The sequence below is a fragment of the Temnothorax americanus genome, unplaced genomic scaffold (genome assembly GCF_048541705.1).
Source record: "Temnothorax americanus isolate GAGA-0224 unplaced genomic scaffold, ASM4854170v1 Scaffold18, whole genome shotgun sequence".
Lineage (NCBI taxonomy): Eukaryota > Metazoa > Arthropoda > Insecta > Hymenoptera > Formicidae > Temnothorax > Temnothorax americanus.
Window position 1 is genome coordinate 376,891 of NW_027509318.1, and position 121,896 is coordinate 498,786.

Consider the following 121,896-nt stretch of genomic DNA (forward strand, 5'->3'; position numbering starts at 1 on the left):
GGAGAGTCATCGGCGCATTTTCTCTATATTAACGTGCACGGTAGACATATACATCCAACCGGACCGAGACATGAGCGATCCGTAACATGATCCCGCGAGTCGGTGCCGATCCCGAGGTATCGATGTACACGTGTTGTATATACGCCGGAATTTAAAAACGGAGCAGGTTATTCGTGTACGCGAATGGCGAACCGAACGGTATCCTGATCTGAAATCTTAGCGTCACTTAGTGTAGGTAGACAACCCATTTCCACAACATTCAGCGAATCGGATGATTCTCGCTTGATCGCCATAGCTATGAAAGAGCGATTGCTTGAGAGACCGCGCGGAAGGGGTTGGCCAACTTTTATCGTTGACACGGTAGCACGAGAAATCCGATTACCGTTCACCGATCATTGCTCGTGTCCTTGTGAGATTTATTACGGAACAACGCGATAGCTAGCAATGTAGACTGTAGACCGTAGAGGCGTTGAAAGGCTCTTTCGTGTTTTAATTATTATAAAAAATTAAAGAAATCCGTAGAAAAAAATTTAAATCTTTCTACTTGATATTATCGTTGCTATTATTTATCATTCTATTTAGAAATCATAAGTGATATTAAGCGGTTTAACAAATTATAAAAAGAATTAAATCTATTTTTGTCAGGCACATTTTGGTGAGCAGCGGACCACTCCTTACTCCGGAACAATGGGAAGTCTGCGGTGTCGCGTGTTACCGCGCCTGTTCGAATTCGTTGCAGGAGTTGCACCAGCTGACCATGGCTTTCTCACCCAGATCGGAATCCTTTTACGGGGACGTCGCCCAAGTGAAGGTCGCAGCGCGCCGAGACGCGACACCGGAAGAAACGGAAAGGCTGCGACAACTTGCTGCTCAAGTAAGTAATCCGAGATTTATTTTCGAGAGGTGACATACGCGAGGGAGAGTACCGATATTCTCCGTCGTTTCTAATTGTTGTACGTTCAATGTGCTTTATCGATGTGCTCCTCGCAGCCACGAGACGAAACATTCGGAATATATAGATTCTGCTCTAACTCGAGGAGAGAAGTTCATTTTTACATTTATCATTCACATATCACGATGTTAAAATTGTTCTTGGCTTATATCTCGTGCTAAATACGATTAATTCTCAGTCAAAATAATAACATTAAATAAAACAGATAAAAATCAAAATTGATTGTGACAATTAGTGCCAAATACAAGATGCGAAAATATCATATGTTTAAAATTTACAGTTATCACGAAAACTTTTACGATCGGCCGCTACCATCTATTTGATAATAGATGAGTTTTCTTCTGTATAGACATCTTGTCACCCAATAAACTTCTAGTATCGCGTTATTCATGTGTGTTGTGTTGCGACGAAGTAACGAGTGCGAGAATGTCAGATGTGTGTGTGCGTGTGTGTGAGGGAGAGAAAGGTAGAGAAAGAAAGATAAAGATACAGGGACACAGGTGGTTCCCTCCTGACCTGACTTGCTCCCAGGTGAGCCAGCTGCGTGAGGTATTGACTGCCGTCAAGAGGCAGAGCGCGGCGTCACTGCCGACGATGCCTTTCCAGGATTTGACGACCATTGAGACGACACTGATCGATCAGCACACTACTTCCTACCCCATCGGTTGTAGGCAGCACACGACACCCCCCGATTACACTAACACTACGACGAACACAGGCCCCCAATGGCTCTAGCCGACCACGGTAACTCACGTCATGGATTTTAAGAACAATCAAACCCAGAGAAAAAAAATTATGTTATTGTATCGTATCGAGATTCACCATACTGACCGGCAGAATAACGTGGATAAATGTTTGACGTCCACGCCGAGTGATTCACAGAGTCGTGGAGGCGTTCCATCACGTCGCGTCGTCGTCGACAGGCCGAGTTTTAGCATTCACGTCTTATTATTGAATCAAGAGCAATTCCAGAAGCTACTTTCAGCTAACAAATAATTTCGTATATCGAGTAATATACTTCACCTATGTATACATTGAACACGAGTATTTTATACGTACGTTGAGTATAATGGCGCAAGCATAATCGACTGATCGCTTTCGATGTATTCCAAGCTTGTTAGATATGGCTGATATTGACGACGTGACAGAGTCAAAATGTTTCCTATGTATTTTTGTACCGCTGAATGACTGTGCTCAACAAATATAAAGCTTCCTATTATAAGCTGATTGACTGTTCACTTACCCTTTACCTTGAACAAAAGATCATTTATTTGGAATACGCCTGTCGACGAGAAAACGTCATTCGATCTGGTTCACCATGTTTTTTTTTTAACATTTGCACATGCTGGTAGAAGGCACGGGTTGGGCTGCAGAGGCGCTTCAACGAGATCCTTTTCAAGTAATGAAGATAGGGATATCGTCAAATAAATTGCACATAAGTCCTTGATAGAAAAGAAAAAAAGTTTAATGATGTGATGGTAATTGTTTTTTTTATAAATCAAATTTTTAATTTAAACATAAATTTTTTGTTTTGTTGATATCTATTAACTTTGAGAATAATTGTCAACCGTTTCTTTTTTTTAACAAATTGCTGAAAAATGCTTATATTCTGATTCAAAGAGTAAGTATCAATACGGTTTTTGTAATTTCTTTTCTTTTCATCTCGTAAAATTTATGAAAAAGGATCTCGTCGTGTTGATTGAAACATTATTTGCGAATCACTATTAAAATCCATGGCTTGGGTCCATGGCTAGAATTTCACTGTCACAGCAACATGTAGGTAACGGTACACGACACCGTATTATAGAAGCTGCAGCTTTCGTAGTTTGCACACATTATTTTGATCGGAAAAAATTGTGGAGTTGTGTTAGGCTGAGGCATATACCGTTACTATTACTGTAATTAAGATTATTTTCTCACAATCAATTAAAAATTATTAGAAACGATTTATTGCACATATTGTATGATAACGTATTCTTAATTGAAAAACTTTTTTTGCATAAAATTTTTAAATGCATTATGAGAACTGATGATAATGATAAACATAATCTTACATCTTACTTGCAACCAAAATATTACCAAGACTTAACGGTTGCTTTATTGTAGCAAAGTGTAGCAAATTTTCACAAAATTTCACCAGATCTTCAAGAACTGCGTCATAGTCATATCATACATTCAGAATTCTGCTTGAAACTAGTTTAGACTTAATAATTCACGTACTTGTGTGTTTAGGTGTTCCTCCTGGAGGAACAAACACGGGTCGAAGATGCTCCGCGATCATCCGATGAAAGGTCGTACGTGTTCCTTTTGTATCCTCCTGCCGTAGGCGCTACTCTCAATCCCGACCTTTACATCGTTAGAGTCCAGTTGCGTGCGTTGGTAGTCGGACTTTTGGTACATCAGATGCTGCTTCATTGCATCGCGAGTGTTCTTCTTCAAGGTGCCAGCCCTTCGATTTCAAGGTTAGTCTATGATTATTTTTTGCATTTATTAATCCATAATAATGTAGCAAATATATTATTAACACATATTTGATATATCATTATAATATATCGATTACTTATTACGCGGAATTTGGTTATCGGCAGTTTAATTTACGTTAATAACTTTGATTAAAACTTAAAACTTGGTAAAAATCAATTGTAGAATTATAATTGCGTAATACTTGATGTTCGACTTTTCCATAGTTTATCTCGCGTCATCCCGCATTCAACGCCATGCAGTTCACCTAATCCTAACGTCAAACGGAGTTACTTGTCTCATCTGAGTCCGCATCACGTGGAGATTTTCCTTTCTGCTCTGGACTTCTCATACGTCGCCGCACTAAAGTTTGATTGCCGACCTGGCCTGAAATTCTTGGTGCAAAAGGTGGCAAATCTCGAGCAACCGGCTAATCTATATCGTCAAGCGGCCGCTGCTTGGACCATTAAAATCATCACGCTGTTCGAGCTATGTTTACGCGAGATAGAGGAGCTTCACGCGACTTTGGAACTGGTAAAGACCATTCTGGGCACAGGGCTGGGCGACAGAGAATGTGTTTACGACATTAAGCACCGAAAACTTAATAAATATCTGCGGCAACTCCGTACAATTTTTGATGAGCTTTGCGAGACTTACGTCGAGGTAGTACTTGACGAGGATGGCAAGTATACCAAGGTCGACAGTTTTGCAGAGAGGAAGATATTCTTGTTGGTGGCGCAACCCGATGATTATCCCGAGATTACTAGAAAGGAGCCTATTGACGATCGGCTCGTTTCTAGTACGCCAGCCCTCGTTGAGTCGTCGGAGAAAGAAGATCCTGGTATTCGTCAAAACCAACCGGATGGTGACGAAGAGGATGATCAAGATTATCCAGATGACGTATACAATCCGAACTTGGATGACGAGAGTGGCCTGGAAGAGCTTGGAGCCGAGAGCGAAAACGACCCGAGACCTTTCAGGTTGTCGGATCTGGCCGCAGAATATTCAACTGATTCCGGCCCACAGTCCGAACCGGAAACCGACGACTCTAGACCGATGTCCAGATTGGGATCGGTCACAGAGAAGATTGTTTACCTCGATCGTTCCGGCGGAACTTCCAGTGAAGGTTACATCGATGCCAAGTATAATGCTGTGACTCCAGCACCTCCCAAGATGATGTACAGTCGTGACGATATCTCTTATAATTTGGATTCGCATTGGAAAATGGAGTCAATCTCTATGAGAACGTCCATGGCTGATATGAAGACGCTAAATCGAAATTCGTTTTCCGATGAAGGCTTTTTACATAAAAAATCATATTTGGAAAGACGTGGTAGCGACGTGGGTCCATTATCCAGGCGGAAATCTTTGACATTCGTCATGGCTGCAGAACTTGAAGGTAAAGATAAGTCATTGCTGGTCGATTCTGTTGATCCTCGACCAAAGTCGGTGATGGAACTGCGTAGAACACCTGCTTGGACAATGTCCGATGGTCCTTCCAGCGAGTCTCGCGAACCTGAAGAAAGTATCAAAGAGGAGGACAAAAAGAATTCTAAATCTTCACAGATCCTTGACAATATAGATGAATTACTGCGCGATTATGAACGTAGCAAGCGTGGCTTTAGAACAAATCCCTTTTTGCGGGACGAAGAAGAATCATCTACGGTTGAGAGCCAGTCGATCGTTAACCAGGAAGTGCAAATTCAAAGGCGAAACGTTAATAAAGACAGCGATGCTCATAGGAAAGCTTGGGCAGACACTTTGGGCATTGCTTTGGAATGGGCTTTAGCTTTACCAGTGAGTTTTTTCAATTTTTCTCTTTATCTAATACATATATTATGTCATTTTCATTGTAATATATCGTAATAAGTTCTAATATTAACGTCAAAATTGAAGGCAAGAACTTGTTTCGGGAAATAATTTTAATTTTTTAAATGTTATTTATTCGGTTTAATTTTGTAAATAAGAATTGTTGAATTTATGATTTATAATTGTTATCAATTTGAATTATTTTTACATGAATTTTGGCGGATCTTTTTACAGGATGAACGATTGGAACCGTTGCTTCCAGTTTTCGTACGGGGCGTACGAATATTGACCAGGCATGCCATAGATCAGAGCCTGAAGCAACGTCTTTCAGCTCTCTTTCACCGTATCGCTGTGCTTTATGGATTGACAAATAATTAATAGCGATCGAGTTTAGGTATGTACGCGATCGCGGCCTTAGTTATAAGACTTTTCGAGAAACGAAGAAAGAATTATTTAACACACACACACATGCTTGACTTATTTTTCAAGTTCTTTATTATTATTACTGTGATAGATACGCAAAATTGAAAGGAGAAATGGGAAGATGTAAAATCTGTCGATATATTTTATTTGGAATTGTCGATCAAATTGATATATCAATCGATACAAGTAAATTGAATTCGAAAAAATACGATGTTTCCATTATCACGCGGGTCTCTATTTTTTCCGTATATGCCGACACGTCGACACGTCGGAGACAAGAATTTTATTTACGATCCATTCCGCATGCACATCTCTCGATTCTCATTTTATGCTCTTTGCGCTTAACTGTAGTTTGCGGTCCGGTCATAGTGCCGGGTGTATCGGATTTTTGCTTCCAACGTAAAGCTTTGAAAACACGAGTGACGAATGAAAAGTGTCTCGTGGCAAATGCGACACAAGTGATATTGGCACTCCTCTATTCTTTTATCAAGATGATCTCTTGATAAACAACGGAATATATTATCATTTTTGTTGCGTAGGTTTTTCTTTGATAGTATAAATAGCGATTATCTTTTTTGTAGAAGAGAAGAGCGAAAGATTTTAACGTTTGAAAAGGATTATTATATATATATATATATATATATATATATATATATATATATTCCTTGCAAGTATTCTATTTTATTGTATATAACGTAACATTGTTGGCGTAAATTTAATTAAGATAATAGTAATGTAATAATATTTTATATTACACATTGCGTAAGCGTAGTTGGTTATATTTGTTGATTAATTTATTTTCCTCGTTTTGCGATTGATGTAGAGAATATATAATTGAACGTTGATGTATACATCAGATATTATCCCCGATGTTTCTCTACGTATGGTATATTCCATAAATGTTGTAAATGTTGTTGAATATCAGATGGTTTAAACGGAAGGGTTGATAATTGATAATAAAATGTGCCTATGTATCCTCTGTTTTTCTCCAAAATGCATCTAGATGTACGAAAACTAGAGTGACTGGGAATTACGAGAAATCGTTATGGATCTCAATGCAGCTAAAGCGCGTCCATGAAATATATATACGATATATGGTATGAAACGTGTATCTCTAACAAGATGTATGAACGTTAAAATAAATGAATTCTAATACCTGAATACTATTTTAGATTGTTGCGCGTTTCGTTTAGGAATATAATATTTATTTTTAATATATTGTAAATATTTTCAATCTTTTCTCTCTCTTTATCGTCAGCTTTGTTTTACTAAAGCTGCTGAATGTGTAAGATCCTCGAGCAATATTTTATCAAGTATTTAAAGACTGTTTTGATCGGAGGTCGCGAGTACTTCGCGATTTATTCTCATCAACCATGCTCGGCTGGTACCAAAGATGTCGACCATTTCCTGCGAGACGAAATGTATTTCAGTTCGTTTTAACGGACGTAGAAAAGGGCGGGAGACTCTCGTCTGCGGTTGACTACGAGTCGAGTCATCCTCGTAAAGAGAGAAGCTTACGAGCGACGGCCGCCTTAGCTTATTCCGTGGTTTTATTCGTGGCGTCCCATTCGCAGGACGCGTCGAGGCTGTAAACATCGCGGCAAGAGAAGTGGGAGAAGAGTGAAGAGATCTCTCCGAAGTGTGAAGTCATTGAAGTAGGAAGAATTTTTCGTCGCAGCACTTCTGATCGTACCAACGTATTCTTCCTCTCGCTTCATCTATCGTCAAGAAAAAGAGGAATAAAAATGCGCGGAATACCATGATTAACTTACATATTCTCTTTAACGATATTTAACTTTTTGATGAATGCGAAGAAGCAATGGAGTGTAGATTTGCTTCATAAATGTAATTACTCATGACAATTACTTTTAATTAATTTTAATGGGACAGTAAGGTTTCTTTTTGTTTTAGGCGCTTTCCGAATACTTCTAGCAGTCTTATAGTTATTTATAGAAACAAATAATGTGGTTATATATTAAAGAAGGAGACAAGGGGAAATTACTTATAACTGGGAAGTAGACATTTAGTATTTCCAGTCTCTTATTATACTTTGATTCCAGTTACTTATGAAGATTACTTCGTCGTCGTATATATATTGTCAAACGGCAAAATTGCCAAGACGCTTATTAAGTTCTTAGCCACGTAGTAATTTCACTCCAACGTATGTTTAGACAATCTTCTATTATTTTCTATTATTTCCTATGCGATGGTATATCTTTGTGCTGTCTTCAACGGTTCTTTCTAATTTAAGATTTATGTATTGCGTGCAAATCTGATAAATTACAAAGAACTGTGGAAAATTTGAGTGAAAATTAATTAATTTTTTCACGTTTAATTAGCACATAACCGTGTATAATTTTAAAAGAGTTATTCTGAATTACGATTTAACGATGTGATCTGATGTGATCTGACTATAAATTTAGCCGTGCTTTTTATCGGTAAATAAATTAGCTATTGCGCAAAATATGCCATGGGTTAATTTAGGTGAGGCAAGTTTAAAGATTTAACTGACGCGAAACGGCAGGGGTGACTCGCTAATAAAGGGACGCAAGAACGACGAACCGACGATGTCGCGACCAGCCAGACCGCAACTATCCATCCGTTCGTCATTTCCAACGTGCTTTAAATATTAAATAGAGCTTGCTGCGCTCGTAAAAAGGGTTATCCGTCCCCCCATGACGAAAGAGGCAACAGCGTTGCTATAGTCTGTTAATTCCCATACGAGAATGAAGATTTTTCTATCGTATATATGCGTAAAGACCACGTCGAAACGAATTATCCATTCATTATCTCTGAAATTAATCTTAAATTTGCGAAAGAGTTTAAAAAAGTTTATTCAGGTATATTTTAGACCTAGATATAAGAGAAATAATTTCAAATGTATTTATCTTTGATACTCGTATAGGAAATTTTCCCACGACACGTCAAGCGGTCAAGAGAAAGGATGTAGAAACCTATCGGACAAATTTATTTCATTTCTGAAAATATGTGTATATTTACAACGTTACAGGGTTTGACTAACTTCTCAAGAATCAACCGATATTTTCGTGATCTGATTCTTAACTCGTTTTAAGAAACAATCGAATGAAGATGAATCTCTTTTTGTGCGCACAAAACGATTTTCCAGTCATTGATTAGTTTCGTCAATTTTGTTTAACGAGATCTCATAGATGCTCGTTGATCTTTTAAGTAAATTTTTTTTAGTAAAGTTTGCGTTTCACTTGATCTCATGTTCAACATGAATGAATCGCGAATTTCATAGACGCGATCACTACGAAACACCAAGAGGCTTTCCACTTTTGTGGGCACAATGATGATTCTTCACTCATTGATTAGTTTCGTTATTATTATAGTTTCGTTTAATGAAATTTTCCATTAATGGTTGATTTTTCATAAATTGAGGAATTTTTTAAGTAAAGTTTGTTTCACTTCGCGTTAACGTTCGTGAAACGTTCATTCACTCAACGTAAATGAGTTAATAATTTTCACTTTCATATACGCGATCATTACGAAACACCGGATATCATTCACCAACTGGGTTCTTACAGACGCGATAATTCGCGTAACTGTGGATAACCCGAAGAAATATTGCTATTCATACAGCAATTGTCTTATGCACGCCCTTCTTCTGTAACTTGGTACTTGGTACAGATCCTGCTGTCTTTGTTATATGTTACACTAATTAGAGCACTAATTAGAAATTACATTGCCACACTTGGAAATTCGCGCATTGTATTTGTTCGTGTATGATGTGCCGCTCTGGCAATTTCAATTATATTAACAGAGATCTCTTCTTTTTAATACGGTCTCCACACATCGTTTCTCTGCTCGCTCTCCTCGCCGAGTACGCCGATCTCTCGGATGCTACTGATGGTAAGATTGCCACCTGCTATGGTGACTTGTTCCTCGCTCAAATCGCCATGCAGATGCAGATGAATCTGGTTTTGATTGACGGTGCTGTAGAGCTGAGGATAGAGGACCATTGGTGCCGGACCCGTAATGTAATTCTGACCCGGATTGTTGTAGTAGCCTTGATAATTGGGGTTGTAATTGTGGGAAGCCACTGGGACCGGGGTCGCCGGGCCAGGTGTCCAGGAACTGTAATGGTAACCCGGGCTACCCGCACTGCCCGTGCCACCACCGGCAAAGATGTCAGGGTCGCTGGGTCTGGTCGGCACCAAGGGCAAGGACGTGGTCGGCGAAGTGCCGTGTCCTGAGTACATGGAAACGCAATTCGGCGTGTAGGTGTCCTGTTGAGTTTCCGAAGGAAGTACTGCAAGCAGAAAATAATATCGTTTTGACTTGCAAATTGCAAACTGTTCAAAAATCGTGAAAACAGCTACAGAGTTCTTACAATAAAATTTCATGCGCTAGACAGAAAATTTGTAACGAGCAAACTGTGCGAATAACGACAGTCATAGAAAAAGTTGTAATATTCGTGGTAGATCTTTGAAAAATTTTAATTAGTCCGACGTGCAGACTCTCTATAAGACGCAATTTAACAATTCTAGGTTTTTTATTACAAAAGATATTTCTACGTTTATAAATAATTGTTGGCAAAGCAATTTATATTCTGTGAGTTTCTATATTTAAAAAATCAACTGTAATATAATTTCTAAAATAGATATAAATGAAACACCTTCAAGATAGCGTGTTACGAAACTTTTTCCTGGTACGAGTTATGCGTCAGAATGTTATTAAACCGTCGTAGGTGTTTCTTAATTAGCAGTGCGTCGGCGAATCACATTGCTGGATCAGCAACGTAAATTAATTCAAGTTTTTTGATTGCCTGCTGTATTAATTAATCGTACCAGTTGGTAATGGCACCGGTTCCGTCGTTGGATGATGCGACAGTGATTCTCCCGGATATGAAAATGCACCGCCGGGTAAAGGAGAATAGGAACCACCGCTGCTGACCGGAGGAGCTGGATAAGACGGTGCTGTGGATGGATAGGTCCATTCTGTGGAACCTATACCCGTATCTATAACAGAAAATGTTATTTTTCTTTAGAATTATTTGATTAACTTTCTATGCGGATAAGACTTATGACATAAATATTTTGCAAGACAAGCAATTTATATTTTATTCATCAGGCTTTAATTGAATATCATTTTAATAGAATACAAATTTTTAGCGTGTAATCCATCAGAAACCAAAGAAGTGAATCTTACAGCCGTGTACCATAAAACGTGCTTCTTAAAATGCGCAGGAAATCGTATGAGTCGGTAACGGAGTTTCGAGTGAGTAACATAGGCAGATTAATTGACATGAGTCACGAGTCACGACTCACGAGTCGAAGTAGGCGCGACGGAAACTTAAACGCTGGAAGTGAACGTATTGGAACGTATGTGCCTCGTGCATCTCGTACGATACAGACGAGTCGCATCGCATCGTGAGATCGAGACCATTAAGTAAAACGGCGATTGCGCAACAATCGTGCTGATAAAAGTGTAAATATACGATCGAACGATTCGCAACTTTCAAATCGTACTATCCTCCCATTATTCCCGCATCGTGTTCTGCATAAGTAATTTCCTCGTTGCGTGAGTATCAAGTATATTAATATTATTCATCGGACAATATATCACTTTATCAAGTTTTATAATTGCAATCTCATATTGTACTTTCACTTTGCGAAGAGCTCGTTTCCACGAAAGAAATCAAATCACTGTTCTTCGCAGCTCGCAGCTCTATACGTGTCGGAAGTATTAGTAATATTATTTCTCTTATACCTATTATTGGGATATATCATCATAAGTACTGGGATTTCTAAAGCATTATACGTCCCTATCTGGGATTACGTATAGAATCCTTCTTAATATGGAAAAAGACAAAGAGAGAAAAATGATAATGCGATGACTCATATACGATTCGGAGAAATTTTTCGGTGTCATTGTCCCATATGTATATATAGGTATATATATAGATATATGGGATATATGCATATATATATATATAAAGTGGTGAAACATTCGTTTAATTAAAATATACACGTATTGGACGCGAGCCTATTTTTTTCTTATACTTAGAGGAAGACGTAAGATTATAAAATATTAAAATAAAATTTTTATAAAAATATTTTTTCCAGATTTTTTGATATTCAACATTATATAAAATCTAGTTTCATGTATAGTTGTCTAGCGTGTATTTTATATTTTTTCTTGGTATTATATTATTTTGTGATAATAAACTCTTAATATTTTTACGTTTCTTTTTATTCTTAAAAAATCATTAACTAATTCACGTGAACGGTGATCTTTTTTATCCGACGTTAACGTGCAATAGTGTATGTAAATGACAAAAGCGTTTCTCAAATAGAAAAAAATCGGTGGAAAATCCGTGAAAACATTGATGATTATCGCCGGACGACTAGAGATCGGTTAGTGATAAAACTCGGTTTTCAAGAGCTTATTGATCATTCGCTTTGTTCTGGGAATTCCTTTATCGTAATCATTGTCGAGTTTCGAAATGCACTAGTCTTTCTTAAAGTAAGCTTGAAAGTAAGCTCTTTAAATTTTTAGAGAAATTAAAAAAAAGCAACAATATATATTAAAAATTTTTCGGAAACTTTTTTAACCTCGAGACTTCTTCAATAGAAAAATGTAAATTTACTTTAATCTTTTATTTTGTAGAAATCATTATCTCAATAAGATTTTGAGATAATATAAATTCCGTATCGTGGAATTTTTAATAAAATCTCTGTTAATAGCATCATATATAATTATCGTTCTCCAACGATAATTATATCTCAGCGCTGCTAAACGTTTTCTTCACAGCTTCGAGGAAAATTAACACGAAACTTGTCGGAATTACCTCTTTCGCGTGCAAGCCTCCACGCGTGGGGAATACCTCTGTCTTTTTATGTGGAAAATTTTATATGTAAAATACTATTCTCGCGAATTCGTTGCAATCTTTTCCAAGTTTTCCCTATTTAGCAATACTAACTGGAATCTGTCGTTATTAGTTACATTATACTTGTGACGCTTAGTCGTCGATGGTAGATTGGGATTTCCATTTAATACTTCTTAGTCCAATGTTCTATTTCTCAGATATAGAAATGTATAGAATTCATCAAGTTCAAGCCATTGATAAATGCGACAGGTACAAATAATTTCGAATATCGTTTAAATCGGCCAAGTTCTATCACGAGATGAGGTCGAGGTCGGTACCGATCGGTTTTGACCGGTCGGGCAAAACTGTCGTTACGCCTACTAAGCGGAAGGTCGAGGTCGTTTCGAAATTCTCAAAGAGGACCGCCGTGCAGGGCGATCGGGCAGGGTGCAGAAGGGGATGATTACCGAAAATGGCCGTGTATATGCCGCAATTACCGGAACAACGGTAACAAAACAAAGGCACTAACACAACACTCTACTCGGATTGGTGTCGGCAGGACCATCTGTTAGATAATAGTCCGTTTCTCCCGAATGATTCTCTATGAGCGGACGAGTGAGAAAAGAAAAATTACGTCCTGTTCCATTCAGAACGAAGGATCGTTTTTTATCCTCCTCTTCTTCTTCCCTTCTTCCCTTTTTGCTTAACAATGCTTTATTAGTACGGTGACCATGTCCCCGGTTTTTTAGTGACATTTCCGAATTTGTCGTTCCAGTTAACGCTATAATATTCTATGTATAATGCATTTAATCATTTTCTTTTACAGACTTTATTATCCTTATTGCATTGCAATCGTCTTTATAATATAATGGATAGCAGATCAGACCAATAAACATTATCGCGAATTTGAACTTGAGAAATACAATAACAGCATTTTCCAACCACTAGATTTCGCAACCTAGATAGATACAGATCATTAATTACGATGATAAAAAAATATTGCGTATTATGGTAAAGTTAAATGTGGATTGGTTTACTTATTGTATAGTATTAAGCGATAAATAATTAAATGTAAATTAGCTACGTCATTTACATCTTTAGCACTCTCCTACGCGTAGGAAAACCCACTCTGCTTTCATCTATACGTAATGAAGAGCGCAAAATCCGAAACTAATTGTAAGCTTTAAGTGGGTTTTCCATCGTTATTAATTAATAATTTAACGATCAACGTCACGGTCCATGCTCTATTTCGCTCGTACGCTCGTAGTCATCGTCGTTGATTCCATCGACATTTATCGCACAGCTGACCATTGTCGTTACGCTAATGCTCGCGTTGTGATGATGATCGATTCTCAGAAGGCGACTTTTGCGTCAAAGATCGCAGTGTTGTCGTCGTCTCTCCCGGCCGAAAGAACGCACGAGTCCTGACCAAAGGAACTCCGAGTTGTTTACTGCTGCCCTATATCTTTTTCTTTCTTTCTCTTGCCCTTCCATCTCTCTCCTTCTTTCTCTTTCACTCCGCGGGTGTGAAACCACAGTGAGGTGGTTTTGGTGCTTAGTCCTCCGACCAGCCATCTACTTAACGAACCATCCATCGACCGCCGTCATTTCGCCGTTTCTCGGTTTCCCTCCCATCTAGCCGCCGCCCCCGTTCTTCTTCCATTTCGATTCCCCATCTCTTCTCCCGTGCTACCGCTATCCGGTACACGGTGGTTCGATCGACCTCATCTTCTCGCTACTGACTTAAGACTGTTCAGAGATTTCTTCTCCGCACCGAGAAAAGAGATCCAACCTAGGCGATCGTGATTGTCGTCAACCTTGATATTCGCGAGCAACATAGAAGTTGCATAGTAGTCACTTTGTTATCAGAATGACGTTGCAATTTAAAAATCGAATCTTTTCTCGTCTCGAATTATTATTAAATTCTCACAAGTTGGTTTGAGCTAATTACAAGTATTGTATTATACATTTGATCGCACGTGCGATGCGCCGATAATTGCATAATTCAGAATTGCTGAGAAATACGTAAATTTACCGTGAAAACGTATTCCGTATTTTTTTCCTTATTAGCTCGATATAGACGTTTTCCTGTAAATGAAACTTTTCCTTGAAGTGGTTCAAGACGAGAGAGAGAGAGAAAGAGAGAGAAAAAAAGGCGAGAGAAAGAGAAAGACACGCGTTGTCGCGCGAGTTCGACGTGCCATACTTTCTGCGAGCGCTGGTTCCACCTCGTCGATCTCATCCTTCGGCGGCATAGCGATCGACGTGGCATGCACAGGATTCAGAATCTCGGACGAACCGAGAGATCATAGCCGTTAGCCGTTAAGAAGAACTCAAGAAGCTCGTGGGGCTTCGGTTCCCACCGAGATAGATGCTCGTTCGGTCGTGTAATGTAAGTCGATATTGTCGCGTCGTCTTGATATAACGTCGGGCCGAGAGCTCCGTCTATATGCGATCGATATATCGGTCGATATGTCGGCTGCACATAAACCAGGCATAACGTAGCGAAGAGAGAAGTCTTATGGATACGCGCGCTCAGGAAACTCGCGCGTATCGCTTACCATCAACGATTTCTTCTTATACCGAGTATCCTGTCTCGAGGATAATGTTTCTTCTCGGAGACGACAAGATCTCACGCGGCGAGTTGCTGTTTTGATCTCTGGCAATACGTCTGATTGAAAGAAAATATTTAACGATCAAAACTAATAAATCGAAAATTTTCTGAATAAATTCTCACTGTGAAAAATCGCGTTAGATGTGTAAAATTTGACCGTTTTATCTCTGTAATATCTATTTCATTGTCCTATAAAGAAGATACGTAAAATTTGTGCTATGTCAAGTTTATAAAAAAGATAGCAAATGCATTTACATTTTGTCCAACGGTACAATTGAAGCAAAATGTTTGCTTCAAGGGAAAGAGTACGAAAAGTATCATAGACATTTTTCTTACCTCGGAATAATTTGTTTGAGCGCCGTTCCTTCAGATCGACAGATCGACTCCTATGGGAGTCAGTAACCTGAAGATTCAATCTGCGAGAAACCGAGATCGACAATGCCGTTGCTTCACGCGCCGCTCGACTTCAATGACCGTCGCCAGTAATTTCGTTCGCTCTCGGTTTGTGTTCTCCCGTGCCTCTTCCCCCTTCTTCGCAATCCGTTCTCATTCACATCGCCATTCATCCCCCGTGCATTCCTTTATCTCGCCGTTCCTGGACGCTCCATTCAATTCGCCGGTTCCGAAATTGTAAGAGAAGGAAATCTGTTTAGAGCGTAACGTTGCGCTGGCCGCAGAAGACTTGGAACCCTGTGTTTCGCACGCATGCATCGTGCTGTAATTTGTCCTGGCCCAGACAATGGGACCACAAGCTTAGGTGCCGAGAAAAAGAACTAATTGACAAATTTCCCGCTTCCTCTCTCGCTCTTTCTCAGTTCCTTGCTTTATCTCTATCTTCTTCTAACGCTCGAATCTTTGGATTAACTCTCTTGTGCATCCTTCTCTTCCTCGCTCGTTACCGCGCAATTTTCAAGATGAATGAAGAACGAAGCATGAATGGCGAGCTCCATCGATGCGCCCGGAAATACCGAGATCTTAGCTTCAACCGCATAGTATCGTAATAATTGCTGGTCAAGATTACATAAAGATTCGATCGCGATCAACGAAAAAGTTGTTTACCAGAGAGTTAAAATAAACATAGAAATAGAATGTTTAAAATAAAAATAAAATTATATTGAATTATTTGATAAAAATAAATACGATTGATATATTTTCGTATGCTCCAAGCAATTTGTACATTTCACAGTTTTGTTACACACGCACACGCACACACACACGCACACACACACATACATATATTTACTATTTATTATACTTTTAAAAAACTTTTATAAAATTTTGTAATAACAATTAAATAACTGTTTTATTTTCATGTAAAAATATCGCCCTGCGCTGGTAATTGTTGGTGTGAGATTTTGCAAACGAGTTTCCGTAGTTTACTTGTAATTTTGTACACTAAACGTTTTCACAGGACCGCCTCAAAAGTGGGCGCTGAAAGGAAGCGACTTTCAATTACGCCTTTTTGGCTTCTGAAAGGCCGGTTATTTATTGTGTCTTCGAAAAGCGACGGAAAGGATAATTGAGGTAACAGTACGCTTCGTGTATACATACGTACGTGTATTCAGCGATCCTTTCTTCACGTAATTTCAGGATCATTTTTTCCCCTGAGACGTTTCGATGACGATCGTCTGTCATACGCGTGTTTTTTTAACTCAAACGAATATATTGTGCTTTCTAAATAAAGCAAGAAAACATTTCACGATTTTTTCAAACTATTCTATAATCGCGTTCAGCTCGATTGCGATTGTTAAATGAATCTAGAGCGCATCGGAACGCGCGGCAAGAAAGTAGTGCAGTAAAGATAGAAGAATCAGATAAATCGGATCGGGAAGACCTTTCATTATTGAATGACATTGCTACTTCCAAGAATAACTTCTTGTCTGCTGGAGACTCTACAATTTTTCAGCTCGAGCTCGACTTCATCCGGATTCGTTTAAATCAGTATACTCAAATTCCTTGTATTGAAGCATGGCAGGGTCGCGGAAGGCCTTTCATTAGGATCCGGGCCGACGGACTCGCGTAGGTGGCCTTGCCCTTCTTCAGATATAGCGACGACGAGTTTTCTTTCTCATTTCCAGACTTTTCTGGTAAACATAATAATTCCACGAATACGATGTTATTGTTATATCTTTATTATCTGGTAGTCTTGTAAACATTTTATGTAAGATTTAAATTTTAAATGTTACAAAAGTAAAACTTTTAACATTATTTATTTATAATTGCAATTGAAATTTATTATGTAGCTTATGCAATTCCAATACAGCTATTCTATATATTGCTTTGCATTTGGAAAGTACACAAAAGTATTGTTTCTTCGACGATGATAATTCTGCGTTTTTACGGCGAATTATATATTCCAGTATAGTTGCCGGTATAGCGGAATAGCAGCGAAAGCGGTAGTAGATCGTTAATCAATTGACCACGCTCAAGTCGTATCGTTGATTGGCTATCAATTAATCCAGAGTAAGAAAAAAGTATAGCTGAAGAGGGTCTCGAAGTATTCTTGCCACTCGACTGCGCTGGGTCGGCGTTTCGGATGGGTCGTTGGCGATTGGTCTTTGATTCCGTTATTGTTTATCGGCTGAATTCTGTCACGACAATGCTCGCTTACTTTTTTGCCGGTGGATCACCGTCGTCCGCAACCGCTTTTTTCGCGAGCCATCACGCACGTACGAATCCGTTTTCACGTTTCAAGCCATCCAGTAGCCCGTACGAGTCTATTAGACAGCTTACTGAATCTCTAGACGTTTTAAAAATTGCATTTCCCCCTTTTCTTTCTTTCAAATCAAAGTTATTGCGTTTGCCATTCCGATAGGAGAAAGTCAATTATTAATAGTTGAAGCAAAAAAGTATTGGCAGTTATCTGCAAAATTCTTCACTGACATGTATATATTGCCGATATTAAAAAATAAATAAGAACAGGTGAGACCTGTAACATTGTGAGGCAAAATGGTACGATCAAAAGGAAGCAGCCGTGCCTTCTCGAGCGTGGATCACGTAACTACCTCCTCCACCTTCTCTTGTCTTGTCTCTCGCGCCGTTCCTTTTCTTATCTCGTTTCTCCGCGAGAGGTACTCTCTTCTTCCCTCCACGTATCCATTCTATTCTTCAGTCTCTCTCTCTCTCTCCCCCCTCTCTTTCTCTCTTGTTCTCTCGTCTTTCTTCTCCTTTCTTCCGTCGACACGATCGAGTCAGTGTACCGACGATGCTACGAGTACAAGAATTTCGTACAGAAAAAAAAGACTGGGAGCATGGGCTTCCTCCCGATCCTAATTCGTCTACCTCACCTCGGTACTTCCGTTCACCCGTTTTAGTACTCTTTCTTCCCACAAAGAGCCTCTTGTTTTTTTCAATTATAGGTAGGTGCCCCCCGATCATCTTTAGACGCATGAAATTTGCCGACGGTACACGGCGTCCACGGCGGGGCTACACGAATGTATATTTTTCGGAAATACCGAATTTCATAATCAGCTATTTCACCTGATTATTCGTCGATCTTGCAGTTACAAGATCTTTTACCGAGATTATGATCTACGTATCGGGGTCGAGGTAACTCGACGGGGTCACGTGACGACATTGGGATTTGTGGAATTTCCGGCATAGATGCGAGATCGTGTAAAAAAAGGATCGACACGCATGGAATCTGCTTGCTGAGCATTAAGATTAAGTAAATGCCGAATTTACATTGTGGAATTTATGATAAAATTAAGTATACTTCAAAAGAGCGAACACACATTCGAGATACATGACTCAATAGTAACCGTGAACTATCCGGTCAATTTAATATCTTCAATATGATTCATAAAATCAAACTCGTTAAGATGGGAAGAAAGTTTCCTGTAGCGGCCTGAATAAGAGTATGCTAATTCATGTGAATATTTTCTGCGAATGGCAACGATTACGAGGAACGTGGTGGAACTTTAAATCCGCCGGCAAAGGTCGGGATTATTTATGATTTAGAGAAGTAACGAAAAGGAACGCGACATGAATCGCGAATGACGTTAAGAAGTTCTTTTATCATTATAAATTAAAAAAGTGAACAATGAGACATTTTCAAAATGCTCGTGTTAATTAAAGAAATTGTTCATTATTATAAAATGAAAAGCTTAGTTTTTATTCAGATACTTTTAAGGCGTTCTGGTCTGTGTTACGAATGTTTCGGTAAAATGACGATCCCGATCTCCGTGAATCACTTTCTCGCTTCACTCGTCCGACATGATTCTTTCTACGATTTCAGTCGGCGAATCAACCTTGGATCGATTTGCCCGAGATCGTTCCTCGATCAACTCAAATCGATTCGAATCAGTATTCTTGATTGAGGGACGTCTCGATTTTTGGCATTGAACATTCACCCTTATACATAATCCGCATCATCTTCCAATGGTTTCGCGTACATTTTTCCATTTTGCCTACAGAGATTTCAATGATTGTCTAAAAGAAAATTTTGATGCTTGAATCATATATTATTATTGAACTTTGATGTATTTTTAACGCTTTTAGCGGAAGTATTTGGAAAAGTAGAAGACAATAATGAGAAAAATTGTTGAAAATTATTATTTAATAAAAAATTCTTACGTTAGAGTTTCTGAGAATGCCATTTAAGGCTCGCTTGCTTAACGTGAAATTCATGACGGATTTTTTGATCTAAATACCGGAAGTTAAATTGGCAATAGAGACGACGATCAGAAAGGCGTGGGCAGAAGAAACGCGGGATGTAGCAATAGTCTGTCTCCAGTGGTCTGGAACTCGCGTCGATCGCGTGGGAAAACGGTGGATGCATCGGAGCAAAAGGGTTTGATTCATTCGAATTTGCCCTTTCTACAAAGCAACGTTTTATTGCGTCGCATATTTTGGGTGATGCATTTTTTAAATCGTCGTATTCGAAGATGTATTTTTATCCACATATCTAATATTATATTTAAATTTATAACTAGAAGTTATTTTAATTTTTAACAATAAACAATGATTATCAATAGGAGTATAAAACCAACGCAAATTTTGTAAGAATTAATTTCTCATAGTGTTATTCGTGTGACAAAAAAATGAAGATATTCTAGGATTAAAGAGAAAGGACCACCTCCTCGCGCCGATTGTTCGACCTTTCGCTGCAGGTGGGCGAGAATAATCGTCGAATCCAGGATGAATATACAATATACTTCATCGGTAGAACTAATTAAGGAGGCTTCTCTAGTCGGACACGCTCGTTGACTTTATCGCCGTCGAGAGATACGGCGATCCTTCGGGGATTCGATGTAAGGAAGAGAGGAAAGGACTCGCCCGTGCTTCCGCGCCTATCTGCGGCTAAGTCTTTCGCTCGGTCCCCTGTCGCGTGACGAAGAATACGTGGAAACGGAACGGCACGACTGCTCCGTTTATTATCGCGGTTGGGCTAAGCGGTCGCCACACCGGGTTTCCTTAAGCCGTCCGCCAAGTGCGCGCCTGATTGGACGGACACGAAGGATGTTGTACCACCGGGATACGCGATAAACCGGCAGGCGATAAAGTTCCACCGAGTACTGCCGCAGAGGAGGAGGATTTCTGAAATTCCACTTTGCGGAAGGCGTCTTGTAAGATTTCTCAGCAGATTCGAGGGCGTCCGGAATCCTCAGCGATTAGCGAATATTTTAGAATCCGTTAGAAAGAAACTCTTTCTTAGATTTCCTGAAGAAATATGTTTTTAAGCGCAAATATAGATAGCAAGACTTTCCATTTTACAATTTCCAATTAATTATCTTTCAATAAAATTTTGATATAAAATTCTTTAACTGTGTAGAGGTGTACAACAATGTTAGCGATTTTGTTTAAAAAAATCGTTTGCATTTGACTGAAGGTTTCTTGAAAAAAAAAAAATTGCGAGAAATCTATAATAGAAACGCTTTTTACAACTGTGTGGTTGCAGAGAGTTTATAAAAATGTCATTATCAAATCATTATGCAGTCCTATTAGCATTAACTTGTTTAATGCAAAGTAGCAGTCTATAATAAGAGTCAGTCATGAACATGGTTCGCGCAGGTACACGATGCAGCCGACGTTTCTAATTGGTCAGGACGCCATTTATACGAGTAGAATGTATTGCGAGGTAAATAAGTACTAGAAGACTGTGAACAACTGTCGTGGAAGTCTACGATGGTGCCAACGGATTTACGAGTTTAATTAAGTTCTGCGGTCGCGTTTGTCATTTTAGTAGGCATCGAAGGCTCGTTGGCCAAGGTTCGAACTTCGCTTTCTTACGAGAAGTACAAATTGCACAGAAGAAAAGTTTACGTCGTCGTTTCTCAAATTGTGCAGCAGCGATAATCTCATTTTCTTCACGTAGTCTTTTTCACGAAAATTTTCGATGGATCGTTATTCAATGTCATTAAGGTGTAACTCGATATAATTTAACGTGTAAGATGTCTAAAATTATTTTGAAAAAATTTTAAAAAAAGGTAAATAAATGCACTGACGTGCTAACGCTGCTTCTTAATGTGTTATAGATCCTTTCACATCCCACAAACGATTTAGTGCGTGTTAATAACCTCGTGATAGAGCATGATAGGGGTCGCCATGTTGCGAGGGTGAGTCGTGATAGGAGTGTGTGTGACACTTTCCTAATTGCCTCGCAACTTCCTGCCTTTTCCCCTGTTTAAGAAAAGCAACCCTTATCCGCCTGTTTCTCGCGGGGCTGGTAGACTTCGGATCGGGAAACTTACGAACAACTGGACGTAATCCTTTGCTTTCTACTGTGCTATAAAGATAATCATTTTATACAAGAAGCTCTAGCTTTGAAAAACATAAATAACTTTATAAGCGCGTTACAGTAAATATAAACTTTTGCATTTTTTACAGAAATATATTATTATATGATAATATGACGATCACATGAAAAAAGAAGCTAAATTATTTTTCTATATATTTGAGTTTTTAATAATTTCGATGGTGAGACAAAATTGTGATTGTGCCTATTGGATTTACGGCAGTCGGATGTCGGTTAAAATGAGATATTGGAATTGGACTCGCCATATAATGCGTACATGGATAAGATCGTGCCGTTCTCAAGAACATCGAAATAACGTTTAAGTAAGAGTGCCAGCTGCAGCAAGTAGCAGCAAGGAGGCGTAATAATCTCGTACAAGCACGCACTAGGCTTCCATTAAGCCGCGTCGGCAGCATTCTAAGTACTAACGAGTAAAGTGCATCAAGGCCGAAGAAGTTGGGTACTGAGATTCACGGTAGGACAATCAGTAGGTGGAAAAAATGCGTGAAACAGCCAGAAAGGTAGCCGCATTCTTGGTAGCTGCAGAGGCACGTGGGAACCGCGAGATCGGGCCTCCTCTCTCAATGCTCTCTTCACAAGGTCCTTTTCTGTGGATCTCGGTCCCGGCGCGGCGGTGCAACGCTGTTCTCTCGCGTGACTCGTCGTCTTTTTGGATATCTTCTAGGTAAAGTACGAGCATCCCAGTAAATAGGTAAAGAGCCGAGAGATGCGCCGGTCGTCGGGTGCAGCCGCGCTGCCTCTTTGTCTCTTTCTCGCCGGCGAGTAATATGCCGGCAAAGAGGATATGAGAGAGATGATTTCCTTCTTGCTAACTCGCGACAAGCTGCTCCTGGATTCTTCGCGCGCACTCGGCACCTCCCGGGGACGAATCTCGCAACGCGAATTACACGCTTCTTAACCTTAACCACCCGGTAACTGGCCGCACGTAAAAATCGTCAATCGTTTGCTCGGCCGAAAAATACGCCGGCGAATTGTGATCATGAAAGAGAGAAAGAGAAAGAGATTGTTTCTCTTATCGAGAATCATTGATATTTTTCTTTCGTTCCTTCCTCTGACAATATTTTTTTCGCCATATTGAAAAAAAATTTACGACATTCTAGTTGGAAAACTTTTTATCTATTATCTCCTACCTGGCGGATTTTTCTAATTTTACTCGACTGCTCATTTATCTTAGCCGGATAAATAACTTCCTCCTCGTAAACCACTACTATGACGCGTCTTTAGAAACGTAGTTTTCGTCCCTTTCTCCAACAGCGAACCTGTTAGAAGGCATGTCCGACAATCTTTCTCTCTTTCTGCATAGTCTGTTCTCGCCAAAGAGAAGAGAGGAAGAGAATGACTACGCGACAACGACGAGAACGAAGAAGGAAGACGCGAAGACGGGAAACAAGAGTTCGCTTGCAACCTATACGAGTAGACGTGGAGGCAGACAGAAGGAGCAGAAGGAGTCAGCACAGAATATACAATCAGCATGATTGTTTGACACCCCATAATCAGCGTCCTTACCCCTACTATGCTGGCAGCATCGTGGCTTCACCGTTCGTTTTACCCCTTCCCGCCCGCGCGTTTCTCCTTTTCCTGGTGCCCAAGCAGGCACTCCTCTCCGTTCCTTTCACGTTGATATCACTTGAGATCCGCTCCTCTCCTCTCTTCTCTCGCCTCTCATTCCTCTCGCATCATCTCTTCGGGTACCTACTCGGTCCGTTGCCACTGCGCGCGGGGCCTCATTACCCCGATCATGACTCGAAATGAGACTCGGCGGGGCAAGGAAGAAACGGACACGGTTATATTATAAGAGACAGAAATAATGCTCGCTTCTCTTTTTTCTTTACTTAGAGACCTCCCGACCGACGCGACGCGACGTGGCGGTTACTCTTTCAGTCAAGACAATATATGCGGCAGTATTTGTATTTTGAAATTTACACATGGAATTGCGACACGCACAAAAAACAATCGTAGAATTTATTTTGTAATATTCAAGAAAAATTGAATTAAAATGTTTAACTTTTTTCTTATTTCTATTTTATTTTCTAAGTTACCGAAGCGTAAATCTTATTAATTTCATGTAGTTACCTGTTATTACATTTTTACTCTTATGATAGAATTTTCAATGATTTCAATTTTTCTTAGAACTTTCCGACACGTACGTGAGATTTAGAAAGCAATCGCGAGATGACGAAAGAAGATCACGGAGAGACGAGACAAAGAAGAGGAGGAGGCGAATAGGTTCGATTCAGTAACGTCGCAAGCGAAGCGAACAGAAGATAAAAGGAAGAATCGCGCGAGCGAAGAGCAAAAACAACACGGATCCAGCTCCGGATCGATCGAGAAGCGACCGATCGATCCCTGGTATTACGCAGACGTGCACGTGAGTTGTACGTGAGTGCACGAGCATGTCGGGTGTGCCGATGCCGTCGTCAGAAAGGTCCGAATCGAGTGAAAAGAATTATCCGAGGATGGAAGGGCTGCTAAAGACAAAACGGATAGCTCTCTGCCTTTTTCTTCTCCCTTGAATCTGACGGGAGGAAGAAGATTACATCCACCGACGCGCTTAGTCATTTTGCACCAAGCGCAAGCATGAGAGTCTGGCGCGTATCGAAATTGGGAACTGCTCATTAGAGACGCGAAGAAGGGAAGAAGTGTCGAATGAATGAGCGGTAAATGGAATATCTGCTGCGATTGCATTCATTCAAGCTAAGATAGTGAAAGTGAAATACATCGTTGATCTAATCTGACTGATTTGGCGTTTGACGATCTTTCAGATTCTGTCAGCGGCTAACGAGTCAGTTTGCGTTCTTTCGGGCACGCAATGATAAGCTTTGCGCGGATAAACAAGCTAATTACGATGGTCGATCCATAGAAGTGTCTCGGGTGACAAGAAGTCTCAGTCCGGAAGGTGACGGAGGACCTGATCGCAGGGCGAGAAGAGGCGAGGGAGCCGGGGTTGCGGAGGAGGAGATTAGGGCAAAGAGAAACCGCAACGTAGCTTCAAAGAGGTCTCACCAGCCAGAGGCGCGTCTACTTAACTTTGATCAGGTCGAGACCGCTGATGCGAGACGAGCCGCGCAGAAATAAAGTGCCTTGCCTCGACCTTCCCGCCTTTTTGCATCCTAAATTATCTCGATAGTTCGAAATATCGAAGCTATCCGACAGGCGCGGAGCTCGCAAGTCGGATAGTTTCTGTCGTCATCGCGCAAAAGAGAAATAATCGCTTTTTTGCTAGCTACGACGAATTTCAACCATAATTGAACGATTTAAAGCCACTGGCACTGCGGTAATTTTCCGACGATTCTTTGTCTTTTTGTTAAAGGAAAATTTTTGTCGAGTGGAAAAATTTTTACGGAGGAAAATATCTTCGCGTAGATCTCAGTAGCTTATTCGTGACCGATGACGTTCTTCCATGAGGAGGAGGACACTTTTTCCTCGTGCTACGGCGACGCAACGGTGCATCGAGAGAGATCGGCAAGGAGGGAGATGGAAATGGCAGGTTGAATGTCGTTATTACGTTGAATTAGAGGGTGCAGAGCCGGAACGAGGTATGAAACTATTACCTCGCGAAACGGCAGAGATCTCCTCTTTTTCCCTCCCAATCCGGGATCTCCCTCCTCGATTCCTACCTCTTCACCCTCTTGCGACAAAGGGTTGGGTGGGGTAGAGTGCGTATCGAGTCACTCTTCACGAGGCATGTTGCGCGAACAGAGCGCGAGATGATGATAGCGGCATCACGGATATTCATCGCGAGCCAAAGGAGCAAATAAACTGGAAGATGTTGTTTCTGCTTAACACTTAGACAAGTGGCGTGTAAATTTCCACTGAGATATAAACAAGCCAAACTTTATATATGATAACATACGTAAAGACTATCCCTCGAAAAATTTATCCACAATAAATAAAATAAAATATCTCTTAAAACTATTCTTGTTATAATAAATTTAAAATTTTTCTTCTTCTTTTCAAGAAGAAATGGGCATATTAAAATTGCGCGATGTCGAAACAAGTGTGATAATTGTTTTTGATTTTTAAAAGATCTCTCAGAGATTCGCACTCATTTGTATCGTCATGAGGATCTACTTGCTGCTTGCTTAAGCATTAAATAGAAAGAACATCTCTATTTCATTTATTTAATTTTTAACTTGTAAATATGCTAATGAGATTATATAGGTACATATGCATTAGAGCTTCGCGTAAAACAAATTAGGTTGACTTAGAACCATCGGATCGCACTAAAAATATGCAACAATAAGATCAGAACTCACCGCCGTGTTGAGGACTGCGCTTGTAGCAATCCTGATGAACAGAAGAGCCACCGGTAGCCCCGAGGTGTGTACTGGAAGCCGGTGATGCGGTCGGGTCGGTGTTGTTGGGGTTGGTACAGGCACCGCTAACCGAATTCGTGGTGACGTTGTTGCCAGTCTGCTGGTCGTGTAAGTGACTGCTGCTGTGATGATGGTGATGCTTATTCCTCCCGAAGGATTCGAGTTCCCGCAGGTGAGACCTGAACGAGGTCGGCGCGTCGAGGAAAGGTCTTTGTCCTAGACCAAGCGCACGGAATTGCTGATGTTGCTGCCCTGAAAAAAAAAAATGATTTACCACACACACACACACACACACACACACACACACACACACACACACACACACACACATATATATATATATATATATATATATATATATACATACTACTTATTCGTAATCTTGAGAATCGTTTAAATTTATTATCTACAATCAAAATCGATATTAACATTTGAATTGACAAAAAGGTCCTAATATTTTTTCGATTACAAATTGCTTCGTAAAGAATTCCGAAATATATTTTAGACATTTCCTTTAGAGGCCATCTGGATTTTTATGTCGCTTTGACACGATTCGGACACGATTGGAATCTCTAAATCGGGGAGATCGACCAGCGCGCGTCTACGTCATTAGCCCAATAGAACGGGATAATGAAGAAACTCGACCTCTCTTCCCTTGATAGACTTCAATAGCATTCCTCGCATATCCGGGACCTCACGGATAGGCAGAATCTCTTGCGAGCCAAGTATCGCAACGTACACATAACGCGGGTATTCCGATTCCCTATTACGTTGGATCCTAATACACGCTTGATACATATTGTTACACGACAATGCACATGACTCGGCACGTGCATAAGCCCGGACGTTTACATAATAATCGGAGATGCATAGATGAAATGTATTAAATGTGAAATAATAACGTTAACTTTTAAAAAGTTACAAGCCCGAATAGAAAATGGCAGACAAGAATTAAGTGTAATACATATATTTTTCGACGTGTCGAGAATTAATTTTTGTAATTTCAGATTTTCAATATTTGCATATTAATGTCTGTAGAGAGACAACGGAAACTTTGAGGCCTACTCATTAATTATCGATAGGCAACAGAAGTAGCACGTTTGCCTTGCCCGTTTTTCTCATGCTTCTCTCAACCTCTTCTCCTCTCTTTCTCTCTTTCAATGGTTTCAGCACGAAGGAGAAGCGAAGAATGGGAGCCTAGGCGCAAATTGTTATTCTTCGAGAGTAGAAGGGAAAGAAAGAAAAAAAGAAAGAAAAGAAGAGAGAAAAGGAAGGAAAGACAGTGAGGAGAGAAAGACGAAGATGGGAAAACGAAGATAAAGAAGGAGAGAAAACACCTCCGGCCACGAGGGCGAACGACAAATAAAGTTCGACCACAAACTGCACGAAATTGTCGGCGAGCCCAGATGGTCAGCTTCAGTGCTCTGACCGATGCCTACAAGATTATTCCTTGCTACCGACTACCACGATCGGCCCGCGCCAGGAGATACTACAAGCAAGAGGCTCGTGTATAGGGCTCCGCGCGGATCCCACGACTTCTCACGTACCGGACACCGATAATGCTTCAAACGTATAATACGGAACGTTACGCAGCGATGGGCCCGCCGATGTACTCCTTGCTCAATTCGGGCTCGCTCTCGCGAAAGATTAAACGGTAGGCATCAACTTTATCTGCAAAAACCTTATGCCCGGGAAATTTGAGAAATATAGATGATTTCGTGGTAAATAAAATGTTGCAGGATTTTTAAACACATTAAATACGGATTCTCTTTGCACAAAGAACCATATAATCGCGAATGCAATTTGGCGATAGTCAAGATATAAGAATGCGAAGAAGAGATGGTCGTTAAATAGGCACATGAAAAAATTTAATTACAATAAATAAGAATGATGGTGATATAACACCTTCATCAATCGCCCCTCTGACTCGTGAAGCATGGATAAGCAGAGAGAACAAGGAAGAGAGAAAAAGAGAGAGAGAGAGAGAGAGAGAGAGAGAGAGAGAGAGAGAGAGAGAGAGAGAGAGAGAGAGAGAGAGAGAGAGAGAGAGAGAGAGCAATAATTCCAATCTCCACAGCACGAGTGGTGGACTTATCTAATCAAAGTGTGGCGGCTCCGGGAGGACGGAAATAGCGCGGCTTTTTCCTCCTCTCTAATAACGGAGCCTCTCTCTCTCTCTCCGCCCGTCTTACGTTCTCCTTGACGCCAGTGCCCAGGCCAACGCAGCGTTTCCTAGATTTCATTCTCCTTTGCTCTTTTTTCATTTTCTAACGTTAACGCACTTGGCATATCCATGTACATCCGCTCTCGATTTCAGATCGTTGTAACGATAACTGCGAATAATTTTTCCAGAGACTACAATTTACGATTAGACGCTCGAGCGGAAGCTTCGCTAGATCCGCCACTTTTCGACGTCGCTTTATCAGGAGGTGGTCTTTAATCAGACTTTTCGGTCGCCGATAGAGCCTTCCTCTGACCGGTATCAGGATCAAGAGTTGGCCACGAGGGAATCCAATCGCGAAGTAGCCCGGTCCAATTTTAACATTTTGATTGACGGCCACCGACTGCCGAAATTGCTTCGTACGATTCCTTTCGTCGCTATCGGTTTTCTCGAAAACAATATTTAAGAGAATGTCGATTGACGAACGTACGATTTTGTAGAGATAAAACGGAATATTGATTGACCTGGTAGTAAGAAATCGACGAATCGGTATACCTCTCGCGTATTTTACGATACAAAATCCGGGTCTCGTGAGGTATTTCTCAAAAAGAAATACCACGTCACGTTCTGTCGCTCGTTATTAAGCAAAAATATCGAGAGCGGAAAATTCACCGTCGGCGACGCGACGTACCAAAGGCGATGCGTCGTTGTTCGTATTAAAACGGAAAATCATTTCGCGAATCTATGGCATCCTATACTAATAGACGACATTTCAAATATGGATCAATTACGGAGCGAAGCAAATTCAATTTCGACCTTTGACTGACAGCACCCATCCATGGCATCGATATCGTTTCACTCACTTGCATTTCGATGATTTTGGGCCACGGTGACGGGCAGCGGCCACTTTGTTTCGCGGACGCCTCTCTCGTTCTCGATTTATCCGTACCGCGCTCGATTCGTCCTGCGTAACGCTGCTGCTACTGCTGCTGCCGTTTCAGTTATTGGCAACTGACAAATTACTCGGACACTACTTCGCCGTCATTGATCCGTCTATCACGAAAGGTCAAACCTATCACCTTTTGCTTTAATTTTTAGAGAACACAATCTCTTCTCTCTTTCTATCGTTGTTATCAGAAACATATATCTTTTCTTCTCAACGGAATGTATTATATTATAATGTATTATAATCTATCTTGTGTATGGATTGAATGTGAGAGAAAGAAAGGACATTTTTCCTGTCAAATTCGCCTCTCTTCCTGGAGGACAGGAAGGACTATTCTAAACTCTTTCGCTGCCAGTGTTGCGAAGCGGTGAATTACGAAAATTGCCCGATTATTGGCCACATTGGTCTATGGCCTATGGCACATCACGGAGCGCGGCGCGGAGGGATGATTTCCGATAACAAAAAGCTTGCGATTATGCACGCAATAATGAGAGTCGGCAGGTGTCTGCGGGGCATCGAGCGTCGCGCATTGTTGGCAGCACAATGAAAGCGCTGCCGGTTGTTTTGCTCGACGGCGTTCGTACGCCGCGCCGGTTGCTGCATAGATTGTCTCCCTGGTGCGTGCCAGCCGACGAAGCACGCCATCGGGGATGCCAAACCCGTGTATGCAATATGTCGTCATGCGTGTTCTATTCCGCGACGCCGACGGTCCGTGCCACGCGACACGCGTTTGTTCGCGTTGTCTCTTTCGGTTCGGAAAGGGCCAGTAGGTCGGCGATGCGACGTCCGGTCTGCCATGCTTGAACCGACGCGACAGCTTAAACGACGTAAACAAGCTTCTCGTTTAAAGCGGGTTCCACCTACCACACACTCTTGTGGATTATCGGAATTGATATATATAAAGTCTACAAATTATTTCTAAACTTATAATTATTTTAGTTTTTCACAGATCTACTAAGACTCATTATTAGATTAATTATTAAATATCAAATTTTTCTCAGATGGTAAATAAATGGATCTTGGTGGATTTCAATTGTCTCGGTAAACATTTTGTCAAATTTCTTTCTTTAGGACTATATAAGCTTTTTCGAGAATTAGTAAATCTGTTGATGATGAAATCAAATGATGGACTGTATCGAAGTACTCGAATCGGAATAAAACATCTTTGGGACGTTGAAGCGTTGGATGCGCACAAAGGTATAAAAGTCCACAGGCGCGACTTGAAACTTTAACTCCGTCGTTAAGTGCACTTTATGCTGGCTGGAAAATTGACGAGATTCACGCATTTTTGCACCTGGTCCCGCCCGACACGCGGCCTGAGTCAAGCAGTAAAAACAACAGTAAAATCAATCACGCTCGACCATTTCGAAAAAAATAGTAGAGCCAGCGGGTGTGTGTACGCGCGGCGCCCTGCTTCTATCAATACTTTATACAACAAATGCGAAACGCCCGCAAAAAACTGCCGTTTTCGTGGTTAACTCCGCAACGGCTATTAATCTGATATCGAAATAACGACCATTTTTTTGCTCGCCGCGGATGCATCCGAAAATAGGTGTCGGCTGACAAGCGCGCGATATCTCCTTCTGATCCGACGCGACGCGACGCGACGCGGAGGGCAGAGAACGGTCCCGCAGTTATAAAACTGGAGGGTCGGGGCAGCCACTCCCGATCGACTTTTACTGCGTTTCGCGTGATTCTATCAATTTTGGCCGACCAATAATGAATCCGCCAACAGAATGTTTTAGTAATTTTTCGGGTGTTTCCGCGGCAAATTAGCGTAAGTGAGTTGGCGTATCCGGCGCGCACAAACGCGCGCGCGCGCGCGCGCGCTTGTAAAAGCATTGTCTCCCGCGTGTACGTACCCATGCATGTGTATAGGTACGCGAATAGCCCGACCCGAAACACGCACCAAACGCGATACGCACGTCGACCACTGCATCATCGCGCACCATCTGCTCGGTAATGACTCCCCATTACCGCGTACAGGAACTTTCGTTGAATTATCGGTACATTTTCAGGGAATCCCCGGGACGGTGCAGAACCGCGTCGAATAGAAATTCGAACTCGCGATCGAACCGTTGCATAAAGTGTCGCGTGTTCCACTTACTCGTTTTCGATCGTGGCTCCCGTGGTCCATCGACGGTCACCTTAATCGCCCTCGTGTAGGTTGCTACTTGGGGTGGCGACGTCGACACAGTAATGGTGATGCTGAAGCTCTTTCCTGTCACACAGAGAATACGATATATTTGTGTATAAATTGCCCGTATATTGAAGGATTTGAGCTTTCATCGTTTAATTTACTTTATTCTTTTGTATCGTTCAATTCATTTATAAATGGATATAAGTAAATTAGATAAGATATCTCGGTTCGCAATTTCTTCGTAAAATCACCACACGTAGCCTAATAAAAATGTGTGTTATTTTTATATACAAAATTATTTTTCTCGAAAAATACGCAATTGATTTAAAAGGAACGTTTGATTTATTGCACATTCTGCATCATATTTATATATATTACAAGTAGTTTTTGTTTATTTATTTTATCAATTAAAAATTAATAAACATATTTCTATCTTTGAATGTGACGAAGGTGAGGCCCAATTTATAATTTGCAACTTTGCAATTACATCCGTGTCTATTAGATCTTAACTCGGAGTCTCGGTATTCTTAAGCACGTTAAAAGATAATAGAAGAGGAGTGGATACTCAGGGGTGGAGCGTCGTGTACATATATCATCAGTGAAGGTCTGGAAGTTGAAGGCTCGGTATATTAATTCCTTCTCCATAAACGTCCGTCGGAGAGATTGACTACGCGCTCTTAAACGACCCATCGCGCGCTAATATGCATTCGGTAATTCGCCGCTCTTTCGCAACTCTTCCGTAGAAGCGGCCAGTTGTTCCTTTTGACCGATTGTCCCTCTTGGACTGCTCGGACAGAGGGTCCGTTCGCGCGGCGAGAAATTTACACCGAACTTAGCCTCTCGTTATTTACGTTCTCCGGAATTAGAAACATTGACAAGTTCAGTATGTTTTAGCTAAACGAGTTGCCTACGTAACAGCCGACCCGACGTAGCAGGCGATAACTTAACGAAAACAATTCGTACGATGGCATTTATTTCGCGAGGACCGTTCGCCAAAACACTCGGTGTCAACTTGTCCAATATGACGAAACGAAACACGACCAAGACTGCTGTTTACGCCCAAAAGAGACGATACCTAACGCGTCGCGGACATGCAATCGTTTGTGTTGGCGTAAATGTCAACGATTCGTAATTGTCTCCCCTTGGTACACCCAGTTCCACCTCGCTGTGTCTGTCAACATGATAACCGGCATCAAACACCGCCAACCCCCGCACTACCCCCGGGAACTGCAACTGACTGCAGAGCTACATGGCGTTATATCCCAGTTATATCGCGCTCTCTCCGCTCTTCCGCGATAGAATCACCCCCGTTGCACCCTCCGCCCGGTCCCAGGATACCTCCCGCGGCCGTCATTGCCATCGTCATCGTTCACCTGTCGCGCGCAAAGAGCATCGTTCCGGGATGTCGATTCAAATTTTTGCGTCAAAAGGCGATTTCTCTCTAACGTGATGTTTTTTTTGCAATGCAAAAATAGACGGTCGTTGGACAACGAGGATAATATGTAGATAATTTTTATAAGTTCTCTTGATAGGGCTTAACTTTTTGGAAATACTGGGTCAGCGAAATTAGAGTCAATCGTAAGATTGATAAGATCATTGAAAAATGTTTAAAATCAAAGATTAAGATGGAAAGATTTTAATTGGAAAATCGCGGGAAATCGGAGGATTACCAAAGTCGGAAGAGTGGAAGGGGGGAAAGTGGCGGCCGATCGGAGGAAGGGTTGCGCGTTGAACTAGACCCCTCTTCCCCGGCCGAGTCCATCGCACATTTGGGGCTAATAATGCCGCACAGCCGACTCCCCTCTCCGGCGCCCGAACCTGCGGTTAATACTCGATGATGGGAACGGTCATCTGCAGAGACAGGACCCAGCCTGTGCATTCGCGAACGACGGACGGTCGGTCGGACGAACGGACGGACGGATGGACGGACGGACGGGCGATCGGACGGACGGACGGACGGACAAAACCGGGCCACGCGTATGTAGCACCTATATAACGCGCGGCATCGCAGCTTGACTACTCACGATCTCCCGTGTGTCTCTCTCCCTGCGCACGTGTACATGTGTACGTGTATGCGTGTGTGTCGGTGCGTTGGCAATACACCGACGATGAGATGAGCGCGCCAACCCAAACCGCCCACACACAACCGCCCGAAACCACTCGAAACCGTCCGTTAATACTCGTGGCGACGAGGCGAGCGGAGGGGAGGAGATCGCGTAGGGCTAAGCGAGCAGCAGCGTACGGGGTAGAAAGGCTAAGGGGGTGTGGGTGGGCGAAGGGGACGAGCGGACGCACGTTGGTGGTAGGGACGGAGCGGAGGTCCCAGAGTCTCCCAACAGGATGTCTCTGCAATTGTCAAATAATTACTATCGGTGGTAATTTCAGCCGTGTCGATATAGACTGCGGTATATTACTAATTATAGGCACGGGCCGCTTTCGACCCCAGCGATGACGATGGAACGGCCGTCGTCGTTTCAGCCTCCGGTCTTCTTTGATTCGGCGCTGCCATATCCCGTTTCTTTCCGACGCGACGCGACGCGACGCGACGGTGCGTTTTTGCAATTTTTTGCTCGTAAGTACAAGAGTATATATGTATATATATAAGTGTACGAGAAGCGATAATAACCGGAATCATAGAATCTTCTAAACGCGAGCGTGGGGCGCTCATGCACACTCTTTTGAAACAGCGGTCAATGTTTCGTCAGTTTATGATAGTTTTAAATAAAAAGAAAAATGATCGTCGACCGGCTCGCGGTTATTTCACGTTATCTCCTTTTTAACGTAGACTGACTTTAACAGTCGGCTGATTAGAGGTAATAAACCGTGAGGTGTGATCGGCGAGTTGTAATCTCTGAAGACACGTGTAAAAGCAATTTCAATCGGATATATATACTGCCGGAGAAAATTGTGCGGTGAGAAAAATCGTCAGAGGAATATCAATTCGCCTCGATTCGCGAAGTCGCCGAAAAATAATCTCGTCGCGTTGGTACGAGCCGCGCGCGATCGCTCTTTTTAATCGAGGAAGCAGCGGCCGATTTTTCGTGGCCTCGTCGTTTTAAAATCCTCGCTGCAATTTCTTGAATCAGTTTGCCGGCCGATGCGATGCAATTCAATCAAATTAATAAGTCGCGGAAACAAAACCTCGATGATAGGAGGGCCGGGTCGCCCGATGGTGGTGGCCAGTATCAACACACCGAGAGCGGTTTGGTCAATCGCCGAAATTGAGTATTATGGATTACCGGGGAGAGATTGAAACGATAAAAAAAAAAAAAAAAACATATAACAACGAGCCGAAAAATGGACAAAGGGATCGAAGGATTTTGGGCGAGGGAAGTGTCTCTTTCGCTAATTGACTCCGGGGACCGATGCACCTGTGCGTCAGGAGAACGAAATCGCTGACCCTGCGCTTCACGATCAAATCAAATGAAACATAGATGACGCGCTACGGGACGAATATCCCGCTGTATACGAGCAGTCCGACCCGTTAATTCATAAACGCGCCCTCCGGATCATGGGGTGCAAAATGCATTTGTAGGCTTTGACAAAGCTGCCTGCTGATCCGTGAATAATTATTATAGGCTGGCAAATCGATATTTCGAGAACGCAAATGAGGTCGAATGTGCAACTACGAAGATTTCGTAAGAAAAACAAGGACTTAATATTTTTACCTTGTATCGCGTACAGGAGATGCATCTTCTTATTATATTTATTATATTATATTTTATTATGTGTTATAATTATCAGAGAGAAAGTAGTTGCGTCAACATTGTTTTTCATTACGATTTAGTTGATGTTGCTTTGATATTTTTATCAATTAATATTTGTGCGAAAGGACCGCGAGAGATAAGAAAAGGGATACAAAATTATAAGGTCGAAAATATTAAACAAATCAAGAGCATTGATCGATAGCGTTGGTTGATTTTGGCAAGTCGTCATCTCCGTCTATATCTGTTTATATCCGTTGGATGATTTCTGATTAACGGCCAGTTGTTTCGAACGCTCGGTTGGGGCTTGTGGCAGACATCGAGTAATGACTCTGGGGGGTGGCAGGAGAGCGGGAACTCGCGAATGGGGACACGGGGATGGACGAGGGTGGCACGATGATGATGATTACAATAACCGTGATTTTAGAGGGCTGGAAATCGCGGCACGCGCTTTTGCTCGTCCTATAATACACACGCAGTGCTGCAGAGATTTCTCTTGCGAACTTCAATATGATCAAAGGTATAGTAAATGGTTTTCGGGGAAAGATAATTGGAATATGAATATAGACTTGTTTTACAAACGCGCGATGTCATTTGTAAACGTGACAACACCGCTAAACGCGAAATACTTTTTTGCTGAACAGAAGAATGAGTTTAAAGAGAGAAAGGACAAAAAAAATGTAACAATCAGGACTTACCCCTGCCGCTCCTGCCGACGAATCTAAGGTCGTTAAATTTAGCGACCTGATTCTTCATCAACGCGGTAGAGTTTCGCAATTCGGCGCAACAGTTCTCGTCGTTACCAGCGCGAACTGTCACCAGAGTCCCATCGCCAACCTCGCCGAGGGCAACTACTTTAAATGCCACTGGAAGCGTTTTGTTGGATCGCCAGTGCGTCGGTAGTTGACTGCACAGAAAGTACGGCGATCCTGAAACGAAGATTTTTTATCGTATGAAGAATCGTTCGATTTAATATCTAATTTAAAATATTTAAATGTAGTTTCAATCAGGGTTGTGCGGTAAATTTCAAGATTACGTCTACACGAATTGTTTACGTATTTTTTATTTTATGTGTATTATATATACACGAACCTTTTTCACGTAGATAATATAAGCAAGTGTAAATTATTATAAATTAACTGATCAATTAATTATTTGATTTTTTTTAACTATATACTTTCACAAACAGTCCTAAAAGAATAAAAAATAGTTTTAGAGACTAGGTTGAATTATAGATATATATTTCAGTTATAATTTATTAATTAATTAACCGTACAGTGATATTAAACGATACACGCGGTACTATATAGAAATATTATTATTTATATCTCGCTGATTTGTTAATTTTTCGTGGCACGCTAAAAATTGTGCCCAAACTAATTAGTAGTATCGAAAATGAAATTGTGCGAACATAAATTCCCGATATTTCTAACGAAATACGAATGTTCGATGATCCATAGATTACTCATTGTTTACATGACACGTCAAACATAATTTACATTGTGCACATGTAGCTGTAGATTATTATATTTTACGCGTAAACAACCAACCCTGGCTGTCAATAGAAGCGTATAATGCCTAGATGAGAATAATTTAATATTAATATTTTAATATTTGCTTGATCCAATTAAAATAACGAGAAGAGTACGCGAAAAAAATCGGTCTTTCTTTCACTTCTCAATATTATTTTCAATATTTCTTCGCAATAATTTAATCGATATCGTTAGCAACAACTGACACCAGACACCAACCTGTCCTGACCAGTTCTCCAGGATGTTCGGCTTGGGCTTCGCCGACGAGCCTTTCGGTCCACCATAGTTCGCCGACGGCGGCACTTTCGCTCATTTCGCCGCCTCCACCTCCGGTGTCGGCGTCGTCTACTTGGTGGTACCTGCCGTTCACACCTTGCAGCGGCGCCAGGGAGGGACCACACGGGCCGGCGCCTTCGTGAGATCCAACGGTGCCGTAATTCTCCCCGCAGCCCACGGAACCCACCGGTAGATGCATCCCATCGGCCAGTAGCCGCCCCTCGTCGCCCAAGCGCGCACCCCCCGGCTGGGACGTCGTGATTTCACTTACTTCGCAGACGGAGGCGACTTGGTCGTGCCTCGCTACCACCCTCCGCAGCAGGTCTTTCGCCGTCGATAAGTCGTTTCGTAATCGATAAGTCGTTCCTTCTGCTCGATTGCATCAATTTTCATGATCGGTCGCGAGATCATCGCTATACAGGCTTAACACGGCGAAATTGCGTTCCGGTCTTGATCCACGATCGATGCGGCAGCTGTTTTCAACTGAGTCTTGCGATGTACCGTTGCACTTCTCGCGCGATGCGCGATCAGAAGAGAGACCGCCGCGGTAATTTGAAATACATTGTCACTGTGTCTATCGTCAATTTAATAACATTTAATATCTTAAATCGTCACCAACATTATTGTTACCACATTGAAATCTCTCTCTCTCTCTCTCTTTAGAAACACTATCGCCGATGACACTAGTTAAATCATCTGTCGAGATTTCTATTCCTACAGATCGTCGCAACGAGATGACGTATTGGGTGCGACGATTTCTCGAATCCGATATAACGTCCCGGCGTTACACTTGGATAAACAGCGCACTTTTCCTACATAACCCCTCTTGACATTTCCTTCTGGCAACGAACCGAGTCATGATCGCGATTGTCGGTGTAGCGGCCGGTCGACGATCCTCTCGCGCGAACGTCAGTCGCGGTCGACGGTGCGCGACGTAATGCCGCGCGGAGCGGCTCGGTGGACCGCGTGTTCCGCGCGTATAAGCGGCCCGGGACGGCCTAAGCCCCGCGATTCTGGACCCCCGCCTCCACTTCTGCCCCCGAACTGACGCCCCTCGGTGGCAGGAACAAGCTACGCTCCGGCGCTCCCACCACGCAAACCGCCCGCCCCACGTCGCGCCACTTTTCGCACCGTGAGCCGTGATCTCCGCGGCGGAATCGCTCCAACGTGATAGTGCTCCTCGTCGACGATGACGTTCTTTCTTCGGAGTTTCCGTCGTCCGGCCGACGACCGTTACCGTTACTTTAGGCGAGAGAGAGAGACTTCGCATTGACGTTTGAAAATTTCCCAGATCACAAGCTGACACACGCGATATACGTCGGGATATACTCGTGGGATTCCCTGAGTGTGTCAGCATAAACATTTATATTTTCCTATACACTGATTAGCGATTACGCGCAATCGCGTTTATATGTTCAAGCAATTGAGTCTCGAGACTAAAGGTCGACGACAGAAATTTACTTATTAAAGTGTATTATAGATTTTCATACATTTCTATATTCAAAGTGCATCGGTCGTAGAACGTAGCCTGGTCAACGACGATCAGTCGCCGTTCAGACCACCTCTCTTGGCGAAGGGGGAAGTACCGATAAAATTATCGATGTTATCGCATAATTTCTCAGGACGGCCCAGCCTCCCAGTGGCCACGATATGATGAGTCCAGCCTTCGAGTGATTCTTCCCCTCCTTTCTTTGCAAAGTGGAAATGCGCGATGTGGGGATAGAACGCGTTTTGCTGCAGCAATACGAGCTAGCGAATCTCCCATTAAGCTTTGTTCACTGTAAATATAAATTAAATTAAGAACATGGTCAAATAATTCATTTATACGTATATGTAATATGACTTTAGAGAAGTAGTATTATTATTTTATTCTTTATTTCATAAAAGTATATAAATGTGGTCTTTTTATATTTTATTTTCCGTGATTTTTTATATAATATACGTTAGGAAAATTAATTATGCATAAATAAATTATATATATATATACTTGATTAGAAGAATTTAATTCTATATAAAAAATGATCCAATTATGATCGAAGGATGAACAAATTTTGAGGAAGAAATACTTCTTCGGTGCATAGATATATCGGTGTAGAGTGACTGGTTAGGTTTCTTTCTGATTTATGCAAAATCTCAACGATGCAGCGTCCCATCGAGCAACGGCAAGGCGTAACAAGTGTCTGTGTGACGTCATTCGGCTTTCTGGAGGCGGAGCCTCTCGTTGGGGAAGCAGGTAGAGGGGTCGAACTCTCCCGCATCACGCATCGCTTGCCCCACCCCCGCGATTTTGTTCCTTTGCGCTTCTACCGCTTTCCACCTCCTGCCTCTCTTGACCCCTTTTCCTTTCTCGAGGAAGCTTGGATCTCGATGCTTCTTGTTGGAATATTAAAATAATGATGACAAAGAACGATATTCTTTATAGTAATCGACCACTGCGTTTATTAAATATTAAATAATTCTCGACTATTTTTGAAGAACTTATTGGCTTGACTCTTTCGAGATCGTTCGATCCAATTTTAACAGATTATATAGTTTTACAATTTGTTCAAATAAAAAATAATGGATATCAATTATCTTGTTATTTGTAATTACATTACGTGTAGTCTCAAATAATGATAATTTTATAAATTGTCAATTTTATACAAGTTTTCCAAAGAAATTATAAATAAATTTATCTATATTATCTATAACTAATCATTGGACAACAAGAAACGTCAAAGGTGCTATCATTTTTATGTGATTTGTTAGAAAGTTCTTTGGGCCGTCATATTTTCAGGCTCACCAAAAATTCTGAATCGCGGTCGCAAGATGCTACCGTTCATTGCACCGTGGTCTGTGCTGAAGCGTAATCGAGAAGGTAGATGCGGTTTGCCGTGTTCGCAAGAATATAGGTGATTAACCCCTTGGATGTGCTCCTTGTGTATGGGGATAAATTTATCAATCGCTCGCCTATCCGCGTCGCGAAATGTTCGGAATCGCCGCAAAAATCGGCACTACGATCAATCGCGAAACCGCAACCGCCGCGACCGCATTATTTGTATGTTACACGAGTAACAACGTATATACGAGCACGAATTAAGACATTAACTTTTTTGAATTTTTTCTCATTAGTAGCAATTCGGTAGATAAGAAGCGTCTATGTTTATATGTTTATGAAGCGCATGTACAAAGAATTAGTACGTTCAGTATGAACCAAATATATTGTATTAGATGTAGATTATCATCAGAATATTGTTATATTTGATAAAGTTAAATAATGATCTTGATTATTTTGAATTAAATACATTTAGCAAATAATATTGCGATAAGAAGACTATCAAGAATAATTAATCTTTAGATAAATTCAGTCAATTTGGTTTACGGCCGACATCCGATTGAAAAGAGATTTAGTAAAACATTTTTCAACAGCGACAAGATTATGTCCGACGGCTGCATTAGGCAGTACGAGATAATAGATTAACAGCGGGTAGCCAAAATAAATAGAAAGATCTTTTGACGCATTTTTATCAGTGCGACGGTATCGCTCTGAGCCACTTCCAGCGCCACCGGAAAAGCTTACAAGACCGCCTTATCGTTGATTGTTTTCTCAGAAAAGTGTTGGCTTACACAAAGTATATTATTCTCTGCGATGTGTGCTTTACGACTCGTTTAACAATTACAAAATTAGATTTCTTCTTGTTAGGAAATTTACTTTAGTAGAGAGATTCAAATTTTTAAAGCCATTTGATTGTTAAAATAAAATAATTATTTTCGTTTCTCACTGATTTTATATCTCATCTCGCTAAAAATTTCCATTAAATATATATATATATATAATTGAATTGTAATCTTAAATAAATGCTATATTTTTATAGGAAATATAAGTTTTACAATGTTATGGTTTAATATAATAAAAATTATATTACAAAATCTCAAAGGATATATGTATGTTTTATAATATATTTACTTCTTTTTCATTGCAAGCTTCAACGGTGAAAGGGAGAAATTCTTGTTCTTTCGGTGGATATAGAGGCGGTGTATCGTTAGGCATAAGTTAATTTGCCTTCTACGCGAAAGCCGAGCTAATGAACTATAAATAAGGGAGGAATACTTGTGCCAAGTGGACAGCCGCACTTACTGACCCTTCGTAATTAAAATCCCGTCCTAAATCAGGACTAGGGATGCGATTAGACGAGGATCGTTCCTGTTCCGTCAGCTTACCAGCAAATCCGCCGCGGCCCTTACGCATTTGAGCGTTCATTTCCCTCGGTTCTTACACGCGTGCGTGCATATCCTGTAGCAGATAATTTTTTATTATTACAAATATAAAGCTTCTCCAAAAATTTACTTAAAGAAACATGACTAATATACGAAAAAAATTTAAGTTGATACAAGTTTTAACGTATATGATAATTGATATCATACATTGAAACCATTTTGTAGTTAAATAATTTGGAGTTATAATGGCCTAACGGCAAATATGTCGTGATACCAGAAAGTACCTATTATTGTCAGAAACGAAAAATAAGAACGTGGTTTGTTCGTGACCATACGGAGTGATTCTTTTCGTTTCCGTTTTCGATATAATTTGTCTTTCGTTAATTCAGCTACGAAGCGTGCAGTTAATAATCCTTTTGTGCGGAACACGCGATAAAACGAGGGCGGGCGAATCGAGAAAAAAATTTGTCGAAAAGATGGCAGGCGAGGGTTGCTACATAAAAAAAATATATATATTATTCTTACATCTTTTTAAAATACAAATAAACAAACATGTTCAAATGAATGTGGATAGTGCTACGAGAAAGAACAAACACTTTATACAAACAGATTGCCTTAAAATGCATAGAAGATTAAGATCAATATTTAATCCTAGATATAGAATTATTCGTTAATTTACTGTCTGTATACGAATGTTACTTATATACAGAGCTCATAAAATAGAGCTTATTTTATCGATGTATCAATTATTGGCACATTTTTATTTTATACAACGGAATAATAATTACGAGGTATACCAGTTGTTTGAAATAACGCTATTTTACCGTGAAATATTAATGGCTAATTAAGATTGTTCTCGAAACGCTTCTCTTTCATTTTATTCTACCGCGTCGTTTGAAGGATAAGTGGCAGAGGCGATAAAAATGGAAACAGAAAAAGAAAAAAAGACAGAGAGAGAGAGAGAGAGAGAGAGAGAGAGAGAGAGAGAGAGAGACGCTACGATATTATAATAGATACGATAAATAGAGGTCTCGAATGCGCCACGATTAAATGAGTTGAAATACAGCTTTCCCGTCACCATTACCTTCCATCCGCACGTCCCTCTCGGCGGTTATATTTTCCCCGACCACCGCGACGTAGATACGTCCACCCTTGTATGTTCCGTTAATAAGCTTAATAAAGCCCCGCTGCGACTGTCTCCCTGTATTGTCCAGTACACTCCAGATTCCAAAGGTACAGGGATGGCACTCGAGTCTCACGTAACTTGGGAAAGCAGCACCCGACAATGCCATCGATCACTGAAAAATTACATTTTCATGAAACTTTTAGACGTCATTGAGAGATGTAACTTATTAGTTATATGAGATTAATACACAGATTGTGGACGTTATAAGATACATTTAAAATTTGGTACATTCGTTATGAACTTGGACATTTTTAATCATTTAAATCATTATTCGAAAAAGTGACACGATATCGTCAATTATTTTGCTCGTTATTTTTTTTCGGATATTTTGCTTCGCATCATGATTTTTTTGAATGTATAAATAATATATTTCGCTATTTTGTAACATAGATGCCAAGAATACACGTATAACGATGCATTTTAGAAAATGATATAACAATCGCGCATCTGCTCGGTTGCCAAAATTTATAGCTTCTACCTCCCTGTACTTACAACAGCGAGGAATGTAAGCTCGACAAGGTCCGGCTTTGAGAAGGACATCAAAGGATGATAATACACAGACGTGAGATTTGCTCCACCTTTCTCTCTCGCGTTATTCGGATCCTATTTGGTCGCGCACGAGCTTTAAAGTACGAGCTTGCTCGTTCGTTTGGCTCGCATCGCAAAGCGTAAATTGACTGAAGTATTAAATGGAAGCGTTCAAGTAAAAACTATCCCATAAAAATGTTATAATTTGTAAATCGGGATTAAAACAGCAAAATCTCTTTTGTCGAAGAGCTTCTCGTATATAATTTGATCATCTTGAAAAACTTCTTTCAATGTTACGAATTTTAAATCTTACAATAACATTATCACCAAAATAATTAAACTGCTCTAGTTTTTCAGAACTTTTTTATTTTCTTGCATATTATAAAAAGTAAATAGCGAAATAAACTAAATAATGCATTTTATTCGTTCATTTAAAATACATCGAGATGTACTGAATTTTTATTATTCTTATTAAGTTTACGTTAATTACCGTAAGCACCATAATGTATTGTTCGCAATCGTAATTGTAGCTAATTTATTTAGCCTTATTCGTTTTATTTGGAATAATTAATTAAAATTTTCATCAAAAATGCTCACGAAAAATCGAGTCCATTGTGTTACAGATTTCTATAAACGTTAAGAAATAATAATAATTCGACTAATTCCTTCTTCTCTTTTAAACGGAAAACGTAAATGTTAAGGCAGTTGTGCCAACATTGATCAATTTATATTTATATAATTTAATTTTTGATGATTTTTGCTCCTTTTTTATTATTTTATTATAGTATCGTTGAGTAATTACAATAATTACACGTTCGTTATTACGTGCAACAACGTTTATTACATATAAAACGACGGGCTGTGTGATTTTTTCCAGGTAAAAACCAGCAAAGTAGATTCAACAAACGTTAACGCTACCGCGGCGCGGGCGCGCGGGCCCGTAGACGAAATAATATTGCGCGGGCATGCGCGGCCATCTTAGTTTTCGCGCCGTCCTTCTCGCACCTTCTCCATTTACCCGTGCGTAAGTCGACGGTGCGCGTTACTCCGGTGCGGTGCGGCCGCGGTTTCTCTCTCGCTGAAAGCGAGTCTCGCGTGCGCGAATAGAGTGCCGAAAGCATTCGGGGATGATCGCGAGTGCCGAGACTGCCGAGGGAAAACGAGAGCAACCCTCGGGGTCGCGATATTTATCTGGTCAGCGCGAGCAAACGCGCCAATTCGTGACGAAAGGTTATACTTTTGGCTACTTCGCGAATGTGCCGAAAACGCGTTCGAATTCCTGTGCTCGTGCTCTGCTCCGTCGTACTTACCGAAGTGATCGTCGCGCATATCGCGTGATTTGTGCGTTTCCAAGCGTCATCGCGGTCATCGGGAGTGCGGGATCGATCGTGTCGAGCCGTGGCTGCGTGGATCGTCTAGCGCGATGCGCGGGAATTGGCGGGAATCGCGGGATGCGTCCGACACAAATTGTCCGTTTGCGAAAGTTTGATTTCAATAAGAATGCGTCGTGATTCGCGAATCGCGTCGCGAGTCGCGCATGTGCGGTCGTTGCCACTATCGTTGCACTTGCGCCGCGTGCCGCGTCGCGTCGCGTCGCGTCGCGTTGTCGCGTTGTTCAAAATCGGAGCGGATTTTGGAAGCGGTCGGGACTGTCGGGAGTGCTCGGGCTCGGGAGTGAATAAACGCGCACTAGAACTCTGTGTGACATTTTGAACTTATCTCGGATGGACCACGTAACCAGAATTTCGGAGCAGGAGTGAAGGAAGTGGAAGAATTTCTCATCGAAGCTGCGGTCGGCATTCCTGATGACGATGGCAATGCGGTGACACCGGTGCGACACAACGACCGGTGAGTTTACGTATATTTATTGCATCCTCGTGTCTGTAATTATCTGTCTTTTACTCTTTTTCAAAACGAATTGACATCGCGCAATGTTATTGCGCTTTAATGGAAAATTCGTTATATATTCTTCACAAATTGTGCAAGACCGACGATAGATAAGCGGAAAATATAAATCGTAATCGTGCTTCTCTCTCGCGTTCGATCATTTATTATATTATAGGTATATACTGCAATGATTGATCGTCGTATATCGACAACTTGGCAAACTTCCTTATTTGTAGTAGATAAAAAAGAAGTCGGTAAAGTAGATCTTTGAAATCGCACGCGACATTGCTCAGTTGTTATCCGTTGCGATGGTTGCGACGCGCTGGTAATTTCATGTTTCACTGCCGATGGCGCCACTTCGCTGTGCCACGGCCACGTGTATTTTCTGCGATTTCGCAGGGGTTAGGGATGATTGCTCCGCAGTCATTTGAGCCATTTATGGTACACTGACCGGCAGGTAGATACGGATTTCAGCTGAAAAAGAAATAAAAACAATAAGAATATAACGAGACTCATATATGTATGGAGCATGATAAAAAAATTGAAGCTAAATTTTTATTTACATCTTTTAATAAAAAAATATTTGATGAGTACCCGATAGTATATATTGTGAGATAAAATTATTTCTGATTTTTATATAGTGTGCCTTTTATTATCTCTTGATTGTATTCTATTATACAGTTTAATTTTCTTTCGAAAAATCAAATAATTTTAAACTACATTAATTAAAAGTAATATACTAGACTACTAGAGAAAATAAAAATGTTAAACTTGCTATTATTGCATATACATATGTAGGATAATTATTATTGCATTTTTAATGATTATGAATTATTGATTTTTAAAAAGGCAAAACTCGCAAAATTTGTATCTTTCGAAGCTAAAGCTTGACCCATTTTTACTTGTTCTTTAAAATTACGCGTTATCAAGTTTCTTATAGAATTATATTTTTAACAAAAAATCCTATTAATTTTTTTTAAATTAAACTATTCGTGGGAAATCGGTCCTCTTACAATTCTACAGGAAGATACGTTTACGGATTACACTTGGCAAAAAAAGTCTATACAGAATATTTATCCGCCTGGCCGCTACAACTACCTCCCCCTTCTCTCTCTCTCTCTCTCTCTCGGTATCCTAAATCGCTGAATCTCGCTGCATTATCCATTATCCCCCTTCCTATCATCCCCCCGCTAGGCGTAAGCCACATTATACGACACCCGAGAAAATCGGGAGCACATCCTGTGCACCAAATGCACCCCGGTCGACAACAATGGGCCGGGTTTTGCACCATTATGTTACCGGGGGATCGCATTACTGGCCGATACGATCTGGCGCGCTTTCAGCGCAGCTCTCAGATTGTATCGCGTACGCGCATGAATGGCCGGTCTTTTTCTCCTTTTCGGCGATCGCCGCGCACAACGCTCGCGGAACGGCGGAACTACCGAATTTCGCGTCAGTCCGGCGGCCGGCCCCAGAATTACGCAGGGTAATTACACAGTTGCGTAGGTCTTTTTTTCCATGCTTGTCTCGCGTGCAAACCATCGGTTAGGGAAGCTCGCGGACATAGGCGATTCGCTCTCGCACCATGTTCGCCACTGAGGTAGGTTGAAATTATTCGTGCGTTTCGTTCTCTCTTTGCGGAAAAATAATTGTAACAAGAATAGCACGTTTAACTAAAACCCTTCGAATCTGTTTTGTTTCTCGCGTATTCGCAATGCGAGCATCCGGATGGACTCATGGTAAAAGCGATACGGCGAACATCCGCCGCGCCTCGCCGCGCCGCGGCCGCCCGTATACCTATCGCTGTAAAAGCTACGTTATGATACGATCTCGCGTTTTCGACAGCGACTAGATTTTATCGATTGCCTCGAATGAATGGTCGATTTTTTTTTATGCCTGGAATAAGGGAGCCGCCGATTTGTAAAACTGCAGCGAGGAAAAAGTTGCGCGCGAGCCTTATCTCTCGCTTCTTTCTCCCACGATCTGCCGCGTTTACTTTTCTCCGATATCGTTCGTTACCATCAGAAAATTCGTATATTGATATTGATTGGAATTGCGAGAATCTCAGCAGAGACTCATTTATACCAGTTGCAATTGCGCCATATATATCCTCGCCAAGTCCGTCTTCGAAGCGTTGCGAAGCGCCGCATATATCGAGGCAGTTTCATTAGGACGCGCGGTGAAATATCTCTACTCCGTTAGACAGTAAATATGCGCGAATTAGAATTTCAAGTGTCGCACCACGGGGTCCACGGGGCGGATCGTGTCCCCCCGAAAGAAAAAGGATATCGACGAGATGGCGCGAAACACCGGCGGCGGCAGCGGAGGCGACGATGGGACGCAAAAGCGCAGATATATACCGCGGAGAATATTATTTTTTAACCGAGTGATATATGACCGAACGACACAATTTACAGAGTTACAATGCCGACTGACGATTGCTTCGTTTTTACGGTTGCTGAAAAAAAAAAAAAAAAACATTCCGAAAGAAAACTTCTCACCATGCACGTTCTTTTGTTCGTACCGCTTGCTACATCTTTCTATACGCAGTGACCACGACGTAAGAATTTTTTTTATAACGTTCATCAAGTCCGCATTTTTACCATTTAAGGTTCGATTTTTTTTGGTGCAAAAAAAAAAAAAAGAGGAAATAGAGGAAGGCACGAAAGGAAACGGTGGAGCCGCATGGGACAATGATACGCCGACAACGGTAAACCTTGCTTTTAATTTTTATGGGGTTTTTGGGTTAAAAAGGCAAGCGTGCGCGCACTATATATGTATACTCAACGAGCAGAATTTTCTTTTCGTGGGATTTTTATTAGGATTGTAAAATCCCTGTGGCTCACCGCCGGAAAGAGACAAAAAAAAAAAAAAAACAACGGAAAAACTTTCGAGTGAGACGTGTCGAGCAAGCATCGGCCCAGGTTGCAATCTAGCTCTTAATAATGGACACGTGCTTTTCGATTGAAAAACTTGCGAAAAAACTCGCTGACAAGTGCGCGTTAGAGAAGACTCCTGCAAAAAAGAGCATAACGAGCAACGATGTTGCGAACCACATCGAGTATCTCTCCCGTGGACTACGTTTAAGACCAATTATCAGCGGTTAACGCGAATTCCAGTTTACAAATTCGGGAACAAGCAGCAAGAAAGGCTTTTTACGTATAGAATGAGAATCGAATTGCGTAATTTATTAAGTCTGATAGTGCTTTATTAGATTTGCGACATACATACATACGTTGCGGAAAAACACACACAGAGAATTCTCCAGAATGTTATTCTAAAGTGAAATCCATTGGAGTTTTTTTCCCGCGAATTATTTCTTCGAAATTTAACTTATTAAATAATTTAAAACACGCAACGAGACAAGCCCGTTCGCGATCGATGTATTCTTCAGCGTCGACGTTGTCTCGGCTCGTTTGCTTCTTTCCTGTCTGACAAGCATAAATCGATCGGGCGCGGTGTTTCAAGGTAGCGTACAGATATCCGTGCGTGGCGCGCGGCCGCGCGTGTTCAGAAACGTACGAGGAGGAACCGGGTGATCTACTGCTTTTAGGTTGTGTTTACGCGACGATCACCGCCGCCAATATCCTCCTCTTTCTCCTTCTCTCTCTCTCTCCCGTCTATATCTATCTTTCTCTTTCTCTTTTCCCCGTGGAGCTTCCACGGAGAAAGCTCCGAAATGGACGTGCAACAGCTGTTACCGTCACTCCCGATGGAAACTGGCACGCGTTGCCCGCCTGTATAACGTTCGCGAGCACGTACGACTTATGCCAGTTACGAACGACAGATATTGATTGTTCTTCGGGCTTTTCGACCAGCTTCGAGTAATTCGTCACGGTCTTTCGAACGTTTCGGTTATCGGATGACGCTAGTATTCCCAATTGAAAGAATCGCGTCAGATTTTATTCGATAAGTATGTACACATGATGTATCTCGTATCTAGATGTCGGCTAGATAAGTATATAGAACATCCTAAAATTGTCGTACACAACTTTCTTTCGAGCATAGTTTCTTTGACAAACTTTTAAAATCGATATTTGTTTAATCGAAACATTTTACGAAACGATCAGTTATGAAAATTGTTAGAATATTGTTAGAACATTTGATAATTCGAAAGTATAGTGTTTAATCAAATTATATATTATAAATAGAATAGTAAGAACTTTGTTTTTGATGATAATAATAATTTAATTAAAACTGTAGCTGCGCGTTAAATTTGTCCAGGAATCTGTGTTGCGCATACGTACAAGAGAATTATTCTTTGTCTCCGCAAATGAGTTTCTCTATTATTGGAAGAAAGAAATCATGGATAGATCGTAAGATGCCATATAAGTAGCCGGCGACATATCGCTTAAAAGGCCGGATGTGTCGGCGCGAGATCTTACGTTGACAATTCGCAGACATTCTTGAGAGTGGAGCCAACTGTTTCGGAGCACGACAGTTGCAACAACAGGGGCACGCGCGTGTAACGCGAGCCGGAAGGGCCCCCTGCGATTTCTTCGTTTTATCGCTTGAGATTTTAGCTTAAAGAACCTGCCATTTATTTTCTAATTACGTCTACTCTAAAATAATTGTTGCATTAACTTGCTATTCTTTCATTTGATCCCAAGATTTATAAGTACGTAGAAAATATTCTATCATTTGTTTTAATTTTTCATATTTATGTTCAAAATTCTTCCAAAAATTACACATGTAGCGAAATTTTTTTCATGATGACACACGCGATATTTTTACACTGCCCAATTTATTAATATTTAACAATAAACCTGATTTTTTCCTATCGCTAAATTTAGAGAATTTAGAAAAGACCTAAAAAGAAGTGCTTTATCGCTTTCTTCGCGATTCGATTCGATGGTTTTACGACAGCTAGCTCTTCGGTGTATAGATATCGAAAGAATAATGCATTGTTGTCCTCGCGGCATGAGTAGCGATCGGGATGCGTCAACGGCAATGTTTGCAGACAAGACCCAAACGGGCCCCTCGACGGACGGTGTCGCGATTCTTTATCTCGCTCTTCCTTTTCTTTTTCGCTCTCACGAGTGTGTCGGTAGCAACGTCGTTCTTTTTGACATACGGGGTGACAACATAAATATAATGTCACGCTTCCGCGCCCGCCAATGAAGGCCGCCGACATCTCCTCTTCTTCGGGACTCGCTGAAAGGTTCGGGGGCCCCATTCAGGCCGACCATACATGGACGACGATTTTTATGGGCCACATGAAAAATGAGGTTAGCCTACTATTTATCGCTTTCCTTCTCGATGTTCCTCCTCTGCAAGTATCATGGACAAACTGCCCCTCAATATTTTGGCACTCCATGGGGTTGCCATTGCTTTCGTGCCATGCAGAATTACGCGCGTCGTTATACAAGTTTGCTCGAAGCCAGCTCTTTGCTTTGCATGTCTGACTTTTGTGCGCATGAGGGGGACAGCGATTATCAATCCTAAACCGACGCTCTGTATTTGCAAAGTCCAATGGAGCAACGAGTAGAAGATTTTTTTTATGAATATGATCGTTATCACTTCTCAGCGTGTTTTTTTTTGCGTTACATTTTATGATAAAATTTTTACAATATCAGCGGTAGCCATATCTAATGCCGGATAAAACGGGGATTCTTGTGCGCATATTGCAACATATGTCTTTGTTCGTTCCCATTGATCACGCGAGTACTCGACGCGCACGGTACGGGGGACGAACCTCGCGAGAATCTCTTTCAATAGGTCTGGGGCCCAATTATACGTCAGAGCTATTTAAAGTCGGGTGAGCGAAAGGCTCGGGTCCTTTTTCGAAGAGCTTCGCCGATTTCATGTGGGGTTTCAATTTTGCTGACGGTACAATGGCGGTCATTTACGTCCGACCCCCGCGGTACGCCACAGGCGAACGGGACCTTATGTGGCACGGAGAAAAACCCGTGTACCTCGTCGAGATATCTTCATTATATTGCGGCCACAAGGCCCCCCTTTCGCGTTTCAACATATTATAATTCATTTCGTTCGGCAAATCAATTTAACCGTAATTAATGTTACAGTAAATTACAATAGTAAAACCATTTAATTAATGAAATGACAGTTTTAAAAGGTTCGAAAGTATTTAAAATATTTCAAGATTACCATTTTTATTTATATTAAATGTATGTGTCATACACTTCGAGAGACTTAATATCTTAAACCTTATAAAATTTTAATTAATATTATTTAATTAATAATATTAAATTCGTGATTGATTGGATTGAGTTTAATAAACAGAAAAATTTACGACAAGTTTTTCACTCATTATCTTAAAAACATGCAATCTGTCTGCAAATTGATTTTCTCTTATAGAAAGTACATTCTATTTCCTTTATAGAAAGATATTTTCCGCGTCACGATATCTAGAATACTGCGGATGAATCAAGGGTTAAGTGGGAAACGAGAGAGGGTCGTAGGGTGATCGGCGTGGAAGATAGAGCTCACCGGAACGAAGGAGAAAGATACGGAGAGCGTGGAGAGAGAGAGAGAGAGAGAGAGAGAGAGAAAGAGAGTTAAAGGCGACACGGAAGGTTCGTGGTGCGGCGCCTTAGTGGCCACGGGTGCGGTACGAGTCCCTCCGTAACGAGGGCTAGCCTTTATGGCCCGTAAAGATACGTACCGTCCAGTTTACGTTCCCAATCCCCTCTCGCCGCGACCGTACGCCGCTCCCCACGTGGGGAGCCATTGTCTCGGACAACGTGCTTCGCCATCACCATACGTAGTTACGTCGCGTTCATGTACGACGCAGGCACATTCTGGACCCCTTCGAGATGGTGAAATGTGAAATCTCCAACGGAGGAGTTGCCGCGATCTAACCTTCCGCCAATCGTACCCCGCATTTCCGCTTTCCAACTTCTCTTTTCCTCTCCTACCTCAATCACCGCATAGTGTTGAACATGAAAACTCTCCCTCGGGGACAGTTTTATAATGCGAGCCGTGATTACGCGTGATTGCTCAGCTAGGTAGTTCCTGCGGAAAAGTTCCGCCGATCGCGGCTGGTGGTTCTTTTTGATCTCCCATTTTTAGATAGCCGCTAAAGAGAGAGAGAGAGAGAGAGAGAGAGAGAGAGAGAGAGAGAGAGAGAGAGAGAGAGAGAGAGAGAGATTGCGGCCTTTTTAAATAAGGCGTTTAAAAAGGAATTTTTTCAATGGTAAATGACTTTCAGGATATATCATGTTATGTATGTTTTAGAACAATTAAGTTAAGTTGTGTAATGGTATATTATTATGTATTTTGTCTCACATTGCGTAAAAGTCAATCATTTCCGTGTGATCTCGTTTCCAGATCGTCGCGCTTGAAATTAGTCGTTGAAGAAGGATACACGTGTCAGAAGAAAATATACTTCTTCTTTTTCTTTTTTTATAAACATTGTATACGATTAGGTTGTGCCAATCTTATTCTCTCACTTTTATCTTGCAGCATGACGTAAAAAGTAAATAATGTTGCCGAAGTAAAATTTATCGTTAATTTCGAGAATTGACAAAAATATTTTTCACGAGTCAATTTAGACATTCCAAACTTTATAATACGTGTTCCTCGGTTAAGAACGAGCGAATGCTAAAAAATTCTAAAATGTCGAAAAATGGTTGCGTATAATTAAATTATGCTTTATGCCGTTCAATTGGCGACACGAAAGCGAAAGAAAATCTTTTCGACACGCAGTCGCGACATGCAGAAACGAAGCCGAGCGTTAAGGTGAGAGGATATTAATTGGAGTATATCACGCGCGCGCGCCGTGTCTTCTGAAATCCCATGGCATTCTCACTCGTGTATATGCTACATCGTGCTTCCTGTTGTGTAGAAACGCATCCCTTTTTTCCGCCCGGCGCCCTTCTCGCCTGCCGGCCTCTCTATATCCCTCCGGCGTCAAATACATCCGTGTCGTTGTACGCGCACACGCACGTCACGAGCGAAACAATCCACCCCGACCCGCATCACGCAAGCCTCGTCTCTGTCGCGCTCGTAACACACACTCTCGCACCCATATGTATATACACAAGGCGAGGCGGCTTGGAGGCTGGGGCTCGGACTGCTCGGAGACCACGTACATGCACGAACGTATATTCGGTGTGGACGTGAGGGTGGCAGGGAGGTATTGAAATTAGCCGACCGGTCGGCCGGTGCTCTATACGTGTATGCTTCGAGCGCGACCGATGGAGTAGGGGTAGAGATTGGTTCGGCGGGGCTTGCATATATTCACACCGAATTAAGTCACCAACACACCGTGGACTGGCCTGGCCGCACTCTTTGTAGAGCCACGAGCCCTTTCACGCATACCGCTCGCAACCGTGCGCCCGCTCGACTCGCACGTGTATAAGAGCGCGAGCGGGAAGAAGGGATGTTTGAATTTGGATGGCGGTAGACCCGTGATGAGAACGAGTGAGCGGAAGAGAGAGAGAGAGAGAGAGAGAGAGAGAGAGAGAGAGGGAGAGAGAAAGAGAGAAAAAGAGAGGAGATTGGGAAAGAAGTTAACGCGCGTTGCGTGGTGTATTCTAAAGCGTGCATTAGGTGCGAGATTTTTTGCAAAACGGTAGTCGAAAATGCCGATGCGAGAAACTGGCATCCACAGTGTGTGCCACTCGATATGCCCTTTTAATTGCATTTAACATTCACAATATTGAAATGAAATTCATGTATTTTAAAGTCTTTACTCTGTTACTGTACAAGGCAACTGAACAAATTTATATTTATACATCTTTCCTTGTATATAAAATGTACATATATTTTTTAATGAAGATGCATATGAAATTTTATTAATGAAATTTTTTTCTTAATGGTATTAGTAGATAAAAATTCGACTTACTCGCATGTTACGGTATAGACGCAACATGCATTTATGCGTTCCGTATATATATGTACGCTTGTATCTCCGGTTCGGTTGAAACGCGTCGTTGGCTCGCACGTACGATATCTCCGCTTTAAATGGGAGCATATTAGGGCCGATACGGCATGTTTGACTTTGGTCGGCAGTGCGCTGGCCTCGAAGAGGTTAACGTCGACTACGGACAGCTGTCGGCGCGATGCAACATGCATCACGCCGTGAATCTTAAAATGCGCATTAGGGGAGATTATTTCTCTCGATTTAAAATCGGGGTTGTCGTTACTCTTTGGGTTATACTGGGTTATACCCTTTAGACTAAGCGATATGATTTATTCGAAGATCTACATGATAAATCATGTGAAAATTGTAATATATATTTTCATATCAAACGTATCTTTATTTCTTTTACGTAATTTTTTTTTTAAATATTTGTTTGAAATCTTGAGTAGGGACAATTAGATTCTAAGAAAACTTTTTAAGCACGTCTAATAAGAGAGACAGAAATTATCCGTTTAATCGTAAATTACCTGATTGTAAATTATTGTGGAGTGTATCGAGTTGATCATTTTACTGCTTATTGATTGCGAGAGAAAACTGTTACATATTTGAGATGACCCCGGTCCTTAAAAATGCCCCGCATTGCTTTGACAGTTTCTTTACTATGCGCCGTTAAAAAAATGTCCTCAATTTTGCAAAGCCAGACCTAAAAAAAAAAAAAAAAAACACTATAGTGTTCCGGCTAAAAATTAATGCGGCATGCTACCCGAAGGCATAAACACGTAAAAAACCTGGGTGTTGCGTAGTTGAAATAGAGAGGCAGAAAAAATGGTGCGTCCTATAAAAATATACGACACTGTTGTAAAAATAGTCGAAGACGAAAGTCCCAGTCGAGAATTGCACGAAACGGGATCTCCCAATTCTGGTATGCCGTTTTTTGACCTCATGGATACTGTTGTCTTTTAAAAGCATAAAAAAGTCAGCATATTTTTTGGCGTTAATTTTATCTAGGGAATTGCTTTTTCTGTGCGATTTTTTTAACGCAAAAAATGATTTGAAGAGGAAAGTGGTGTCCCCCTAAAAATTAGACCAAGCTTTTTTGCTACCTGATGCTGTGGAAAAAATTGATATATTACATCTTGTTTGAGAGTATTTGCAAGTATAAATTATCTCCTAAATATATTTTTTCTTATTTTTTCTCGTTTAGGTTACTATAATAAATAACACATATAGATAGTTTTTTTTTAAATTAATAATATAACACTTATCAAATTTACATCTCTTATTCATATTTTAAATTTATTTTTATGTTTAATTGATTAAAGTGCGTATATATATAAGTGAATGATGAAATGAATAAGAATAAGATTTATTTTTTCGTATTTTATCCTTGCTTATACTTGTCAGCAATATTCTTGTATAAAGCTAAATAAAGGGCAAGAAACGGTGAAAATATTTTTTCTGTTATACATATATGGACTGACCCATATAATATAAAAAGTGATGGCTTTCTCAGTTTTCTTTGAAGAATCATAAAATGAGAAAGGGTTCAAGATTCCTGCGCATATTCTTTTCATTTTTGAAATAACAGACCGTCCACACGTAAAAGAGTTGATTTTATGCCGTTAACCCTTTCTTTGTAATAAAGTTATTCTTTATTCTTTCGTTTCATCGAAGAAAGTGAAAAAAAGAACGGAAAAAGGCAATAAAAATCGTACGAGTTCACCGATATCGACTGGACCACTGTAATATAAGTTAACCCTTAAAGTTAAAACCGAGGAAACGGGTTGCCGTATGGTAAACGGTCCTGGGAAAGCAACTTCGCTAAATTCATAAAGAATCTCACTACGCGGCAGAGTAAGCCGGCGCTCGTAAAATGTACTTTGCTATTTTTACTCGCTGACGTCCAGGTAAAAAAATAATATTTCGGTACGGTACATGCAAACGGTAAAAATTTACGCAAAAACAACGCTTGGAAAAAGAGGCTAAAAAAAATTAACGGTACCGCGGCCGAAAGTCTTTCTTCGCATCGAGAAACTGTTTTTCCAAGAGAGTCGTAAATTTTATTCGACTTTGGGAAAAAAAATTTGGTATAATTTTTGCTTACTGCAAACAAGCATATCATTTGCTATACTTTGCCAAATAATTTTTCGACCAAATCTATGTTTTCCGTTATGCTTTCAAAGCTAAATTCCGCTCCCGCTACAAGAGTACACAAGAGCGAAAAACCTTTTTCTGAGTATATATTATTGAGATATTTTGGGCTAATTAAATATGTCTTTTTGATGCAGATTTATAAAATATATGTTTTTTAGACATTTTCGATTTTATGCTCTGTTAAATATACAATACTGTGCTATTATATTTAATACGTATACATATGTGTGTATAGAATACTATTTTTTTTATATACATTTGAATTGTCGTTAAGACTAAAAGCATCAATAGATATTCTTCTACATATACATATACCAATGTTCTTAGCGATAAATCATGTTAAATTCTCAATATATATATATTGGTTTTATATTATATATATATATATATATATATATATATATATATATAAAACAGCTATATAAACAGGTGCTTACTGACATTGTGCAAATTTTTCATCATCAGATCAGTGTAGTAAGTAGTTTAAATATTTCGTCAGAGTCCCGCGATCATCGTTCTCCGACTTCTAAATTGGATCGGGGGCTGCGAATATCCGTCGGATGGTTTTATTTGAAGTCAGGTTAAATTACGAGACCGATGGACGACGCAGCCGGCGGGCGTGAGCGGCAAGGTGAAAAGCACGGCTCGAAGGAGATTTAATACGATCACCGCGCGAATATCACACCCCGACCGAACCCCACCCCTAGAGAGCATCCCCGACTTCATCGGCCAGGTGCTCGTTGTCATGCACTCCCGTGTACGATATTGCCGTGGAGTGGGTGGTGGCTGTGAGAGGGGGAGGGATGGGGGTGGTGGTTGTCGCAGCTCGCGGGCGTTCATTAGCGGCTGCACAGGGTGGATCTCGGAATTCGCGTAGCAAGGCTTTCCTCGCGGGAAGCGGTGATAGAAGCGTGGACGAGGAAGGAACGAGAGGAAGCCAGAGGACGAGGAGGAAGGAGGTAAAGCGCACTCCACTCGCCGGAGAGTTAATCCACGTGTGAAATTCGAGTGACCCCTGACCCCTGACAAAGTGCCTGCCTTTCTCCCCTCTGTCCTCTCCTCCACCGTGCCGTTTCTCGCATCTCACTCGTGCTGCGTGTATCGGGCTTCAGCTATACCGTGATTCTATCGGGACGAAGGAATGTCACCGGACGAATGTCGTTTGTCGTATTGTTGTCATTTGTCGATCGAAAATTTCACATAACACCGTTTTCTCGAAATATCATGAAATATGATAAATTCGTATAATAATTGATTAAATTTGATATATTTGTGTGTGTGTGTGTGTGTGTAACCATATAGCTTATATCAGTAAGATTTTATACCAAATTTAATTGCTACGATATAAGTCGACATTATATCATATTATTATAGAAATAATGTAGTATGAACATATATCTTTATTCTTGGACGGTAGTAAAATATATACAGTTTAAAATTTGTAAGCATTCTCTCTTGAGAAGCTATATCGTGTCCCATTAGGTAGCAAAGCATTCTCGCTTACGTGAGGTTCTTTTTACGTCACTGACCATTGATTACATTCTTTCGAGGTTTGAACCATTTGAAATGCGTTGACAACAATCTTGGGTTAGGTTTTTCTTGGAGAAGGTTAGTGGTTATTCGTTCTGTCCATGATGCGTTTATAGCTATTCCGGAAAGTCCTGGCGCGCGCGGGAGGGGTCCGGATCTTGCCACGAAATAGTGTGCATTGTTAGCCCCATTGTGACCAATAAGCAGTTTTAAAACCATTGGAAAATTTACAGTTTTCAAGGAGAAAAGGCCTGTTTTTTGCCTCGAGAAAAATGAAAAGAAGACAAACGACCCACAAATTGTCTAAGGGCTATTCTTATTATAAATGACAATTGTTTTATTTTTATGGACATATTAATTGTTTCTGATTTTAAGTTCTTTTGAATCAATCAACAAATTTATTATTTATTATGTCATTTAGTTAGTTTTGTTTCTTCTCTTTATTTTTTGTTGTTGTTGTTGTTGTTTTATTCACCCGCTTAGGCACGTTCGAATATAAGTAATTCTTGGCAAATCCCCTCTTTCTTCCTTCTTCTTTTCACATAAGGATCGCAGGATATTCGGAGAGGTTTTGGAAGGAAACCAGGACACGGATACCGCTGGTAGCCGGCGCGGAGCAGTCGGTTAGGTTATTGGGAAGCCGATATCTGGCCGCAGGGAGGATAGAGGAGGTCGGACGGAGAGCAGACTCGTTCGGTAGATTCGGAGGGGGGAAGGGGGTTGGAGTATTGGCTCCCGAAACTGGGGAATACCGAGGAAACGAGTTGCGTCGTATACCGTGGAGCTCTCTTTCCGTCTTGCTCTTGCCCTCCACTCCAGCCACTCTTTCTCTTTTCCTCTCTTTGTCGTACGTTCGCGTCGGGCGGGGTGGTCCTTGCGTAGGATATGGGGTATTGTATCCGCTCCCTTTCTCTTTTTCTCGTGGCATCCCTTCCAGCCATCGCGTCCTGGGCCCATACCCCCCGATCCATATATTTAAAACAAATGCTATCTGATGCGGCGCCGCTTTGTGGAGGCAAGATGAGACCAAGCTCATCCCTCCGCTCTTTGCTCTCATCCTCCCGCGACCTCTCTCCACCCTTTTGCCTCCCTTTCTGTGTCGTTCTTTTTCCCTTTCACTCGCGCACGCTCTCTTCGGCGCTTTGCTCGCCGCTCTCTTTTGCCGCTGGCTGCCACGGAAGCAGGGGTGCTTCCACGTCGCTTCGAGAAGCTTCCTGTCCACGTTTTTTCCGATAGATACGAGAAACTAGTCTCGGATATGGTGTCCGGTGACGTTTTCCGAGCGTTTATCGAGATCATAGTTGATCTTTTATCTATAATACTTTGACGAACAGTCTGTTTTCTTATTTAAATTAATAGCTCGAGTGATCAAATCAATCAATCAGTCTGCTGATTTACGTTAAATTTATTCGTTCTCCTACTTAATTTTTTTTTGGTATTTTAAAATATCACCAAAAAGTAAAAAAATAACATGATATATTTTATCCGATAGCGTGCAAGACTAATGTTATCGTTCTTTTAATTACCACGATTAAGTTTAAAATTGACAAATATTTTGTACCGTAATCAATCACGATCGGCAAACAGCAAGATACTTGCGGAAAAGTTTGAGGATCGCTGAGAATTCGTGAGAGCGTAGGTGTCGCGAGTCTATCAGCCAATGCGCGGGAGTTCTCCTATCTCCGCCAGTAAATCCGGCCGTAAGTTAAACTATTGGGGAATCGAGGCGATTCTCCCAGCGCCTCCGGTGTACGTACTCTGTTCTTCCAGTAGGGTCGCGGAAGATCCTCCAGAATCAAGTTTACGTATATCTCGTTGCCTATCATCTCCATCACCATAGATTGCCCATAAAGAACCCCAGCAATCCGTGGTTATATGTGACGGAGCTACGGGTCGACTTCATCCTCTGTTGGATCCTTCGATCGAACCTCATCTTATATTTTTACTTTCTACTCGGGCTCGCGTATCCGCAACTTTGAACGAGAAATTAACAGTGATATACTCGAGAAACAAAAAATAAAATGTATGACAAATTTAACAACAAATTTTTGATTTTTTTTTCACGTTTTTTTATTTTTATAGCATTAGACTGCTTATTATCATAATCAATGTAAAAATTTAAGCCTTGAAAGTTGAATCATCATCGCTGGAATGTGGATGAGCGAGCGCATGGTAAAATTTAGTCGTTCTCTGGGGAGGTCTGCATGAACAAAACCGACTCTTTAGGTCTCCTTAACACATCGAGCGAGCCTGTACCGTACGCGCAGTGGTGTGTGCCGGACGTGTTGCCATAAACGCGTTATAGCCGGAACGAATCCGTTCTGTTACCTCTGAAATTTAGGGAAACTGTCTTGTGCACGGTTGTGCGATTTCCGTCCGGTTCCCTTTCGTTCTTATTATCGTGAAAATGGAGAGAGTATATGGACGAAATTTGTGCGGACTATCATGCAGAAGGAAAAGATGTAAAACAAGAATGACATATCAAAAGTGTGTGTGAAAGAGAAAGAGGGGGGGGAGGGAAAAGAGAAAAAAGATACAGTTGTTTAATTTACAGTAAATATATAAAAGGAAAGACAGAGGAGAGATGTAGACTAGCAGATTAGCCAGATATTAGGATTTCTATGCAGATTCTTAGACAAATAATTTATATAAATTCATAAATAAGAACATAATTTTATTATTATTAATATTTTTATATCAATTATATTTAGCACTAATTTGTGATATAAATTGTATGATGTTTCGTATGACGCAAAATTTACGATAATACTTACATTACAATGCATTTCTATTACACTGTCAGTAAGAGTCAAAGTCCTAAGAGAATACAATTGAGGTTTCGGACGATAGGTAAGAGGGATCAGAATGGGCGTGCTGTTGGCTCCATAAACACCCGCAAAACCCAACCTCTGTGCCGCATCGTGCAACCTCTCTATTGCGGATGACCGATAGTCCAGAATACGCTCACGCGGAGGTTACTTCAAAGAATTACAACCAAATTGCATTAAAAGTTTAATAACGTGTGCTCTCTTTAAAATATCTATACTTATTGTACTTGATATTTATATAATAATTATTAATTTTATTTTATTAGAACATTTCGTTAATATAATCAGAGGAGGTAAACCAAGTGCAAGATTGTGAGATGAATATATGTCTTTTTATATGTTAATAGAAAATTATTTCGTTAATTTTTTTATACGAAAAGAAAGCTCAAGTCTGATGTAATCTTAGCGAATCATAGACTCATGTTGACTCATGGTTTTATTACAAGACCCTGTTATAGGATTATTTAAAAATTATCAGAAAAGACTGTCGCAGAAATAGGCTAGCTAATTGAAGTTATTTCAAGTAAAAAGCAACGTTTATAGATTTAGAAAACGGAAACAAGAATATCCGATGAGAAGATTTTAAAACGATCTCCAGTGCGATTTTTAAGGTCAGTAACAGCGGGGGATTAGTATCCATAATGAGGGTAGTATTTTTTCTTTGTAATAAATAGTTCTTTTTTACCTTGCATTGTTACGCATACATGTGTGAGGGCGGAACAATTGGCAGAATCGATGAAACCGGAACCCCGTTGAGTCGATAACGCGTTCTTCTTTGTTTGCTGAGTTTGTATTTTTGAGAATTGATTCGTCGTTTGACAAGCAAGAGGTTTTCTATTACAATTCTTGAGGTTGCGTCTTGACTGAGATAGCTTTTGATGTGGGAATTCTTTTGGCCTCTCTTTTACGGCTTTGAAGACATAGCATAGTATAAGAGATAGCAATGCGGCGCGCTACTACTCTTTATCAAAACTTTCCGTTTGATTAGATATGATTTCCACTTTCTGGCTGTTATGCTAAAGTTAATAAACTATATATATATATATGATTAGATATGATTTGAGAGCATAAACAATGATTAGAATAAAGATTAGAATGTTAATTATTATAGACGTTAAATAATAAAAATATATATTTTTACTTTAATAATTTTTTTTCTTATTATATTTATGAAAACATTATGTTATCCTTATGTAAAGAAACATGAAAAGCTAATTTGTTATTTGCACTGTAATCAATTAAGAGTTCTACATAGTATATATATGTGCTATAAAGAGTTAATGTTGCTAATATTTTGGAATATTAGCAACATTGAATTTTTGTTACTGATTTTTGATTGTTATCTTTGTTACTGATAGAAGGAGACATCAATGACGAATATAGATCACGATTTCGTCTAAAAATATGAAGACTAGAATAGCTTTAACGGTATATGGTATTCCGGTGACGAACAAAGTTAACACAAAATTAATTTTTGTTGTATTGGTGAGACATAGAAAGATTTATTTTTATGTGAAGAAATGGGTAAAATATATTAGTATAAATGTTTTTTCAAATTTATATGTTCTTTATAAAATTGCAATTTATTTTATTATTATTTCTTTTTTCAATATTAAATTTCTTAAGATATTATAAACTTCTTAAGATACTTTAAGATACTTTATTTAATTTTTTCGCGTGAAAAATTCAGAAAATACTACATATTTTCTACGTTGATTCTCGCTAATACTATAATTTATCTAACAATAGCTCTCACAGGTCAGTCTTCGGCCAGGTGCACTCATTCAACCGATCTGAGAATAATTTGTTCGGGGTTTTTGACAGGAAAGTTTCGATTTTTCTCCTACTCTTGGAATATAATATTTTGGAAGTTGCATAGGTAGCCTACTAAAGTAGTTTCTCTTGTATTCTGCACCATGAATAAAAGTACAATCACCTTCTTTCCGTTTCGTTGACGTTTGATTTCTTATAGGGTCGTTCTCCGGAACAAATAATTGCGTCTGTAGATGTCTCATCAATCTTACCAAATCTAAAAGTGTATCAAAAAGCATATATTTCAATTATTTTTTAAATTATCATACGTCGTAAGATGCAATATGTATTACTATGTAATATATACTTAATCACAAAATCCAAACTCTAACAGTTTATTCTTTGATTCATTTAAATTGGATGTTCTTCAGCAGAGAGAAAGAGAGAGAGAATTTCGAAAAAATTAATCGCGATAAATGTTATATTCATGATATTTAGTGTTTATTGTTTTACACTTTTTGTATAAAAGCGCGGAATCGCTTAACTTGCATCGTGAGAGCAAAGTGCAGTCCCTCTGGGGGCGAACGATCGAGCAAACGGTGAGAGTGGAGGATGGCGGTGGTGGCGATCGTGCCGGGCAGTGTCCATTTATCTCGCGTTTTGTCGAGTGCTAGAATACGTTCTTTATTTACAGGCGACTCGCGTTTTCCAGGACGCTGCATCGAGTGCTGACGAGAAACGTGTTTATTATGCGATCCGCCTCGAAGTTACGCGCTCAGAGGGCGGATCGCCATTGTCGATGAACCCGATGCGGGGAGGCGGGCCCGCCGCTGTTTGCGCCCGCGAGCAGAAAGCAGATTTCCAGTGATTTACGTCGAGTCACCAAACATACCGCGCGCATCGCCGTGAAAACGCCTTCGGCCGCCGTGTTCCATTCATCCGCGCGGTTTTCATGCCCGAACCGATTTCATTCATGCCTAGCCAAAGTTGGGGAGACACATCTCTCGATATGAAACCGAGAACGTTCGGCCTCCAATATAGCTTCGCAATAGTTGAATATATTTCTGTTGAATTCAATAAAATATTTCAAAACGGTGATTTTTTTTCTTATATATGAATCTATCAAATTTAAACGTTGCATCTATATGTGGTATAGTATAGATATTGATTAATCAATTTATTTTATGCATATATGTATTCATGTACATTATTGACATTTCTTACCATTGAAAAAATTTACATAAGTAATTATATATATATATATATATATATATATATATATATATATGTGGCTAAATATTTTAAAAATATAATTGACAACGCAACATTTGACTTATCTTTTCCTGATGCTCCTATATGGAAAGATGAGCCATGAATCTTTAGATCAATGACACCCACGCGACCCGTGAGATCCTATGCTTACGCATCGCCCCTCGATGAATGTCCCGGAAGAGACGTTCTTTCTGGCCGCGCGGCGCGCACCAGGATGCTCGGTATTATACCGTCGAATTGTATTGTCCGCGGGAGGATCGTATAAAGTTTCGGATGATTGTACTTTCGCATCTTTGATGACATCTCCCGTTCGGGAATAGAGATGTCTCAATTACTTGATCTTACCTACTTTTACCTGATGATTTATGCGGGAAAAGGTATGCGAATGAAAGTTGGATGCATTTAGAAAAATGAACGATGACAGATTCAATGATATATCTACGAGATTGCAAAATTGATTCGCAATTTTTGTTAAATTTATTGTTAAAAATAATTTACCACTTTAAATCAACGAATTTGAGAACAAACATACTTTTTGCTTCGAATATACCATATTTTCTAGAGAACTATTGTCGAAAAAAATGTTTCTCTGGGACATAATACTGTCGAAAGAAATGCATCCGAAAAATAAGAATATAATTCCAACATTTGATATTAATGACCTTCACTTTTAGAAACATAATGGAGTCACCCTAGGATAGATACTATATTGTGGTCAAGGCCATGTAGGCAACATTGAAATTGTGGAACTTTCACTTAAGGCACCCGCTGGTTTTGGTTTAACGATATTTTTTAGATATATTATATTTCGCTCGTGCTGGCGTGCCCTACCCAGTGTGACAAAAACCTCTATGTCTCACCCAGACTATCTTATTACCCGAGCCACGCGCCATATACAATGAATAAAATTGAAACAATTTGTTGTGCCTTTAGGAGCTTTCTAACAATGTGGGATGACTCTGGGCGCATGGCTCGCCATAAATTTCATTGGCGTCGCATTAAGCCAAAATATATGGAGAAAAAAGAAAGACGCATTCGTTGCAGTGCGCGCGTGCGAGAGGAAGTGAGATATAGTCGTTAAATTTCCCAAAAATTTCATGAAGCGTAACCATTGCTTTCTCAATGTACTTTTTTTTTACGCATTTTGTCCTTTTCTCTAGTATGGAGAAAACTTTCATTTTTCAATCTTTAACAATGAGCAGATTTGTAGAAGGCACGAGCTGCCAATAAAAGTTTATAGATGATCAATTAGGTCGTGTTTCTTTATTCCGTGCAATATTGTCGCACAAGTACTGCCTTAAAGATTTTGTTTTTAGGAAGAACCTGTGTCTTCCTTTCCCCTCCTTTCTTCTTTTGTTCTTCTTTTCACTTCTTAGTATAGAAATGGGAGCATACCGAATGAACCGGATCGCGATTCTTTCCGACTACCCTCTTACTCGCCTCACCCTTTGCTCTACGTTTCGATATAGTTGTGCGAGGGTTGCTTCAATCTTACAGAAAGAGAGGAATGCGATTTGGGATTTCCGTGTTGGCGTGGTTAGATTAAAGGGATCTTGTAAGACATTCGCTTGAGTCGTTAATAAAGTATCTCGTTTACAATCTGTTCTCGGTTGTTCTCTCCGTAACATTTTATGTATGTTTATACGAATTTAAACGAAAGTGACTAGACAAAAAACGCTAAATAATTTAAACGAATCAAGTACGAATCAAGTGAGATTATTGACAAGCGTTACTGCAAGAGGATTTTATAAAGTTAATTAAAATATATTTTATAATATAGGATTATTAGAGTCTATAACATTTCAATATTTCAGTTTTGTAATTTCAAATTTACGTAAATGGTAACTGGTTATTTAGATATTTATGGTCAAGAATTCAGTTCAATTTATATAATTCGATGCGGGTGGTTGACATTTTTCTTTTGCACGGTAGCAAATTTTCACGGTATAAAAGATAATTATTCACGTCAAATTAGTCAAAAGGAAAACATGACAAATGATCTAGAATTCAATTAAAATGGCTTTTTAGTTCAAGTTTCTGTAGTCCATGTTCAAAGCCCATCATGTTTGTTCCACAATGGGCCAGCGATATGAAAAAGTTTGTTTATGTCAAGTGAAAGTGAAAAGACGATACACATACATTAATATGTCTGACTATTTTTTATTATTAATACGTTTGACTCGCTATATACCATGCTTTTGTTTTATATTTATCAGAGCTTTGAAAAAGGATAATAGTTAAGAAATTATTACCCATTTAGCTGCAAACAGATATATTTTTTCAGTTAGAATTTGGAAACTAAAAGAATTTATGCTTATAATATTTTCAAGTATAAATCTCTTTTCTTGAGACTAATTAAATTAGTTTTTGAAGATAAGTAGCTATTTTATTTTGATATAACAATTTATAATATGTTATTTTTGTTACATTTATAATGCTCGCGGTTTACTCGGCTTTTATTTCGTATTGGAAAGCGAACGAAACCAATTAACAGATGACTCACAGTTTTATGGCGATAGGGTGTCGATTTTTCACGAAACACAACGATATTGCATTGCAGTTTTGAGACGAACGTGACAGGAGTTTTTAAGAATGGCACGATGCCGGGGAGAGGGGGAGAGGAGAAGAAGAGGAGGAGAGAGGAGAGAGGAGAGAGGAGGCACCACATATGGCCGTCGGGGAGTATTAGATAATGGTGTTAGCTGTCCCCAATATATTCAGTCACCCTATTTTTAGTGGTAGCCTCGATACAAAGAACTCCGGGTATGCAACACGCACGTAAGCAGAATGAATGCGCGCGTATTGTCGTTGGTCTCGTTGTCGCATGCATGTTTCGTCAATAGTGTTATTCTGTTTGTTATGTCAAGAATTGTTAACGTTCCAATGATTTATAAAGAAAATCTGTTTTGAATATATTTATTTTAACTCATTTTAAGATAGAATCTGTTATTTGCAACATTCATATTATTATTATTATTATTATATAAGAAGAAGAGGAAGAAGAAGAAAAGTTCTTAATAATTGATATAATAAAATAATTTTGTAAAATAATATAATTCTATATACATTTTTCTCATTGCATAATATTATTTCATTTTATAAAAAATTTTTACATATGACAGAGTTAAGAAGCTTTCTTATTTTTATCAACGGTTCCCAGATATCGCGTGCAATATCAATACCAGAGGCTTGATTAGCGTTCCAAATGAAAATCCGACATGGACGGATACCCACGAGATATTAACGTCTACAGGAGAATGGATCAGGAGGTTTAGAAAGGAAGGAAGGCGGAGGTGCAGTTGAAAGGCGAAGGGGGGGCGTTTGGTTGATTTTGAGGGGTTGCTACGGGGGTTGTCGTGGCGTACCCCTGCGGGCTCCCGCTCTCGGCTCCTAGATGCCAGGGTGGTTTACCCCCGACGATCGTAATACGCTGTACGAGGGGTGAGAGTGCAGCGAGTGTATACGAGTTTGTGTACGTGCACACATGTTAGAATGCGCGCGGTATTACGTATACGTGGGTAGCCGCGTCTTTCGTGTATAGTTGACGACATTGATCATAAGTGCAAGAAAGGAAGTTTGCGATGTCTAAATATTTATATATGTTATTTGCAAAATTTTTAAAAAGTATTCTAGCCTATAATATAATAATTTTTACTTCTTTTCTTAACTGCTCCAATTTTAAATGAGCAGACACTTTTATGAATTATAAATACTAGCGATCATTATTTATCAATGAAGAAAAATATGTACGATTAATCGTACTCTTCTTTATTTGGCTTAAGCTACATTCTTAACTGATAAAATATTGTCAGTTTTGCTTGTATTAATAGATTGCTTGTATTAATTTCGAAATAATGTCGTAAATGTTTAGAATTTTTGCTTCCGTAAACTTCATGCGCTATACCACGTATGACATTGAATAAAAGCATGCTGTGTTCGACGAAAGGGGACCACTGGACCAAGAATAATCGATAAATCTGCTCTAGAAGGGGGCGAGCCCATCCCCTATAGTCTGCATCCAAGCGATCTTTAGGATCAGTAACGACACGCTTGCTCCTTGAAAAAGTGTGCCGCGGTGTCGCCTTTGAAATATGAACAATGTTCGTATAAGCAGGATTTCCCACCATAATATTTTCACGATTTTTTTTACAAAAGTGTATGTAAACAACAGAACGATTTATTTAATACTTATTTTATGTTAATATCGAATGCGATCTTGATATCGCACAAATAAAATGTAGAAATGTTTAAATGGTTTCAATTTTATACTCAAATAATTATTAAGATGATTAGATCATCACGCTTTTTTAGAATCACTAAAGAAATATGTTTGTTTATGGAATGTGATAAGATCTATCATTCGAGCGAGCGCGAGTTTAAAATTGAAAACCCAATGATACTTCTCGTTGTTCGTCAAGCTAGTGTCGGGAAAAAGGGCGAGAAGCTCGTAATCTATGTGAGAACCTCTGCGGGGTAAGTCTCACCCTATCCAGTCATGTGTGATGGACCTAAATGGATGAGACGCACCCCTGCAGCGGCTGCTGGCCTATCGGCTGTCCATAATTTTTGCAGCTATTCCAAAGGGTAATATCTGGAGGGTGGGTACACGGAGCTTTCTGCCTGCGAGAGGATAGGTACTAAGTACCTACTTGCTCGGGCATTAAAAATGCCGGGATGCTTTTGCCACGTACGTCTAGACCCCAATCTAGTTCAACCTTCTGCATCCTCTATTCTCTTTCCGTCGATATATATATATAGCCAATATAAGATATAAAATATATAGCTGTAAATATATTTTTGTCGAATATTTTATCAATCTAAACAAACTTTCTGCAAAATATGTACATGTTGCACTTTCATAACGAAATTTGATGTCTCAAATTCTTAATATGTCTACATTAAAAAATATTTTGACGACAATAATTTTTAGATGAACTTAAAAGTCAATTTTTCTTTCACGAGAACGTAGAGGAAAATTTTTGTTTTAATTTTTCAATATATGTTTATATTTTTATAATTCTTTTTGCTGGGTATAATTCCCATTTAAAAGAAATGTTATAGCTATTTTTGTAAATCTTAGCAATGTTATTGTAACACGATGCGTTTGACTTTTGAGAATATGCACATTTCGCGTGTTGCAAGAAGAGGCCTACAAGCTTCTATACATTATTTAAAAGAGTACGAGAGAGAGAGAGAGAGAGAGAGAGAGAGAGAGAGAGAGAGAGAGAGAGAAGTTAACTGGAGATATTACGTAGGTTCATTTCGATGTGAATCGATTTGGCAAATTGGTCAATCGTTGAGGGGTCAGAATTTCAGTAGCGGCTGCGATGACGGGGTAGAAATGAGGCTGCTGGTCCGAGAGGGTGGTGTTGAGTTGTACCAGGACGGTGGAAGGAGAGACGGTGTAAGGAAATTGTTCCGACGTGTCCACTTCCTCCCGGACTGATGAGTTCCGTTCTGCCGTTGGATGGAAGCTGGGTGGACCCTCGCAAAAAGAAACCGAGGGTCCGGTTCGGTCCGAACGCTTCGAACTTACCTACGAATTTGATCGGGAAACCGATTTCGTGGATTTTGAAACAGGTCAGCGTAACGTGGTAAAATCGTGAAATTCGTATTCGAGCCGAGTAACTTAATTCTGAACGCATGTGAAAGTCATCGAGTGAAAGTTGCAACGAATTGTAAATCAAAAGATATGGACTTGAATATATATATGTATATTATATATATATACTAGCTGGTTACCCGGGCTTCGCCCCGGTAACGAAAAACTATACACTCTATAGTTTCTTCCGGAAAATTCTACCCCTATTTTATATGATCTTAATACAAAATCTGTCCAGCCGTTCTTGAGTTATAAATGGTGTAAATAACCCCACTTTGTTTTATATATATATATATATATATATATATATATATATGTATGCTTTTATTCTAGAATCTAGATAAAAGCCACAAATTCATTTTTCTTAATTTAGACCTGCAATCACTTTCTAATTTTTCTTTTAGCTGTTACCTTTACCTTTATTGCTTTTTTTGGTTTTTCTTTTATGAACATCAATTTATCGAAAGACAGGTAGTGGTTGCAATTGATCTTTAACATATGTCATTTTCTGACATAGGTCCCAAGGACACATTCCATCATGACAGTTGAGAATAAATTATTTTCGTACAAGAAGAAAGGTTTGATCTTTTCTTTTCAATTGCATTTTAGTTGGTTAAATAATCTTTTACTTTAAGATTACTTGAAGCTATTTTTACAGATAGTCAAATTATTTTTAAATACAATGTGTTCTGGCAAATATTTGGATGTGACTTTAAAAGTGGTTGGTAAATGTATAGTGTGGCAGAATTTTTCGATTTATTGCTTTTCCTAAGATCGATCTAATCTAAGGTCTCTTCGGTATTCGCAGTTTTGCGATATCGCTAATGAAAAAACATCGAAGAAAAAGAATTTTTGATTACATGGATGGTCGGAATGAGTGAAAAATTTCAACACGCAAAAGAACAAAAGGGCGGCGGGCCCGTTCTACGAGCGAAAAACAAGTTTCCTCTCGGAAACAAATGTGGAAAGATCGATCCGCGTTCCGCGAAACGACGGCGTGGCGCGCCGCGCTGCGGCGCCGCGCCGATTTAGCGGCGAACACGGACTGAAAATCGGTGGTTTCCGCGAAACAATTCGCCTTTTCAGCGGCTCTCGCTGTGCCAATCGACGATCAAACAGCGCCAGCGCCTCGACGAAACAAACGTGTGTGTGTGAACGCACTACGTGACGTACACGTGCCTGTGGGGCAGGTACTCTTTAATCCGCGACAGCAGCCGCGAGCGGGTCGATAACCGATAACGAGGTCGGGGCATTGCGATGCAAAACAGCTCGTTAAACGTTTTTCCTAAGATCGCGCGATGCCGCGCTTTCGCTTTTACCTTCGTCCTCGAGCGGCCACGAGCAAAAGACGTTAAGTTCGAAGACGGGGCGCGTCTGTCGAAGACGATAGCGATTCTGTGTTTCGTCGAGAGAGGAAGGAGGAGAATCGTCTTCACTGTCGTTGCGAATTCCTCTCGAAAGAAGCTTATTATTTCCTCGATTTCCCGCCGTACATCCCCCTCCGGACTTTTACGAAACGCCGTGAAATCCTCGACACGTTTCACAAGAACAATTAGTCGCAACAATGAATCGCAAAATCAATAATAATCCTTTGAATAACTTTTGGCAGAGAAAGTCTTTTGTTTATTTTTATTTTATTATACTGCTACTATGTTCCACTGCTCTCAGCATCTTTCGGAAAAATCTCTCACAATCAGTATTGCTTGATCTGAAAATTCGATTATTATTAAAAAGCTACAAGCAAATTGAGAAACTAAAACTATCTATATTAATATTAAAATTGTTAATAAATTTACTCTTTTAAATTATTGCAATCTCTGCAATTTCTAAATATATATCATTTTTTGTAATATAAATATATTTCACGTTTTCGTGGCAACGACTTAGTAAGTTTTTTTGCCAACGTTAACCATATATTATTGGCGTAAAGCGTGGACCGGTCTCGGTTCGCCGATTTGGCTCGACCGATCGCGTTGACACTGCCTCCGCAAGCGTGAAGAGACCTTTACGAGCGCGTAATCCAGTGCGTACAACGCGATCTACGTACGTAAACGAAGCGTCCCAACCCTGCGTCCAGCAGCCTCTTTCGCATGTGTAGCGCCTGCGGTCGGTGCGTTGTTGGGCAGGTGAACCGGGGCGAAAGCGACACACACAGGAGAGAGTGGGCGGGGTACTTACTAATTGTCCGAGCCCTTCGCCCCTCGACCTGACCCCCTCATCAACGCTGATTGCCTAACTCTAGGACCCTCAAACCAGGGTCCTCACGATTCTAGACTAGCGAAGAGGATCGACGTCCTCCGGCGTGTCGACGAAGCGAATCAACCGCTCCTTCCGCGTCGCATTATACTTGAATTGTTCCAAAGTCCTCGTTGATCCTTTATCGATCTCCGTTTGACTAATTGGAATAGTTAAAATAATTCTATTTATTTCGCCTTTCGACTTTCACTTATTACATAGACCGATTGAAATAAATTTGATTTTGTACTTGAAATAAAATTTTTATTTCGTTGTGATTCTTTTACATATATTCGATAAGGTACACACACGAGATGTGAACTATTATATAACTAAACTTTTGCGAATATATGTAAATTTTGTTGCTGCAATTAACGTAAGTTATCTCGAAAAATATTCATTTTTCCTCGGTTTATACTTTATACTAATTGTGAGATCGCGAGGTTAAACGCGATAGCTCGCACGTTGCAACGCGTAAAATACCAAACGGTTCGCCTAATAAGAGCGGCTTGTTTCGAAATCGCAAGTGGAAGTCTGTATACACCGAAAGTCGATTATTCAGCTCGGGGATCCGCACGTCCGCGTTCGCCCGTTGATTTTTTCCATCCCATGCCGCGGCTGACTCAATTATACATGACGATTCTTTGAGCAAACATTAGTTAGCGCCGGCTGGCTCGCGCGTCGGATTGGCTTGGATCGGCTCGCCTCGGTTGATGTGGTGACCCTTCATGGTTGCTTGGTTCCGTTGTCTACTCGTCAACGAACAGCCCCACCGTTACGGGGTGTCAACGCGGTTCTCATTTTCTCGCCGGGGATTAATCCCATTAAGCGTGGCGCAAAGCTGCGAGATCGCCAAGCTACGCGATCGATCGATCAGTCAATTTCGAAATATCAGCGCAGTCCGCAGATTCGATCGCGATTTTTAATCAAGGCGATCTGATCAAGATTTTACATCGCGCCTGTATGTTACATGCCACGATGCCACGTATCGAATTTTCGCTGCAGCGTTTTCGATCCAAAGGTATATATCGGAGGCGCGTACACGTCGCACCTGCAACCGGAATGCGAGAATTGAGTTATTCGACGTCACCGAGATTAACTGCGCTCGTACTCTGTGCACCAGTTGACAAACACGACCGGAACAATTCAGAAAAAAAACTATCCCTTACCCCAGGTCGTGTTTCAGCGTGATGCAGCACAGTCCCGACGGACATTCCGCGTCATCCGACATCTCGTCGAATTAACTGAACGTTATCGAACCGCGGTTGCGTTATGTTCGTGTTTTTACGTGGCGTGAAATTAAGTGCGCGTAATTTTTGGCGAAAAATCACATCTCTACAAAATAATCCATCTCTTTCGTGGTTCTGCCGATCTCAGATTGACAAAGAACCACTGACCCGCCAGATTTATTCGAGAGACCTGAGAACCGCTGATGTCCCCGAACCTATAGGTACTAATACAGATCTCACGCACTCCCCTCGATATAAACCATTCTCCACCCTTGTGTTCGCCGTATGGGATCCCTTACGCATACACGAAAGAGACGGAACGATTGCGCGACGGTACGACCATTCAGATTTAAATCGCGACAAAAAAATATGGATTCCCCTTGCAGCAGCACGGAGTGCGACGTTCCGCTCTCTTTCATATTCTTCTTTTCTATTCGCGACGCCTCGACTGTTCGACGACACTTCCTTGACACTTTTGAGAATAGATCTCGCGCGCGACGATATCGATCATTCTTAGGATATAATGGTGATCGATCGTTAAATTTAACTTTAAAGGTACTGAGAAGGATGTGATTAAATACGACAGATTGTTTAAATGTTCTTATGCGGATTCCGATTTTATTCATTCTCGTTGCATTTCTCTACCATCTATTTACATTAAAACTCTGGCTTATAAATAATATCAATATCTCTGTGTTTTGGTCTCTCTCTCTCTCTCTCTCTCTCTCTCTCTCTCTCTCTCTCTCTCTCTCTCCCCCTCCCTCCCTTCTTCACTCATTCACTTATATGTGTACTTCCATGAACACACAAAATGTAAATAAATCTTTATCTCTCTGTAACTATTTTATTGTCCACGAACTATATACACAGTACATATACAATTCGTTTCCATATATACATATGTTCAAATTTATAAAATTCATTGGGAAATTTATAATTTTGATTTAATAAAATTTATAAAATTCATCAAATGAATTTGTAAAACTTGAAACATGTGTCCGCACAATGGTAGACGAAACGTCTTCGATGCGTCTCGGAATATCTGAAAGCTGAGTTATTCAAAAAATTGATGATTAATTTTATAAACGTATAAAATTTTTGAAATTTTTGAAATTTATCGCGTGTTTTATATAATTTTATATTTATTCATAAAACTTATCAAGTTTGTAAACTCTATTCATTCGTAAAATTAATCATTAATTTTTTCGTCTACCATCACGGCGATACGTTTTCACTAGCCTTCGTCCAAGATATTCGGGATCTTGTTCTTGTTACTTGGATCTACGATTTTGAATACGGCCTCCATACTTTCGCAGACGGCGGCGAGAGTTTCGTCGACGGAGACGGACTCCTCTGTGAGGGCGATAATCTCTGGGAAATAAGCGCGGTGGGCGCTTTCAATTCGTTTCTCGTGCCCTCGGTTGATTTTTTGGCATTTCTATCTGGCGACGACGACGAGGATGTGCTCGGTGGTAAGGTGTTGTGTCGAAGAGGCACGAAGGCACTTCGGACCTCTTCGGTTGCGGACTCACTACCCGATTCGCTAGAGCTGGGCGGCGTTCTGGACGGACTCGGCGCGAGCGTCAGAACCGATGTCATCGCGTTCGTCGTCGACACATTGGTTGTCGTCAACGCCGCGTAATCGGGATAATTATTGACGTATTCAAACGGATACGTCAAAATTGGTGAGAAGGCCGAATTGAATAAATCGGGGGGTGATGGTACCGCTCCTGAGGAAGAAAGAATCGGTTAATCTCGACCGTTCGTTCGCGGGGGCGAACGTAGTAGTAAGTCACATTGTTGTTTCAACGACGAAAGGGATGTACGTGGCTACGGGACGGGAAAGCGGGGCGAGGGAACCGTAGAGGGGTCCGCTGTGGGAAACGAGAGCTCAGACTCACCCCTCGGTCCAGCTCACGGAGTGTATGAATCATCGGCAGGCGTCGCGAACTCGACGAAATCGATAACGCGGATTCTCTTTTAAGACTTTTTTCACGTTCACGATACATAAAAAAGTGTGAAATATTTTTCCCGCTCAATCAATTTTTTTCCTTTCTTTTTTGAATGCGGTGACGTTGCGATATTTTACTTTCAATCTTCAACTAAAGTAGGATGCGGCAAATAACAGGATGCCAGGATCCAAAGTACGCGCGGGATCCAGCCAGGGATTGAATAAGTTACCAAGTCCATGAAAATCGGGGCTATACCGATAATCCGTAAAATACATCGGAGATGCTTGATTACCTTTAACTAAAGCAGGATGCGGCAAATAACAGGATCCAAAGTACGCGGGATCCAGCCAGGGATTGAATAAGCCAAGTCCATGAAAACCGGCGCTATACTGATAATCTGTAAAATAAATGACGGGGATGCTTGATTATATATACGTACGCTAACGACCAGCTAGGAGCGTTGAAAATAGATTTCATCGTTTCTTTCGGTCTACGCGTTCGACTAACGTTTAACGTTCAAAGTTTTACGATCCACCAGATTCTCTCGCAGTCTACATTGCGGTTGTGCGTTGCGTTCTTAAATTTGCGATAAGTTAAGAGACATATAAAGCCGTTACAAAAGATTTTACTCAAAGAACGAAATCTTCGTGAGAGACACGACTAACGAACTGACAAACGCCGCGAAAAAGGAACTCGGCCACCCAAGATCTATAAAAGCGAAGATTAACGGCGCTTCCCCGGGCGATCCGGAGGAGCACAGCTAGTGTATCTCTGTTTATACGAGCGTGGCATAAAATCCGTTATTACGACGTGGCGCGAGTTTTCGTGGCGCGGCACATGCTACCGCCATATGCGGTGCGATAAACAAACGCATAAACGCGGCTTCTTTTGCAGGCGTCTATCTTTCCCCGTCCACGTCGCCTTCGCTGCCGCCGGTTACCGTCTTCCGCGTCTCTCCTGACTTCTTTCCCCGGGTGCTGACTGCCGACCAATAAACAGTTTGACTTAGTGGGCCACGACGACCAACCGGCGGCGCGGCAGCGTTTCGGGGAAAATAAACGCGTCAGCCGGCAGCTAAAGAGCGTACCGCCGACGAAGACCTCGTTCTCGCGGCTTGACGCGATGCCAGATCTCGCTGTGTCCGTGTACAACGTCGGCTGCGTGTGCGTGTGCATGCTGCATGTGCTGATGTGCTCTTGCGCGGCGTGCATGTGCGCGCGCTCGCTCGTGCACGTGCGAGCCGACGCTCGGTGTCGAGGGCTCGGCACCGTTCAGCGGCAGCGGCACCGCCACCACCTCGCGGTTTGAGGTCCACCAGATATACGCCGGATTATTAAACGCCCGCGAGGCTCCGACGCCCGTTTGCGGATTCCGCGGTGGTCACGGAACTTCCGACGACTTTCGGACCCGTCGCGTCGACCGTCGGTTGAACACCACCCCTCTTCTAACAATGTCGTACCCAAGCCCCCCTTCTCCCCCTCATCGGATTGTCGGACTGCGTTTCGTGATTACTGTATTTTTTCGCGCGACGTTAATTTACGCAAAGAATGGAATTTAGAATTTGTCTTGAATCTACGTACTCTACCCATTTTTACACAAACTCCGAAACTTTCTAAATCAATCTCTAAATTGCTTTATTATAAACTTGAATTCTGGAATATTATATACGTATTATTATTAAATGCCAATCTCTCTCGCGCGAAATACTTTTGTATTGACCTTATTTTTCGAAGAGAATAACTGTCGCAAGCCACTATAATAATTACCATTACGACAAAGTCAAATATATGCGTTATTATTCGTATTTGTATATCGACTTACTCGACTTAGATCTCGGTTCGCGTGGTCCGTCTACTGTAACCTTGATAGCTTTGGCGTACGTGGCTACTTGGTACGGCATCGTGTTGATCTGGATCGTTAGAGTAAATGATTTTCCTGTAAACGAAAGCGAAGTCTGTTTCTTAAAGTTTTGTGGATACTTGGAGGAGCTCGTACATTCGTACGTATAAATGCAGATTCTTAGCTCACCTCTTCCACTACGACCGACGAATCTGAGATCGTTGAACTTGGCGACCTGATTCTTCATGACCGCCGTGCAATTCCTCAATTCGCCGCAACAGTTTTCGTCATTGCCAGCCTTGATGGTAACTTGCGTGCCATCCATGACATCGTCGAGAGCGATGACCTTGAATGCTACCGGAAGAGACTTGTTCGATCTCCAATGAGATGGTAATGAACTGCACATGATGGTGGGGCTTCCTGTCGTTACCAAATCGCCATGACATCTTCTAAGGGAATCGTGGAGTGTTCTAAGGGTGTCCACCCCCAAGGGATCTCGTAAATGCATTCTTTTAATTCCAGCGGGAAATCCAATAGGGAAAAGTTCGATTATTTTTTAACTCAATTCAAACTCCTGCGCGCAACCACTGTTTTGGTGAACACGATCGATCACTGTTCTTTTCGTTATATTCACTATCACACTCGTACAAATAATAGTAGACACATGTTACTTCTTTTTGCCCCTATTTCTCAGCGAAGAAACTTCACTGTGTGCTCCTGATTTGAATTTCTGTTTCGATTGCACCTTTGTACCGCGAACTGGTAAAATGTTGAAGCAATCCGACGCGCACTCGATGCCGGCTGAGCGGATTCTAGTTTTTCGCAGCCGTAGCCGCAGCTATTTAGGGGGGATTTTTCTCCCCTCCAATTTTTCCGGAGCCCCACCCAGAGCAAGCGCGTCGACCAATGAGGACGGCGGTCGTGTTGTGGCCTCCGTGGCTCGCCGCCTTCGCCCCTAACCAGGCTTAGGGGGTGCTTTGCGAAAGGGGCTGCCTGCCTGCTGCCTGGCTCGCGCGAAGGGTGGCTTGGCGCCTCCGCTCTTCCTTAACGTATCCACTCGACCTCTCTCTCTCTCTTTCTCTCTCTCTCTCTCCATCTCTCCATCTCTCTTTCTTTCTCTTGCTCCTCACTCGGTCTCTCTATCATCTCTGTCTATCCTACTTCATCTGTCTTCCTTTCTCAGTCTCTCTGCCTTCACGTTCTGTTCTCCTCGTCATGCTGGCCTCGTCACTACCTTTCCACCAACCGAGCCACCTACGCCACGCTTACGTGACGACGTAAATTCTCACGCGCACGTGTTCAAACTACCCCACCACGCACGAGTGATCTGGTCCGGCAGCTGCACGCGTTTCTTGACCTCCAAGGCTAATGCGTCTTGTCCAAGCGGTGAACCGAATGACATTTCGCGCGCACTCCGATTTATTTATAATTTTCTAAATATGGAGGGTATTTTCCAAATATGATCCAATGTATATATAATTCAAACAAAATATAAGAAATACCCTAGATTATATTTTTGGCGATCATGGGCAAAATTTTTCTGTTTCATCATTAACTTATTTTTAAAAATTTCCATTTCTTTTGGATTTTGTGAAAAATAAAGGGAGATTGATCTCTCATTGCTTATATTTTATTGTTAGTATACAAGAGTATATTAAATGTGTTTTGTGTATATATATACACACATGTAAGAAATATAAATATTTAGCATCCTGATAATTTCATTGTTAATTATTGTATATATTATTTCATATATTATTGTATCTATTATAAATAGCAAAGCACTTTTATAAAGATCTATAGTTTGCAATAAAATAATTTTAAAGTAAATTCTATAAAATTACGATAAATTATTTTTAGGTTTTATTTTTATTTTACGAAGGTTATTTTAACAAATAATGTATAATATAAATTATATAAATTATAAATATAAAATTATATTTATTTTATATGTTATATGTATTATATATATATATATATATATATATATATATATATATAATTTGTACAAAATAATTAGATTATTCTATAAAGTAAACAATTTTTTAAACTTGCATTAAGATTTCTTTATTTGAAAATCATATGTATTAAACATCGAATATGATTTATAATTGCAGATTAACGACATACAATAGGGAATAACATTTGAAATTTATAAAATAAGTATACATTCTTATAAACAGTCTATTTTTCCTTGACTACTCGATCACGATCAATGAAGAATCAAGACATGTATACATAGACAAATTACATACATATAAATTCCAGCAAAGGGTTATTATTAAGAGAGACGTTCGCGCTCTAAAATTATATATCGATTAAAGTTTCTTGTGAAGGCAAAAAGGAGGCAAGTGAAGGGTACAATTGGGTCCGTGCAACACCGGTAATGGGGGTAATGCCGTTAACATTGGATAACGTATGGAACACTGAGGGGTAGCTACGGAAGATTTATTACCAGAGAGAGGTCTTTCAGTTGCTCTTTTGACCTACTTTTACGCATAAAATAATGCTTAATTTTAATCTTTTTTAAATTAGTTTCACTCCTTTCTGGACTAATTTAAATGAACAAATTATAAAAGTAAAATTTCCATCATCTCGAACAGTGATGAATGCTTTAAGTCAATAAGTGCTGACCATGCACTACACGAGATTTATGGCAACAATCATTATTCTTTTCGGTTCCTATTCCTAGAAGGATTTATTTTCTATATCGTGAGGATTTAAGCGTAGCGATAGTGTCCTTATTTCTGATCAGTTATATTACCAATAAGCGTTTGAACGAGTCTTGATGCCGACGGTATAAATTAGATTTCAAAAAAGATAATTTCAACGAATTTTAATTTTGTTATTATGGACACGCGAAAACAGAAATGTAGCAAGAAGTTGGCAAATTAGGCGACAGAAAATGCGTAGAAAATATTTTATTTCAGTTTTGATAAAACAATATCTATATTTATTAACAACAATGAAAAGTATTTTTTTTATAGCATTAAATATTTATTTTATTAAACATAATGTTTCAATGCTTTAATCTCTAGTATGCAGTCTTACAATTAGTATCGGCCAAACTTTGGTTTGAGTGTCTAATGAGCAGCTCTTTGGACATGAAGTCATTTTAAAACGCGCAGTACATTGAGGACAACGCGTATAATGCAAGCGCGCTAATTTGAAGTCCATTAAAATGGATATATTTTGCGAGAGATAATAAATGAACAGCGTGTTTTATACGCGTTGCGTTTGCGAACGTATGTGAAAATGTTTATTTTACGCACTTTACACGATTGTTCTGGGAAAACCAAATCGTTTATCTTTTTTCCTGCTTTTGAATTTGCATTGTCACTTTGACTAAAGTATTAGTCATTGTAACTTCTTTTGTGAAATAGAAACTAAACTATTCAATATTGTCTGCAAAACGATCTTCCAGAGATAATGCAAATGTATTGGCTAGAATTTTACCTCTTTCATTTTAATGTCACTATACTTAAGTTTCTCCTTGAGTTTATACATTAAGCAAAGCTTCCACAAAGGTTGCGGCGCGGCGTCTGTGTAGTGAAAAATTAGCATCAGGTAATTCTTATTTTTTCCATTTTTAGATGTGCTCACGGACTTCCTGCCATTTTCTCATCCTGTGTCAAAATTGTTCGGAAAATCTGGATAAAGTAATGCGTGAGTATTGCCATCAGTATTGTTCTATATAATAATGGATTTAGCTTGAATAATGGATGGTCATATTCTTCGATTTTATTAGATTATTTTATTAGATAATTAAAATTAAACTTGTAACATATATATGTAGGTCTGGAAGTATGTTCCGGGACTTTTATTTTTGATATCGGTATATTCCGGGACATTTGGCAGTTTCCAGGACTGTCCTGGAAAAAATTGATGTCCTACGGCAATTTTCGGGACAGTTTTTTGAATCTGATTACATATATATGCGTTATATTCCAGGACTGTACATTTCAAAAAACGTAAACAGTCCCGGAACATACCTCTGGACCTACATATATATATATATTAATATTAATATTTTGTATATTTCAAATTTATTCAATATTTGGTGAGCACGCATTTCAAATTTTTGCACTTATAATAACGCATGACATGTCGCGTTAAAGGGTTAACACAATATTATTTTATCGCGCGGTAGGGTCTCGGCTCTAACGATACGAAGTAATTAATAACGCCACTCTCGACGAGAAAGTCAAACGAAGCTGTAAGATCGCGTCATTCTGCGATTCATATAACAACGAGAACTAATTTCTTAAAACATCTCTCTGCATGTTAGGCTTCCGTTTCCTTGCCAGTGCCCAGCAAAAGCTCCGGTTTAATATCGTCTAGTGCCTGTCGTGTCAAAGACACTATAGAGACTCGCGTCAAATGTCATGTAATGTCGTAGCTTAGATTTTCTGAAAGGTTCATACGACGTCGGTCAATGTCGATAGAGACTTGTTAATACCGAAATCGTCAGCGTCGCCGATTATCTTGGACGTTTCTAAGATTACAATTACGCGACAGACATGAATATGTATTTCAATTCTTTATTTTGCACGAGATAAAATAATAAGGTAACTTATTACTTGCCATTTGAGAAAAATAAGAAGATCAAAATTATCCATTAGAAGTGCATTAATGAGAATTCAGGGATACTTAACGTATCGCTCGTTTGTTGCGCGAAGGTAACAAGAAGCGCGACTTCGGCTTTTCGACTCTTAACAGCGACTCACGTAACACGTTGGAGTCGCATATCAGAGTCGCGGAATTTTCGCGGGGATGGATACCTTTCGCCGAGAGGATAGGTGAGAGATACGATGCGCGAGAGATGCAAGGATGGTGGGGAAGGTGGCGTGCGGCGAGAAGAGAGAACGGGGCACAGAAGTTAACACGAGAGAGTGCATTGTGTGCGGTGAGCGAACCGGAAGCGTCGCCATACTGCCGTATCTCCCCGCGTCGCTTTTGTTTCCGTTTTCGTTGCTCCCGATCATTTTCTGCCCCTGCGCTCACCCCCGTCCGCCCGCCACCGCTATGTCCTTTTGTTTCGTCCGGTTCTCTTTCGCTAGTTCTCCTCTCGTCAGGAGCGCACTCGTACGTTAAGTTCGGTACGGCGCAACAAAGGGGAGTTATGTACGATCTTACGAGATGCGACGCATTCCTATCGCGCTTTTTCTCTCTCTCTCTCTCTCTTTCTCTTCACAAAACTAGGGAGTCAGGAAAAATCGCGGTGTACGAGCTCGCACATTCTTCTTCTCCGCACAGTGCTATTCGAACGTTCGACATTGCAGTCTGCTTGGTGGATGGTTAGTAGATTTGCAACCTTTCTCTCTCTCATGGCACTTTACTTGTCTATAGTAAGTTTTAAATTTTACTCGACGATGTTACACGTTTTTCATGGATTTACGTTCAACCGTGCTGATGGAAGTTCTCGGCGCTCCGTCCGAAAAACGCAAACACGCATTAGGGACGCGTGGATCCGGATTGCGTCAGGTTAATGGCATTATTTCCTATTTTTCCATAAAACGCGGCAAGTAAAAGCCATCGGGTTCGCGTCCCATCGGGCCGCATCGCTCTGCGATACCCTGTCCTTTGATACCCATTATCACCGTCCGGTTACCTGCCATTAATACGCTATATCGGTACCTATTAGCCGGCGCACCTAATAACCTACAACCCGACTATAATGCCCTCAACACGAGACAGTCCGGATTCCAGTATACCCGTAGCGCATTCTCGGACCGAATGCCAGACTCGCTTACCAATAAACGTATCTCCATCTATACCTCTCTCTGTATCTCTCTCTCTCTCTCTCTCCCGCTCTTCTCACCCTCTTACCTTCTCACCGTGCTGTTCCATCCCTCTCCTCCTGTCCTTAATTCGAGTCAAGATTACAAATTGATTCCGTAGCAGTCTGTGTATGAATCAGGCGTCACGTGTTCGAGACGCACCCCTCGGACGCTACGCAGTCTACGCACCCTCATACACGTACACACATATTACCGGCATATATATATGTACAAACGGATTCATTTGTGCTCAGCATAGCTCACTGATATACATCTGCATATAGTGTACATCGACGGCAGGGAGACGTAACTTGTTGTATCTATTATCTCGTTTCGCGTGTATAGTTACAACACAAAACTTAGTTAGTGTCACTTTATCTCATAGTTGGATAATTTTTGTATAAAGATCTTTTTTTCTTTAGATAATAAATGTGATTGCGAGCGTACATGTATACGAAGATTTGTTGCGCGTGATTCTGTGACACGCGGCCCGAGTTTCCGACAACGCGACCCCTTAAATTTGGGTCGTTTAATATTCAAAAATACGTCGCTATAAAATTCTGGACGACATCGAATAGAATCCAGTATGTAAAGTCCTATACATCCCGATAGATGGAGATAGGATTTTTATTTCAATCTACCTGGATTTGCGTGGATTTCCATCAGTTTGATTTCGTATGGGTATAGAGTTTTTCTCGTGGCAGCTTTAAAAATTTGGATATACCCATTTTTATTCGAATTTGTCGGACTTACTTGCATTCCGCACGGTTTATCTTCTCATTGATTAGCAACATCTGTTAAGATAAGTTAAAGTAATTGTATATTGTGTTATATACATATATTATATTATGATAAATATATATGCTATGTCAAAAAAACAAAAACATTTGTCTGTAGATTGTATCGAAGAGTTTTAGACTCAACTTGAAGACAATACTAGGTCTTGTTTTTGAAATACTGTATACCAACGCACGCTTGCATTCGTGCTCCATGATCGATGCCCCGGGGCATTATTATACTTGCAGCCCCTTATCTAGTATTGTTACGAACCCTATGACGAGTGCATGTAGGGCGAAAGCAGTGGATTGAAGAAAGAGAGAGAAAGAGAAGGGGGCAGAGAGGGAGAGAGAGAATGCAATATGTGTGGAAAATCGGTACTACGTGACAAATCTTGATTGAACAATTTTAGTATGACGCACGTGGTACTGATGAAGCTTAGAAATTCGATAGTCATCGTCGCGAGCTGAGATGTCAAATGTATATATTTCTGCTTATTGTCGTTATATCATCGCAGCTCGATTTACGGTACGTTTTATTTAATAAAACGCGTGAAAATTACGTCAAGTAATTAAAAGTTAATTAAAAGTTTGTAACAATAGAGAGAGACTATTGTACCTATAATAAATTTTTAATGTGTTTTATCTGAATTTTTTAACGAATCTTTTTCAAATTAAATGATGGTTTATATACATATATACGCGTAGTATGTAGTAGTATTACGAGAATTATATCAGAGATTATCTCATAATCAAGTAAGACCGAAGACAATGTAATCCGGGATGGCTCATCGAGTCGGGATGGAACGGAGTTAGATTCTCTCTCGGTATTGCCTCATTAATGCTCGTGCCCTCCTCGAGCCTTGGGCGATGCGATAACCCTTCGACGGTCTTCCGTCCCTTTAAGTTCTAGCGCTAACTCCTAAGTAAGGTCACCCAGCAATTTCCGGTAGCCATCTTCACCATGACCCATCGTATACCTCAACTGTGATAGTCGAGAATTTGCGAGGGCGAACACGCGAACACACGTGTGACAGGGGTAGAAGCGAGATTTCGAAAACGCGGGGATTGAGAACGCGGGGGCTTGCTTGAATTAGGGACGATGTGTCTGCAATGAGCAGGTTGTTCGGTGCCATCTAGTTAGATTAGAGGCAGTCAAAGTATGGGGCATTTATCGATTAACACACACACACACACATTGCGGCAGAATATAAATTTCCTTTATACAATAGAAAGAGATACGTTTTTCACACACATATTTCCTATTTTTCTCAACTGTTTTTAATTTGATAACGTGACTGTCATTCAACATTTTTTATATATCTCTTTTTATCATATTGTCAAGAGAATGCTATATTCTATCCTATCCCATGTCTGGTCGTTTATCATTGTAAAAAAACATGATATGTGTTTCTCGAAAGTGTATAGCAAATTCTTTAAAAACATAGAAACGTTTGAAAAATACAAATCTAATCTTGCGCAACGATATGCGACATTCGTTTTCAAAAGAGAAAGAGAATACGGGTGATCTAAAATTTTGTGATTTGTTCGAACCAACGGAGTGTTTTTACAAAAAGTAATGACGGTAGCAACGATAATAATCCGTTTAATTGGCGCCCCGACCAAATCCAGGCACAATGGGATTAATTTGAACCAGCAGCGCTGTTCGCAGCACCGGTCTCCCTCCACACCGCGCATGATTTATTTTATTAGAGTAGCTGCGCTTTGGTCCAACAAGCTGGCCATCATTAGAATCGTAAAATGCGGCGCGAACAGGCGCTCGCGTAAAACACTAATGAGACGCGGCTTAGCGGTTATGGATTTAAAGCGATTTCAGCCGAAGGAGAGCTCGACTCGAAATCATTTTATTCTCTCGGCATAAATATACACAGTCTGCGTAAATAATAACGAGTTTAAGATGTAATCCGCACGTAGTAGTCCGCACGAATTATCAATCTTTAGTATACAATTACGTTTATTATCGAAGGACACGGAAAGGCGCCCGAAGGATATGTCAATCTCTTCTGAACGTGAATGTGAGAGGACATTCGGTCGAATGATCGCCGCGAATAGTTTAGGGCGAATTCTCACTAGCGGTATTTTTGGGCGGGCGGGGGTGTTAATTCCATTTTAACGCTCGTTCTCTCCCCGCCGGATCGAAACTACCCTCTAAGACCGTTGCATATTTCATGGCGCTTCGGGGAAACCCGAAGTCTGAAGACTCGGCCCGATTTATAATTCACCTTCGTTCTCGACTAATATCGATTGGCGAGAGTGGCTTTGACGAACTTACTTAGGTTCTTGGGGATATGCACCCTTTATTTGCTCCTTGTCTTCGTCCCGCATATCCTATTCGATCTGAAATGAAAAGTGAGTGGCCAAATATTTGCTGAAATAGTTATTCCCACAGAATTCTTTTATACACTACAAGGAGATTACTCTTTTTACCTAGAAGATCCGATTTGGTAGGATGAATAAAATATTTAGTTTTGAGTTAAACTCTTTTCTTGGATCAAGCGAGACGTAGTGCGATGCGAAGTGGATGACAAAATAATCGGGTAAGATTACATCACAAGCGCCATTGTGGTCTCCACCGGTTTCAAGTGGATCACTATGGAGTATGGACTCTTGAAGAAGCGCAAACATTTGCCGAATCTCTTTCAACTATTCTCGATGCCTTTTCTAAAATGAAAAACGGTCATTCGTAACGATGGGGCGCGCGGTGTATCATGGTACCCCACAGACAAACGTGTCGTGTGTGCAAACATAATCGGAGGGGTCCGCTTATCCCCGGTGCAGTATGTAACAAAAAAAGAAAATAATTCCCATGACACGCATCCCAAGACCGCTTTTGTGTCATTTTGACGTGTTAATCGTATAGATCGTGTTTAGCTGCAATTCTTTCTCTCTCTTTTTCTCGTTCAGTGATGAATTCTTTAAAATAAAAATAGGAATAGAGAAAGAAAGAAGAGGAGCAGATGCACGTCGACTTTGGAGCGCGTCACTAAATGTGTACACGCGCATGAATTTTTTACATGATCGACTACGATAGCCATTCGATCAATCTGGTTATGCATCGTATTCTACGAGATGAATCAAATCATGTACAATATTTCATCTCGACAGCGTGCATCTGTTACTTAAAAAAATTAGCTGATCTTTGCCGCGTCTAACGAAAAAATCAGAATTATTTCGCAATTATGAAACGCCGGAAAGTCCGATTGAATTTCACGGAGATTGGACGAAAATTTTCGTATTTAACACGATCTCGCAGGAATTTCTTTAGATTTGATTTATCGTAAATCCGTGTTGCCAGTTGTAAACGATAATTCTAGCGGCTTAATTAACTGCAATTTTTCGTACGCAATATCTGATAAAAAATATATGTATAGTAACGTCGCGGAAAAATTGTGTCAGGAAAAAGTTGGCGGATTTTTGCGATTCAGCTAAAAGCTCGATGATTGTTTTGCAAGTGTAAACGGCGTTGAAATAGACGTCGGAAAAAATCCATCCCGTATTTTTCACGAAGTCAGTGCCGGTGATCAAATCGGATTAGGCTATGCTTACATTAAATTAGAAAGCATAACCACTGTATGATTAATCTGTTTTTCAAACACTGATCGATATGTCTATATCGATATCAAATCGAAACTTTCGTATTTTAAGATCTTTGTACGTCTTTATTCCAAGTTTTGCTTCTCGAGATGGTCTCTCAGTGAAAGACGAGTTTAAGACGAGTTTCACAGCAAGGGGACATCAACTACATATGGGAATGTGCTTTAAGTATAGTATACCAAAGAAACTAGTTATCGTAAATCATTAATTGTAAAAATAAAACGTATGTTTTCAAATAAAGGACGTTTTCGAAGATTTATTGCTGTAAAAGAAATGTTTTGAATACATATAGATCTTTCAAAAAGAACTCAATTAGTGGAGTAAATATTACATTGTATAATATATTGTTATAAATTATATGGTCGCTAAAAATATTTTTAAATACTACAATTTTTTCAAGCGTAATTACTTTTTAAAGCACGTAAAACTTTCTACTCTGGTGTATATTTTTGCATCGTTTTATAATTTTATTACTTTTTAATTAGGCTCTGTAACAAAGATTATCTATATAACATAACATATTGTTTGGTCTTTGTTTCTTAATATATTCTGCGTATAAAAGAAAGCTTTTATTAACAAAGAAAAATTAGCATTATTCTTGAAGATGACAGAAAGAAAAGCACAAAGAAAGAACATTTCCGCGACGATGCACTTTTGCGGGGTACTCGAGAGGGGAGCGCGTCGTCGTCCTTTGTGCGAATCGCTCACCTGATTTAACGCGGACACAGTGGTACTGAGAGGAGTGATACCTGACAGATGTTTTGGGATTTCTTAGGTTCCGCGAGACCGCACCCCGCCTCGGGCCGGTGAGACTTTGAAGTAGCCGTTCCCGCTGCAGCACCCTTCGTCGTGTTACGACTGTCGAACGCTCTTCTTCGTAGACCTCTTCAAGCTCTGCGATCGATCAACCGAGGCATGTCTAAGTCTCCGTTACCCTCGATTCTCGATCCCTGAGCTACCGCGAGAAAAACCGGTCGCGTGGCTCGTAATCTGAAAGAGATGGTGCTTAACTAATGCCAGATGGAGCATTTTTCCATGGATATCTATAATTATGCTTTAATACTAGCTTCTTTTTTCCGTTTTATGCTATACATTATACTTTTCTTTTTTCTGTTATATTTACAATATTTTACTGGAAAGTTTTCGCTGTACTAATTTCTGCTGCTTGCAGTATAAATCGCAATTGATAAAACTAAGCCAAAGAGATTATTTTAATATAATAGGAATATAATAAGAATCTTTTCGCACACACTTTGTTTCGTAATCCTCTTTCGTGATGTATAATATATCGGCATTCGTATGCGACACTGGCGGTAGCAGCGGCGTGTATAAACCAGTAATTCCATTGCGTATGAATCGCAAAAGCCGGACTCGGCTGAGAGCCGTTGCAACTGCATCATTTCCCTCCCTGCTCACTTCCTATCTCGGTCGTGCGAAAGTTATCGAGTAATCAGTCGCGTATTGTTTTACGAGCCGCTGAATCGGAACGCCGATTGGACTGGCGATCACATGTGCGACACCGATGATGGTTGCCGACTAATTTGGCGGCCAGAGAGAGGTAAAAAAAAAAAGAATGAAAGAGAAGAAGCCACACGAGACATTTTTACTCGTGGTGACTGTCCGTTCCAAGTTCCAAGTGGCTGGCCACCGGCCAAATCGGTGGGACTCCCGGTCACGATTTTATGCCGCGAATAAAATCGCTCGGTGATTTCTTGTTTGAAAAATGTTTCTAACGTGTATGGCACAGAGGTGACTCTCGGGCGTTTTCGGAACGACACTGCGGCAGCCGAAGACCTTCAACAGGTGGTGTTTAAGTTTCCTGAATTTAATAAGCTACTCTTGCGAGGGTGCCTTTTCTCTTATGAAAATAGCGATATTGAAAGCGGTAGCCGCGGGCGTTTTTTGCTGCTAATTATTATATTCATCTGGAATATGTTTAATCGAACCACTCATCTACTTTTTTTAATAGCAAAATTAATTTAATTGAACATTTTTACAGCTATATGTATTTTAAAACCAATAACTCTCAATAACAATTTAATAACGTTAATTAGTAGTAGTGATTAAAATATCTTTCTCATGTTGGTTGTGTCGTGGTATAGTTTAGTATATTTCTAGGACACTGTTCTTGTACAAGTAGGGCGTCGCGCGAGTAATGGACACCGTGATCTATATAAAATTTTTAGATGGTTTCGAGGATATTTGTCGGATTGTTGGGGAGAAACCTACTCGCCGTGCCGTTGATTAGCGGTCGAATCAGTCGTAATTGTCCGTAACCGAAATAGAATTATCGATCGATCCTTTTGTCCGACTGTCGTGTGTGGTTCGCAAGTCGCGACTCACCGAGCTACAGATTGATAAAAAAGTCAGAGCTTTAATATACAAGTTGCTGTTAAAATATACAGGTCGGTATTCATAAAAAAGCCGATGTAAGGAATATTAAAATATAATTGATAAAATAAATTTCTCTATGGATGCTTTTGTAATAAGGAACATTATAAAATAATATAAAACAATTTTCAATCGTCAAATTATTAAGCAGCGTGCTCTTGTTTCTTTACTTAATTCGAACGATGAGCTATTTTAAATTTTTGCAGGAGTTTTTTAATTGTAATATCTTATCTTATTCTTATACCATTAGAAAAAAGTCATTCTCTTCGTATAATTTTTTTTCCGTGCGAAAATTTTATCCGCGATTTCTGGTTTTCCTCGTAAGGAACAATTGATTCATTCATCGGTCCATCAGTATCAGTTGCGTGAAACTTATAATCACCCTGTACAGAATCGCGGAGAGGTATTGCGAGGGTGCCTGAGGGGAGGAAGAGAGCTTGGTCGAGGGATCGGGCGGACGGGCTCGCGGAATGGAAGAAGGGTGCGGGGTATGCGAGGGGGTGGACTGAACTGACCGGGGGCGGTGGGGACGCGGACATATATACCTACCCGTGTTAGCAACCCCATTGATCTGGCGGTGGACGCGGCAAAAACGAGCTCGAATAGAGGAAGGGTCGGGGGTTAGCGGGTAGGAGGAAGTGAGGCTCGGAGGATGAGACGAGGTGGAGTGGGTGGTGGTCGAGTGGGTGGTGGTTGAAAATTTGCGGAGTGCCGAGCTGCACTGCCAGTATCGCGCGCTTTCTCTCTTCTCTCTTTCCTCCTCCGGGCTCTCTCTCTCTCTCTCTCTCTCTCTCTCTCGCGCGCGCGCACACTCTTTATATTTCTCTCTATCGCTCTTTGCGGGATGAAGCTTTCGTTGCTCGTAGCCGGTGTGACGCGGTGCGTCGGTGTGCCGCGCGCGCGTTACGAGAGAAATCGTATATAGTACCGGCGAGCGTCCGCACGCGCGCATATATACACCGGGGGGTGAGTACAGCGTGTCTCTCGCTCTCTCATCGATGCCGTGGCGCGGTGGTGGCCGCGTGTGCGGAGTGGCGACGGTGAAAACGCGCGGCCTACCCATCCGTCCTGTCGAGATTCGGTCGGTTTGTTGGCCCCACGATATATGGACGAATTCGGTCAGGCTGTACTCCTGCTACGTGTAGATCCGTACGCGCACTCGGTCCTGCCGGACGCCTCGCGCTCTTTCACGTGCTTTCTCTCACGCTCCCTCGCTTCAATCTCTTTTCCCCGCTTCTCTCCTGCGCTCTCTTTCTCCGTGCCCATCACGGTATCAACCAGAAATGGTTATCTATTTCACTGGGTTAGCGTTACGTCGTTGAGTAAAAGGGTAACTATACGCGCTAGAATCGTCTCCGAGAGCTCGTCCAGCGACCTTGCCCCGGTAAACATGTAGAAAGCGATGAAATCCAGCTTGCCGCCGAGCGTGTTCTCTCTCTCTCTCTCTCTCGACAAGGGTTTCGATACGTTCAAAATGATTCGGCCCGTACCCGCGCGTACGCGCCTCTTTGAATCTAGTACATTTCAAGTGGTGAAATCGGATCCGCCGCCAAGCGTGCTCGACGGAGGTTTTGATATCGCTTATCGAGATAGCGCGTGAAATCGGTAAAGACCGAGCTGTTGCTCAGTGTTTCTTGATAACTTACCATTATTCGCATTTTAAATTTCAATACCAGATGCAAGGATAAATTATTTCAAAATAAATTATTTCTAATCATATCGCGAAGTGGCAATATTATTACTTTCACCGGTTTGTAATTTTGTGCGAAGCATCCAATTGCCAAGCACTTGTTGCCAGGAAAAAATAACAATTCGGTTCTACGCGAGAGACGTCGAGAGGTAATGTTAATTACCGGCGCTTCCGCAAGGATACGCGAGGGGCAAGTCAAACGGCAAGAGGGAAGCTCGCTTCCTTTCGAAATATTTCATTCTGTAAGACCAGAAATTCGAAAAGCGTGAAAACAGACTCATTTATATCTGTTTTCTGTGAACGCAACGTATTCTAGTTAATGAGAGATCGAGTAGTGAGAAATTCGATTAAATAGCCGATTTAAACGATCGCGATAAAAACCAGTTTGAAGCCTCTAACTCTATCGATAAACTTTGTGGCCGAGTGGAGCGATAATAACGGTAGGTACATATATTCGACAAACGATATGCAATCACTGATTAAAAAAAAATTATCTTTCCACGAGCTTTACTGTAATTATAACTCTATCGCACGGGACGATCGATCGAATTACAGTTTAATAGGGAATTATTAATTCCGCGCGATTTCAGCTGCAAAATTTCAAATGGCTCGAAAGAGAGGTAGGAACGAAAGAAGAGAAAGAAGAGAAGAGGGGACTATTTTGTGAAAGAAAAACTACTGTTTCGGAAAATTGATGATAGTTTGCAAAAGGTCAACAGGAGAAACGATAAAGAAAGAAAAAGAAAAAGAGAAAGGGAGGGGGAGAGAGAGAGAGAAGAAGAAGAAGGAGAGGGAGAAAAGAGATAGAAATACGAAGAGAGAGGAGGGACCCAGCCAGTCGTATTATAAAAATCCACAAAATAACCGACGCGGTAGCCATTAGCGATGCTCTTTTAACCCTCGCCATTCAGCTTCGCCCTCGTGATGCGTGTAAATTTTCCAGCGGCGGTCGCTCTCTGGCTACATTTTTCGTCGAGTGCCACTGTGTGTGCCGCTCGCGCGCGGACCCACGCCATACCGCGCCGCGCCACGCCGCACCAGCCACCCACCCAGCCTCCTCGCCTCGCCTCGCCGCCGTCCACACCCCATCCCAACCGAACGCGGCCACCCCAACGAGAGCACCCCCCTCGAATCACCCTCCCGGTGGTAATCCGACTGGCTAGCCACTCGCGCCAACAAATACCCTCACCGTCAGCCACCCACTGCCACCACCACTGCCACTTCGCTCCTTCCGCGCACCCCCGCGATACCCTCCTCGGCACTCACCGCTCGGAGCGCTCTGCTTCGCTTACCCCCGCGTTGCCCTCACCTTGCCTCGGTATCCCTGCACACCATTCCCTTGCCTCACCGCGCGCTCGGGTCCAACACCGCTGAGGACTCATCCCACCGTGACCCAACCCGCGGTACACTCTTTGGTGAACCACCCCCGACACCCCGAACACCGCGAAATGCGCGGTCCTGGCCTCGTACACGGGCCACCACACGTCGACGGGAAAATTTTTCACGGCTACTTCCGGCTTTCTAGAGGAGTGAGCGAACGAGTGAGTGAGCGAGCGAACGTATCCCCTGGAGCGGATCGACCGGGATTCCGCGGATCCAACGATCGCTCGCCCCTGCACACGCTGGCCACCGACGGCGCATGATTTTCGTCTCTCGTTGTCAGATGCTGTATACGAGTGAATCGCGTGAGGCTGGGCGGGTTTCCTGTTCCATTTTTTTTTGCCCCCGAATATGCGGTCGGCAGCGCTTGGTCGGTATTTAGTTTTCCGACCGGTAATTTATCGTTTATTCTGGTAGCGGGGATTTTCATAGCGTTATTTCGTGGAGATATTGTCCGTATAAAAATAGGTCAGTGTTAGGCATAAATGGATTTTGAGCCCTGCAGGATGCAGGTCAGAGATTTACCGTGTGTAGGATTATAAGATATATCGGTTGTCAGATATAGAAAGAGAGAAAGAAAGTTTGTCTCGAATTATTCTGAGATTTATTTTGTGTTTTCGCAAATTATACATATACAAGATAAAACAATAAGCGATATAATAAAATTGAAATTGGGATTGATCTCTATACAAGCTGATATTTCAGAGCATTTTTTATTATAGGGAGTACCTAGTGACGAATAAAATGACATTAATTTTTGAGCCTGGAATTGCAGCATTTTTTTTCACATTAATTATAACAGGTTACGCACAACGCACAATTCCGATAAATCTATATGAAATTCTATTTCCATATTATTACAATAATTCAATTGCAAGAATAAATGTAGCTAAACGTTCGGCTTATAAAACGATAGAGGAGACACTATACTGAATATCGTCGATAGCCATGAGGGACGATGAACGTAGCGATCGGCATTTTCCAGCATCGAGCGATGTGTGTTCGAGCTGGGTACACGTACACAACGTGCGCTCGGTGCGCTGCAACGAGGTCCAGAGCGCGATGCCTGTCATGGCCTTCCAGCATCCTTCCCCCGTTATCCCTCCCCTGGTCTATCGCCCTCGTAGTTCCATCGCATCGCGGCCACGCCGGGCGAACCGTTCGGTTCGGTTTTTAGTTAATGCCTCGAACCCGTCGCCTAGCCAGTCACGCCGATGGACTTTAACCCATTAAGGTTTATGCCTGTATCAGGGCCTGTGCGCAAAAAATTTCCCGCCCATGAAATTTGGCTGAGCGAGAGGTTCCGAAATCAAAGGGAAAACCGTACCCAACGATGGCCACGGGGAATCGACGTCCATTAGAGCGTGCGGGATAAAATGCATCGGATCGCATCGCGCATCGACCATCGCGCGATAGTCGCGCGCGAGAACATAAGCGAGCGCGAGGACGAACGAACGAGGCATTAGTACGAGACGGGCCGGGTGAATAACGGTGAAAACGCTGGAACTGGAAATAAATGAGCCGATGAATCGGGCACGACATCACACTCGCGGACGTGATAATTGGCCTTTTGCTTTTGTTTTCGACCCCGGCGCGGCGGGCGGGCGAAATTAAAGTTTCATCTTCCTAAAGCGCAGGACCGGGGAGAATTAGAGACGAATAGCAAGTGACAGAGCGACTCGTTTACCGACGATAACACATTGCGGCGGCGAGTCGGTCCAGCGGCGCCTGTATCACGGTTTACGTTTTGGTGCGGTCTTTACGAGCTCCATATCACACGGTTGTTTGTCTTCTCCTATCTGACCCCGCGCTTTCGAGCGCAAACGAGCACGGGGAAATTAAAGTTAAACGAAAGGCCGTTTTGCGCCGCGTACAAAGAGGATGAAAGGAAACGATATACTTTCGAAAGTTTAGCTGATTCAGGGGAAAAAGCCGTCGACGGATATCGATATATGTAAAAGCTCGGTAAATAGGTAAAAGAATTCGCGATTTTTCGTCACCGACTGCTGGAAAATATTTACATTTTTTTTTGCACAATTTAGAAAACGCCAAACTTGCGTTTCCGGAAAGGATTGTTCAAAAGATCGACCGATGATCTCGTACGTTTGATAAAAGCGTTGATTGATTTCGCTTCGTGTTCAGTGAACGGAAGTTTACGTCGGGGTAAGTGTAGGAAAATAATGGCTAGTAATTAATGTCCGTGCCCTTTATGCGCGCCCTTTCGTTCTCACGGAGAACAACGGTTACATTGGAAGGGAACAAACTGCAGCCAGGTATTCGCCGCGCTCGGCCAACCGGTTAACCGGCAATTAGCCGATCTCGCTCGTAAATGTAAATTAGCGCCGAGCGGTCGAATCGACAACCGAAAAAACAGTAAATTATCGCCAACTGAGAGCAGGTGAGCGGATGCTCGCTGGCCAGAGCAGTGTTGGGAAGAAATTTTGTCTGCTTTCTGACGGCGCGTATGCGGCGGAAATGGTCGGTTATCGAACGATACCGCTGATTTAGATTTCAGAATTGTTAAGCTGCGATATTTCATACCAAGTAGAGCCGTCAATTAATTTAATCAAGTCCAGTTAATATTGGATTCGATATCACGGTTCTTTTTTTAATGAGAAATTTTTTATTTGCAAACGTTTCACAGAATTCTATTTTGGAGAGAAAAGTGAGAATTATTTATAATAATATAATAGATTATCGAAATATGAGAGCAACTCAATGTAAGCGGAAATAAATCAGTGAGTGAGCTTTTAATGCAAGATCCGATTTACCATCCAATTCCATTCACTCATCATTATTGTATAATGGCGAATCAATCGATTTCATTGCATTTTTAATGAAATAATTTTATACCCGCGTTTCTCATTAGGACCAGAAATCAAATCAGTTTGCAATGTACTAGTTTATGCGTAAGTATGGGTTCAACTAACACGAAAATTTTTAGTTCAGATAGCTTCTGGTCGAGCTGTTCTTTCTTTCGCTTCGTTTAGTCGTGAACCTCTACATGTAGGTAGTCGAATTGTTGTCGAGCTGACGGCACAGATTTCGAGGCGCTGATAGGAAGCTTCCGGACTTCCGGTGCTGACCCCGTCTCTCGTAGCCATCTCCGGAGACCTTCCTCCGTCGGAAAATCGTTAGCGCTTCCGATCGTCGGCATTTTTCTTTTCGAATGTATATCTATCTAACCGCCTGCGCCGCAGTCGTATTCCTCGTTATCTTTCGCGTCTCTGGTAAACTCGCACGTTTTACCGTCCAAGAGATGTCGGACGACACTTATTGTATTGGTGATTTCGTGATAACATGTACGTAATAATAATGATGATGCCGTTTCTTATCATTAGGAATCTGAGAGAATATTACTCTGTAAATAAGTGATCTCTCGCATAAAGATGTGAAAAATGCATATAATTACAAAGGCGTCTCGTTGCATTAAGCAATGCCATCTTATCGACACAAAGATTATAATGAGGCATAACGAGAGACGAAGGTAATTCTATTGGCATCCAGTCTAGAGTCTAGACCGTCTGCGTATTCGTCAGCCTTATGTCGTTTCCACGACCCGGTTAGTAATTCCGAGTATCGCTGCAATTCTCCTTTTCCACGGCAGCTGTATGGTGGGATACCTTTCTTAATTAGCACGCGTCTTAAAGGCCGGTTACAAGGTACAAAGCGAATCGAAATTCACGGGGTCAGGATTTGGGGTCACGCGAATTCGAACAGGTGCGTTGAGAGTCCGGGATCAATTAGGGCTTGATCGATCGATCCACCGACTCGGTGGTTCGGACTCCACCGCGGTCATAGTGGGAGAGAGCACGCGGCCAATTTCCACTTTCCAGAAAAACCTACTTCTCGTAATCAAACGTGTCGAGCAGCTCGTGAAAATCTAAAAATGTCAGTAACCGTATGCGTATGAATAAAATTCTCGAACGTATAAAAAAGTAGCGGAAGAAGTTCTTTACGAGATTATTCTTTTTTTCACAGATATTTTCAAAATCTATGCGTATTATTTCAGGTTTTAAAGTATTATGAAAAATTTTCAAGTAATGGCACATTGATTGATTTACTATTTTGAAAAAAAGATACAATATTTTATTAATTTTTATATTAAAATATTGTTATTTATATATTAATATAATTTTTAGTAAAAGAGTAGTTAATTTCTCTCAATAATTTTGCAATTAAAATTATTAAAAAGTTTCTTCTAAGCTAGATGTTTTTCATAATCAGTACATAAATTAGAAGGAGAGTATTGAGATATTAATCCGCATAGACATTTTAATATCAGCCATCAACGATCAACAATTAGACTGTTATACCGAGTGCCATCACTCGCGAACTTCTTCTGATGACATGGATACGATAATATCAATGAAAATTATGCTCTCCCTAAAAAAATATGACACACATCAATCTGCCTGGACATTTTCATCGTTGTGGAAAAAACGGACACGAAGTTTCCGTGCTTTCGTTTTCTGTCACCTCGCGACTTTGCCGCTAACGGCGGTCGAAAAAGGTAACGAGCAATAAAACTTCCAGTGAGCGACGAAGAGATAGAATAAGAGAGAAAGAGAATAGGGAAGAGAGAGAAGAGAAGAGAGGGAGGAGAGAGAGAGAGAGAGAGAGAGAGAGAGAGAGAGAGAGAGAGAGAGAGAGAGAGAGAGAGAGAGAGAGAGAGAGAGAGAGAAGAAAAAGAGATAACACGATAGCGAAGGATGAAGAGAGAAAGAGAGAGAGAGAAAACTCGCCTGACGTCACACACTGGTAACGGCGCTTTATCGAACTCTCATTACCACCGGGAGGAGGCGACGGGAGGAGGGTGCAGAAAGGGGTAGGTTTGGTGGAGAGTGTGTTTTTCGGCCTCGTGTGGTCGGCCGCCACTCCCTCGTTGAACGCTAGTGCGTTCCCCTCTATCCCATACCTTTCTCTTTCTCTCTCTCGAGTCCTTCCGCCCTTCGATTCCCTCTACAGCGTTGCCTAACCCTTTTGACTCCCCCTGTCCGCCCCCCGCTCGCCTCCGTCCGCCGCTCCCCCGCTCCCCCGCTCCCCCGCGGGCCCCGCACCCTTTCCTCCCGTAAACCGCCCTGTACCACCCTACGACCGCTGGACGCAATAATAAACAACCGCCGGTCGCTATGGCGACGCGTCCATCGCGCGCGAACAAAACACTGGACTCTCTCTCTCGCCTTGTCACTCTCTCTTTCCCTCGCTTTTCCTCGCACCCTTTCACGCTCCTCTCTTTCGGCTACCCTGCCGACGTGGTCCCGTTAATCGTCCTCTCTTTCTCCACGCACGGTAGTCGCTCGGGTTTGTCGCTTGCGCTGTTACACGCGTGCTGGGGCCGAACGACAAAGTCGTACGTATACGGGTGACGTTAAAGCGGGACCATTGGCTCGGTCCAGATTGCATCGGATGTACTCTTGGTCGGATTGTTGAGGTTTTGGGGTGTACCTGACCGCCGGATGCGCGCCCCGCCCGGTAATCCGCGGAGAAGTAAACCTTTCGCTGGGCGTTTAAATTTCGATGGTTTAGCCATCGAGAGCCTAGATTATCTGTCACGATTATTTGAGCGTTACAAACTCGCGGAGCATTGCGTAGCTCTACCCTAAGCTGATACAAATATATCTTAATCTTCTGTTTTCAGTTTGATAGCAATTTGTAATAAAACATAATTAAATGTTATATATGTCGATGGATATTTTATATTGAATTTTGTTGATAAAAAATTGGTTTCCGTATGACTTACAATTAGAGATTTACTATTTTTTAAAATGTAATTAGCAGGCTTTTTACGAAATTTTTTTTTACAAAATTTTGTTTTTCTCTGTGATATTTCGGAGCTTTGGTTTGGTTGATTTTATGACAAATATTAGCGGCGACTTATCAATTAATATTTCGATAGATATATTTATGCGAATTCAGTGGATTATGTGTCTATCTGTTTATTAAAGTGGTGTGAGAGACCACCTCTTTCCGTAATGGCGCGTGTCGGATGCAGCCTTATTGTACGAATACTCGTATACTCGTATAACCCGTATCAGGATGGATGGAAAAGTGCCTCCGTGTCGCCATCTCTGTACCTAGGTTTGAACGAAAGCGTCATTTCCTGCGTTCTATACCGGGAATGCATCTGGATGCAAAAAAATTTATTTATGCCAAATATAAAATTAAATAAAAAATGACATAATGTGCAATTGTATAGATATTATTAAACACGTATCATATTAATCATTGTAAGATGCTATCGTCTAATTGGCGATGGGGCACACAATGAAAAATCTCTCAACACATCTACAAATAGATAAAAAAGATACCGGATATATATATATATATTTTTACACAATTACGTATATGCCATGACGCGTTAAATATATGCTATATTTGCCAATATAAAATTTGCTATTAGTTTCTTTAGTTCATATATGAGTCTCTTGTTTTTATATCCATTTTTTACGATAGTTCCCTATATACAATTCCCTATAAACATTCGTTGAATACATTGCAACATTGCGTTCGTGTTCGTAAAGAATTGCATATTTGTTCTAACGAAGAATAACACCCTTTTTCTCTTCTCTCTCTCTCTCTCTCTCTCTCTCTCTCTCTCTCTCTCTCTCTATCTGCCGAGCTTTTAGTAACTACTTTTAGTTGTTCGAGAAGCCGTCTTCTTCTACCGCGCGTGCACCACCCACTCTACAATTCTCTTGCTCACTCTTCGGGAGTCTGCAACCATCCCCGCTGAAACCGCAAGCCCCCTTTACCCGCCCTTCGCTCTCACACCATGCAGCTACTAACCATTCAGGAAATGTTTATTCTGGCCTTTTACGAAGTGTTCCAAAGGATTTTTGGATTTTGTTCGTCCCCGCAATTTGGAAGTCAATGACTTCTTCTCCCTCGAGGTCCTACGACTTCCTTGATATCGAATTCGTTCGCTCTTCCAGACTATTTCAATTCTTTTTGTTAGCTGTAAAGTTATTTTCGACCTCCCTCGATTATACTATCAATCGATCTGACTGTATCTCAATATCATGATCAAAATTTTCTGAGATTAACCCGATAGATGAAGATGAGAAAGATAAGAATTACTTAAATTAGAATTTAAATCGTCCATTTCCAGAAACGAAAGAGATCGTAGTTCAATTTTGTGCTTTATATAGAAATTTGTATTGTTTACATATTCCTTTCTCACCACGCGTGATTATGAAATTGTAGTTGTGATATGAATAAGTAGTATACGTATGAATGAGTTAAAAGCCGTCTGGTGTCTTCGAGAATGGGAGTTCTCCGGCGATCTTAGCTCTTACAGGGAGAAGAGAACGCGGATGCCGCCAGTGGGCTGGTCAGGCCACAGCACCGCCCCTTGACTCTCGACTTACTTTTGCCATCTTGCCTCCGATTCTGCGGTTAGCCCCACTTCGACCAGAAACCAGGGAAGCCAGCTTGTATCCGACGGTCGCAAATCGGACCCACGGATCGGACATAATACATGATCGGCGTTCATGTCTGAAAATGTCATTTTTGTAAAGCCAAGTTACAATTTCGGAAGTTTCAAGCCGATCTTATAAACAATATTGTAGAAAAATGCGTGCCAGTTATAGCTTTTTAAAATTGTTCTTTCGTGCAATGCATAAGTCGTGTAAACATCATATATTGTTAGTTTTGAAAGATCTTAAAAAAGATATTATTTTAATACAATGAATAATAATATTATATATGTACATGAGACATAATTGTATACATATAACGATAAACTACGATTATTTCTACGAGGTAGAGATGAGTAGCTGCCGCTTTGATTCGCTGACACGGAATGTTATGTAATGATATTTTTCCTTCCACCCAATGACCAGGAATCGATGTGGGTATGTCGTGTGTATGCGTTTATTCAACGACGTTGTTTCACTAAGCTTTCGATCAATGATGCATTTTCATTACGCGATTCGAGCTATCCGCCGAGTATTATACGCAATAATAGGGATGTTTTTAGCTTCATACGTAAATTATGTATTCAGTTATAGTCCACGCGATGAGCAAATTATTTCTTCCAGACTTTGGATTAATTTTATGCACGAAGTTGCATAAATATTATTTGAATATCATAACAAAATATATTTAATACAATAATATATTTTTATTGTGCGCCTACATATATGTGTCATAATTTCTCGTAGAATTAGCATATTTTAATCTCTTGTTCTAATCACGAGAAATGTATCTCATATATCAACGCGATCACGATTAACTGTAAAATGTTCAATTAGGGAACAAAACTAGGAAGAATTAATTTTGTTTCAAAGAATTTTTTGCGACTCGAATCATAGGATTAGTATAATTAGAAAAATGTTGGGCGCTTTTTAGTATATTCGATCTATCAACCCGCTTGAATGTTACGACGAAAAGAGAATCAAGGGTAACGAGGGCGCGGAAAATCAGCCGTCCGGCTGTGCCCCGTCATTCGGTCGGTGCAGTGCGGCGTGGAACGCTGCGCGCGGCCATAATAATAATTTTTACAAGCCCGCGTGTAATCAAGGCTGCGCGTTACACATGTTCTGTCCGTGGGTGCTCCCTACTCACGGCACGTACGACCCCCCTCGACGGCAGCGTAGGGGTGGCTACGGCACGTAGTAGGGGCGGCCATTCGCGAGAGGGGACAAAGAGGAGAAATGGGGAGGGGAACGAGTTAGAGAGTGCCAGTGGGGTATTCGTGGATGGCGAGGAGAGGAGATCGACGTGGAACCGAGACGGAATACATTCAGGGCGGATGCGGCGTGTAGGTGGGAAAGGGGGTTGGCAGGGATGACGCGGAGGGGTTCGGCAAGGGGGTGGTGTAGTATTCACGCGGCACGATCGCTGGTGCTGCTGCTGTTGTTGCTGCTTCTGCTAGCGCCCCGGTCTGCCGTTCTTCGTGTATTGTTGTCCAATCGAGCGTACCGACGAACCGGTTTTCAAGCCGGACCACACGCGCCAATATCGCTCGTACGGTATGGCACGAGCTTTTTTTGGGTGGGCGGTCATTGAACAGCGGGATGTTATTGGTCGATCGCCGTGACACATGCTCGCGTGCATTGGGATCGGAGATCTGGTGACGCTGCTATTTATTGCAGCGATTTTATCGACGATTTGCGGTATCCGCACGTGATCTAGGTTATCGAATTCGCACCGATCAGCAATGGTGCTAGATCCTTAGCTAGTGTATTTCTTTTTATTATAGACCGCGGCGAACGTGTGAGAGTCTGATTCTTCGAACGTTGTTCTGATACGTGTGGTGCGTTGGATTTTATTTGGTGATCTGTTTGTCATTTTTATGGTGCTCAAGAGTGAACGATAATTGTAACTTTTCTACGATTGTTACACATACGATTGTCTGATCGAATCTGCAATAATTCTTCGCAATGTTCGCGCAATAATTGCTCGTTTTCGCTACCACGTGTTCGTGCTTGGGTTCGAAGATCGGCGTGGACCAGCAGTGTTATCATCGATTGATTGTGGTCTCCTGTAAAACCCATCAAGCTTTGATGGGGTTGTCACGTGTCGGTGGGACGTTTGTGAGCTCGAGAGTCATCGAGGAACGAAGAGTGTCGTGCTGGAATTGACTAGTCAGGATCTGCGGTGAATGATGGTTCTTTCGATCGATTGCAACTCGTGGCACTGTGCCGAAAGATTGTATTCGATTTACGAGGAGAGAGGAAAGAAATTTTTTATTTCAAAATATAAAAGATTAAGTGAGTATAACGTTGCTTTAGAAGACTTTATTAATTTTTGTGCTTGATAATATTAACGGAAATTTGATGAAAATATTGGAGTTGCTATTATTGCAGCGATTATTAAAGACTATTTCATTTCGTGACATAAGATGTTCTAGTCTCTAGTCAGACGGTTATGTTATAATGTTATATCATTATGATCCATAATAAATTCTCATTCAGTTAAATTGTCATTAAGTACGGCTATGAGATTGTAAAAATACTTACCATTTGACGTAGGCAAATAGAGATATTCATATTTAATTTCCTAAACACGTTAGACATTTGTAACTCGAGGCAATTATGTTGATAGCGCGACTCATTAATTAACGTCCCTTAATGAATCGCCATATCGGGTTGTATCCTACAATGACATCATCTAGAAACAGAAATACGTAAAATAATTCATCATCTCTTTTAATATGTCAGTAAAATATCCAAGTATTATGGAGCAATTGGATTAATTTAATATTATGAATAGATAAATAAAAAAACCATCTAAGATCTTAAATAAAATAGCTATGATACATGAAATATTCTCAAAGACGCTTGTATAGAACTATCATTACGTCTACGATATTGAGAACCGCGATTGTTTCGTATCCTTCTGCAAGCTCAGACTTGGCTGTAAAACGGAAGGCAGATTCGCGGATTTGAGCGCGCGGCTAAAGAAACCGTACTCGTGGAATAGCGGAGTACCTGGTTTGCCGTGCCCGGCAGTTGATCGGAGCGTGACGAGCGGTAATTGAATGTAGGTATGGCATTTGCATTGACAAGCTCCAACAGAGATAATTCGAATCTCGTCGAACGCAACGGTCCACACGGGCGTTAGGTCGTTTGTCAATACGACGGCGGCCGTCCAGTTTCCACGTTTCCAGCGGTATCGCTGTTTGTCACCGTCTCGTCGGTGATCGTTCGCCACTGAATACACCCGGTGCATACTTCTGTAGCGTGAACTCGTTTCGTTTTGTTTCGCGAGCCATGGTGTACTGTTAAACGTTGAACACACAGCAAACCGTCCGAAGAATATTACGGTTGATCGTCATCAGTAAATTATTGTTCGCCTTTCTTTTGCAAGAAAGAAAGAAAAGACAGAAAACATTTTTGAGATAAGATTTTGGTCTGAATTCAATTTTACACCTCTCAGTATACACAAGTTGAATTTAAACAGCTGCGTTATCTGACATTTTTATAATATAGAATGATATAATAGAAAATAAAAAATAAAAATACGTCAAAGAAAAATTGGAGTAATAATCTACTCAGGACTTTTTTAAAAATAAAAATAAAAAAGTAGCATTTTTTTCTGAATTTTTATCTGGTTAATTTTAATTATTAAGATATTTCAATGTGCATAAAAGCACTAAACTGAAGCGAAAAAATCTTGAATTTGTGTGAATTTTCTATAAGTGGATCCGTACATATCCGTAGAACCTCGAGTGTTTGCCTGCCGGCAGGTCCGCGATCGGTTGGATATCGTCAGGATATATTCGCGCAGGAAATGGGTAGTTCCATTGTTTGCACATTCGTACAAACAGTGCAACTGCGAGGATGCGCTGGGACCTCTGTTTGATTTTCGAAAGTGAAGCTTCATTGTACGAGATACTGTTGTACGAATGTTCCGTTGCATATGAAACAACGATGCGTTTCGAGGAAAAAACGCAGATTCGATCTCGATTGAAAGGAATGATCGATTCGGAACGAGCGTGTGCCGATTGTTGAAATCACACAAATGATATTTTCACTTGTACGTTGTTGTTGGATGCCGGAAATTTCGCACGCACGCAAAATCAAACATCGGGTTTGACGTGATTAATTCCGTGGAAACTTTTGCTCGGGGAACCTAATTGGAAGTATCGAGGTGTTGCAACGCAGATCGCGAGTTACGCACGCGAAAGAAGAGAAAAATGTACACGCGCGCATACAAGCCGTAACGGAGAAAACCGATCAAATCAGGGTTCGATAGATCGATCGAAGGCTCCCGGCTCCCCACCGATGTCCAGCACGCGAGCCATACCGCAAAAGGGTCGAGGGGAAAGAGAGCATGCGAGAGAGCGAGAGTGTCGAGAGAAAGAGAGTCGCCGTCGCGAGAGGGAGAGGTCGGGTCCAGTGGGAGATAAAGCGATAAAGAGCGGCGTGCGCGCGAGAGAAAGAGGTTACGCCAGGCGGAATGAGGGACGGAAAGAGAGAGGGCGAGGAAGAGAGCGAGGGAGGGAGGGAAAGAGAGAGAGAGAGAGCCAAATAGGGAAGGAAGGTTGGAAGGAGTGGGGTGGCAGAGGGGTATGAGAGAGGAACCTGGTAAGGGGAAAGGGATGCTGCGTGTGTTGGCATGGACCAGTGCGTCAACGGCTGTTGCCTCACACGAACCGCCGAAATTATAGTTAGTGACCCCCAACGGATACTTCGAATATACTCTCGACTACCGAGAACGCTATATCGAGGTGGAACTGCCACTTTCATACTACACGCGGAAGATGAAGATGATTCGAGGGTGCCGCTAACGAACCGCCAAAGGGGTCCCTTTGGGATCACCTAAGGGGGGACCATCCAAGACCATCTTTCGAGCACGGCCGAGCGATTTTGATGAGACGCGTTTCGAGAGATTAGATTATTCTACCGATTATTGATAAATTGTTTCAGTGAAGTGTTTGAAAAGGCTGACGAATATTTGTTCTTATTTCGGTAGAATTATATTTGTACATTAAAGTGCGTGATTATGCGAGAGTTTCAGTGTCGAATAACGACGAATGTGATGTCATGTATTTGATCGGTAACTGCAGTCGCTCGGTTAGACGGATAATCGACTGTTTGAGACGCGAGTAAGTGAAATATTCGGAAAGAGTTATTTTTCGTTACTCACGCGATTAATCCAAAAGTGTGTTTTTGGGGGTACCTTTTAGCATCGATACACTGATACATTTTGATTAAGTCAAACGCTTTAATAAAACTGTTAAATAATCAGTTATAATTTTGTTTCAATTAATATTACATCGTGTCTTTAAAAAAAATTTGTATTTTATTATAATATTTTTAGATAGGATTCTTTTTATCAAACTTGTTAGTTTCTTTCTCTGGAATGCTTGAAGAGATAATATCGCAATATAATTTTTTTTCTCTTTAAAATATTTTTGAAAGTGATTAATAATACGGTGATCGGTATTTTAATTCCTCCGGAAGACGGTAAACAGAATGAGTTTCGTAAGAGATTTGAATGCGAAGTTAAGCGGGAATCTTAGTCGTCGCAACGTCGTTGAGCGTTCTTACAAAAGAATTATAAGAAAATCAACGCCATCATTATTATTGCTGTTCTTAGCCGTACAAACATTTTGCATTGTTTTCATACATGCTCCGTCAACTTTCGGTCTTGCCTTAAAAAAAATGTTGAAAACGTAGCAGGCGCTTTTTTTATCGCAGTATTTTGAGTGACATATAACAATATGAGTATCCATTCATGTATTCACGAGTTGAAGTAATTAATTGTCATTTGTATGTCATATAGAATTAATGTAGTAAAATTATTTCGAACGTTGTTTTATGAAGCTCTTCATGTGCGACCGAATATAATGATCGATCTTGATTACTAACCAGCATGTTCGCCATATAACAGACTGTGTCCGTAATTGCTTTGATTACAGTTATCTCCATCTTATCAATTTAATATGAGCTGATTCCTAATTTTGAAATTACGAGACCGTCATTGACAGGAAGCAACGTGGTAAACGTAGCCACGTGCAGTTTGACACGCGGTCGTACGTGCGTAGGGGTTGGGCATTCGTGTGGGGGGGTGCCTACCGGCGGGCGTTCTTTTTCCCCTATTTTTTCCGTCCCCACCACCATGCCAGTCTGCCCCTCCTGGAACCACCTGGATCTGGCGTGTCAGCCCCGGTGACGTGCGCAAAAATTACTGAATGAACGGTGACGTCACGAGCCAGCCGCGTGAAAAGTGTGCGAGTCGTTCCTGTTCGTGTCAACCGTTTTCACCCCATTTCGTTTTTCTTTGCGCGTTACCTGCCGTTCGATCACTCCATCCGCTTTTCTCGATCGTCCCCGAGTCGTCACGAGGGGGTCAGAGACAATTTGGTTAAAGCATTTCAGTTTTAAGATAACAGCACGTAAAAGATTTTATTAAATGGGTTAAGGATGGCTAAAGCGTCGCTGATCACCGACGGCCGCGAGTATACTATCGCGCGGCAAGAACTTTCCTTGCTGAACCAGTCTTTTGGTTTCTTGATAATCTAACATTTCGACTATTCTAATACATTAAATTTCTAGATTAATGTATTAGAAATGAATAAATAATTGTAGAATTAATAATTTTTTATAATTTTATTTAAAAACTTGCGATAAATGATAGCAAAAACTTTACGTATCGTTACATATAGGTTGTTTTGTGTTTTATTTCAGATATTTGCAATACAACTGTGCATTAGAAGATAAAATTTCCGAAGAATAAAATTGCCTTGGTTCGTCCCATCGAAAAGTTTAACTTCTACAAAAGTTGACGCTAAACAGAAATAATAATCTTCATAAGTCTACCACGAAAAATTAACAGAATAAACAATCCGCTGCCAGATTTATACAACAATGCATACTTATATGAAACAACTAGAAAAAAATTATGAATTGAGTATTCACCTCATTGCCAAAATTATAAAGGAGACTTGCTAAAATTAATGACGTCTCGAAAGTAAACTACGCTACAGAACATTGGAAAAGAGACTGAACTTTTATGAGAAATGTCAGGCCGTTGAGCCTGGTTCAAAAGGTCATGCGTTCTTGAAGAATGCTCGCGAGATTCTCCTGGTTCAGCGGCTGAACCGAATGGAAGGATGTTTCATCCGGCGTTCTGACTGCCTATGGATATATTCGGCCGTTGCAACGGCGGCGGCAGCGGAAGCACGGTAGCCGGAAACGGTGCTGGCTCAGTAAGAACGTCCAGCAACGAATCCGCGGGTGGCGGCGGAACCTCGAGCGGTACCAGTGAGAGCGGCAGTAGCGCAAGCGGCAGGATGCAGTTGACAGGAGCCTCGGCTCCTGGCGCGGCTGCCTCGCCGGAGTCAGGCGTCTCTCCGTTGACCGACGCTTACACCAAGATGACCAGCGATATCCTCGCTGAAAGAACCCTAGGTGACTTCGTTAGCGAACATCCCGGCGAACTAGTTAGAACAGGTAATTGAATGACGATAATGCTTTTATAACTAGAGATTATCGAGGATTATAAAGATTGTAGAAACCTTAATACATTATTCTAACCTATAGATAGAATAATGTATTAAGCATAAATAATATTAGCCACGTTGCAGCTAATGTGATCATAAACATTTTGGTTATAGGCTCGCCGCATTTGGTCTGTACCGTTCTGCCCGCACACTGGAGGTCCAATAAAACTCTTCCGGTGGCTTTCAAAGTTGTAGCTCTCGGCGAGGTAGGCGACGGTACCTTAGTGACTGTTCGCGCTGGCAATGACGAGAACTGTTGCGCCGAGCTTAGAAATTCGACAGCTTTGATGAAGAATCAAGTTGCCAAGTTCAACGACTTAAGGTTCGTCGGCAGAAGCGGAAGAGGTGAGTCGTGTGTCTTCTATTATTATTATTATTATTAATATTGTTTTGATTAAAAATTCGGCCCACTGGTGAGCATTCGTAGCATTCGAAATAATTTATCGCAACGAAATGAGTGATAAAAGTCCAAGTGTCGGGTGACATTTTCTTGCCCTACTTTCCTCTCCATTCATAAAACTCCAAAGTTTCTTGGTCTTTGCTTGAAGCGTGTCGCCCTTTGCCTTTTATACCGGAAGAAAATGCCGGAGGGGTGAAGCACCGACGGTGGAAACCTCTTCAAAGAATTGGTGTATACCGCGTAGTAAGGGTAGGTCGTGGACGTCTTGAGACAACCCTCGTTTTTCCTTGGCTCTTCGAGGAAAAGTCTTGCATCTCCGCTTAGCTCTGAGGGTTGGTTCCTCGCGTCGAAAAGACCTTGGGGTGGGTAATGGCTTTTATTTGTCCGCATCACCGTGCGACCTTCTCACTTTGCCGCCCAGCCTCGTCGAGGAAAGGGCGAAACGGGAGGGACCGAGCATCGTAGAAGCCGCCCGCCGGCGCGGCGTTGACTAGACGCACAGGGGCGGGTGATATTAATTGAGGTTTCAGTTGAGTTTTAATTAACGTTATTAGAGTCGGTATTTCGTCTAACTGCGTCTTTTGAACTTACACTAAAGTTCCTCGATTGAACGTAACTTAAAGTAGCTGTATGTGCATCCGACCTACTTCTAACGATTTCAACAACCAAAGTTGTTTGGTTTATTAAACAACTTAACGTGCAATTTATTTTATATTATATTAATTTTTTAATATCAATATTAAAATTAGCATTAACATAGAAATATAGGGAAAAAAAGCTATAACTTATTTTTCTAAACTATTTTTCTAAAAATATAACTTAGTTTTAACGTGATAATTATTGGAAATATGCTATTATAATAATTATCAGTTTGCTATTGTTGTCATATTTTTGATAGTATTGGTATAAGGGAAGGCTAATCGCCTGAAAATCAGGAAACTCGCAGATTCTCTAGCTGGGAAGCAGGGAACTTCCAAGTTCACGGGAACGCGTCAGTCATTTGTCTGGGATTAGCTCTCAATTGTTTTCGCCGAGCACGGAATTAACATAAGCTAGGATGAAGAATGTAAGAGAAGTGTCTCTCTCTCGTCAGGATTCCTAACGGTTCCCTGGCTTCTTGAATATTCCCTGAAAACCGATGTGCACCGAACTCTCGGGAATTCTTAATGATCCTCTTGTTTGTCGAGCTTGGAAATATTCTCATGTATGAATTTGTGAGGATTTTGTCCTTTCGAGATTCGCGGAAGAAAATTTTTAGAGATTCTCTTTAGTTACATTTTTTGCCTCATTTATGCATGTAATTAATACATTTATAATATTATAAAAACTTTTTACATTTAGAATATGGAGAAAGATAGAGATTTTGCAATCGTGATGCGTTTACGCAATCTACGAAAATAAGAATATCGCTGCTGTCTCTGCATTTCGTTATATTGCTATTGCAATAAATTTAAGGAATCATTAAATACAACGCCGGCACCATGCTTTTGTCTTCGCCTGAAACCGCTTTTAGCCCGGACAAGATTGAGCGTACTGCCACGATAGTCGAGAGCTTTGCAATATCGATGATAAGCCGTAACCCCCTTCCCGCACGTTCGACCGTAATGCCTGCTCCATCACTGCAAAGTCTACCCTGAAGGTACTGGATTGTTTCCACCCCTTCGGCCCTAAGCCCTTTAACGAGATAGATCATTTGCACGCTTATAGTTCCAACCCATAGCAGGCAAGATATCCTTCGACTTTGCTGCCGCAAATAAACTTCGTCACGGGAACGTCGCCAATCTAACCAAGTTGCTCTAATTCTACAACACACTTTCTCTTAAACCTATTAATCATCTTGTGATATGTAACATGAACAAGAAAAAAAAAATAATTGAAGGCATTAACTGCCTGTAATAAAAATTTTATGTGGTTTAATTTATTAATAAACAGAGATACAGATCTATATATTATATAAAAATTATTTCATAATAACTCAAAGAGTGCGCGTGCAATGTTTAAACAAGATATATTTAGGTAATTTATTGACTTTTTGAATGTAAAAATGTATGAGATATATTGAATTGGTGAAATATTTTCGTATTTATTCGCGAAATGTTGATTTATCGACCACAACACGAGACTCGTTTCACTCCGAAAAGAAAAACGGCATTCACTCGCAGTGACGGCGGCAGTTTCAGACCGTAATCAATTCGTTATCAGACTGCAATTGCGCATTTGCGTTTCGTTCCGGGAAAATTGAAATTAATTAATTGGCCCGACAGTACACCGACAGCGTACAATGCCGAGACATGTGTACGCACGCGTAGTTCCACACATGCTTGCAGAGGACTATATGCTAACGAGCATAATCATCGAATGGTCGAGGATGAGCTTCTCTATGTTGCGCGTTTATTCTAAATTTGACGATGAATATTCTTATGCGTGAAATTCTACAAATTCTTAACGTGTAATCATATTATTTTATCGTTGCTCGCGTATATAAACAATTCTTCGAAATCAAATCTATTTTTATTGATTCCACGTTGAGTGAAATCAGAATTTGCGGGATCGAAAAAAAGTTTGTAATGTCGGAATTTCGTTCGGATAAGTTAACAAGTCGAGCGTTTAAAATATACCTATACGTAAGGATGGCGGGCGTTCAAGCTCGGGCGGTCGCGAACGGCCTTTAATGGCTGTACGGCGACTGGCACCGACACCGAGGGTGATACCCGTGTACCTACGCGTACCTACCTAACTGGGACCATCGACTCCGAGGCAGCAGAAGTGAAAAGGTTGGCTGGCAGGGTGAGGGCATGGCGAGAATGGCGTGACTCGCAGCCAAAACCAAGGGGAATCCCCGCTAGAAAACGAAAAGCTCGCGTGGCGAACCACCGCGTGGCCACGCTCGACACTCGCCATTATTTCTCCGATGCTCTACCTTCCACCTCCATTCGGTTTTTTCCCGCCATCGATCATCTTACGTCATAGCGCGACGCGGACTTTGCCGTCTCTATCGACGCCGCCGCCGCCGCAGCCGCTGCCGCCGCGCCGGTGAGTTCAAGTCAACGGTGAACTCTGACCCGATCGATTATCGCATTCGCCACGTACGGAAACGTATCTAATGGATCTGATAGAAAAATACGATAATGGCTGCTTGAAAGGGTAACGCGACCGTTGTAATGCATTAGTGAAAAGGACTCGTTTAGGGGCAAATATAAACAACATAATGTGTTATTCTTCATTTTGTAAACCGGTAGCGGATAAAAGCACGGTACCTTTGTAGCATTATCGTATCTAATTTCAAGAAAATATGTTTTGAAGGATACACCTGTCGCACGAAGAGCGGCATGTCCTTGTATCGTGAATAAAATTTATACGACGGAGAAGGAAAAGTGTATTTGACTGGGTATGCATAGCTGTGATGAAAAAGAGGAAAGGTTAAAATTGCGGTAAACCTCTTGCGCGTGCAATTTTTGTTGCGGTGACTTTTCGCATTCGAAAACGCTCCTCGTAATTCTCGTGTGCTTTATCGCGTGTTTTTGCATGTTGAATCGATAGCGATCGCGCGAGCGAGTTTTCGCGGCAGAGTTTTGGCGCTTAATGCTCGCGGGATGAAATTGCGGTGTACCGTTGCACGCTCGTTTTCACCCGATGGTCCGCCACGCTTTTTCCACGACATTATTTCACGCTCAACCGAGGCTTTTTAGCATCACGCGACTTCCTCCCTCACCGGCCCAATCCTCCCCCACGAACGACCACCCTCTATTCCCTTAACTCGGCCGCGCTGGCTGGCCACTGTCACCGTCGACGACGCCCTCGATACATTACCGACGTATAATTCGGTTACCACGGAGTTTCGCCCGGCTAACCGCGTTTGCGAACTTTCGACGTCGGCTGAATAGGCGCGTCCACGAATCGACGCGTCGCGGGGCAGAAACCGACGCTAAAAACCGGCACCTGACGTACACCTGACGTCGCGTTCTCCTCGTTTTTAGAAGCCAAATTTCCAGCATTTTCATTCCACATCTGCGTCGGCGCGGCGGTGCGTTAAAGTTAAAGTTGCATGCTTCTCCAGATGTAAAACATCGCAGATCAGTCACGTAACAGGTATACCTATTCTCTGTTTCAGGCAAAAGTTTCACCTTAACGATAACAGTGTCGACGACGCCGCCTCAAGTCGCCACTTATACGAAAGCGATTAAGGTGACAGTAGACGGGCCGCGCGAGCCGCGATCCAAGACCAGTGAGTATCACTGTAAGCATTGCTGTTCTTATACATATTTATTATATTTTATTCTTGCTACTAATTAATAGGAGTAGCTTTTTATCAAGTATATTGTACAAGCGGGACGTCCTCGTCCATAATCACGTATCTCTCGTAATGATAATCAAGACTCTCGACGTGTCAACGATAACGCGATCGCGCGATTTACAATTTGATGGGGGAATTCGGTGAACGGGTGAAATACACGTGAAAACGAGTTTTACCGGGACTCCCGCGACACGATCGTAATGCCTAACGAACGAGCGGCGTGGCACCGGAGGCAGTAAAAGCCGCAAGTTCAAAATGGCTCCAGCGTGCGGCTTCGCTCTGGTCGGCCGTTACCCCTCCAAGGCTAAGTTTCGTGCAATTGTCATTATTTATAACCGCGGGGCACCGTGTCCCGCCATAACATTGACAAAGCTGCGGGCGTTGCCCGCGAAGGTGTGTATCGCGGCGCTTTCGCCAAAACGCAGAGCGACGCCTACAAACTTCACGGATATCCGGTCGCGAGAACTCCTCCGCGAGAGCTAGTGCCGAGACATACAATTACCGAGAATTCTCCCCGTTATTTCGGTAGGTCGCTGTCGAGCCTGTCTGCAGGGGGTTCCTTTCTTAGGGGTGAAGAGAAAGGGACGTGTCTCATTCTCCATTTGTTACCTACCATGTAACCTACCACGTTATAACGCATTGTACGTTTTGTGCTTCCGAGAGTCCCGAGCATGTCAATTTGTGGCGTTGCAAGGCCAAAAATTTCCTTGAAAAGATTTAGTCCAAGGTTGGATATTTGACAAAGAACAAACATTTTGTTATTGGTCTGGCAATTTCAACTTAATAGACGCGTCGGAAAATTTCTGACAGGTAACGCTTGTACTTCGAATCCATTATAAAATCAATTGTATTTTCTTAAGAGACTTTATATTTGCGATACAATCCCATTCTTGCTCTGTTACCTCAAATATTAGAGCGCTAATACGCGTAATGTCGTCCCTGAAGACGTACCAAAAATATCCGATAGCTTTAATATATCGAGGCGGTCGCTCTGGGTAGCACGGCATAAGTTTGGTACCTTGGGAAATTGCGACCACATCCGCCGGCTTGGCCGCATCTGCGGACCACCCACGAAACTTCCGTCATAAATCCAAAATATGAAAACGCGAAATTTCGGTGTACCGCTCGGAGACGCGCATCCAAGCAAAACACTACGTAACGTTTCAGAGAAGTAATTTCTCTTGCGATGTTAATGCTACTAACTGTGTTCGTTATTTTATCCAGAATTAAAAATGGGATATTTTATTACGAGATACGAATTACGGATTATTACTATAAAGATCGCTTTTTTAAACACATTGATAGTTTATTTTAATTAAAATTAATTAAAGTCACTCCGGTCTGAGAATATGTTTTGCAGAGCATCACGTTTTTGAAAGCGAACAGCGGATATGAATTTTTAGAGATCGTTAAGATAGCGTAAGGATGTCGGAAATAGATATTCGTCATATGTCGGCGCTTTGAATCTTCTATGAAAACAAACCGTTTACTGAATCAGGGACAATTTCAAGGATGGCGGCGCGAGATGAAAGAGATTCGGCTTTCTGGGTGGTCCTCTTCTTTCGAGGCCACGTTCCACGTGTCTCATCTTGTCTTTGAATAGGTTGTAAGGGCTTCTAATTATTATATTTTAGTACGTGACAGGTTTATTTTTATACAATTTATTGAAATGTTTCTTTTTTGTACTTTAATTGGTAATCCTGATGTATTTTTTGTAACGAAAATTATCGCACGTTTACACATGTATGAGCGGATGTGCATTCAGAGAAACGCTACAAATTGTGCATTCGTGCATTCGACGATCAAACGCGAGAATGAACGAATGAACCTTATCTAAGACAATACCGAGCGAATGTCTCTCCGAAGGGTAGTAATTAATTAAACAAGCAATTCATTACACATTCTACCCTCGTCTGGTAGCCGAAGGTGGCCGTTGCCGCGGAAAGGCTGCGGGGCCAAGGAAATTGATTGAGGGAGGTTTAGCCTGGGTTTCGATGCTGCTCGCGAGGACTCGCCCATTCGAAACCGGGATTCGAATGGGTTCGCGGGATGCATCTTCGGCGAATGAGAGAGAAACGATTCTCGGCGGCAATGATGGGAAAGATCGAAAATGGGCTTACTCGTCGCGCTTACCAGCATCAGCACCAGCTCACATCGAGAGAAGCTGATTTCGGGACGCGGGTTGAGCGGGGCGGGAGAGAGGCGGGAATTGGCGACGGGACGAAATGAGGATCTGTCGTTGCCAGCTGCTAACTCTCGAGAAATTCCCTGGCAGTCACGACGCGCAAAGAGGGTGTCCAATGAAATCGATAGCCGCGACTTGCCGAGGACTTACGACGTCGTCCAATTGCCAAACATTTTCCATTTTGCGAAAGAATAAATCTGTAAATCTGAAAATACGGTGAAAGATCGTCCGCTGCCATAAACCAGAATGAGCATAATCTGTAACTGATCGAGATACTTGAAAGATCGTGTAAAAATACGTGCTCGTGCACCTATAGAGTAATATCGGGATAGTTAGGTGAAAGATTGACCACTGATTATTTGTTACTTCGTTTAAACGGGAAAGCATCGAGGGGGGGGGAGATTTAGAAGAGCGAACGATCGCACGTATGTCTATTCGGAGGGTCGCACGAGTGCTCGACGCCTAATGAAATACTGCGAAGAACGGCGCGGCGGTGCGCCGAATTCAAAGGGTTAGGGTGGCGTGATAAATGCGTGGGTCGAGCGGCATAATTTATTAAATCTATCAAGCCGCCAACGTAGGAAACTGCCGGTATCTTAAAACAAATCCTCGTTCGAAGTTGCCGCTTTCCGATCGCGTTCCGGTCGCGTGGCGGGTGCCCATTTCTCATCCCGTAACGTTGAAAAAGGTAACGTTGAAAATCGATTTTAGGTATATAAACTCATGACGCAACAAATTATTTACTTCTTAAAAGGAAATAAAAAGGTGCCTTACCTAAGAAATTCGGCACGAGCCATAGAATTTTCTGCCGAGTTTCTCCTTCGCTCGGGTCCTGCAGCGTGCACGAATCGCCGGTCGTTTAACAGGATCTCGTTAGTCTCGGTACCCGTCGGTATTCCGCCGTCGCGCCCCCATTGTGTCCCCGGATCGAGCGTACCCTATTCAGCAAACCGGCGGGAATTTCGGGTTGCCGAGTTAGAATTAGGGCTTCGATTGGATTATCAGGACGGCGGGAGTCCGCCACCTCCCTTCCGCCCAGCGACCCTTCGCGCTTCGCGTCGGTCTCTCTGGCCTCCGGTGCCTTCCACGTTGAATCGTTGCCTTTAGGGGAAGAGAACGAACCTGTATGGTATGGCACACGGCTGTCCTGTGCGGCGACCTCTAGCCAGGGACAGCCGGATAGGACGTCCGCCTGTTGGGACGTCTTTAATTGGGTTGGCGACACCGTCGCGTTGCAGGGAAATAAAATGTATCGATGCCTCTCTCGTGTCTCCCTCGTTCGTTTCCCAGCTTCCGAAGGGACGGCCTTGGCGTTTACCCGTATCGTTCCGTTTGTCGTTTTGGTAAATGAAAGATGCGCCTTGCACCAATTGTCGGACTAGATAACGTACGAATTTATTTTCACGTGTTTATCAAAAAAATTATACCATTTTTAAATTTTGCAAGAATTATTCCTATTACATTTGTATGTGTAAATAAAGTGTTGAGTCGGTGCTGAAACGTTCGCTTTCGAATCGAATGTAATAAAAAGAAAATTATACATAGATAAAAAAATACGATTGACACATGTATCGGAGGTCCAGTGGACAGGCGCACGGTTGATCGCAGTGCTGTCTCTTTTAGGGCAGCAACAACAGTTTCATGCCTTCGCGTTCGCTTCGCAACGAGGCGGTCCATTCTTCGCCTCGCCCTTAGTGGATCCGCTGCAACCTTTGCCAAACCCGTTGCAACCATTACCAAATCCGCTCCAGCCAAGGGATCCGTTGTCTTCTTTCAGACACGCGATGCCTGGCAATTGTCAGAGTAAGTAATTGACCGCGTTTGCGCATGATCGTAATCTCGTTTTCAATTATACGGCTTAGCTTTAAATTTATTGTCAATTACTTATTCTCTGTGTATGCATGTATCATTCTTTTTGCAATGTAGCCGACTTGTGTATGAGCACTTAGTGTTAAAAATTTCTTAAATGTACTACTTTAGTAGCCTGTATATGTGTATAGCGAAAGCATATATAAAAGTAAGATATGCAAAAAATTGAATAGATACGCAAAGAAGTATCTTTTTAAAATTTTATTTTATAACAATCTTTCGTTTAGTGGCGTTATGAAATTTAGATAATTTTTGTCATCGAGTAGGTGGCTTCTGTCGAGTTTGGGAATATTTTCAGCCAGACTGATGCTACTGGTCTGAGTACAGAAGCACGGCTTTTGGGTAGGCTCGGCAGCAAGCTTCTCGGCTTCAGAGGCGGAAACCGCAAGCCTGTTCAAAGCTAGATTAAATATTATATTAAAGGGGTTGCCACGGAAGCGCGCGTCCCAGTCGGTTGGCTCCCTGTTTTGGGGGCGCAGCCTCACCTTCTCTCCGCGTTTATAACGTAGATTCGCGAGTTTGCGCGTAAAATGCATTGGTAAAGTAATGTCGAGAGAATGTTGCTCTTTGATTTTGATTATTTAAAAAAAGAAGCTGTTGCTCGTTGATTAAAATTATGCAGTTGGTCAAATCTAGCCGCCGAACGTGCGAACGATATATATATATATATGTATAATATGTATATGTAATCTATACGATACTATAATAATCCGTAATATACATATATAATCTATACGATAAAATTTTTAATACTTCTCTCGGGCGCGTATATCGATAAACGGTTCTGGGTTCCGGTAGTGCGCAAGAAGAGACGAGAAAAAAAAGCTTAAACAATAATTCGAGATCAGCCGTTTTAATGAGTTACCTCAGACATGAGGGCCGACTGCTCCGTTACTAGCAAATTTCCCGATAAAATACGAAGCACGCCGAATATTTCCTTTATTAACTTTTTTCCCTCATCGGGCATCTGGTCGTCCGATATAATATGCGTACGTGGCCATATTATTCTCACGCTATACGCTTGGCGGATTCGATTTCGAGAGACAATTGCGTACACGGTATTACTTCTCTGTAATAAAATTACCAAAACTTAGATTGTGGTACATTGTGTTGCGATATAATTGTCTTTTTTTTGACATAATTAATATATAACTAAAGTAAAAGTTTTGTTTAAAAAATATGACAACGCAACTTGATAAACTTTTCTATAAATGACGAATTGGGGTTGAAGCGAGGATTCAGTCAGGTATTTAAATCCCGCAGCGAATCTCCGAATACTTTGGACAGACTCGTGCGCAACTTTCGGTGATTTTCCATAAAAAGGGAAGCTCCTTTTCGGACCGCAAGGAATCCGGTAATGCCGAAGGATGTGAAAGCACCGTGCGGATAGCAGTATTTAGGGTTAGCTCTCGTGACGACGGTCCGGTGGCGCTCGCCGAGGCGGGCTCGGTTATTTGAGTTGGCCCCAGCTACGTGGGGGATGACCAACCCTTTGATCTCGATGTACTCTTCCGCTCCCCTCACTTTCCGCCGTGTCCGCCCGTGTCCCTCTCGCGAACGTTTGTGCTAGTCCTTTCTGCATTCAACCCCCGTGACTCATTGGAAAATCTATCGGGGATGCTGCCTATACCCCGCAAAAATACATCCGCCAAGGGGCGCACAGAACCGCCGCCGCCGTCGCCGCCGTCGCCGATGCATCTCGCCAAGTGATTCGAATTGGCATATAATCCGGCGAAAATTTGCCTTTTGCCGTGCCTTTTCAGCCTTCTGTGTTGTTTTATTTGATTGTTGCAATTATGATTTATCTTTTCCATCGATGTGACCGCCGAAACCATCCGGCATTGCTATCGATGTTTTTATATTAGCACGCTTTTCTTATACGTGTTTGTTTGCGCTGCTTGTCTCGTCGTCCATTGATTTTTCGCAGTGGACATCTCGACCACGTTAACGCTTCCGCAATTTAATTTTTACCAAGACTTTCGTCGCTTTCTCTTTGTGTGATTATCGATTCTTCGCATTTCATATTTTTGGCGAGACGTACAATCGATAGTTTCTCTAGATATGTCCCAGTTTGGCCTGACAGCGAGCAATTCTTGGGGATACGGTAGCACGGCCGGCTATGCCGGCTACCTTCCGGGTCCCCTTTCGTCGTGCGCTGCACAGGCCTCGTTTCCACCTCCGCCACCACCCCCTCCGCCACCACCGCCGTCGTCCACGTTGGCGTCTTTCGCCGGCACGGCTTCCATGACTACGCCGACAGCACCGGACTCGACGGCGGGTTCGACTGTCACATCCGGCACCGGTAATACCGGCACCACGCCGCAACAGGATGCTTTTTCTGCGGTCTCCTCTCGTAAGTTTGCCTCGTTCTACGTCGAATTTTGCCATGATTTTGACGTATGAACAACCATGAGGTATCGCTTAACTGTCTGTTCACTATGTAGTTTGTTCACTACGTATTTTGTTTATTTGAACTTTTACTGTCCAAAGGTGTGATAATTTTATGATTGAAATCAAGTTTAAGAGTGATTTTAAGAGCAACGAGATTATACAGACTGAAATATAATTTGGCAAATTTTTTACTTGTGTGAAAACCAATTGAGAAATAAATCGGAAGTACCGATTACATAAGTGATGGGTTATGCCTCACGGTTGAAAATCTAATCATTCGGAAGATGAGTAGAATCTTAGTTCTCAGAAAGTTAGATCGGTCGTCCTGTTTGTCTTTGGCAAACTGAAATAGCGTAGCTTCTCCTTCCTCGAATGTCACAGTCGTACCGGACACCACGACACCGGGTCAGTCCGATCCGTTGGATCCGCTGAGCAGCCTCATGTCCGGTAGCTCTTCCACCCAGAGATATCAGGACTACGTGTCACCCAGATCATTGTCCACTGACTCTAGCACAACCGAGAGTCCGGTTCACGATGAGCAGGGCTTTGGACAGAATTACGGCAACTACTTTCCAACGCCCGGTGTGCTTCCCAGCATTCTCTATTCGCAGCTCTATGGGAATCAGTTCCAGAATTCCGAGAGCGCCGAACAGAGAGCCGTCGCGGATAGTTGCAGCGTGAGGCAAGAGGAAGTCAGACCGGACAACAACGTGTGGAGACCGTACTGAGAGGCAGAAGCGAGCGATTTCTTATCGAACAATTCGACTATCGAGAAATTGGGGAATTCCTGGAAGGCAAGAGGGAAGTAACGCTTAACGGATTGCTCTTGAGGCTATCAACTATTGTGACGAGATCGATAATTATAATGTGTGACGTGGTGATTCTCTCTTTGAGAACTATCCAAGTGTCGAGGACGAGTCTCGATGGCGAATTAGCACTAGTGGGCATTAAAACTTGATCCGGAAAGAACTCGGGGCGAGAGTCCGTTCACCGAGGGACATTTTTCCGGGAAGCTTCGAGACATAATAATTGTTTTATCGGTTGTGTCTCACGCCAATGAATCTTATAATTAGAGGTGCAAATGAACGAAGGGAGATTTGTAATTAAGTGAGAACGAATTGCGTACGAAAGGGCGAGCACGGATGTGATGTGTGATGACGACTACAATAATGGTATCCACAGGATGTATATAAGTGTACATAAAGCTAGAACATTGTCGTTTCATCGAATTATTATTCGCCGTTTTGAGCGATGCGATTTAGTTTCATCGATTACGTTTTCATAGTATATAATTGCGAACGATTGCTGCGGGATCGTGCAATATCGTCGAGACTGGCGTCGGCGATTAGCTTCCTTTTTTTTGTAAATACATACATCTTCCACGTTACGCGTTCAGTTTCCCTTCGACCCGCCCGCGTTTTCCTCAAAATCCATCTTTTTGGACTGAAGAAATCCGGCTCCACGCTTTTGGCGAGATATTTGCAGCGACTCTGAGTTATCTTGAGAAATCGACTGATTCGCGAAAGGCTATCACGTGCGGTCACGTTCGGGTCAAGCCAACGATAAAATCGAATGGGATTCAATTCGCGTGAAGTGAAAAAGTTCCCTGTCGCATGAAAATGTCGCCGCGGAGAGCGCGCGAGCGGCGAAATGTTCGCAAGTATTCAACGAACGAATGAACGAACGTGCCGCGGCATCGAAGATCTTACATCGAAATTTCTGCCAAAGAAACGAAAGCTCTCGAGGAACAACTCGCGAAATAGTTTTGCGAGAAGCACCGCGCCGCGCCGACAAGGAAGCTTATCCGTTTTTGTAAACCGGCGACGGGCACTCTGCGTTTCCGAAAATGATTTCCGATATACATATCTACCAACCTATTGTTATCGTAGTTTTTGACCGAGTCGAAGTAAAAGTGTATTTCAAAATATAATCCACACATGACTTTTCTTTTTAATCTCCTGCGCTGTTTCTCCAACCGTCCTCGATTTATTATTCTAGAATTTTCACATTCTTATTCAATTTAGAAGATGTTTTTTTTATTACATCAAAATTTTATATACGTTTTTAAAAATTGTTTTTTTTCTGGCGTAATATTTACATTTCAATTTTTCTTTTTCTTTTTAGTGTCTTATTTTTTGGACGGTATCCTTCCTCTTGAAGTCGTCTTCGCTCAGATTATCATCGTCATCTCGGAGGACTAGTGGCAGATCTACATAACAGGTAGGTAGGGAAACGAATCTCTACAGGGGTCTTGGTAACGCCAAGGGTTCTAAAGGATTCTCACTGACGGAAGTGCGTATATGCAAATTTGCAAAAGATTTAATTAAACCTGGTCTCGGGAGGGGAATTTGTGTCTGCCTCGTAGCTTTAGCCAAGTCGTATGTTCGTATATGATAAAGGCGTGTTTCATATTTAGTACACCAAGTTAAGTTTATCACCGTGAATGTGGTATATTTCGGTAATACAGCGACATGCATATTTTTTAAGGAGTGGAACTTCATCTTTTTTCGAATATCAATATTATCAATTTCAACTATGTATTGTTATAACATTACTAATGCAGATATGCTGATAATAATAATTACATATAATATTCTTGGAAGAAGAATGGAGTAATTGCTATTCGTCGCAAATCATAATTTTCGTAGAGCAATTTTTATCTCGTCCAAACTCTCAATAATTAATACCAAACGACACTCGACATTAATTATATCTGAATATCGCAAACGAAAAGTTGACTTGTAATTGGTCAAAGGATACACTCTGGCGAAGTTTGATGCGGATTATGAAGCGGTCTGCATAAAGCAACGTACTTTTCTCATTCGATAATCGAGCTACCGCGCACGGGCTAGTGTTTATCGTTGTTGCACACAGCGAGGACGACGAGTAACCTGATGGACATATGGCGGTTCGCGTCGGGGTCGGGGTCGGAGGCGGGGGCGAGAGTGGGAACGACTCGTCGTTTATACGCGGTGCCGGCATAATGGAGTAGAGTGGAGTAGAGCACGGATAATGGAGTATGAAGAATAGCGTGTGGTGAATGTCGGGATAGTCCCTCTCGCCCTTCCGCTTCCCGCGGCGACTCTTCGTTTCCCTGTCCCTTTTCCTCCTCGCGAGAACTCGCGCCCACCGAGCCACTCTCTGGTGAGGGGTAGCAAACTGGACACGGCTCGTTGACTCGAGCAGTTGGCCATACCGATTTATCGTCCCGCAGCCACGCCACGCTGCCGATTCCGCGCTAAATCCACGATTCTGTCGGCGTTGCTCGGTGCTCATCTTTTTCCGTGCGATTCTCTCACGTTTTTTTAGTCTTACTTTTTTATTTCACGGGCATCCTTGCGGCATGAGAATATATCATACATCGTACAAAGAGAAACGGTGAAGAAGGGAGAATCTCGAATATCGAAACTTTTTTCTCACAACTTGCGCATGCAACTGCGCGTACTTCCTGAGTAATAAAGAATAGCAATAATTACTCGCTGTAATGTGATTTATGACGTGGTCGACCCTAGATGAAAAAAGTTAAACCTGAAGAGACTATAAAAGAATGGCTCGAATGTACAATAAATTATGCAATAAGTTTTTGTAAGAAATTTTTTTGAAGTCAATTGATAGTAATATTATTGATAGTAATATTTTATTACAATTTTCATAATTATACTATTAATATAAATAATAGCATCTGTACAATATCGCATATAATTTCTGATATAATTTTTTTAAAATTACATTAATTATGTCGGATGACATCAATTGTGTGTAACTGAGTCAATCATTCAATCAACACGCTATTTCAGTTATTATATTAATGAGACAATTGTCCTAGCATTCACTGATTTTCTTTTGAAAGAAACTGGAGATGAAAAGGCACGTATAAAAAATGCCCCAGAACCCTACATACCAACACATAATCGAACTAAACGCGTTTTACACACGTACGCATACCTCCCACATCTTTTCCACGCATAGGGCGCACGTGGCGTTCCCCGTAAACGTTCTCTCTGGTCGGCAGCGGCGGTGGCCGCGGCGGTACGGGGGTGGTTTTGGAGGTGGCAGCGAGGGAATCGCGGTGACGAAGCGGCAGGGGCGAATGGTCGTTACACGCACCGGTCACTGCCACCCCCTGGCTATCGCCGACACGACTCCCCCTCCTCCATGCAAAATCACCCTTTGTCGCACTCGATGGGAAATTACTTTTTGTCCGTCGATTACGGGGTGAATTTTCGGAC

The 121,896-nt window shown here is 41.5% G+C and overlaps 4 protein-coding genes and 1 long non-coding RNA gene across 17 annotated transcripts in view; 2 read left to right on the top strand and 3 right to left on the bottom strand.

Annotated features, from left to right (window-relative positions):
• LOC143896341 (brefeldin A-inhibited guanine nucleotide-exchange protein 3) overlaps window positions 1-6,805 on the top strand; it is a 14,928-nt gene extending 8,123 nt beyond the window's left edge. For both annotated transcript variants that reach the window (XM_077404152.1, XM_077404153.1), the window contains exons 19-22: window positions 646-874; window positions 3,185-3,414; window positions 3,640-5,209; window positions 5,456-6,805. In XM_077404152.1, the coding sequence (XP_077260278.1) occupies window positions 646-874; window positions 3,185-3,414; window positions 3,640-5,209; window positions 5,456-5,599 (2,173 nt within the window). In that variant the 3' untranslated portion in view covers window positions 5,600-6,805. The remainder of the gene's footprint in view (window positions 1-645; window positions 875-3,184; window positions 3,415-3,639; window positions 5,210-5,455) is intronic.
• Window positions 6,806-6,931: 126 nt separating this feature from the next.
• LOC143896353 (uncharacterized) lies at window positions 6,932-38,072 on the bottom strand. 2 transcript variants are annotated; one of them, XM_077404184.1, is made up of 6 exons: window positions 36,866-38,044; window positions 35,813-36,043; window positions 31,378-31,491; window positions 26,104-26,415; window positions 10,456-10,626; window positions 6,932-9,917 (listed from the first exon to the last, which is right to left on the bottom strand). In XM_077404184.1, exons 1-6 carry the CDS (start codon window positions 37,119-37,121, stop codon window positions 9,442-9,444), a joined length of 1,560 nt encoding a protein of 519 aa, XP_077260310.1. In that variant the 5' UTR covers window positions 37,122-38,044; the 3' UTR covers window positions 6,932-9,441. The 2 variants fall into 2 exon arrangements, with proteins under 2 accessions (XP_077260310.1, XP_077260311.1); XM_077404185.1 differs by lacking the exon at window positions 26,104-26,415 and having other exon boundaries at window positions 36,866-38,072.
• A 5,801-nt stretch (window positions 38,073-43,873) lies between these two features.
• On the top strand, window positions 43,874-120,244 carry LOC143896202 (uncharacterized). Of its 10 annotated transcripts, none has more exons than XM_077403853.1 (8): window positions 43,874-44,681; window positions 79,534-79,606; window positions 105,714-106,478; window positions 106,643-106,873; window positions 111,040-111,165; window positions 115,016-115,210; window positions 117,336-117,629; window positions 118,049-119,597. In XM_077403853.1, the coding sequence occupies exons 3-8, from the start codon at window positions 106,166-106,168 to the stop codon at window positions 118,393-118,395; spliced, it is 1,506 nt and encodes a 501-aa protein (XP_077259979.1). In that variant the 5' UTR covers window positions 43,874-44,681; window positions 79,534-79,606; window positions 105,714-106,165; the 3' UTR covers window positions 118,396-119,597. The 10 variants fall into 10 exon arrangements, with proteins under 10 accessions (XP_077259979.1, XP_077259978.1, XP_077259977.1 ...); XM_077403852.1 differs by lacking the exons at window positions 43,874-44,681; window positions 79,534-79,606 and adding exons at window positions 100,333-100,547; window positions 100,778-101,288; XM_077403851.1 differs by lacking the exons at window positions 43,874-44,681; window positions 79,534-79,606 and adding an exon at window positions 100,333-101,288.
• LOC143896264 (segmentation protein Runt) lies at window positions 72,854-76,765 on the bottom strand. The gene is made up of 4 exons (XM_077403983.1): window positions 76,130-76,765; window positions 75,923-76,036; window positions 74,394-74,498; window positions 72,854-73,879 (listed from the first exon to the last, which is right to left on the bottom strand). The coding sequence occupies exons 1-4, from the start codon at window positions 76,446-76,448 to the stop codon at window positions 73,431-73,433; spliced, it is 987 nt and encodes a 328-aa protein (XP_077260109.1). The 5' UTR covers window positions 76,449-76,765; the 3' UTR covers window positions 72,854-73,430.
• On the bottom strand, window positions 79,619-91,488 carry LOC143896203 (uncharacterized). Of its 2 annotated transcripts, none has more exons than XR_013256583.1 (5): window positions 89,052-91,488; window positions 87,364-87,905; window positions 86,861-87,101; window positions 84,945-85,178; window positions 79,619-84,854 (listed from the first exon to the last, which is right to left on the bottom strand). It is a non-coding gene; the product is annotated as an uncharacterized LOC143896203 (long non-coding RNA). The 2 variants fall into 2 exon arrangements; XR_013256584.1 differs by having other exon boundaries at window positions 87,364-88,458.
• Window positions 120,245-121,896: the final 1,652 nt, after the last annotated feature.

What these genes read in the sequence shown, in the direction of transcription:
- LOC143896353 (XM_077404184.1), bottom strand. Translation starts at nt 37,121, where the DNA reads ATGCATCTACCGGTGGGTTCCGTGGGCTGCGGGGAGAATTACGGCACC. An exon ending in TGGAGAACTGGTCAGGACAG is followed by an intron (nt 36,044 to 36,865) that starts GTTGGTGTCTGG and finishes TCTTCGTTTCAG; the next exon opens with GATCGCCGTACTTTCTGTGC. An exon ending in GCGCAGTCCTCAACACGGCG is followed by an intron (nt 10,627 to 26,103) that starts GTGAGTTCTGAT and finishes TTTCTGTTATAG; the next exon opens with ATACGGGTATAGGTTCCACA.
- LOC143896264 (XM_077403983.1), bottom strand. Translation starts at nt 76,448, where the DNA reads ATGCATTTACGAGATCCCTTGGGGGTGGACACCCTTAGAACACTCCAC. An exon ending in CGTCGGTCGTAGTGGAAGAG is followed by an intron (nt 76,037 to 76,129) that starts GTGAGCTAAGAA and finishes TTTCGTTTACAG; the next exon opens with GAAAATCATTTACTCTAACG. An exon ending in GCATCCTGCTTTAGTTAAAG is followed by an intron (nt 73,880 to 74,393) that starts GTAATCAAGCAT and finishes TTTCTTCCTCAG; the next exon opens with GAGCGGTACCATCACCCCCC.
- LOC143896202 (XM_077403853.1), top strand. Translation starts at nt 106,166, where the DNA reads ATGGATATATTCGGCCGTTGCAACGGCGGCGGCAGCGGAAGCACGGTA. An exon ending in CGGCGAACTAGTTAGAACAG is followed by an intron (nt 106,479 to 106,642) that starts GTAATTGAATGA and finishes TTTTGGTTATAG; the next exon opens with GCTCGCCGCATTTGGTCTGT. An exon ending in GATGCCTGGCAATTGTCAGA is followed by an intron (nt 115,211 to 117,335) that starts GTAAGTAATTGA and finishes TAGTTTCTCTAG; the next exon opens with ATATGTCCCAGTTTGGCCTG.